This window comes from Callithrix jacchus, chromosome 22, assembly GCF_049354715.1.
Source record: "Callithrix jacchus isolate 240 chromosome 22, calJac240_pri, whole genome shotgun sequence".
NCBI classification, from domain to species: domain Eukaryota; kingdom Metazoa; phylum Chordata; class Mammalia; order Primates; family Cebidae; genus Callithrix; species Callithrix jacchus.
Window position 1 is genome coordinate 39,394,120 of NC_133523.1, and position 138,065 is coordinate 39,532,184.

The 138,065-nt window shown below is 52.6% G+C and overlaps 4 protein-coding genes, 1 long non-coding RNA gene and 1 pseudogene across 11 annotated transcripts in view; 3 read left to right on the forward strand and 3 right to left on the reverse strand.

Moving 5' to 3' along the window:
• Nucleotides 1-3,020: 3,020 nt before the first annotated feature.
• On the reverse strand, nt 3,021-34,018 carry EXOC3L2 (exocyst complex component 3 like 2). The gene is made up of 12 exons (XM_035285176.3): nt 33,952-34,018; nt 28,208-28,746; nt 23,585-24,218; nt 21,218-21,329; nt 18,327-18,428; nt 18,127-18,227; nt 17,815-17,925; nt 15,232-15,367; nt 9,852-9,974; nt 9,200-9,355; nt 7,643-7,764; nt 3,021-4,015 (listed from the first exon to the last, which is right to left on the reverse strand). The coding sequence occupies exons 2-12, from the start codon at nt 28,728-28,730 to the stop codon at nt 3,727-3,729; spliced, it is 2,409 nt and encodes an 802-aa protein (XP_035141067.1). The 5' UTR covers nt 28,731-28,746; nt 33,952-34,018; the 3' UTR covers nt 3,021-3,726.
• A 5,209-nt stretch (nt 34,019-39,227) lies between these two features.
• Nucleotides 39,228-87,449, forward strand: MARK4 (microtubule affinity regulating kinase 4). Of its 2 annotated transcripts, XM_035283941.3 has the most exons (18): nt 39,228-39,574; nt 46,865-47,065; nt 52,011-52,064; nt 52,216-52,264; nt 53,262-53,327; nt 53,420-53,490; nt 54,588-54,644; nt 58,990-59,226; nt 63,354-63,473; nt 63,872-63,971; nt 65,628-65,737; nt 65,844-66,003; nt 69,684-69,901; nt 77,646-77,749; nt 81,025-81,303; nt 81,463-81,542; nt 83,455-83,499; nt 86,144-87,449. In XM_035283941.3, exons 1-18 carry the CDS (start codon nt 39,524-39,526, stop codon nt 86,206-86,208), a joined length of 2,067 nt encoding a protein of 688 aa, XP_035139832.1. In that variant the 5' UTR covers nt 39,228-39,523; the 3' UTR covers nt 86,209-87,449. The 2 variants fall into 2 exon arrangements, with proteins under 2 accessions (XP_035139832.1, XP_002762282.1); XM_002762236.7 differs by lacking the exon at nt 81,463-81,542.
• Nucleotides 87,450-90,816: 3,367 nt separating this feature from the next.
• Nucleotides 90,817-110,652, reverse strand: CKM (creatine kinase, M-type). Its single transcript, XM_008988218.4, has 8 exons — nt 110,599-110,652; nt 107,293-107,503; nt 105,017-105,171; nt 103,182-103,314; nt 96,141-96,312; nt 92,836-92,959; nt 91,883-92,072; nt 90,817-91,351 (listed from the first exon to the last, which is right to left on the reverse strand). The coding sequence occupies exons 2-8, from the start codon at nt 107,483-107,485 to the stop codon at nt 91,173-91,175; spliced, it is 1,146 nt and encodes a 381-aa protein (XP_008986466.1). The 5' UTR covers nt 107,486-107,503; nt 110,599-110,652; the 3' UTR covers nt 90,817-91,172.
• On the forward strand, nt 92,953-102,998 carry LOC128930455 (uncharacterized). Its single transcript, XR_008478521.2, has 3 exons — nt 92,953-93,073; nt 101,591-101,694; nt 102,883-102,998. It is a non-coding gene; the product is annotated as an uncharacterized LOC128930455 (long non-coding RNA).
• Nucleotides 110,653-120,787: 10,135 nt separating the features above from the next.
• KLC3 (kinesin light chain 3) overlaps nt 120,788-138,065 on the forward strand; it is a 17,987-nt gene continuing 709 nt past the window's right edge. The window contains exons 1-12 of one of the 6 annotated variants that reach the window (XM_078360141.1): nt 120,788-120,899; nt 124,353-124,507; nt 132,498-132,763; nt 134,047-134,277; nt 134,834-134,900; nt 135,271-135,490; nt 135,935-136,022; nt 136,098-136,199; nt 136,736-136,909; nt 137,652-137,742; nt 137,823-137,860; nt 137,946-138,052. In XM_078360141.1, coding sequence (XP_078216267.1) covers nt 124,450-124,507; nt 132,498-132,763; nt 134,047-134,277; nt 134,834-134,900; nt 135,271-135,490; nt 135,935-136,022; nt 136,098-136,199; nt 136,736-136,909; nt 137,652-137,742; nt 137,823-137,860; nt 137,946-138,052 — 1,442 coding nt within the window. In that variant the 5' untranslated portion in view covers nt 120,788-120,899; nt 124,353-124,449. Of the gene's footprint in view, nt 120,900-124,352; nt 124,508-127,607; nt 127,705-130,911; nt 130,971-131,895; nt 132,141-132,497; nt 132,764-134,046; nt 134,278-134,833; nt 134,901-135,270; nt 135,491-135,934; nt 136,023-136,097; nt 136,200-136,735; nt 136,910-137,651; nt 137,743-137,822; nt 137,861-137,945; nt 138,053-138,065 lie in introns of those variants that run through there. The other 5 variants (XM_054249622.2, XM_035283579.3, XM_035283576.3 and 2 more) reach the window with 5 other exon arrangements.
• On the reverse strand, nt 121,710-122,545 carry LOC103787290 (microtubule-associated protein RP/EB family member 1 pseudogene; annotated as a pseudogene).

The following is a 138,065-nucleotide window of genomic DNA, read 5'->3' on the forward strand; positions in this document are numbered from 1 at the left end:
CCATCCACGGATGAAATACATACATAAAAAGGGTAGGTCAGGGTGGCTCCCCCTGTAATCCCAGCACTTTGGGAGGCTGAGGTGGGGGAGGATCACAAGGTCAAGAAATGGAGACCACCCTGGCCAACATGGTAAAACCCTGTCTCTACTAAAAATACAAAAATTAGCTGGGTATCATGGCACGCGCCTCTAGTCCCAGCTACTCAGGAGGCTGAGGCAGGAGAATCGCTTGAACCCGAGAGGTGGACATAGCAGTGGGCTGAGATCTTGCCACTGCACTCCAGCCTGTAGACAGGTGAGACTCTGTCTCAAAAAAATAAAAAGGGTAGAATCACCCAATGGGATGATATTTAGCTGTGAAAGGGACTGAAGTATTGATGCATGCTGTGAGGATGAACCCTGAAGACACTGTGCAAATGAGGAACATCAGTTACCAAGACTACACGTTGTGTTTCCAAACATGAAAAGTCCAAAATAGTTAAATTAATAGAGACCGAAAGATCAGTGTCTGCTTACGGCTGGAAAGTGGCTAGGGAGACTGGGTATTAACTACAAATGAGTATGAGGTTTCTTTATTTAATTTTTTTTTATTGTGGTAAGATATACATAATATAAAATTTGCTATTTTAACTTTTTTTTTAAGACAGTTTCGCTCTTGTTGCCCTGGTTGGAGTGCAATGGCGAGATCTTGGCTCACCACAACCTCGGCCTCCTGGGTTCAAGCGATTTTCCTACCTCAGCCTTCCAAGTAGCTGGGATTATAGGCATGTGTCATCACACCCAGCTAATTTTTTGTATTTTTAGTAGAGACAGGGTTTCTCCATGTTGGTCAGGCTGGTCTTTAACTCCCGACCTTAGGTGCTCCACTTGCCTCGGCCTCCCAAAGTGCTGGGATTACAGGCATGAGCCACCTTGCCCAGCACTATCTTTTTTTGAGATTGAGTCTTGCTCTGTTGCCAGACTGGCGTGCAGTGGCGCAATCTTGGCTCGCTTCAACCTCTGTCTCCCTGTTCAAGTGATTCTCCTGTCTCAGCCTCCCTCGTAGCTTGGATTGCAGGTGCACCACCAGGCCTGGATAATTTTTGTATTTTTAGTAGAGACGGAGTTTCACCATGTTGGCCAGGCTGGTCTTGAACTCCTGACCTCACATGATCCACCTGCCTTGGCCTCCCAAAGTGCTGTGATTACAGGCATGGGCACAGCTTCTTTTCACTTTCTTGATAATGTTCTTTGATAAACAAAAGTTTTTAATTTTGATGAAATCCAATAGATATATTTTTTCTTTCATTGCCTGTGCTTTTTATGTCACACTTAAGAAACCATTGCCAAACCCAACATCATGTTTTCTTTTAAGAATTTTATAGGCTGGGTGCGGTGGCTCACAACTATATCCCAACACTTTGGGAGGCTGAGGTGGGTGGATCACAAGGTCAAGAGATCGAGACCATCCTGGTCAACAAGGTGAAACCCCGTCTCTACTAAAAATACAAAAATTAGCTGGGCATGGTGGTGCGCGCCTATAGTCCCAGCTACTCGGGAGGCTGAGGCAGGAGAATTGCTTGAACCCAGGAGGTGGTGGTTGCGGTGAGCCGAGATCGTGCCATTGCACTCCAGTCTGGGTAACAAGAGCGAAACTCCGTCTCAAAAAAAAAAAAGAAAAGAATTTTATAGTTTTGACTCTTACATTTGGGTGTTTGATCTATATTGAGTTGATTTTTGTATAAGGTATTAGGTAAGGGTCTCATTTCATTCTTTGGCATGTGAATATCCAGTTTTCCCAGAGCCATTTGTGGCAAAGACAGTCCTGTTCCCAGTGAATGGCCTTGGCATCCCTGTCAAACATTATCTGATCTTATATGTGAGGGTTTATTTCTGGGCCCTCTGATTTTTTTTTTTTTTTGAGTCAGAGACTTGCACTATTGCCCGGGCTGGAGTGCACTGGCGCGATCTCACCTCACTGCAACCTCTGCCTCCTGGGTTCACGCAATTCTCCTGCCTCAGCCTCCCAAGTAGCTGGGATTACAGGCGCATACTAAATTTTTTGCATTTTTAGTAGAGACGGAGTTTCATTATGTTGGGCAGACTGGTTTCAAACTCCTGACCTCATGATCCACCCACCTCAGCCTCCCGAAGTGCTGAACTTACAGGCGTGAGCCACCACGCCCAGCCTGAAAGTGTCATTTTCAGAGAGCAAAGTGAGGGTGCATCCTCAGGACATTCTTACTCCAGCCTGGGTAAAGAGAGTTTAAGCAATTTCCTAAAAAGGCACGGGAACCTCAGCCCAGAGAGGGGCAGCTTCCTGCCTCGGGTTGCACAGCCTTGGGCTCCAAGAGTCCCTGTCTCTACCTCCCCAAGTTCAAATGTGCATGCGTGAGGTTCCAACCCCAGCCCCGATGCTAACCCCTGGCTGCCTCCTCTTTCTGACTTCTTGGCGGGGGGGCAGGGGGGAAGAAAAAACAAACAAACCAACCACATACACTCAAAAAAATCCCACAAGTCAGGAAACATCCATCACAGGCTGTCCAGCCCAGGCCGGAGGGGCAGGGGTCAGCAGGGAGGTGACCTCAAGGTCTCTGTGGGGACCAGGATCCGGCAGGGCTGGGGGTGAGAGGTTGGAAATTTTCCCACCCTGAGACTTTCCTGCGTCAACCCAGGAGGGCGCCCTGGATGCCGCCAGCCCTGCCCCCAACCTCCTTCCTTTCGTGACACAGCGGCTTCCCGGCCGAGGATGGATGGGGAGGGTGCGCCAAGATGGAGCCACCAGGACCAGCAACGGTTAGGCACTTTGGGACTGATCAGACAAGAGAGCCTGGCTCAGAGTGGCCAAGAGCCGGCCTCAGAGCGGCACAGCCGGGAGGTGTACATGGGTTGGCGTAGTTCCTGGCGCACATGGCCTCCCTCTGCCTCCACTGCCCTGTCCGGGAGCTGGAGCTCAGCCCGGCCTTGGGTGTGTGAGAAGCCACTGGCCCTGGGCCCTGCTCCCCCGGTCCTTCCTCCTCAGCACACTCAGGACTCAGCCCTTCCTTGTGTTAAATAGAAACCTCTTTATTCTAAGTATCGAACATTCCTTAATACATTGGATTTGGGCCAGACCTTGAGGTGAGGGAAAGGGGGGCGGGGGGCGGTGCTGGAATTCTGTAGAGACTTCCAGAACACCACTCACCACTCTGGGCTATGGCAGGAGGGAGTTGCGGGAACAGGCTTCACGGCCTTGGGTAAATCCTTTGTCTCTGGCTTCTGTTTTCCTCCCACCTTTTTTTTTTTTTTTTTTGAGAAAGGGTCTTGCTTTGTTGCCTCAGTCTGGAGTGAAGTGGCATAATCACAGCTCACTGCAGCCTTGAACTCCTGGACTCAAGTGACCCTCCAGCCTCAGCCTCCCCAGTAGCTGGGACTACAGGCACATACCACCATGCCCAGTTAATTTTTAACTTTTTTGTAGAGATGAGGGTCTCACTATGTTGCCCAGGCTGGTCTTGAACTCTGGGCTCAAGCAGTCCTCCGGCCTCAGCCTCCCAAAGTCTTGGGATGACAGGTGTGAGCGTCTGTGCCTGGCCTCTGTTTCCTTCTGTCCAGGGAGTTTGGGGTTGGGCGAGAAGACATCTGAGGGTCTTTCTATCCTAGGGGCGTGTGGTCCCAGGCAGGGAGTCAGGAGGGGCGCTGTGCAGGAGGTTGGCTTGTCAGCAGCATAAATGGCGGGGGTCACCAATGCAGGCGGCTGGATGACCCTCAGCGCTGGGCCCGGGGCCGCACTAGAGACGGGGGCCGGGGCCGAGGCAGACAGGCCAAGCTGGGCCTGGCCAGCCTCGAGAGGGGGAGGCGGCCCAGGAGGAGAGGGAGGCCGAGACAGAAAGATGGGCGGGGCACAGGGATGTCTGCAAAGAAGGCCCGGTCCCGAGGGGGTGACAATGCTCCTTCCTCAGAGAGTTCCAGGTCCCGGGCCACGGCCAGGATCTCCTGGCGGGCAGCTGTGTTCCGCAGGCCCCGGATGTCAAGGAGGGCTGCCACGTGCTTCCGTCTGTGGGGAGAGAGACAGACAGGTGCGTGGAGGTCCCCAGCTCTAGACACACACCCAGCCCACCCATGGACCCCACCTGACCCCCTCACGTCTCCCAGACCCTGAGTTCTGGGGCCTCTGTGTCCCCTCCAGAGCCTTCCCTCACCCAGGCCCTCATCTCATACCAGCTCCCTCCAGAATTTCACCTCCAACCATCTCCAAATCCCCTTACAACCAGCTCCAGAACACACTCCTCCAAAGCCAGCCCTTGTCTTCCTTGTCACCCCAAGCTTCAGCTTGTGATTAAAATCTGCCTTCTTGGCTGGGCACGGTGGCTCACACCCGTAATCCTAGCACTTTAGGAGGCTGAGGTGGGCAGATCACCTGAATTCAGGGGTTCAAGACCAGCCTGACCAACGTGGTGAAACCGTCTCTGCTAAAAACACAAAAAATTAGCTGGGTATGGTCGTGGGTGCCTGTAGTCCCAGCTACTCAGGAGGCTGAGGCAGGAGAATCATTTGAACCTGGGAGGCGGAGGTTGCAGTGAGCCGAGCTGGTGCACTCCAGCCTGGGCAACAAGAGTGAAACTGTCTCAATAATCATAATAATAATAAATAAAATTTGCCTTCTCTCTTCACACTCCCATCTTAGCTCAAAGGTCTCCGCATTTCTGCCCTGGTCCCCAAGTGCAGATTTAAGCTTTGGATGCTACAGAAAACCCTTACGTTGATTTTCACCTGCATCCCAGACAGCACCGCAGTCATCACTCACGTGCAGCCCAGAAGCATTCAGCCGCATTCAGCCTAACCCTCACCTCACCCCAAGGCCAGGTCCAGAAGCTTCCCCGCCATCGGAGTTCCGGAATCCTCATCTAAAACTGAATTCAAGGCTTCTCAATCTAGGTCCCATTCTAGAAACGTTTTTCTTTTCTTTTTTGTGATGGAGTCTAGCTCTGTTGCCAGGCTGGAGTGCAGTGGTGTGATCTCGGCTCACTGCAACGTCCGCCTCCCGGGTTCAAGCGATTCTTCTAACTCAGCCTCCCCAGTAGCTGGGACTATAGGAGCCCACCACCACACCTGGCTAATTTTGTATTTTTAGTAGAGATGGGGTTTTACCATGTTGGCCAGGATGGTCTCGACCTCCTGATCTTGTGATCCACTCACCTTGGCCTCATAAAGTGTTGGGATTACAGGTGTGAGCCACCGCACCCAGCCGCATTCTAGAAATTTCATCCCCAAATTGGGCCCTGGAACGGTCACTACACCCCCATCCCATCCCCAGAATTGCGCTCCACCAAAATTCCACCCCAGGAATACAGTTCACCTTGGAGACCCTCACTCCAGAAACATCATGCTTCAAACCAGCTCTATTGTGCAAGCCTCGCCCCTAAATCCAACACACTGGGTCCTTCCCCTTCCCCCCTCATCAGCTCCAGCTCTCTGATCCCAAACTCAGCTCCCAAACCACCACCATATTGCCAACTCAAGATGCTGAACCCAAGGTTCATTTCAAGAACATTCATTTCAAACAGAGATCTAGGGTCCTCGCTACCACCTTCAACCCAGATCAGTGTCTTTATCTGCCATATGTCACATTCGGAACCCCCACAGCTACAAAACACTCATCCATGAATGGCCAGCTGCAGCTACTTAGAAGGGAGGCAGAGGCTGCAGTGAGATTGCACCACCGCACTCCAGCCTGGGCAATAGAGTGAGACTCCATCTCAAAAAGAAAGAAAAAGAAAAAGGAACCCTGTACTCCATTCTTCCTAAATCCTCAGCCCTAGGCACCTCCTAATCTCTCAAGCTCACTCCTTTAAATCCAACCCAGCTAGCAAACTGTCTAGCTACAGATTCAAGTTCTGACTCATGATCCAATATTCAAGTTCAGAAACTCCATATTAGCAAGAATTCTGGACTTCTTGGGACCCCATGAGAGTCCAGGAAGCTGTGGCTTCCCAAGGACATGACCCTATCCCCCAGACCCAGAACGGACCACCCTGAATCATTTCCAGGACCCCCGCCCTCAGTGCCGGAACCGAGACCCACTCATGGCTCACCCCCTGTTTTTCTGGGGTTTTGTTTCTCTGAGTAAAGAATGTCTGTCTGCCCGAATAGCACGGGAGGTGCTCCTGTAGCCACCACTACTGCCGCCACCATCCAGCCCTCCAGCACTGTCCCATGGTGGTGTGGAGTGCTGGTCTGGTGCTCTTGTTTTAGAGCCAGTCTACTGCCTGGGTTCAAGTCCCTCCTTTGCCACTTGCCAGGTGTGATATGTGGGAGAAGTTACTTCAGTAACTTTAATTATACCTCTTACTTATAGGCTGAGCATAGCGGCTCACACCTGTAATCTCAGCACTTTGGGCCGCAGAGGTGGGTGGATCACCTGAGGTCAGGAGTTCAAGACCATCGTGGCCAACATGATGAAACCCCATCTCTACTAAAATTACAAAAACTAGCCAGGCGTGGTGGTGCCTGCCTATGCTTGGGAGGCTGATGCAGGAGAATTGCTTGAACCTGGGAGGCGGAGGTTGCAGTGAGCTCAGATCATGTCATTGTATTTTAACCTGGGCAACAGAGTGAGACCCTGTCTCGGAAGAAAAAAAAAAAAAAGCCATGTGCATTGGCTTACGCCTGCAATCCCAGCCCTTTGGGAGTCCATGGCAGGCAGATTACCTGAGGTCAGGAATTCAAGACCAGCCTGGCCAATACGGTGAAACCCTGTCTTTAATAAAAATAAAAAAATTAGCTGGAGATGGTGGTGCACACCTGTAATCCCAGCAACTTGGGAGGCCGAGGCAGGAGAATCGCTTGAACCCCGGGCCCAGGAGGCAGAGGCTGCAGTGAGCTGAGATTGCACCATTGCATTCGAGCCTGGGTGACAGAGCAAGATGCCATCTCAAAAAAAAAAAAAAAAGGTTAGCATGTAAGATGCTTATTTAGGTCTGACATAAGAACTTTGAGTGAGAACTGGAATTGAACCCTTTTGGTTCAAGCGATTTTCCTGCCTCAGCCTCCCAAAGAGCTGGGAGTACAGGCATGCGCCACCACACCTGGCTACCTTTGGTAATTCATGGAATTTTAAATCTGAGCCAGGTACTGTCCTAAGCACTTAACAGGAATTAACCAATCTGATCCTCATGGCTGATGATGATGATGATGATGATGAATTTCCCCAATAACCCTATGACGAGAATACTATTATCCCCATGGAACGGATGAGGAAACTGAGGCTCAGAAAAGGTCACATAGAAAGGAAGTGGCCCAACACGAGTTGAATGCCGCCTGAGCCTGCCGCTGTCCCAGTGCGTTTGCGCCCGCGTGCCCTGCGTGTCCCCGAGTCCCCCGAGGCTCCCCTGCGGGGCGGGCCCTTCCTGCCTCCGGGCAGCCCCCCGCCCCCCTGCCCTGGGCTTCCTGTGACCGCTTGTTTGTTTGCGAGCTCTGGTGGCGGCAGCGGCGGAGGCAGCAGAGGCGGCCGGAGGAGGGAAATCATATTAATAATGCCCTGGTTCCAGCAGGAAACGGCCGTCAGACACGCTCGCCGGCTCCCTCCCTTGCCCAGGAGGCAGGAAACCCGGGGACGAACGCCAAGACCGCCCGGAGACCTCGGCCAGGCTTGGCGAGCCCGGGCGCAGGCGGGGAGTCTCACCTGATGTCTGGGTAGTCGCGCACCAGCACTCCCACCTCCACCTGGATGCTGGGCGTGTCCTCCAGCTGCAGGACTTCAGCCAAATGGGGAACCACAGCGTCCAGCCATGAGGCCTGGGACTCCTGTGGGGTGAGGCGGGGGGGGGGGGGGGAAGGCTCAGGGCTCACACCCTCCCAACACTGATTCTACCAATTCCTGACCTTCCGGTGGCCTGACCCTTTTAGCGAAGGCCTGTTATCCCATCTCTAAAAGGTAGCAGAAACCAAGGGTGGTGGCTCACACCTGTAATCCCAGCACTTTGGGAGGCTGAGGTGGGCGGATCGCTAGAGGTCAGGAGTTCGAGACCAACCTGGCCAACTTGATAAAACCCCATCTCTGCTAAAAATACAAAATTAGCCGGGCGTGGCGGTGGGCACCTGGGCACCTGCAATCCCATCTACTCGGGAGGCTGAGGCAGGCGAATCACTTGCAATCAAGAGGCAGGGGTTGCAGTGAGCCGAGAGAGATTGCGCCACAGCACTCCAGCCTGGGAAACGCAGCAAGAATCTGTCTCAAAATTAATAAAAGAGAAAGAAAATGAAATGTAGCAGAAGACAGACTGTGGCCACATTTGAGAAAATATAATTTCCTCCCAGTTTTGTAGATAATTCGGAACTCGGGGACATCTCTCCAAACCTCTTCCAAGTTTGCAAAATGTGGCCTTTGGCGGGGGTGGGGGGTGGGGGGGTGGAGACTGGATAAAGTGTACAAGGAAGCTCCCTGCATTCTTTCTTACATCTGCATGTGAATCTACAATTGTCGCAAAAATTTTCCAAAGAAAACATTCCAAGGACTTCGGGCTAGAGACTCCGGGAAGAGGGACTGAAATGAGGACCTTCCAGCCAGCCGAATATAACGGGGCACGATAAGATCTGGCGGTCTTAAATTCCTGAGTTCAGAAGCGCTGGGGTTTCTGAGTTTCTGCTGCATGCGGCTTCTCTGTACGTTCACGGAGTCTTTTTTCTTTGCTTGTTTCTGTTATTATTGTTACTTGAGACGGAGCCTCATTCTGTCCTCCAGGCTGGAGCGCAGCGGCAGGATCTCGGCTCACCGCAACCTCAGTCTTTCGGTTCATGGGATCTTTTTGCCTCAGCCTCCCAAGCAGCTGGGACTACGGGCTTGGGCCGCCACGCCCGGCTGCTTTTGGTAATTCATGGTGTTTTAAGTCTGAGCCAGGTACTGTGCTAAGCACTTAACAGGAATTAACCAATCTGATCCTCAAAACAATGGATGGGGACCATTATTCGCCTTATTTAGCAGCCGAGGAAAGCGCCCAGTGGCGAGTACTGGGAGCAAGAAAGCCAGGTTTTAAGCGCCAAGGGTGCAGATACACCCTAGTTAACGGCTGCTATTGATCACGAGCTCTGTTCTGAGCCCCTGTGTCCCTGGCTTTTGAGACCTGAAATTCTTGCAAGCCAAGCCTTGTCATGGTTTCTGAGAGCCGCCCCACCGCTGTCTCCCCACCCCGCCCCCCGCTCCCCGCCCCACCCCAACCCCCGCCCCCCGCCCGACACTGACCAGCCGCCGGAACAGCCTCTGCAGCTGCGCCGCGTCCTCCCGGAGCCTCCCGGCCATGCGGCTGCGGGTTCGCGCCGAACTGCAGCGCAGGCGCCCACGGAGCAGGGGCCGCACGTACTGGACCAGCGCCCGCCGGTGCAGCTCGGCCACCAGCGCCTGGGGGCGGGGGAGGGAAACCCGAGGGGTGTGAGCCATGCCCCACTGACCCCCATCCCACCAGACTGAAGGCCACTCCAGCCCCACTCGCCCACACCCATTCCAGGCACCCGTGGGCACCCTTCCCGTGCCCACGCCCCGGCCCCCAACCCCTGAACTATCCTAGGATGCCCTTCCCTGGCGCCCTAATTAGCCCGCGGACACCTCCTACCTATCTCGAAAGGATCCTGCATCCCAGCCTCTTCCCATTCCCCAAGCTCCACTCTCAGGGGCCCTGATTCAATCTGTGCCCGGCCTTTCACCCCAGTCCCACGCACATGCCCCGCCGCAGATCCCTGGCAGGGGCCACCTCTTCCAACTACAGGGAGCCGCTCCCCATCTTGGAGGGGTCTCCTCCAGCGGGAGCTTCTTGCTCTCCCACCCTCCCAGTCTCCCCTCTTTCCGCCGCTTTCCCCTTTCCTCTTCCCCTCTTCTACCCCCACCCCACCTTCCCTACCTGGTAAGGCTCGTCCTGCATTCTGCGCAGAGCCAGGGCCTGGGCGCCCAGCGTGCCCACGATGCCATCCAGGGCCTCGGGGCTGCTCAGCCACTTCCGGCGCATCAGCTTGTTGAAGTGCGGCTGGCAGGGACAGAGTAGGGGGTCAAGGCTCTCCCCTCCCACCCTCCCTCTTCACTTAGAATATGTTCCTGGAACCCCGCTCTGTGTAGAACCAGGGCTGTGTGGTGCTGGGAACTCATGAGGAAGAGAGAGCCCCAGCCCTGTCATCCTGGGGCTCACAGTCCAGAAGCGGAGAGAGACTGGTCCCCAGGTACTGATGACCCAAAGCTGGCAAGGCTGGGAGCAGGGAGCCCAGGGGCTTAGGAAGCCCAGAGGGGATGCCTGACTCAGCATAGAGCCAAGGAGGGCTTCCTAGAGGAGGGGACACCAGAACTGAAGCCCTGGTGATGATCTTCCTTAGCCAAGTGAGGGACTGGGAGGGAGTGGCTCAATCGGAGAGAAGAGTGAGTATTAAGGAAGTTCAGATTTCAGATGGGCAGGCCAGGGAGAGAACCAGAGAAAGGTCAGTGTGACTGACGAAAACAGGGGACTTCATGTAAACATTATTAAGGACTGGGCAGAGTGGTTCACACTTGTAATCCCAGCACTTTGGGAGGCTGAGACAGGAGGATAGCTTGAGCTCAGGAGTTTGAGACCAGCCAGGGCAACATCGAGAGAACTTGTCTCTACAAAACATTTAAAAATTAGCTGGGACTGGGTGCGGTGGCTCACGCCTGTAATCCCAGCACTTTGGGAGGCTGAGGCGGGTGATCACCAGCTCAGGAGTTTGAGACCAGCCTGATCAACATGGTGAAATCCCGTCTCAAAAATTAGCCGAGTGCGGTGGCACGAGCCTGTAGTCTCAGCTACTCGGGAGGCTGAGGCAGGAGAATCACTTGAACTCAGGAGGCAGAGGTTGCACTGAGCTGAGATTGTGCCACTGCATTACAGCCTGGTGACAGAGTGAGACTCCATTAAAAAAAAGAGAGAGAGAGAGAAATTAAGAATTTTAAGACGTATTTTTTAAAATTCATGAACTATATACTGCCCTTCAGGGGAAGAGGCCGGATTGCTTCTAGATTCCACTTCCTAGATCTGGTTGAGAAAACACGTTCCCCATCTGGCGCTCTTAGGAAGGAGTATAGTAAATGTCTCAGTTAATAACATCCTCCTTTTTGAAAGCTGCCCTTTCTCTCCACCCTTGAGTAGATCCGGTATTTGATGAACTTGTGAACGTAGGTGGAGCCTGTCTTGCCCCCTCTTTTCTAGAATGCACAGTATATGCGACTGTGACTTTCAAGGAAATGTGTTTGCCATTTGCTGATTTTGGGGGGGAGTTAATTTCTAACTTCTTTCACTGGTCAATGAAGGAAAAGTATTGTACCTTGCAAATCCACCAAATGAATTGAGTACATAATTTTTGTAAAATTGACTTGTAGCCAGGCAGACCACATTAGAAAATTATTAAGGGGCTGGCCACGGTGTCTCATACTTTTAATTCCAGCCCTTTGGGAGGCTGAGGCAGGTGGATCACTTGAGGTCAAGAGTTCAAGGCCAGCACAAGGTGAAACCCCCATCTCTGCTTAAAATACAAAAATTTAGCCGGGCGTGGTGGTGGGATCCTCAGCCCTTTGGGAGGCTGAGGCAGAAGAATCACTTGAACTCAGGTGGACATTGCAGTGAGCTGAGATCACACCACTGCACTCCAGCCTCAGCAACAAGAGCAAAACTCCGTCTCAAAATAAATAAATAGTAAGAGCTGGGCACAGTGGCCCACGTCTGTAATCCCAGCACTTTGGGAGGCTGAGGCAGGAGAATCGCTTGAGCTCAGGAGTTCAAGACCTACCTGGGCAATATAGTGAGATCCCCTCTCTATAATTTTTTTCTTTAAATTAAATTAACTGTGGTCCCAGCTACTTAGGAGGTTGATGTGAGAGGACCTCGTAAGCTCGAGGAGTTGAGGCTGCAGTGAGCTATGATCATGCCACCGCACTCCAACCTGGGCCACAGAGAAAGATTCTGTCTCAAAAAAAACAAAAACAAAACTTTTTTTTCTCCCTGTCCAGAAAGAAAAAAAAAAAGGACTTTAAGACAGTGACAGAAGAGAATAAAGCAAGCCTGGGCCTTTTGAAGTGTGTGTTTTGGGGGTGAGGGGAGCTGTGCAACCCTGAAGCCCGCACAGGGGCTTATTCCAGGCATAAGATGGGAGGGAAGAGGTGGGGCTGGAGCAGGGCTGAGTGTACAGGGCCTTCTGGGCTGGGGGAGAAGTGCCAGGGTTTTCCTGAGGGCACTGGGGAGGGAGAGGGTCAGATTTGTGCTTTACCAAGATGGGAGGAGGCTGGAAAAAAAGGGGAAGGTGGAGATAGGGAGGGGATGAAAGGGGGAGAGGAGGGGAAAAGGAGAAGCCAGGTGGTAGAATTCATAGGATGAAGTGAGTAAGCCCCCATGTAGAGGGGAGGGAGGTGTCGATGGGTAGGCCGTAGGTCTGTCCCTGAGACAGAGGTGGGGGAAGGGTCGGGAGGAGGCTGCATCTGGGTGGACACAGGGCATGTGAGGATCAGAGATATTCCCAGGATGGTGTCCATGGGGGGTCTAACTCCCTCTTCAGCTCAGCCTCAGCACCCCCTCTTGCTCTCTCTCACCCTGAGAGCAGCCCGATTTTCTTTTTTGTGTTTTTGTGTGTTTTTTTTCTTAAAGATAGGGTCTCACTATATTGCCCAGGCTGGTCTCGAACTGCTGAGCTCAAGAAGTCCTCCCCACTCAGCCTCCCAAAATGCAGGGATTATAGGTGCGAGCCACCATGTCTGGTGTCTCGTTGGTTTTTTTGTTTTGTTTTGTGTTTGAAACGGAGTCTCGCTCTGTCACCCAGGCTGGAGTGCAGTAGTGCAATCTCGCCTCACTGCAACCTCCACCTCTTGGGTTCAAGCCATTCTCCTGCCTCAACCTCCCCAGTAGCTGGGACTACAGGTGCACTCTACCACACCCAACTAATTGTTGTGTTTTTAGCAGAGATGGGGTTTCACCATGTTGGCCAGGATGGTCTTGATCTCTTGACCTCGTAATCCACCCGCCTTGGCCTCTAAAGTGCTGGGATTACAGGCGTGAGCTGCCATGCATGGTCTATCTCTGGCTGGTTCTGATGTGTCTCCCTCTGTCTCTGTCCCAGTCTCTCTCCTTTCCTTCCTCCCTGACCTATCTTGTTTTCTCAGTCTCTCCTTGTTTCTTTTGCTTCCGCTCTCTCTATCTCTGTCTCTGTCTCTCTCACAAAACATACATAGTGGTTTATAAGACCAGGCACGGTGATTCATGCCTGTAATCCCAGCAGTTTGGAAGGCTGAGGCCAGCAGATCACCTGAGGTTAGGAGTTCAAGACTAGCCTGGCCAGCATGGTGAAACCTCGTCTCTACTGAAAATACAAAAATTACGCAGATGTGATGGTGTGTGCCTGTAATCCCAGCTACTCAGGAGGCTGAGGCAGGAGAATCAGTTGAACTCGGGAGGCAGAGGTTGCAGTGAGCCGAGATCGCACCACTGCACTCCAGCCTGGGTTATAGAGCGAGACTTAGACTCCAAAAAAAAAAAAAAACGAGCAAACGATATAGCGTGGCAGGTGGCTGGAGTGCAGTGGTGCGATCTCGGTTCACTGCAACCTTCGTCTCCTAGGTTCAAGCAATTCTCTTGTCTCAGCTTCCGGAGTAGCTAGGATTGTAGGCGTATGCTGCCACACCTGGCTAATTTTTGTACTTTTAGTACAGACGGGGTTTCACCATGTTGGCCAGGCTGGTCTTGAATTCCTGACCTCAAGTGATCCACCTGCCTTGGCCTCCCAAAGTGCTGGGATTACAGGTGTGAGCCAACACACACCGGCTGGGGCTTCTGTTTTAAATGGAGCAATCGGAGAAGGTCGCACTGAGGTGACATTGAGTCGAGACTTGAGGCAGGGCGTGGTGACTCTCGCCTGTAATCCCAGCACTTCAGGAAGCCAAGGTGGGTGGATCACATGAGGCCAGGACTTCGAGACCAGCCTGGCCAACATGGTGAAACTCCATCTCTACTTAAAAATACAAAAATAATTAGCTGGGCATGGTGGTGCATGCCTGTAATCCCAGCTACTAGGGAGGCTGAGGCAGAAGAATTGCTTAAACCTGGGAGGCAGAGGTTTCAGTGAGCCGAGATTGTGTCACTGCACACCAGCCTGGGTGACACAGCAAGACTCTGTTTCAAAAAAAAGAAAGATTTGAAAGAGACTCGAGGGGGAGCTATGTGGCTGTGAGAGGGAGAGCATTCCAGGCAGAGGGAACGGTAAGTGGAAAGGCCCTGAGGCAGGAATGTGCCAGCTGGGTTAAGAGACAGCAAGGTGGCCGGGCACGGTGGCTCACACCTGTAGTCCCAGCACTTTGAGAGGCCCAGACGGGCAGATCATCTGAGGTCGGGAGTTCAAGACCAGCCTAGCCAACGTGGAGAAACCCCGTCTCTACTAAAAATACAAAAGTAGCTGGGCGTGGTGGTGCACGCCTGTAATCCCAGCTACTCGGGAGGCTGAGGCAGGAGAATCACTTGAACCCGGGAAGCAGAGGTTGCGGTGAGCTGAGATCATGCCATTGCACTCCAGCCTGGGCAACAAAAGCGAAATTCCGTCTTAAAAAAAAAAGAATAAAATAATAATAATAAGAGACGGCAAGGGGGCTGGGGTAGCTGGAGTGGGGTTACAGGGGGAGCAGGGGTGGCAGGGAGAGGAGATGAGGTCTGAGAGGGAGAGGGGAGAGGGAAGAGCTGGTTGTGCAGGGTCGTGGGGGCCATGGCGGGATTCCAGCTTTTGCTCTGTGAGCTGGGAGCCGTGGGAGGATTCTGAGCAGATGAGGGGAGGGGTCCGCGGTGTAACATGGACTGAGCTGTGTTATGGCCAGGAACACAGTCCCCCTGCAGACTCCCTCCTCAGTGCTCCCACCCCCCACCACGTTCACTCACCCGCCTTTGCGCCGAGCCCCTATAGGATGGCACAAGGGCCCAGGGATGGGGGTGTGGGGTTCTGGGGTCTAGGAGAGACTGAGCAAGGATTTGGGGAACCTTAGTGAGGGGAGCTCCACCCAAACCTCAAGCCCCTCCTGCTGATGGCCCTGTGTTCTCTCCCCCGTCACGTCCTCCCACGTCTTCCTTCCTGTACCCTCTCCACCCCACCGACAGCCCAGGCATGGCCCTAGCCACCACCACCACCCCCCGCGCCCCGCCCCGTCTGCTTCGCAAACACTGAGTCATGAGCTAAAGGGAACTGGAGGAGGGGGGTTTGCGCTTCCCTGTCCTGGCATGGGCCCCACCCCCGGCCTCCCACCTCACTCACCTGTAGCTCCTGGAACAGCAGGTCAGCCAGGACACGGTGGCAGAGCCGGGTCACGTGGTCCAGAGCACTGGCAGATGCTTCCCGGGCCGGCTCACTTTCTGGGGGCCCCACCCGGGCCAGGCGCTCGGCCAGAGCTCTGCCGGGATCAACAGAGCCAAAAGTGAGGGACCCCAACATCTCAGCCCAATGCCTAGACCTGTCTCCTATTGGGTGGAGCAGAGGGGCAAGGGGTGACAGGTCAGATGGGGGGCTGGGGAAGGTCAGAGATACTTGACAGGTTGGAAGTATCTGGGGATGGCAGGGACTCATGGATGTTGTGGGGCTGAGGGGTGATGGCTAGGAGGTCTAGGGTATACTGGAGGAGGGAAGAGGGTCTCTCTGGGTCTTCCGGTTTCAGGTTCTCGGTGCTTTCTGGGTGAGAGCAGGGAGGCCTCCATTCTAAGTCTGTGGTTAACAGTCTACAACTCTGAGATTCTACCCTTAGCTCTTTTTGTTTGTCGGTTGGTTTGTTCTGAGATGGAGTTTTGCTCTTGTTGCCCAGGCTGGAGTGCAATGGTGAGATCTCGGCTCACCACAACCTCCGCCTCCTGGGTTCATGATTCTCCTGCCTCAGCCTCCCGAGTGGCTGGGATTACAGGCATAAGCCACCACGCACAGCTAACTTGGTATTTTAGTATTTTAGTAGGTTCTCCATGTTGGTCAGGATGGTCTCCAGCTCCCAATCTCAGGTCATCCACCCGCCTCCACCTCCCAAAGTGCTGGGATTACAGGTGTGAGCCACTGTGCCCAGCTGTTTTTTTTTTTTTTTTTTTTCTTTTTCTTTTGGACAGGGTCTTGCTCTGTCATGCAGGCTGGTGTGCAGTGGCCTAATCTCAGCCTGACTTTTATTTTTATTTTATTTTAAATGGGGTCTCGCTCTGTTGCCCAGGTTGGAGTGCAGTGGCACCATCTTGGCTCACTGCAACCTCCACATCCCATGTTGAAGCGATTCTTCTGCCTCAGTCTCCTGAGTACTGGGACTACAGGTACCTGCCACCACACCTGGCTAACTGTTGTATTTTTAGTAGAGATTGGCCTTCACCCTTTGGCCAGTCTAGTCTCGAACTCCTGGCCTCAAAAGATCCACCCACCTTGGCCTCCCAAAGTGCTGGGATCACAGGCGTGAGCCACCGCATCCTGTCCTGGTCATTTGTTATTATTATTTGTAATATGAGTGATAGAATAGTGAACCCACTTCTGCCCTTCTGCAGCAGCTTGGAGACCTTTCTGTTAGCGCACGAGGCGTTCCCACGCTCTTTTTTAACATCTGAGCTGGATCCCACTGCTTAGCTGTTCCGTCGAGTATTTAGTTGGCCCCTGAAGGATGGACAGTTGGTTCCATATTTTCCAGGGAGGAACCTTGGACACATGTCATCTCCCATGAGCCTTTGGCCTCTGAAGGGTGCGCTCTGAGAGGATCTATCTGCTGGGTCAAGGGCCCAGTGTTTGTGATTGAGTAGAAAGTGCTCGGACCAGGCTATTCTCCATCACTAACGGGAGAACACAGGCTGCTAATGAAAGAAAATGATAATGACCAGGCGCGGTGGCTCACGCTTGTAACGCGGCATTTTAGGAGGCCAAGGCAGGAGCATCGCTTGAGCCTGGAGTCTGAGACCAGCCTGGCCAACATAGTGAAAACCCATCTCTATAAAAAGTTTAAACATCCAGCCAGGCTTGTAATCCCAGCACTTTGGGAGGCTGAGGCAGGCAGATCGCTTGAGCCCAGGAGTGGGAGACAAGCCTGGGCAGCATAGAGAGACCCCCCCCCATCTCTTTTTTTCTCTTTTTCTTTCTTTTTTTTTGAGACAGAGTCTTACTTTTTCGCCCAGGCTGGTGTGCAATGGCATGATCTCAGCTCACTGCAACCTCCACCTCCTGGGTTCAAGCAGTTCTCATGCCTCAGCCTCCCAAGTAGCTGGGATTATAGGCACAGCTAATTTTTGTATTTTTTTAGAGATGGGGTTTCACCATGTTGACCAGGCTGGTCTTTGAACTCCTGACCTCAGATACACTTTGGGCCTCCCAAAGTGCTAGGACTACAGGTATGAGCCACCACGACTGGCTAACCCCCATATCTCTCTCTCTCTCTCTCTCTCTCTCTCTCTAAATTAAAGTAATACAAAAAGATAAAAAAGCAAATATATATATTTATATATAATTATATAATATATATATAATCATATATAATATATATAATCATATATATTATATATATTTATATATATAATTATATAATATTACATATATAATTATATAATATATATTTATATATAATTATATAATATAATATATATATATGTATATATATATATAATTCTTAGAGTCTTGAATCCAGCGTCTAGGTTTCTTTAATTCAAACACTCCAGTATTCGGATGCTTTGTGGTGCTGTGGTTGTTTCAAGGACTCCCAGATTTTATGCTTCTAAGGTTCCATGCTCAGGCTCCCCTGAATCAATTCTGCAATCCCCACCCAGGCTCTCAGCACCCCAGGGCAGCTGCCACCTTGGACTGGTCCTCCCTCCATCATACCATGGGTGCCCTCACCTCAGAGGGGGGCCGCAGTTGACCAGGGCAATGGTCTTGCTGATATAGGTGTCAGGTAGCAGCTCCCGAACTGCTGGGTTCTCGTGGAATCGCTCCACGCGCTGCTGGAAGCTGGTGGGAGGAAAGGGGACAGACAGCGCGCTGCTGGGTCAGGGTTCCTTGCTGGGCACCCAGCCTGCCAAAGCCACCATCCCTGTGGTGGCACTCTACTTGTCCTCAGGTGACTCCCTCTCATCTCTCTTCCCTCTGTTGGATCCCAGGTCCCAATGCCCAGCCCCACCAGAGCTAACCCAGGACCCCAGGCCCCCATACCTCTGCAGGAACTCTGCCAGCCCCCCCAGGCAGCAGTGGGCCATCCGCTCCCCAAATTCCTGGCTGATGCGGGGCGCTCGCTCTGTGTGTTCTTCCAGCAGCTGCGAGGTCCAAGGGATAAGCAGTGAGAAGGGGGCGAGGTCCCACTTTCCCATGCCTGCATCGTCCAGCCCATCCCACGGCCTCCTCCCACCTCCTACCTCACACACATCCTGGGCCAGGCTACTGGGCTGGTCCTCCAGGCTCCCCCAGTGCTCCTCATCCTCCTGCAGCACGCGGAGAAGAGCGGCCCGGGTCTGAGCCTGGAGTGGAGACACGAGAGACAGGCAGGAGCTGGGAGCTGCCTGGGGGTCTTTTTCTATCTCTTTCTCCACCACCATCCCCTAGCCCTTAGCCCCAAGCAGTTCTGGATTCTACCTGTGAGCTTGTCAAGGTGATGCTGGGGAGGGAGGCAGAGCCAGAAAACTCCCTGAGCCCTTCCCACGCCTAAGTCTGTGGTTTGAAACTTTATATTAAAAGTCTGTGGTTTGGCTGGGAGAGGTAGCTCACGCCTGTAATGCCAGCACTTTGGGAGGCTGAGGTGGGCGGATCACCTGAGGTCAGCAATTCCAGACCAGACTGGCCAACGTGGTGAAACCCTGTCTCTACTAAAAATACAAAAATTAGGGTATGGTGGTGCTCGCCTGTAATCCCAGCTACTCGGGAGGCTGAGACCAGAGAACTGCTTGAACTTGGGAGTTCAAGGTGGCAGCGAGTGGGGATCGTGCGCCACTACACTCCAGCCTGGGCAACAGAGTGAACTCCTTCTCAAAACCAAAAATAAATAGAATAAAAGTCTGTGGTTTTAAGCTTCCTCCATCTAATAGCCAAGGACTTAAGTGTATCTGTGCCTGGGTGTGTATAATTAATATAAAAATATATTTATCTATTAAATATCATTATGTTATGTAATATATTTATATATTACATGTTAGTATATACTATATAATGTGTATTACCTTAATAGTTAATGTATTATTATATTAATATGTGTTATGTATGTAAGATGATATGTAATATGATATATTACATATATATTATAGTACACAAAACATATACTGGAAATCTGTATTGACGTAAATATTAAATATAAATTAATAATGTGTATTATAAATAATATACTATAAATACACATATTCATATATTAATGTTTCTATGAACAATATATATTTAATGTTTATATTTAATATAAATCCTATTACATATTATGATATGTATTGAATATCATATACATTAAATATTGTTTTTTCTTTAGAGACAGCATCTTGCTCTGTCCCCCAGGCCGTCATGGCTTACTGCAGTCTCACACTCCTGGACTCACTTCTCCTGCCTCAGATTCCTGAGTAGCTGAGAGTACAGGCACGTGCCACCAAACCCAGCCAACTTTTTAAATGTTTAAAACAGAGAGTCTTGCGATGTTGTCCAGGCTGGTCTTGAACACCTGGCCTCAAGCGATCCTCCCACCTCAACCTCCCAAAGTGCTGGGATTACAGGTGTGAGCCATAGCACCCAGCCAAGGGTCTATGCTTTATTGCTTTTTGGTTCTAAGACTCTGTTCTCAGGTTCTGCCTAACAGTTAGTTTAGGATTCTCAGATTCTGTGTTTCAAGAACTCCAGAGGCTGGGATGCAAAGGTTTTCACGTCTCTGATTCTCTGATCAAATGTGTTGTTTTTCGGCTGAGGTGGCTCATGCCTGTACTCCTAGCACTTTGGAAGGCTAAGGCTAGAGGATCGCTTGAGGCCGGGATTTTGAGACCAGCCTGGGCAAAACAGCAAGGTACAGTCTCTGCAGTCTTGCTTTGTGGCCAGGCTAGAGTGCAGTGGCACTATCTCAGCTCACTGCAACCTCCACCTCCTGGGTTGAAGCAATTCCCCTGCCTCAGCCTCCTGAGTAGCTGAGACTATAAGCGTGTGCCACCACGCCTGGCTAACTTTTTGTATTTTAGTAGAGACGGGGTTTCACTGTGTTGGCCAGGCTAGTCTTGAACCCCTGACCTCGTGATCCACCTGCCTCAGCCTCCCAAAGTGCTGGGCTTACAGGCATGAGCCACAACAGCTCTAATTAAAAAAAAAAGTTCTCTTCAATTCGATGAGTTTGAGGATCCAGACTTCTTTTCGATGGTTCTAGCCTCTTGAGCAGCATTGATTGACTTCTGTGGCTGGAAGTAGGGCTGGCATTGAGACAGCAAAACCACTGGAGCCAGGCAGGGCGTGCATGGCTGGGCCATTCTGCTCAGCAGTGCCTGTACAGGTCCGGTAATTAACCACATTTATTACCAGCCCTGCTTATATGTGAAGATCTTTGTCAGTCAGGCATGATGGCACGTGCCTGTGGTCCCAGCTACTGGAGAGGCTGAGGCAGGAGGATCACTTGAGTCCAGGAGGTCAAGGCTGCAGTGAGCCACTACACTTCAGCCTGGGCAACAGAGGGAGACCCTGCCTCAAAAAAAAAAAAAAAAAAAAAATCGGCTGAGCGCAGTGGCTCATGGCTGTAATTCCAGCACTTTGGGAGGCCAAGGCAAGAGGATCACAAGGTCAGGAGTTCGAGACCAGCCTGGCCAATATGGTGAAACCCTGTCCCTACTAAAAATACAAAAGTTAGCCTGCCGTGGTGGCACACACCTGTAATCCCAGCTACTTGGGAGGCTAAGGCAGGAGAATTGCTTGAACCTGGGAGGCAGAGGTTGCAGTGAGCCGAGATTGCACCATTGCACTCCAGCCTAAGTGACAGAGTGAGACTCTGTCTCAAAAAATATATATATATATCTGATGCCATATTTCGGTGAGTCTTTGGGCCTGGGAGCTGCAGTTCTGTGACTAACTTTCTCATACTCTAAGGTTTGAAGTGTTCAGATACACTGAACCTTTACCAAGTGTCTCTGTACAGGCAGCCTTTGTGTCTATGGCATATGGACAGAACTCAGAATTTCACAAAGGGAAAAGGTAGATGGAAAGAGTGAAATGGGGAGGGGACAGCCCCCCTAAGCCCACTGTGACCCCCCTCCCTCCCTCCACAGCACTTCCCACTCCCAAAATGCAAAGTCCCAGGTACCTTAACATCTGTGACACATTCATCCTCCAAACACCGCAGGGTGCCGGGGGACAGAAGGGGCCCCAGCTCCCCATTCTCCAGGGCGGCTATGTCCACCAGCCCTAGGACTTCCCTGGGGGTGGGGGTGAGAGACAAGGAGGTCTGTGAGAAGTGGGGCTGGGCAGTCGGACTCTTCCCCATGCCCTCCTACCCACTGCTTATGACCCTTGGCCACACCCACCCTTCCTCTCTCTAAGTCAGCTCTGCTCATCCCTCAAAGGAAGTCTTTGGAATTGTTGCTCCCCCGGCTCGAGCTCTCTGAGTCAGCTCCCTGATGGATGGTGTCTGGGCATGATATTTAGGGGTCAAGTCCAAGCTTGAAGATCTGACACGCAAGGCTCCGCCCATGATCGGTTTCACCAGGCAGAAGCTCCCTTGCACCTCTGCTCCAAGGCCCTGCTGCCTTACCTGGCCTTGGAGGCTTCCCCAGTCCAGCCCTCACTCTCTGCCTTCTACTCCCTTACATGCCTGGAGCTATGTGATATCATTAGTAACCACCCCCACACACCCCAGACTTGGGCTCATGGCATCCTCTCAATTATAAACACCATCTCTCTACAAATTGGACCAAACTCAGTTCCCACCACTTCAGGAAGCTTTCCGGACTCCCTGTCCTGCCTCCATCCCTTACAGATAACCTGAGAGTGTGATCGACATACATTCCCAAATGGGAGCTATGTGGTTGATGGAAGTATCTGCTGCCTTCCCAGTCTTCTGGTGACAGCATACTGATTTTGTTGTGGGAACCACCCACCCCCTTCACTGTCCAACGTGTAGCTTGGATGTGGCTAACTCCCTTTTCTTGGGGTAGACAGGTGACCTGGGGGTAGCTAATCTCCATATTCCATCCTCCAGCCACAAGAATGGGTGTTTTAGGACAAAAAGGCTCAACAGTAATCAGATTCCAGGGCTGGGACGGACCATGGTCCTGAGGTTCTAGTCTCAACCTTTAAAGAATTTAAGGGGCAAACAGCACTGAAGTCCTAAAACTGGGCCTAAAGTTCTAAAACATGGTGGCTGTAATCCCAGCACTTTGGGAGGCGAAGGTGGCTGGATCACTTGAGATTAGGAGTTTGAGACCAGCGTGGCCAACATGGTAAAACCCCGCCTCTGCTAAAAATACAAAAAATCAGGTCAGTGTGGTGGATCACACATATAATCCCAGCACTTTGGGAGGCTGAGACAGACTGGATCACCTGAGGTTAGGAGTTCAAGACCAGCCTGACTGATATGGTGAAACTCCATCTCTACTAAAAATACAAAGATTAGCCGGGCATAGTGGCGGGCACCTGTAATCCCAGCTACTCGGGAGGCTGAGGCAGGAGAATTGCTTGAACGTGGGAGGTGGAGGCTGCAGTGAGCAGATATCATAGCACCGCACTCCAGCCTGGGCGACAGAGCAAGACTCCGTATCAAAATAAATAAAAAGTCCTAAAACTGGAAGGATCAACAGCGTCGAGGTTCTAAGACCGAAAGAGGGAATGAGGTGAAGGCTTAGGATTCCAGAGTTCATTGGTACTAAGCTTCTGTGGTGGAGTCGTAAATTCTAAAGTTTTAAGACTGGAAGCGTCAACAGCACTAATCCCCTAGGCTCTAAAGAGAGCAGTGCTGGATTCTGGAATTCTAAGCGGCATCATGTTAAGGTTAAGGGTCAGTGGGGCTGTGGTTCTAAGAAGGAATGGTCAACGGTGCTAAAACTCGGACTGGAAGGTTGAACACTGAAATAGTGTAAGTGTCACGATGCCAAGATCTGGCGGGTCCACGGTGCTGAGCTACTAGAGCTGAAATTGTCGATGCTGCTAACACTGCGTAATTGGAAGTCAGCGGTGCCCGTAGGTTCTAGGTCTGAAAGGGTGGGAGTGCCAGGATTCTAAGACTGGAAGCATCAGTGTTACTTAGTTGCTAGGAGTGTAACTGCCCATGATGCTAAGGTCGTAGGTCTAGAAGAATGAATGGTGCTGAGATTTTAGGAGCCAACGTTCTAGGACTAGAGGAATCCACAGTGCTAAGATTCCGGGACTGGAAGGGTGGACAGTGAGACCATCCAGAGTGTAAGTGTTGACAGAGCACTGAGGTTCTCGGACCACAGTGGTGCCGGACTCTTCCAGGACTGGGAGGATCCATGGTGCTAAGGTGCTGGAACCGAGATCCCGGGTAGCAGTAAGATTCTAGGACTGTCACTGTCAGCGGTGCTGACGACTGGACGGGTCGATGGTGTTAAGGTACTGGTGGGTCAGCTGTCCCAAGGTCCTTAGGGTCTGAAGAGGCCAGCGCTACGGGGTGGGGCTGGGGGTTCCACGCGATCTTGGGCAACAGAGTCCAGCTCACCTGGGGTATACCTGGTTGTGCCAATGCAGCAGCGCGTAGCGGTCGGCCAGCGGCAGCCTCCGCCGGGCGGAGGCCCCCAGCCACTCGGCCAGGGCCCCGTGGTAGCCGCGCAGGTAGACGCTGAAGGCTCCCAGGCCCGCGGGGTAGGCGGGCGCCAGGCGGCCCCGCACCACAGCCATATCCTCCAGCAGCCGCGCCCGCAGCGCCTCCAGCTGCCCGGCCAGGCCCCCGGGCGCCCCGGGCGCCGCCGCCTCCAGGCGCTCCCGGGCCGCCCGCGCCACGGCCTCGGCCCAGCGGGCGCGCAGCTTGCGAGCCGCCTCGGGCCCCCGACGCCCATCGGCCGCCTCCTCCTGCACCAGCACCTGGCCCAGCTGCGCCACCGCGCCCGCCCCGGCGCCCGCGCCCGGCCCGGGGCCCGCCAGCGTCTCGCGCACCAGCGCCCACAACTCGCGCTGCAGGGCCTCGTACAGCAGCGCGACGTCCCGTGCCCGGCGGCCCCCGCCAGGGCCCTCGGCCTTAGGAGGCCGCGGTGCGCCGCCCCCCGACGATGCCAGCTCTTCGGCCTCCAGCTCCAGGATGTGCTCGTCGGCGCGCGCGAGCTCGCGCTGCTGGATCAGGCTCAGAATCTCCAGCACTGCGGGGAGCGGAGGGGAGACGGGAGGTCAGCGATGGGGTGGGGGTGGGGGGAATGCCGGACGCGGGGGTGAAGGTAGGGGTGCTTAGGAAGGGAAAGGAGATGAGGGAAGAGGGTTACAGAAGGCAGGAATGTGTGGGAGCAGAAAACAGCCTGGAGAAGAGTGAGAAAGAAGGGTGTTGGGTGAAGGCTGTAGAGGAAGGGATAGGGTGAGGGGCTCACGCCTGTAATCCCAGCACTGTCAGTGGCCGAGGCCAGCGGATCATTTGAGGTCAGGAGTTCAAGACCAGCCTGGCCAACATGGCAAAACCCTATGTCTATTAAAAATACAAAAATTAGCCAGGCGTGGTGACGGGCACCTGTAGCCCCCGCTACTCGGGAGGCTGAGGCAGGAGAATCTCTCTAACCCGGGAGGAGGAGGTTGCAGTGAGCCCAGATCGCGCCACTGCACTCCAGCCTGGGTATCATATTGAGTGAGACTCCATCTCAAAAATAAATTTAAAAAAAACTTAAAAGAGAGAGAAAAGAAAAATGCATTTATCTGAGGAAAGTATTTGGGGAGGTTAGGGGGCAGAGAAATGGGAGGAGGGGTAAGAGGAGGTGGGAGGGTCGAGAGAGGAGCCAGGTAAGGGGGACAGGGATGGACGCAGCCAGTGGGAGCAGGAAGGGCAGGGTGGGGGGGGGGTTGGAGATTGGGAGAGGATATGGGACAATTGATGGGGTCTTTTTGGGGTGGGGATGGCTGTGGGGTGTTCAGGCCCTCTGATGAGTTCAGACTGCCTCGAGAAAGGGGAGTTGTGGGGCTGGGAGGCCTCTGAGGCTGAAGGAGGGTCCCGACAGCCCAGGGTTACCCTCAACACCTCCACCCCCTCCACTTCCTCCCTGGCAGAGAAACTATTTCCTGGCCAGCGCTATTTCTGCCCATCCGTTTCCAGAAGGCGGGGCTCTATTCACCCCCTCCTCACCTCCCTCCAGTGCCCTCCCAGTCCCCTGGGAGCTGCGGCCGAAATAGCCTCCGGCCAGAACCTGGAGGGCATCGGAGGACAGAACAGTCGCTCCTGAGGTCCCCAGCCCTGGAGCAGCTCAGGCCTCAGGGCTAAGAGCAGGGTGCAGGCTCGGGGAGCAGAGATAAAGGCAGGGTTGGGGATGGCGGTGAATGAAGATGGGGACTGGGACAGGGATGAGGATGGGGCTGGAGGTGAGGATGGAGTGAAGGTGGGGGTTGGGATGCGGGAGTTGAGGGTTAGTGTGAGGTGGGATGGGAGTCTGGACAGAAATGGGGAAGGAGGCAAGATGGCAGTGGGGTCTGGGTAGGGGTGGGGTTGGAGAGGTGGGGGAGGGGAGTGTAGGTGAAAGCTAGGATGGAAAGGACATCAAGATTGATGTGAGTTTCAAGATGAATTGTGGAAGTGAGTTAGGCTTGAGAAAAGGGATGTGGATGGAATTGAAGACACAGGTTGGGGATAGAGGTTTAGGGTTGGGACTCAGGATAGGGGTGAAGATAGATTAGGGATGAAGAGGAGGTTGGCTCTGGAGTTGGAGTTGAAATGGGGGCCGGGCTCAGTGGCTCATGCCTGTAGTTCAAGCACGTTGGGAGGCTGAGGCAGGTGGATCACAAGGTCAGGAGTTCAAGACCAGCCTGTTCAAAATGGTGAAACCCTGTCTCTACTAAAAACATAAAAATGATCTGGGCGTGGTGGCAGGAACCTGTAATCCCAGCTACTTGGGAGGCTGAGGCAGGAGAATTGTTTGAACTCAGGTGGCAAAGATTGCAGTGAGCTGAGATGGAGCCACTGCACTCCAGCCTGAGTGACAGAGTGAGACACCATCTGAAAAGAAAGAAACTGGGGCTGAGAAAGGACTAGGTATTTGAATAGGGCTGAATAAGGAGGTTGCTGGCCAGGCGTGTTGGCTCACACCTATAATCCCAGCACTTTGGGAGGTCAAGGTGGGTGAATCACCCGAGGTCAGGAGCTTGCGACCAGCCTGGCCAACATGGCAAAACCCCGTCTCTACTATAAATACAGAAACAAAAGCAAAAAAAAATATTATTAGCTGGGTGTGGTGGTGCATGTCTATAGTTCCAGATACTCGGAAGGCTGAGATAGGAGAATCGCTTGAACCCGGGAAGCAGAGGTTGCAGTGAGCCGAGATTGCACCATTGACTCCAGCCTGGGTGACAGAGTGAGGCTCCATCTCAAAAGAAAAATAAAAAGGAGGTCGCCAGAGGGAAATGGGTGAGAGGGGCCTGAGGTTAGGGGTTAAAAGGAGACCAAAAGAGTGAAAAAGGGTTGAAGGTGGACATGGGGAAGAATGGGACAGGAAACGAGACTGGGCCAGTCGGGGGTTGCCGTGGTGTCGGACATAGACAATGACATTAACTGTGGCTCACACCTGTAATTCCAGCACATTGGGAAGCTGAGGCAGGAGGATCGCTTGAGGCCAGGAGTTCAAGACCAACCTGAGCAACACAGCGAGACCCCATCTCTCTAAAAAATGTAAAAATTAGCTAGATGTGGTGGTGTGTGCCTGTAGTCCCAACTACTCAGGAGGCCAAGGTAGGAGGATTGCTTGAGCCCAGGAGGTCAGGGCCGCAGACTGCCATGATTGCACCCCTGCAGGCTAGCCTCCAGCCTGGGAGATAGAGTGAGACCCTGTCTCCAAAAACAGATGGGATTTGAAGAAAAGAGTGAGCTGTAGGAGAAGGTTTTGGGTGTGTCTTAGATAGAGATTGATGGTGGGGTTGGAACACGTGTGGGGTGAGAACATAAAAGGCATTACTAAGGAAGAGACTGGGGCTTGGAGTAGGAATGGGGGCTGAGGATGAAGACCGGGTGGTGTTAGGGATTGAATTATGTCCCCCCCAGAAAAAAAATTATGTGAAGGCTTCACCCCGATACATCGGAATGTCAACTGATTTTGAAATAGGGTCTTTACCGAGGCAATTAAATTAAGATGAATTCACAGGTAGACTCTAATCCGAGTATGAATGGTGTCCTCATAAAAAGAAATTGGGCCAGGTGTGGTGGCTCATGCCTACAATGAGCCAAGGAGGCCAAGGAGGGAGGATCACGAGGTCAGGAGATCGAGACCATCCTGGCCAACATGGTGAAACCTGGTACCTACTAAAAATACAAAAATTAGCCAGGCATGGTGGCATGTGCCTGTGATCCCAGCTACTAGGGAGGCTGAGGCATGAGAATCACTTGAACCCAAGAGGGAGAGGTTGCAGTGAGCCTAGTTTGAGCCACTGCACTCCAGCCTGGTGACAGAGTGAGACTCTGTCTCAAAAAAAAAAAAAAAAAGAAAGAAAAAGAAATTGATCAGGTACTGTGGCTTACACCTGTCATCCCAGTGCTTTGGGAGGATGAAGCAGGCAGGTCACTTGAGGTCAGGAGTTTGAGGCCAGCCTGGTTAACATGGTGAAACCCTGTCTCTAAAAAAAAATACAAATTAGCTAGACATGATGGCAGGTGTCTGTAATCCCAGCTACTCGTGAGGCCGAGGTGGGAGAATTGCTTAAACTGGAGAGGCCGTTTTCAGTAAGCCGAGATTGTGCCATTGCACTCCAGCCTGGGCAACAAAGTGAGACTCTGTCTCAAAAAAATAAAAATAAAAATAAAATAAAATAAATAAATAGATTGGGGATAGAGAGGGAAGGGGGAAAGACGGGACCAAAATCAGGGGTTCTTGTGGCATTAGATGTAGGAGTGGGGCTGCAGACGGCAGGTGGAGGCGGCAGAGATTGAGGGTGAGCATGTATGATCAGGTGGTGCTCAAGAGGAAGGCTGATGACAGGGGTTAGGACGGAAGTGGTAGTGGGCTGGAGCCATCATGGAGCTGGGAGATGCGCGTTAGCCGTGTGACTTGGGGGTTGGAGTCACAGGTGGCGGCTGGGATGGGGTAAGTATGAAGCCTGAGACGACCAGGGCTGGGGAAGGACATGGGCACTGGGATTCTCCCAGGACTGGGTGAGGGCCCAGACTCACCTGACAATGGCTCCTTCATCTTTGGGGGCTCCGGGATCTTCGGTGGGGGCTCTGGATCTGCCTCGCCTGCAGGCACCACCCTCTCAGCCAGGGACGCACGCTGGGGCTTGGACCCACGCCCCAGTCTCAAGAAGGCCAGTCTCCGGGCGGCCTCCCCTGCTGCCTCCTCATCGCCATGGGCTCGGATCCCCTGCAGCCGGGCCAGGAGGCCAAAATCTGCCGAGCTCCTGCGTAACCCTGGTACTAGCACGCGGCCCAAGAAAGAGCGGGGCTGCGCATCTCCAGGGCTGCCTGCCCGTCGGCCTGCGGCCCAGCCCAGCCGGAAGGGGGACAGGCCTGCCAGCTTCTCCAGGGTGGCACGGCGGCGGCAAGATGCTCCACTGGGGAGAGACCCCGGCTCCCCGGCCTCCTCTTCCTCCAGCCCTGAAACTTCTTCAAAGGGGTTCCGAGAGGACCTCAGGGGCAGGGTTCCCGCCCGGGGCAACTTAGGGTCTGACACTCCTAGATTCTTCAGGATAGGCATTTTGACAGGTGGGGACCTGGGGAAGAAAATGATGACCATGGGCGATGTTGATGGCAATGGCGGCGTGGATGATGGTGCTTGTGTGTGCCGAGCACTTTGGGGTTAGCGTATCAGACACTTGACTGAACACTTAATAACCCTTGATCTGCACAAGCCTATGAGGTGGGGACATTTTTGGTTGTTTTTTTTTTTTTTTTTTGAGACGCAGTTTTGCTCTTGTTGCCCAGGCTAGAGTGCAATGATGTGATCTCAGCTCACTGTAACCTCTGCCTCCCAGTTCAAGCAATTCTCCTGCCTCAGCCTCTCCAGTAGCTGGGATTACAGGCACGCACCACCACACCTGGCTAATTTTGTATTTTTAGTAGAGACAGGGTTTCACCATGTTGGTCAGGCTGGTCTTAAACTTCCGACTTCAGGTGATCTACCCGCCTCAGCCTCCCAAAGTGCTGGAATTACAGGCATGAGCCACCATGCCCAGCCTGTTGTTTTCATTTGAGACAGGGTCTCACTCTGTTGCCCAGGCTGGAGTGCAGTGGTGTGATCATAGCTCACTGCAGCCTCTACCTCCTGGGCTCAAGCAATCATCTCAGCCTCCTGATTAGCGGGATTACAGGCGCATGACACTACACCTGGCTAATTTTTAATATTTTTAGTAGAGACAGAGGTCTTGCTATGTTGCCCAGGCTGATCTCCAACTCCTGGACTCAAGTGATCTGCCTGTCTCAGCCTCCCAAAGTGCTGGGATTACAGATATGAGCCACGGTGCCCGGCCATGGTGGAGATTTTCATTGTCCTCATTTTGATGAGGAAATCAAGGCTCAGAAAGGCGAAGGCACAGTGATTCAGGAACAAAGTCAGGATTTGCACCCAGACCTGTCTGATTCCAGTGCCTGGGTGCCTCCCCTGCGCATTCAGAACCTTTCCCTACCCTAACCCTGCCCTGTCTCTAAAGAGCAATGTTCATGATGTGGAATATTCTTTTTTTTTAAAATGGAGTCTCACTCTATCACCCAGGCTGGAGTGCCGTGGCAAGATCTTGGCTCACTGCAACCTCTGCCTCCCAGGTTCAAGCAATTCTCCTGCCTCAGCCTCCGGAGTAGCTAGGACTACAGGTGTGCACCACCACACTTGGCTAAGTTTTGTATTTTTAGTAGAGACCAGGTCTCACCATGTTGGCCAGACTGGTTTTGAACTCCTGACCTCGGGTGATCCTCCCAAAGTGCTGGGATTTCAAGCATAAGCCACCACGCTCTGGCAGCTGCACACCTCACTGGTGCTGTCCCATAGCCTCCTCCTTACCCCAGGAGCCACCAGGTTTCAGCATCTCGGTAGACACCTGTTCTCCCTGCTCCAGTCAGGACTTTAGGACTCAGTGTCATTTCAGGGCACCCATGCCCCCTCCTCCAGGAAGTCCTCCCTGACCCTCAGGCTCCCACAGCCCCTGGGTTCCCACACCTCACCCCTGCTTGCTCTGGGTCATCCCTGTCTAGGGAGAGATCTGTGTCCCTCACTGGGCTACAAACCCCAGGAGGACAGGAGTGGTGCTGTCTCAGTCACCGCTATGTCCCAGCTCCCAGCACAGGTCAGACATTCAGGGAATGGGTGCTAAACAGGAAATGAAGGAAGGAAAGAGGCAAGACCGTTCCTTGGGTGGGGAGGAGGAGGGTGAGTCAAGCTGGAACGGGTCACAAGGGAGTAGGCCACATAGGGCTTTAAACTCCTTGATAAGGGACAGGCTTCCTCCGGAGGGCACTGCAGAGCCACAGATGGGTGCTTTTTAAAGCAATGAAATACTTCAAACATTCAGAAAAGTACAGAACACAAGCTTAGTAAACACCTCTGTGCCTACGATCCTAGCCACATCTCATGCAACCATTTGCTCTTTCCGTTCCGGTTTTTATTGTTGCTTTTGTCTGTAGAGATAGGGTCTTGCTGTCAACCAGGCTGGAGTGCAGTGGTGTGATCGCGGCTCGCTGCAGCCTCGAACTCCTGGGCTCAAGCGATTCTGCCCCCTCAGCCTCCCAAGCAAGAGGGACACCCTGCTAATTTTATTTTTAAATTTTTTGTTATAGATGGTGCTATGATGCTATATTGCCCAGGCTGGTCTGGAACTCCTCCTGCTCCTGGCCTCAAGCAATCCTCCCTCCTCCGTCTCCTGAAGTGCTAGAATTATAGGCGTGAACCACCGCACACTGGCCTGATTTTTGTTTTAAAGAAAAAGCTGGGTGCGGTGGCTCATGCCTGTAATCCCAGCACTTTGGGAGGCTGAGGCAGGCAGATCACCTGAGGTCGGGAGTTTAAGACCAGGCTGGGAAACATGGGGAAACCCTGTCTCTACTAAAAACACAACAATTAGCTGGGTGTGGTGGTGTGCGCCTGTAGTCCTAGCTACTTGGGAGGCTGAGGTGGGAGAATCGCTTGAACCCAGGAGGTGGAGGCTGTAGTGAGCCGAGATTGCACCACCACACACCAGCCTGGGCAACAGAGCGAAACTCCATCTCAAAAAAAAAAAAAAGAATGAATTACAAATGCATGCCGCCTCCCGCCACCTCTCCTGGTCCCACCCACTCTGGCCCTCTCTTAAGGAATCCAGCATCCAGAATGTGCTGTCTACCCGTCCAAGTAGACTTTTATCCCATTCTCCACAGACTTGTGTCCAGAAATAATACACTGGTTTACGTGGTTTCAAACTCTCTATAAATGGTGTCATACTATATGTGTCTTGCAACTTGCTTTAGAAATTTTTTTTTGGCCGGGCGAAGTGGCTCACGCCTGTAACCCCAGCACTTTGGGAGGCTGAGGCAGGTGGATCACAAGGTCAGGACATCGAGACTATCCTGGCCAACATGATGAAACCCCATCTTTACTGAAAATATACAAAAAATTAGCCGGGCACGGTGGCATCCCTCTGTAGTCCCAGCTACTCGGGAGGCTGAGGCAGGGGAATGGCTTGAACCCGGGAGGCGGAGGTTGCAGTGAGCCAAGATCACGCCACTGCACTCCAGCCTGGTGACAGAGCAGGACTCTGTCTTAAATACATACATATTTTTGCTCTCATTATGAAGTTGGGAGATTTATTTGTCCATGGCTAGCCATATAGCTCCAGTTCATTTAAGTGCCATGTTGGACTAGCACAGCATTGCATAAAGGGTCAGATGTTCACTCTTCTCCTACGGCTGGACCCGTAGTTTGTCACCAGCACAGGGGTTCTGAGCAGGTCGAGACAGGGTCAGGATTCTGCAGACATGTGAGGGTAGATAGGAGGCTTGGGAAGAGGGTGGTGGGAAAAAGGTCTGGGTTCCCTGGCTGCGGGTAAGAGCACTGCTTTTTTTTCTTTTTCTTTTTCTTTTTTTTTTTTTTTTTGAGATGGAGTCTCACTCTGTAGGCCAGGCTGGAGTGCACTGGCACAAACTTCGCTCACTGCAACCTCCACCTCCCGGGTCCAGGTTCAAGCCATTCCCCTGCCTCAGCCTCCCGAGTAGCTGGGATTACGGGTACGCCCAGCTAATTTTTGTATTTTTAGTAGAGACAGGGTTTCACCGTGTTGGCCAGGCTGGTTTTGAACACCTGACCTCGTGATCTGTCCATGTCAGCTTCCCAAAGTGCTGGGATTACAGGTGTGAGCTACCGCGCTGTGCCAAGACCACCCCTTTCCATGGGAGACCCCATTTCAACCCCTGAGCTGCTGCTTCTAGACCCTCCTGTTCCTAGAAACAGGAGGCTGTAACCATGACAACCCCTTGCTGGAGCCCCCATGGCTGTGTGTGCAGTAGACACCCCCCCGCACACACATTTTTGCACACTCATATTCTCTTTTATGTTTTAGACAGTCTCGCTCTGTTGCCCAGGTTGGAGTGCACTGGCTCAGTCTCGGCTCACTGCAACCTCCGCCTCCCAAGCTCAAGCAATCCTCCTACCTCAGTTTCCCAAGTAGCTGGGATTACAGGTGCAAGTCACCACACCCAGCTAATTTTTGTATTTTTAGAAGAGACAAGGTTTCATCGTGTTGCCTAGACTGGTCTCCAACTCGTGAGCTGAATCGATCCACCAGCTTCAGCCTCCCAAAGTGCTGGGATTACGGGCATGAGCCACAGTGCCCGGCCTCGATTTCTCTTTCATCCTCCAAACTGGCATCCACAAACCTCATCCCAAAATGGCTCCATCATCTCCCCCTCCACCCCAAAACATTCTCCATCTCCCTTTCACAATTTCAGGTTCTAATTTCCCTCCAGTGGAAGTCAACCTTGCCCAGACAACATCTGCCATTCATTCCCCCACCTGGCTTCAATATTGCCTCCGCGCTGGATCCGACATCCCCAAACCCAGCTGCGACATTTACCCAAAACTGGCTCCGACGTCTTTCCCCTTCCTGGCTCCAGCACCCCCCTCTGCAAAGTGGCGCTGACATCCTGCCCCTCCAACCCTCCGTCTGCCTCCCAGTGCCCAGCCCCTGACTCACTTCCGAGGCATCCCTCAAGCCCCCAGCCTCTCAGGCCCGCAGGATGTCTTGGCCACCAGAGCTTCCCTCTTTGGGCCCCTCCTCCCCTTCCTCGCTGCCAGCCTTTTCCCTAGAGTCACTAACCCTCTGTAGTGGCCCTGACCTCATCGGTTTGCAGAATCTATCACCTCCAGTGCTCAGCATCTACGTTAAAGAACTGTCTTTCTGCACGGCATGTCCCCAGCCCAACCCCAAATGCACCCCCAATATAGTCCTTGCCCCCAAACACAATCCTGTCATCAGCCCAGCCCACTGCAAGCTCATCCACATCTCCAATTCCAACCTGGTTTCTCCTGCTCCATCTCAGTCCCCACCTGGTTCCCATCTCCCATCTCCAGGCCCCCATCTTTTGGGATGGAGCAAACACTTGATCCTTCCTGGCCTCAGTCTTCCTGCCCGGAATTGCAGGACATTCGACCCAATGCCATCACCTCTCTTCTCCCTTGGTGGCACCAAGGTCTCCAATGCTCCCTTGCACCCTGTCTGGGCCTGTGAGTCCCCAAATTCTCCCCTGCACCTTCCTCCCGTTCTCATTGCCTTTCTGCCTTCTCGCCGGCACTCCCCGGGGATCAGGCCCCAGATTCTCTCTCTGCCCCCAGCCTCTGCTGTGTTCAAGGCACAGGTTCTCATCAGCTCTGGTCCAGTGCAGCTCAGGGCACCTGTTTTCCCAGAGGGGCTCCGGGTGGGAGGGGGACCCCTGCCCCCTGTCCCCAGCACACTCACCTCTGTCCTCATGCCCGTCCTTCTCTTCCTGCTGCTGTCCTGTCCCCAGGCTACTTCAGCCAGGACTGCTGAGAGCTTGGATCTGAGGAGGGGGGGCTCGGAGGAGGACAATTTCCTGTCAGGAAACCCCTCCCTCCCTGGGGCCAGGGGTGGGAAGGACTCATTATCTGTCTGCCCTTTTAGGCCAGGCTGCGGTTGGACTGGGAAGGCCGAGGCCCACAGCCAGGCCCCCACCCTCACTCCCGCTCCAGGCCAGAATCCGCCACCTGCCTGCTCTTCACGCCTCCCAAGGTGACAACACCATCCTGGGCATCCCGGGAAGACAGTCCACGCTGGACACCAGCCCAGAGCTGCTCTCCAGCACTGGGAGGCCTTGAGGCCTTCGAATGAGAACTGGGGAATGGGCGGTGGCTCACACCTGTAATCCCAACACCTTGCGAGGCCAAGGCAGGTAGATCACAAGGTCAGGGGTTCGAGACTGAAGAACCAACATCGTGAAACCCTGCCTCTACAAAAAACACAGGCCAGGTGCAGTGGCTCATGCCTGTAAGCCCAGCACTTTGGGAGGCTGAGGCGGGCAGATCACAAGGTCAGGAATTTGAGACCAGCCTCACCAACATGGTGAAACCCCATCTCTATGAAAAAATACAAAAATTAGCCAGGCGTGGTGGCTTGCGCCTGTAATTCCAGCTACTCAGGAGGCTGAGGCAGAAGAATCGCTTGAACCCAGGAGGCAGAGGTTGCATTGAGCTGAGATAGCACCGCTGCACTCCAGCCTGGGCGACAGAGTGAGACTCTGTCTCAAAACAAACCAGAAAACAAAAATTAGCCAGGCATGGTGGCATGTGCCTATAATTCTTGCTACTCGGGAGGCTGAGACAGAAGAATTGCTTGAACCCAGGAGGCAGAGGTTGCGGTGAGTCAAGATCACACCACTGCACTCCAGCCTGGGTGACAGAGCTAGACTCTGTCTCAAAGAAATACACAAGCCTGACCAACATGGTAAAAACCCTGTCGCTACTAAAAATACAAAAATTAGCCGGGCATGGTGGTGTGTGCCTGTAGTCCCAGCTACTTGGGAGGCTGAGGCAAAAGAATCACTTGAACCCAGGAGGCGGAGGTTGCAGTGAGCCAAGATCATGCCACTGCACTCCAGCCTGGGCAACTGAGCAAGACTCTGTCTCAAAAAAGAAAAAGAAAAGAGTGAGAACTGGGGGGCAGGCCTGCATCTCTCTAGAGTTCCCTGCTATGGGCTGAAGACCAGGAGGAGGAAAGTTTTGGCTGGGGACGGGGACCTACAGAGAGAGGTGCTGGACATGACTTTGGAACTGTGGTTCTCTTTGCTCGGAAGCCCCGCCCCCTAGGTCTCTCCTTTTCATTCCAGTTCCAGCTCCACAGTCTCTTCCTCTGTTCTCCACTGTCCCGTCTCGCAGAGGCGTCACTCTGATTTGTCAATTTCTTTTGCTTTTTTTCTTTTTCCAGAGACAGGGTCTTGCTCTGTCACCCAGGCTGGAGTGCAGTGGCGTACTGATAGCTTACTGCAGCCTGGATCTCCCAGGCTCAGGCGATCCTCCCACCTCAGCCTCCTGAGTAGCTGGGACTACAGGTATGTGCCACCAAGCCAGCTCATTTTTGTATTATTATTATTATTATTTTGTAGAGATGGGAGTCTTGCTAGGTTCCTTAGGATGGTCTTGATCTCCTGGCCTCAAGCTATCCTCTTGCCTCACCTTCCCAAAGTGCTGGGATTACAGGTGTGAGCCACGGTGCCCAGCCTGTCAATTTCTATATCACACCTTCCACAAATCTGAAATTACCAGATGCAGCCACTGGCTTCCTTGCGGATCAACTCAGCAAAGCTGACTTTGTTGATTCTGTTCATCTTTATAAGCCTAACTTCATGCCTGGCCCTCGGTAGTCAAGATTTAAATGGATTTAAGTGAATGCATCGGTGAGGACAGACTGAAGCTGAGGGTTGGAGGTGGGTTTGTGGATGGACTTCCTGCTAGAGTTGGAGATGCCAAGTGAAGTGAGGGCTGGGGCTGGAGCTGGTGCTGGGTGTGGCTGGGTGTGGGAATCAGGTTTTTTTTTGAGAGTCTCACTCTGTTGCCCAGGCTGGAGTGCAGTAGTGTGATCTCAGCTTACTGCAACCTCCGCCTTCTGGGTTCAACTGATTCTTCCTGCCTCAGGCTCCCGAGTAGCTGTGATTACAGGCGCCTGCCACCGCACCTGGTTAATTTTTGTATTTTTAGTGGAGATGGGCTTTCACCATCTTGGCCAGGCTGGTCTTGAACTCCTGACTTCGTGATCTGCTTACCTTGGCTTCCCAGAGTGCTGAGATTACAGGTGTGAGCCACCGTGTCCAGCCTTCACCCCGCCTTTTTAAAAATTATTTTTATTATTTTAATTTAGAGACAGGGTCTCACTATGTTGCCCGGGCTGGTCTCAAACTCCTGAGCTCAAGTAATACTCCTGGTCTGGCCTCCCAAAGTGCTGGGATTACAGGTGTGAGCCACCGCACCTGGATCCTTAAAAAAATTTTTTTTAATTGATATACAATTCACGTACATAAAATTCACCCTTTTCAAGGAGAGTCCGGTAGGTTTTAGTATATTTACAAGGCTACAGCAAGTGTCACCACTATCTAATTCCAGAATATTCTCAACACCCCAAAAAGAAACCTGGTACCCATTGGCAGTGACTTATTCTTCCGCCCCCAACCCCTGGCGACCATTAATCTACTTTCTGTCTATGGATTTGCCAATTCTAATATTTCATACGAATGGAAGCATACAATAAGTGGTCTTTTGAGTCTGATTTCTTTCGCTAAGCATGCTGTTTTCAAGGTTCGTCCACTTTGCAGCCTCCCCCATTGTAAGCCTCAGTTCCTCCCTGCATCTGGGAAACGGGGTGCGGACGCTGCTGGGGAGGGAGGGCAAGGGTGGACCCTGGAGTGTGTGGGGCGCCTGTAGGGAGGTGATCGGCTGCCCCCGAGTGGTGCATGGAAGAACTGCAGCTCTCAGAGCTAGTGCCGGGAAGGGGTTGCCGGCGCTCAGCCCCTCTGGCCCACCCCCAAGACCCCAACTTTCACCCTGCAGCGTCCCTGGGATCACGGTACTTCTAGAACACTACCCTGGAACTCCTCCCTCCCTGCCACCGTCCCTGAGACTCCTCGGGCCTTATTTGCCAAATAGCAATAATAATGTCGCCACATATAAAGTTTGAATCTGAGTCCCTGTGAAGCACTTTATAGATTCTCACAAGTTCTGGAGTTTGGGTGCGCTTGGATTCAAATCGTAGCCCTGCCACTGATTTTCTGTGTGACCTTCATGGTGTCACGTTTCTCCCTTCCTTGGGCCTCTGTTCCCTCATCTGTAAATGGGATTGATAAGGATGCTCCCTACCTCCTGGGCTGGCAGGAAGTAGGAATGCTCAGAACCTGGCACAAAGGCGGCTCCCATGAGTCTACGTAGCTGATAGTACCAAGCAGTGCTGTGCTGGTGACTGTTTCACCACCAGCTCTCGGCCGGGTACCGGGTCATCCCAGCACTTTGGGAGGCCGAAGTGGGAGGATCGCTGGAGCCTGAGAGTTGGTGATCAGCCTGGGCAACATGACTACAAAAAATTAGCTGGGCGTGGTGGTGCACACCTGTAGTCCCAGCTACTTGGTGAGGCTGAGCTGGGAGGATTGCCTGAACCCGGGATGCCCAGGCTGCAGTGAGCCATAATCGCACCACTCCAGCCTGGGTGATGCAGTGAGACCCCGTCTCAAAAACAAAACAAAACAAAAACACCCCAGCTCTGCAGGTGGGGATGGGGAGCCTTCATCTATAGCATTTGCCAATTTCCACGGTATGAATATTCCCACCATTGCTAATTTCAAGCTACCAAGGTGATGTCACAAGGCATTTTTGCCCCCATTACACGGTAATTTTACTGTGCAGCTACCACAGACGTAAGTAACCTCAGGATCACAGATAATAGCAAATGTAGTAAGGTAATTAGGACATGAGGAGTATGTATTACCTTTAATATAATTTATTTAATTGTATGTTTGCATAATTTAATTTTTAATAATGGCTGTGTTTAACAACCATTTCCAAAATTCCTGCGACATAACCATCAGCTCCATCCAGCCAGATCCAGCGCGCTGCTATTTTAGAAAGGGAAACTGAGGCTCGGGAAAGTGGTCAGTCAGGCACAGGACCCTTCCCAAAACCGTGTGATTCCCAGGCCACCACTATGTAATGCCCGTTTTTCTTTCTTCCCACACTGGTCCACAGAGTATGGGTGGTCCCCACAGGGTGTGTGGACTGCGAGAGGCCCTTGCCCTCTTTGGTCTCAGTCTGCCCGCATTGGGAGTGGCCGTGTCCTGCAGGTGAATACCTGCACAGGTTCCTTCACACCTGCTTCAGCCCTGCCCGTGAGCAACACACGGATCCTCCCTCTCACTTTACAGACTGGGAAAGTGAAGCCCAGAAAGGGCGAGCTTGCCCCGGGTCATACAGGTGGACAGAGAGGGTGCCCACACGCCAGCCAGGGTGTAGAGGAGAGGACATTGCAGCCCCAACCTGAGGGTCTGGAGCTATGTGCGTGGGCGGAGGCGGCCTGACTAGAGAGGTCGCTGAGCCCTCCGCAGTGGCCAAGCCCCGCACAGCATCCCCTTTGCCCACCCCACCCTTAGGCCTCCGAGGGGAGAGCTTCTGCCGTCCCCACCCCCGACTGGGGAGAGAATGAGCGGAGGGGGGCGGGGGAGGGACAATGTGGCAGCGCCTCTGGGGGCTTCTCTGGCTCAGTCCCTTTATCTGTCTCTCTTCACAGATCTCTGCATCTCTGTGTGTCTTTGTCTCTCTCTGTGTGTTTGTGTGTGTGTGGGGGGGGTGTCTCGCTGAGTCTTTGTCCCTCTGCGTCGCTGGGTCTCTCTGCCTCGGTCTCCCCGTTCATCTCCTTGCGCCTCTCTCTCTCTCCGCCCTTTTGCAACCCGTCTCTCTCTCTCTTTGTGTCTCTCTGTCTCTCGATCTCTCTCTCTGCGTCTCTGGCGCTCTGCCCCGGACTCTTTCTCCCCTTTTCTCCTCTGCGGTGCGTCTCTCCTCTCGGGCGAGAACCACCTTCCCGCCGGCGCGCCCAGACCCGCCTCCGCCCCCGGAGCCCCCGGAGCCCGGGACCAGCCCGGGCCTGCGCCTTTAAGGGCCGGCGGCGGGGGGCGGGGTCCCGGCGCCCCGCCCTGCCGCCCCTCCCCCTGACGTCCCTTCCTCCCTCCCCGGCCCCTCCACCGCCTCCCTCCGCCGCCGCCTGGGCCGGCTCCGCGCCCCCTCCGCGGCCCCCGCCCGCCTGCCCGCCCGACGCCCCCATGGCGCCCGGGGTCCCCGCTGCACGGGGCTGCTAGGACCCTCGGCGTCCCCTCCCCTCCCCCGCCCTGCCCCCTCTCCCGGGGCGCGGACCCGGGCGTTCTCGGCGCCCAGCTTTTGAGCTCGCGTCCCCAGGCCGGCGGGGGGGGAGGGGAAGAGAGGGGACCCTGGGACCCCCGCCCCCCCCACCCGGCCGCCCCTGCCCCCCCCGGGACCAGGAGAAGATGTCTTCGCGGACGGCGCTGGCCCCGGGCAACGATCGGAACTCGGACACGGTGAGTGGGGCCCGGCCCCTTGGGAAGCCCTGGCTGGGTTCAGCTGCCAAACCTTTCGCCCCGCGAGCCCCTACCCTGCTTTCCAGGGCTCGACCCAGCTCGTCACCTCCCGACCCCTTCCGGACTTCCAGGCCTCTCGGCCCTCCCCACCTTTTCCAGCCCAGCCCGACCCCTGGGGGCGCCGCTCTCTCGGGACCCCTCTCTTGTCCCCGTGCAGACCGCTTCCGCTCGGGTCTCTTCCCTCCAGGAAGCCCCCTCCCCTGCTTCCAGGAGCCCCTCCCTTCTCTCGCGCCTGCTAAGCCCTTTCCCCTCCAGGCCGTCCGCGTCCGACACCTCGCTCCCTCCCGGATTTGCAGGGCCCCTGACCCCTCAAGGCCCGACGCTGGCTCTCACAACAGGGCCTGGCCCAGTCCTGCCTCTGGTTCCGCCTTCCCTGTCTGGGGCTGGGTGCTGGCTCCCCAGCAGTCCCCCTCCTCTCCTTCCCAATCCTCTGCCCCTCCAGGACCCACCCGTGTGCCTGTGGGCAGCCCCTGGCAGGAAGCTGGCTTCCACCTCTCCTGGGCCCCGGCCCTTTTCTGGCTTCTTCAAGGTCTCTCCCTTCCCAGGCCTGGTCCCCATTTTCCCAACAGCCCTATCCCTAGATCCCAGCACCCCGGGGCCCCCAGATGCCACCTGGACCCTTTCTGGTCTCTTCCCCTCCCGGGAAGCCTTGGCCTCCAACTTCCAGGCCCCCACCTCGCCCAGGCTCCTATTTCTAGGCCCTGGACCAGTCTGACTCCAGGCCTCATCTGCCCTCTATCAACTTCTCAGCTTCAGGCAAGCCCCTTCCCCAACCTCCAACCTCTGGACCCTCAGCTAGGACAAACTCAGTCCCTTTCCGCACAAGCCACCATCCTTTCTCCTGCCCCAGCACCTCCCCCTTCCTTACTGGGGGTCTGGCCTCCAAAAGAAGCCCCCTCCCCAGCTTCAGAGGCCTTCCTCAGCCACAGGGCCTGGCCCCAGATCCTTCTTCCAGAAAACTCCTGCACCTGAAGCCTCTCATCTTGCCCTGGCTGCAAGCCCTCTTCCCTTGGGGTCAGTCTGCTGGAAGCCTTCTCCCCAGATTTCTAGGCCCCTTGACCTCCCGCAAAGCTCAGGCTTTATCCTGCTGAGCTGCTCCTTGCCCAAGTACCCCCTACCCCATACTCCCAGCCGCCCCCCCAGACCCTTCTCTAGTTTCAAGGACTGCTCCCAGAAATCCCCTTCTCTGATTCCTAGGAGCTTCCCCAAGACCCAGGGATTGCTGGTCTCTCACTTCCGCTGCCCCCGTGGCCATGTCACTTTCCACCATCCCCAGGCGCCCCCTGCCCCCACGCTGCTTCCCAGACAGTCCCAGAGAGGCCCCTCCCATCTCCTGTATCTGGTCTCTCATCACCCCCAAAGACCTGCCCACCACCAATCCTAGACTTCTCCCCAGCTGGGATCTTCATCCCTTTCTCCAAATCCTTCTGCCAGCTCCCTGCCCCCCTCCCCCCCATTTCCCTCACCTCCAAAAGACTCCCCCCCCCCCCCCCCCGCCATCAGAGAGATTTATGTCTGCCCCTTCCTCATCTTGCAGATTCCTCCCTCACAGAGACCACTCCCCATCATCACTATAGGAGAACTCCAATTTGGAGTCTGATAAAATGCCACCACCCCCATTCCCCAGTCACTCCAATCTCCAGTGAGGGGCCAGGCACTCCGCAGTTGTGAGCTCCAGTGCCAGCCCGGCCAGCTTGTTTGCCTGTGTCCTCAGACAGCTGGTTCTTCCTTTCTGAGCCTCAGTTTCTTGCCCTGGAAAATAGGGGTGACCGCTTGAGTGCCTCCGAGGCTTACTCGATTCGGGCAAAGCCTGGCACCTAGGAAGCACACCACAAATGCCAGCTGCTATTGTGGCTGTGGGTATGAGTCAGACGGCCCGTGGATTCTCGGCTCAGGGCTGTCGTTAGTTGTGGAGTGAGCCTGCAGATTCGCTCCCAGCTTGGAGCCTCAGTTTCCTTGTCTCTACATCGGGTTGATGATGGCCTCTCCCCATTAGGGATGTTTTGCAGGAGCTGATGATATGATGTGACTGAGGCACACAGAGCCTGGCATGTGTCTCGCTGTCGTGGTTATTAGTATTACTTTAATTGTTCAGATAAACTTGGGTTCACATCCTGTTTCTTGGGACACATCCTGTCCCTCCCTAGCTGTGTGACCTCGGGCAAGTAACCTCACCTCTCTGAGCCTTGCTTGCCTTGTCTGTTAAGTGGAACGCCTGATGACGCCTAGCTGTTCACTGGGTTGTTGAGATGTGTGCCTGGTGCGGATTTGAGGACGGCTAATCCCCTTCTCTTCTCCGACTCTTGTCACTAAGATCTGCCTGTCAGCCCTGGTGGGGCTGCCTCTGGAACGGGAGGGGGCAGCTCCCTCTTTGCTACCTGGTTACCATGGCCACAGCCACGTGGGATCATGCTACCCCACCCCAAATTCCAGGGCCCCCCACCAGAGGGCCAGCCTCCCCAGGTTCCCTAGCAACAGGCCTTGGTGTTGGGGTGCCAGCCGGGTGGAAGGGAGCCAGGCAAGCTGGTGGTATGGGACAATTTTAGCTCCCACCCCCGGCCCCCAGGGGCTTTGTCACCCACTGCCCCAGCTGCCCCTCGAAGGGGTCCCTCATCCATGCTGCCTTCAGCGTGGTGACATCCCATCTCCAGCTGGCTGCCTTGGCGCTGCCTGATGGGGGTTCTTCTCCAGGTCCTTATCACAGTGGGGATCCGAGGCCTTATCTCCAGGATCTCCACCTGCCTCCCCGGTCTCCCCTGGGAGGAAGCCTGGGGCAGTGGGGAAGTGCACAGGAGGAGTCAGGAGGCTGGGGTTCGCATCCCAGCGCTGCGCCATCTGCCCTGTGACCTTGGGGGAGGGACTCCCCCTGCCTGAGCCTGAGGATCCCGGGCTGGAGGCTGCAGATCACAACTGGACCCGCACTGGAGGCCAGGGTGAGGGCGAGGCAGGCAGTGGCAGACACATGGTTAGGGCCCCGGCCTCAGTGGTTGGAATTGCCCAGCCATGGGGAGATTGTCTTTCTGCCCCTGTGAATGGACTGTGTGACCTTCACATGGCACCTTCCCTCTCCAAGGCTCAGTTTCTCCCCTGGAGCCTGGAGTTGCTCCCTGGGCTACTGCGGGAATTAAGTATAGGTGAGGAGCCCATTTGCACAGGACATGGCCCATAGCATGAGCTGCTTCATAGAGATGGTTCATGACCCGGCGTGGTAGCTCATACCTCTAATCCCAACACTTTGGGAGACCCAGGCAGGAGGATGGCTTGAGTCCCCGGGAGCTGAAGACCAGCCTGGGCAACATAGCAAGACTCCATCTGTACTGAAAAATAACAAACTTAGCTGTGTGTGGTGGTGCAGTCCTGTGATCCCAGCTACTTGGGAGGCTGAGGTGGGAGGATTCGCTTGAACCCAGGCAGTCGAGGTTGCAGTGAGCCTTGATTGCACCACTGCACTTAGCTTGGGCAACAGAGCAAGACCTGTCTCAAAAAACAAAAAAACAAAAGGTTCAGGTGGGATATTATGACTGTGAAAAGCATCAAGACTAGAGGAAACCATCTGGGTGGGGTGGCTCGCGCCTGTAATCCCAGCATTTTGGGAGGCTGAGGTGGGTGGATGACCTGAGGTCAGGAGTTTGAGTCCAACCTGGCCAACACGGTGAAACCCCATCTCTACTAAAAATATGAAAATTAGCCGCGATGGCGGGCACCTGTAATCCCAGCTACTTGGTAGGCTGAGGCAGGAGAATTGCTTGAACCCGGGCAGCAGAGGTTACGGTGAGCTGAGATCATGCCACTGCACTCCATCCTGGGCAACAAGAGCGAAACTCCGTCTCAAAAAAAAAAAGGTGGTGGAAACTGTCTGGGTTCATATCTTGCGCCTGGGCCTCAGTTTCCCCTCTGTAAAGTGGGAATGATAGTGTGGTAACGGCCTCATATTGCATCAGCGACTCCCATTAATTAAATGTTAATTGTCATTGCCATCAAGTGGCCCAGCAGTGACTCTCTGCTAGACCTGGGCCCCCAGCCCTCAGCCTCCTGGCCTTTCTTCCTCCCCTCCGGTGTTCCTCCTGCTTCCCACTCCAGCCCTGGGAAGGGCACAGGCAGAACTGCCTTGGCAGGGGCCTCAGTCACCCTGAGTCCAGCCCTGAAAGGGAGACACAGTCCCTGGGGCTTCCAATCAGGGCAGGGCAGCTCAGAGCAGGCAGGTGACCTGCAGGGGGAGAGAGGCCAGGGAGGGACAGGACAGTAGGAACAGAACATGGGGAGGAGAGAAGCCGCAGTGTGGGAGACAGCAAGTCAGGGCCTGTTCAAGCCTTGGATGTTTCAGGGGGCGGCAGAAGCAACAATGTTTCCCGTGGAAGGAGGGTAAGGGATGGAACCAGGACTCAGGGCCAGTGAAAGACTTGGTTATGTGGCAGGGCGAGGTGGCTCTTGCCTGTAATCCCAGCACTTTGGGAGACCAAAGTGGATCACCTGAGGTCAGGAGTTCAAGACCGGCCTGACCAACATAGTGAAACCCCATCTCTACTGAAAATACAAATTAGCCAGGCGTGGTGGCACATGCCCTTAATCCTGGCTACTCTGGAGGCTGAGGCAGGAGAATGGCTTGAATCTAGGAGGTGGAGGTTGCAGTGAGCTGAGATCGCACTACTGCACTCCAGCCTGGGCAACAAAAAAAAAGACTTGGTTACAATGTTTAGAGTCTAATCTGGGGCAACAGTAATTGGAAGAAAATGTTAGGGACATTCCACTGGGAATCAAATGTTGACATTTGCTTTGAAGTAGAGTTTGGGGGCTGGAGAGGGGACAGTGGATGGGTGAATACACGTAGGGCCAGTGGCGGTGGAGGAGGAGCCTCGGGTCCAGATTGAGGTCAGCGTTGATTGGGGTTGAGAGCAGCCGCATTTAGAGCAGAATATTGTGGAGGTGATCCAGGCTCCAGGACAGGCACATCCTGCTTTTTCGAGCTTTGCCTTATTGAACTTCACAGATACTGTATTTTCTACAAATTGAAGGTTTCTCATGACCCTGTGTTGAGCAAGCCTGTGGGCTCCGTTTTTCCAGCAGCTGGTGCACAATTCATGTCTCTGGGTCACATTTTGGTAACTGACGCACTATTTCAAACTTTTTCATTATTACGATAATATCTGCTATCATGGTCTGTGATCAGTGATGTTTTTCTATTTCTTTTCTTTTCTTTTTTTGAGGTGGGGAAACAGGGTCTCACTGTTGCCCAGGCTGGAGTGCAGTGGTACAATCGAAGCCCACTGCAGACTCGACCTCCAGGGGCTCAAGCGATCTTCCCATCTCAGCCTCCCCAGTAGCTGGGACTGTAGGCATATGCCACCATGCCTAGCTAATTTTTTATTTTTATTTTTTAATTTCTTCTAGAATCAGGCGTCTCTAGAAAAAACTCAAACTCCCTGGCTTCAGGCGATCCTCCAGCCTCGTCAATGATTTTTTTTTTCCTTCTGAAATGAAGTCTCGCTCTGTCACGCAGGGTAGAGGAGGGTAGTGGTACCATCTTGGCTCACTGCAGCCTCCGCGCCCCTGTTCAAGCAGTTCTCCTGCCTCAGCCTCCCGAGTAGCTGGGATTATAGGTGTGTGCCACCACACCTGGCTAATATTTTTGTATTTTTGGTACAGACAGGATTTCAGCATATTGATCAGGCTGGTCTCAAACTCCTGATCTTGTGATCTGCCTGCCTCAGCCTCCCAAAGTGCTGGGATTACAGGTGTGAGCCACTGCGCCTGGCAATTATTTTTTTTTAATTGTGATTCACTGAAGGTTCGAATGATTGTTAGCAGCTTTTAACAGTAGAGTATTGTAAAATTAAAGTATCTACATTGTTTTGTAGATGCAATGCTATTATTGTATACTCAGTAGACTACAGTGTGCTGTAAACATACTGTTTTTTTGCTGTGAGGCGGAGTCCCACTCCGTAGCACAGGCTGGAGTGCAGTGGTGGGATCTCAGCTCACTGCAACCTCCCCCTTCCCTGGTTTGATTGGTTCTCCTGCCTCAGCCTCCCAAGTAGCTGGGATTACAGCCATGCGTCACCAGGCCCAGCTAATTTTTGTATATTTAGTAGAGATATGGTTTCCCCATGTTGACCAGGCTGGTCTCAAACTCCTGACCTCAGGTGATCCGCCCACCTTGGCCTCCCAAAGTGCTGGGATTACAGGCATGAGCCACCTCGCCTGGCCCATAGTGTTTATATGCACTGAGAATCCAAACAATTCATGTGCCTTGCTTTTCTGCAATATTTGCTGTATTACAGTGGTCTGGAACCAAACTTGCGGTATCTCTGAGATGTGTGTGTATTTAGAAAAGGAGGTGGGAGGCCGGTCCCGGTGGCTCACGCCTGTAAATCCCAGCCCTTTTGGAAGGCGAGGCAGGTGGATCACCTGAGGTCAGGAGTTTGAGACCAACCTAGCCAACATGGTGAAACCGCATCTCTACTAAAAGTACCGAAATTAGCCAGGTGTGATGGTGCATGTCTGTAATCCCAAGCTACTTGGGAGGCTGAGGCAGGAGAATGGCTTGAACCTGGGAAGTGGAGGTTGCAGTCTGCTGAGATTGTGCCCCTGCACTCCAGCTTGGGTGACAGAGTGACACTCTGTACCCCTCCCCAAAAAAAACAAAGACAAGGAAGTTGGGGGTAGTCAGACTGCAGTGAGGGTTGGAGAAGGGGCCTGATGCCTGGGGCCCCAGATGCTGCAGATTTGGGAGGCCCAGGGGTTTTTGTTTTTGGAGGCATCTTTTTGTAGAGAAACATGAAGGATGCAATGATGTCATGGCTCTCGGTGGCCTGAGTTTGAAAAGGGCCACAAAGGGGCTGGGCAAGATGGCTCCTGCCTGTAATCCCAGCACTTTGGGAGGCCAAGGTGGGTGGATCACCTGAGGTCAGGAGTTCCAGACCAGTCTGACCAACATGGAGAAACCCCGTCTCTACTAAAAATACAAAATTAGCCAGGCATGGTGGCGCATGCCTATAATCCCAGCTACTCAGGAGGCTGAGGCAGGAGAATTGCTTGAATCCGGGAGGCACAGGTTGTGGTGAGCTGAGATTGCACCATTGCACTCCAGCCTGGCCAACAAGAGTGAAACTCCATTTTAAAAAAAAGGGCCACAAAGGGGCCGGTGCCAGGCCTCAAGTTAACTGCACCAGCCCATGGGTGCCATGGAAGGTGGGATTGGATAGCTGCTCATGCCCTGTCTCCCCCGCCCAGCATGGCACGTTGGGCAGCGGCCGCTCCTCGGACAAAGGCCCGTCCTGGTCCAGCCGCTCGCTGGGTGCCCGTTGCCGGAACTCCATCGCCTCCTGTCCCGAGGAGCAGCCCCACGTAGGCAACTATCGCCTGCTGAGGACCATCGGGAAGGGCAACTTTGCCAAAGTCAAGCTGGCTCGGCACATCCTCACTGGTCGGGAGGTGAGTATGGGCACGGGGTGGGGCTTGGGGCAGGTTCCTGCGGGACTAGGGCTTCCGGGGAAGTTGATACAGGTCGGGATTGGCCCTGGGTTTGCTTTACAAACTCAGAGAGTCCCTGACTCTTGAGAGGGATCCCAGTATCTCTGATTTTCCCAGAACAACCCCCGTGGGAAAAGAGAACCAATTTCGCGGGGGGCGGTGGCTCATGCCTGTATCTTAGCACTTTGGGAGGCCGAGGCGGGCGGATCACCTGAGGTCAGGAGTTCAAGACCAGCCTGGCCAACATGGTGAAACCTCATCTTTTAAAAAAAAAAAAAAAAAAAAGAGAGAGAATCAATTTCAGATATCCCTGAAATTGCGGAGAAATCTCAGATCACAGGCAGCCCGATATGTTGCATTGCTAAGGATGCATGTGGCTTTTGTAGATAAACCGGATCTATGGCTGGATGCGGTGGCTCACACCTGTAATCCCAGCACTTTGAGAGGCCAAGGTAGGAGGACTGCTTGAGCTCAGGAGTTTGAGACCAGCCCGGGCAACATGGCGAGACTTAGTCGCTACTAAAATATAAATAAAATTTGTAAAAAATTAGCTGGGTGTGGTGATGCATGCCTGTGGTCCCAGCTACTTGGGAGGCTGAGGTGGGAGGATCATTTGAGCTCAGGAGTTCCAGGCTCTGGTGAGCTGTGACCTCACCACTGTACTCCAGCCTGGGTGACAGAGTGAGACCCATCTCAAAAACTAAAAATAAAATCAAAGAGGGCTGGGCATGGTGGCTCACACCTGTAATCCAGTACTTTTAGAGGACGAGGCAGGTGGATTGCTTGATGTCAGGAGCTTGAGATCAGCTTGACCAACATGGTGGGACCCTGTCTCTACTAAAAATACAAAAATTAGCTGATTATAGGCATGGTGGCACAGGCCTATAATCCCAGCTACTCAGGAGGCTGAAGCTGGAGTATCGCTTGAACCCGGGAGGTGGAGGTTGCAGTGAGCAGAGATCATACCACTGCACTCCAGCCTGCCTGACAGAGCAAGACCGTGTCCCAAAAAAAATAAAAAAGGCTGGGCATGGTGGCTTATGCCTGTAATCCCAGCACTTTGGGAGGTCAAGTCAGGCAGATCCCCTGAGGTTGGGAGTTCAAGACCAGCCTGGCCAACACGGTAAAACCCCATCTTTACTAAAAATACAAAAATTAGCTGGGTGTGATGGCAGGCACCTGTAATCCAGCTAATCAGGAGGCTGAGGCAGAAGAATCTCTTGACCCTGGGAGGCAGAGGTTGCAGTGAGCTGAGATCACACCACTGCACTCCAGCCTCCGCAACAAGAGTGAGACTCCATCTCAAAAATAATATTAATAATAATATTTGTTTTAAAAAGTAGGCCGGGTGTGGTGGCTTATGCTTTTAATCCCAGCACTTTGGAAGGCCACGGTGAGTGAGTCACCTGAGGTCAGGAGTTCGAGACCAGCCTGGCCAACATGGTAAAACCCCATCTCTACTAAAAAAAAAAAATACAAAAATTAGCTGGGTGTGGTGGCGCATCCCTCCCAGCTACCTGGGAGGCTGAGGCAGGAAAATCACTGGAACCTGGGAGGCGGAGGCTTCAGTGAGCTGAGATTGTGCCACTGTATTCCAGCCTGGGTCACAGCGCAAGACTCTGTCTCAAAAAATAGTAATAAAAATAAAAAATAAAGTAAAATAAACCTGAACTGCCTCTCTGTTTTAAGGATGGTCTTTGATTCCTTGAAATCTTCCTGTGATCTGGAGAACACAGCAGGTTTATTCATGTTGTGTTCTCAGTACACGCGGCCTCACTCTTCCCTCCTCTTCCAGAGCGGGCATTTGTGCTGAGTATGACGTTATTGCGTGAAGGGCCCACAGAGGCCTTGCAACCTAGATAGGAGGCCTCTAACTCACTTATAGGAAAAAGGATGGTGGGTGATTTCATGATTTCCTCCCCACCCCTCCTTCAACTTCAGAGAAATGATTAGAAGGAATGCTCCTGCCTTGGATGGACTCTCCCCTGCCCTCATGCTGTCCACACCATTCACACAAAAGACACCAGGCCCCGATGGTCTTACAGGCAAATTCTACCAGATGTTCACATTTTATGCCAATTATTCCAGAGGCTAAAGAAAGAACTTCCACTGCCTGACTGGTTTTATGTGCTGGCTTGTCCTTAAGAGCAAAACCAGACAAGAAACAAAATTACAGGCCAATCTGGTGGACATAGGTACAAAAATCTTATGCAAAATATTAACAAATAGAACCTGGCAAATCAATCAAAGAAAGCTGTGTGATGACAAAGCTGGCTTTTTCTCGGGAATGCAAAGTTCTTTTCCCTTTGACAATTTATTCATGTACTTCACCACATTCTGAGACTGAAGGAGAGAAACCATATGATCGTCTCAATACTGGCATAGAAAGTGTTTGACAAAATTTTTTAAAACCCATTCGTGAGAATATGAGGAAAGCTCAGGGGCCCCCTCTTTCATGAAGAACACATGGTTCCCTATATGTGGGTCTGGTTACAGGGGTTTCCAAGAGGGACCAGCCTCTAAGGAAACAAGGCCTGCAAGGGGAAGAATTCTTTTCTTTTCTTTTCTTTTTTTTTTTTTGAGATGGAGTCTTGCTCTGTCACCCAGGCTGGAGGGCAATGGCACCATCTCGGTTTACTGCAACCTCTGCCTCTGAGTTCAAGCAATTCTGCCTCAGCTTCCTGAGTTGCTGGGACTACAGGTGCCCGCTACCACACCCAGCTAACTTTTGTATTTTAGTAGAGATAGGGTTACACCACGTTGGCCAGGCTGTTCTCAAACTCTTGACCTCCGGTGATCTGCCCACCTTGACCTCCCAAAGAGTGGGGATTACAGGCGTGAGCTGCCACACCTGGCCGGAAGAATTCTTTAATCCTGTGGATTTGGGGCTTCTTGGGGAGTCTCCTCAAAACCCTTTGGGAAAACTATAAACCTAGAGCTGAATTAAGACTTTTAAAAGCCAGGCATGGTGGCTCACTCCTGTAATCCCAGCACTTTGGGAGGCTGAGGCAGGAAGATCCCTTGAGCTCGAGAACATCCCTGATGACATAGTGAGAACCTATCTCTACAAAATAAAAACAAAAAACCTTTTGAAGTCCACTCACCACTGAAAAACTTACGGTGCTCTAATCCAATGTGTAATTTAAAATAAAAACTAGACTTGCTGTGGTGGCTCATGTCTGTAATCCCAGCCCTTTGGAAGGCCAAGGTTCGAGGCCAGGCTGAGCAACATAGTGAGACCCTATCTCTAGTTTTTGTTTGTTTGTTTTGAGATGGGGTCTCACTCTGTTGCCCAGGCTGGAGTGCAGTGGCGCCATCTTGGCTCACTGCAACCTCCACCTCCCGGGCTCAAGCAGTCCAGTCCTCCCACCTCAGCCTCCTGAGTAACTGGGATCACAAGAACATATCACCATGCCTGGCTAATTTTTTGTTTTTTGTAGAAGTGGGGTTTCGCCATGTTGCCCAGGCTGTTCACCAACTCCATAGCTCAGGTCGTGTCGGCCTGTGTCAGCCTCCCAAAGTGCTGGGATTACAGGCGTGAACCACTGCACCTGGCCCCATCTCTATTTTAAAAACAAAATAAAAGTTTCACTGCAGACCGGGCTCAGTGGCTCATACCTGTAATCCCCGCACTTTGGGAGGCCAAGGTGGGTGGATCACCTGAGGTCAGGAGTTCGAGAACAGCCTGGGCAACATGGAGAAGCCCCGTCTCTGCTAAAAATGCAAAATTAGCCAGGTGTGGTGGCGCATGCCTGTAATCCCAGCTACTCTGGAGGCTGAGGCAGGAGAATCACTTGAACCCTGGAGGTGGAGGTTGCAGTGAGCTGAGTTGGTACCATTGCACTCCAGCCTGGGCAACAAGAGCGAAACTTCATCTTGAAAAAAAAGAGTCGTAAGCTTTAAGAGGTAGACTCTATCAGGCTGCATAAGCTCAAATCTGGCCCTTAACTTACTAGCCATGTAACTTCGGCCAGGCGGGTGAACTGTTCTGTGCCTCAGTTTCCCTGTTGGTAAAATGAGGAGAATCCTATTAGCCAGATATTGGTGGCTCATGCCTGTGGTCCCAGCTACTCAGGAGGCTGAGGTGGGAGGATTGCTTGAGCCCAGGAGGGTCAGGCTGTAGAGCTGTGATCACACCACTGCAACGCCACTGTACTCCACCCTGGTGACAGAGCGAGACTCTGCCTCCGAAACAAACAAACAAAAAGGGCGGGGGGATGGGCGGGATAATCTTAGCACTTACCTCACGGGTTGTTGTGGGGATTAAGGGTTGGAATTTGTAAAGCACACAGGCCCCGTAGTGAGGGCTCAGTGCCTGTTAGCCAGTTGTTCTTTATTCCATGGGTCCTTTGTTCAAAACAAAGATGTGATGGGCAGGTGATCCCCCTCAAGTCTTGGCCACGCCCCCATCCACTCAGCCACCTCTGGAGCAGCCTCAGCCAGGCCCTGCTGTGGAATAAGGATATTTCTCTGCAGAAGCGAGGGTGGCAGTGGAGACAGGACAGCTTGTGCAAAGGCCCTGAGGCCCCGAGATCATCTCCACCAGGAATGGCCCAGAGTAAGGGCTCTACTGGGAGACGGGGCAAAGGAAGGGTATCCCAAGGTCATCTGAGCTGGGCCAGGCTGGAGTGCAGTGGCACCATCTTGGGTCACTGCAACCTCTGCCTCCCAGGCTCAAGAAATTCTCCCATCTCAGCCTCCTGAGTAGCTGGACTGCCCCCAGCTAAGTTTTGCATTTTTAGTAGAGATGGGGTTTCGCCATGTTGACCCGGCTGGTCTTGAACTCCTGACCTCAAGTGATCCTCCCACCTCGGCCTCCAAGTGTGCTGGGATTGCAGGCCTGAGCCACTGAGCCCAGCGGGGCCTGTGGTACCTTGACCTTCCTTCCTCCTTTCCTTCCCTCTAGGTTGCCATCAAGATCATCGACAAAACCCAGCTGAACCCCAGCAGCCTGCAGAAGGTGAGGCTGGGGAGATGAGGGAGAGCAGGAGCCAGGCTCCCAGGATAGCCGGGTGACCCCCTGACCCCTCCTTCGGGGGCGCGGCCTGGGAAAGGATCCCCCAAGCCACCCATCCTCACTCTCCTCTGTCTTCCTTTCCGGCCACGCCCAGCTGTTCCGAGAAGTCCGCATCATGAAGGGCCTAAACCACCCCAACATCGGTGAGGAGGGCACGGGAGCCAGTGCAGGCCACTAAGAGGGACACTTGGAAAGGAGTTGGGGGGGTGGTCAATGGCAGTGGTTAGAATAGGTGGAGACCTGCCAGGCACGGTGACTCACACCTGTAATCCCAGCACTTTGGGAGGCCGAGGCAGGTAGATCCCTTGAGGTCAGGAGTTTGACACCAGCCTGACCAAGATGGTGAAACCCCATCTCTACTAAAAATACAAAAATTAGCCGGGCGTGGTAGCAAGCGCCTGTAGTCCCCACTGCTCAGGAGGCTGAGGCAGGAGAGCTGCTTGAGCTGGGGAGGCGGAGGTTGCAGTGAGCTGAGATCGCAGCACTGCACTCCAGCATGGACAATAAAACGAGACTTTGTCTCAAAAAAAAAAGTTAGAGACCTGGTTTTTCATAGTTGGGTCACTGCTGTGTGACCTTGGGCAAGTTACTTAACCTCTTTGAGCCTCTGTTTTGTCTTCTGGGGTAGGGGTGATAAGAGGGCCTCTTACCAGGCCATTGTGAGGACTGACTAGTTTGGGCTGAGCGATGGGACCTGGTCTGATTATTTCCACCAGCATCAACATCCTCACTGCCATTATCATTAGGCAGAGCGGGGAGAGCGGGGTCTTTAGTGAGAGAAGCGGAGTTTAGCTGCACCTGGATGTGGCTGCCGAATCTGTTCATTCATTCATTCATTTACTCAGTAACTATTGATTGAGTGGCTGCTATGTGCTGGACCCTGGGGACACAGCAGGGAAGAAAACAAGACACAAATCCCTGGCCTCGTGGAGCTGACATTCTTGTGAGAGAGAAAGTGGAAAAGGTGGTAGAGGGGGGCTGAGGAGTTTGGAAGATCTTGCTGTCCATAGGGAGCCATTGAGTGTTCTTGAGTGCGGGGGGAGGGGGCGTGTTATGGTTGGCATATTTGCATAGTTACTGAGTAGAGGTTAGGAGGGGCCCTTTCTCCCTAACGCCCCACACTGCCCCTGACCATTGCAGTGAAGCTCTTCGAGGTGATTGAGACTGAGAAGACGCTGTACCTGGTGATGGAGTATGCCAGTGCCGGTGAGCCGCCTACCCCCTCCGCCCTGCCCCCCCCCCGCCACCCTCCCCGCCCCTGCACCTGACCCTGACCCCGCTCGGCCTCTGCCCTGCAGGAGAAGTGTTTGACTACCTCGTGTCGCACGGCCGCATGAAGGAGAAGGAAGCTCGAGCCAAGTTCCGACAGGTCGGGGCTGAGGGCTGCCTGGGCCCCTGGGAGGGTGTCCCCTGACCTGGGGGTGGGGCTTAAGTCTGGGCAGGGGTGAAGATGCCGAGTTGGGTGTCCTAGGTGTGCAGTGGCCCAGATGTGAGGGCATCCCGATGTAGGTATGCAGGTGCCCTGTTGGGTGGCTGAGAAGGTGTTCAGGCATGAAGGCACCCCGGTGTGCAGTGTTGCATGTGGAAGGCACATGGGTGTGTCCACCACGTAGGTGTGTGGTCGAGGGGGCACCAGGGCGCCAGGTGTGAGTGTGCCGGAGTGGTGTGAAAGATGTCTGGGCAGTAGGTATGTGGGTGCCCAAGTGTGCAGGGAAGAGAGTGTAGTGCACCCCAGGTAGATGGGCAAGAGGGGGCTGAGGGGTGGCTGTGGAAGTTTGTAGGTGCCAGGGCGTGCCGATAGGTGGGTGTCCGAGTGTGTGAGTACCCAGGTGTGTGGTAGTGAGGACACCCAGGTGTCTAAGAGTGTGAAAGGGGGCCATGGGTGGAGTAAGAGGACTTGCAGGTGTGAGGGCGCCCAGGGTGTGTGGGGTGAGAGGAGGTGCAGGTGTGAGGGCGCCCAGGTGTGTGGGGTGAGAGGAGGTGCAGGTGTGAGGGCGCCCAGGTGTGTGGGGTGAGATGTGCAGGTGTGAGGGCGCCCAGGTGTGTGGGGTGAGATGTGCAGGTGTGAGGGCGCCCAGGTGTGTGGGGTGAGATGTGCAGGTGTGAGGGTGTCTCTTTGGGACTGTAGCTCCCTCGCTGCAGCTGCCTTGAATTCAAGGCCCGTAAGCCCTGCTGAGTTGGGCTGGCACATCTTGGGATGTGTTCATGGGGGTTTCCAGGTGTGAAGGTCTAGAGAGGGCTGGTCCCCATGCCTTGGCTCCAGCATCCCTGGGCATGGGGGTGTCTTGGTGGAGGCTCCACAGGCACCTCTTACTGTGGCTGAGTCAGAGTGTGAGGCCCCGGGTTTCGGCCTGTGTCCTGGGGAGGCCTGAGGCCCAGGGGTCCAGTTGTGAGTGGCTTTACAGATGGCTCAGGGAGGCTGAGGGTTTGATGAGCTGAAAATAACTGACTTTCCCTCCCTCCCAGATTGTTTCGGCTGTGCACTATTGTCACCAGAAAAACATTGTACACAGGGACCTGAAGGTGAGCCCTGGCCCCTCGGTGACCTCGGGGACCCCGGGGACCCCTGCTCAGCCCACAGACCCCTCTGTCCCCCGCCCCTCCCTGGTTCCCTTGCCCTCCAGCAAGTTCCCCCGGCTGTTTTCTCCTCCTGCTCCTCCCTCCGCACCCAGCACCCCCTTGACCCTTTCCCAAGCTTTTGTGGCAGAAAGAAGGCCAGCAGATTGGGGAGTGGAGGGGGAGGAGGGGATAGGAGGAGTGAACAAAGCAGGGGAAACAAAGTGTCCCAGAACGGCCCTGCCGGATAAGGACGCCGGGCGTGATAAAGGGTGGGCCGCCCTCAGAGCCTTTGGGACCTTGGCATTCTCAGACCTTGGGACATTCAGGACTCCTTGGGGATTCAGGTTGCAGAGACCCAGGGTCGCTCTGCCCAAAGGGTCTCAGAGCCACAGGAATCTGAGAACTGGAGAAGGGGCTTTTTTTAATTTTTATTTTTGAGATAGAGTCCCACTCTGTCACCCAGACTGGAGGGCAGTGGCCCAATCTCAGCCCGCTGCAACCTCTGCCTCCCTTGAGGCGATTCTCCTCAGCCTCCCGAAGAGCTGGGATTTCAGGTACTTGCCACTGAGACGGAGTCTCACTGTTGCCAGGCTGGAGTAGAATGTTGCAATGTCAGCTCGCTGCAGCCTCTGCCTCCTGGGTTCAAGTGGTTCTCCTGCCTCAGAATCCTGAGTAGCTGGGATTACAGGCACCTGCCACCACACCTGGCACATTTTTGTATTTTTAGTAGAGACAGGGTTTCGCTATGTTGGCTAGGCTGGTCTTGAACTCCTGACCTCAAGTGATCTGCCTATCTTGGCCTCCCGAAGTGCTGGGATTACAGGCATGAGCCACTGCGCCCAGCCACAAGCACCATTTAAAAAACTATTATTGGATTCCAAAGACATAAAATTCCACAGCCCAATTCCTGTGGAGTATCAGGTGCAGTCTCACACCTATAACCCTAGCACTTTGGAAGGCCAAGATGGGAGGTTTGCTTGAGCCCAGAAGTTTGAGAACAGCCTGGGCGACACAGCAAGACCCTCGTCGCTACAAAAAATAATTGTAAAAAATTAGCTTGTATGCTTGTGGTCTCAGCTACTCAGGAGGCTGAGGCAGGAGGATTCCTTGAGCCCAGGAGGTTGAGGCTGCCGTGAGCCACGATCGCTCCACTGCACTCCAACCTGGGAGACAGAGCAAGACCCTGTCTCTAAAAACAAAAAAGAAAACATACAAAAGCAGAAGGTGCATCTGAAGGCTGGGTGTGGTGGCTCATACTGGTAATCCCAGCGCTTTGGGAGGCCGAGATGGGCAGATCACTTGAGGTCAGGAGTTCGAGACCGGCCTGAACTCAGGAGGCACTCCAAACTGGGCAATCAGCAAGACTCCATCTCAACCAAACAAACAAAAAAGTGCATCTGAAAAAAAAATGAAAAATGAAAACAAAAAACGAATTGTTGTAGAGGTTGAAGTGCTCACCGTCTCTTCACTTCCCTGTGCGGGGCTATGGGTCCCTTCACCCAGCCCTGGAGGGAACACCTTAGAGACTTCCATGATTAACCTGGAGGTTGCACGCCCCTGGTGGAGGGTCCCAGCAGCAGCTAAAATGAATTTTGCGATTCTGTTAGTACACCAGGGGTACCAACCAAGGGGACTAACTCAAATGTGACCTTGGCGCTAGATGGCAGAGCCTCAAATGCCAGGGAAAGAAAGGTAGTCCATGGCCTGGCGTGGTGGCTCACACCTGTAATCCTAGCATTTTTTGGGAGGCCAAGGTGGGCAGATCACCTGTGGTCAGGAGTTCAAGACGAGCATCGCCAACATGACGAGACCTTTTCTCTACTAAAAATACAAAACCTAGTCGAGTGTGGTGGTGCGCGCCCGTAGTCCCAGCTACTAAGGAGGCTGAGGCAGGAGAATCGCTTGAACCGAGGAGGCAGAGGTTGCAGTGAGCCGAGATCGCACCACTGCACTCCAGCCTGGGTGACAGAGTGGGACCTTGTCTCAAAAAAAAAAAACAAAGGTAATCCCTGAGCAAGGATGCTGTTAGATTCAGGTTTGGGAGGCGCTCTCTGACATGTCTTTGTAGGGTGTGGCCCTTTGTTGGGGCAGGTGCTGGGGAAGAGTGGTCCAGAAGTAAACCAGGAGACACAGGGAGGCCTGGGAGGAAGGCAGAAATGCTGGTGACCTGAGTGAGGGAAGGGTCAGACGCCGTGGCATTTCGAAAGGTGGATCGGTGTGCCTGCAGTCAGAAGGCTGGAGGCTGCCTCCGTGCACTGTGGAAATGCGTGACCTTGTTAGATTCTAGTTCTGCTGCTTTCTTGCTATGAGCATGAGGTGGGGCCTCCCTGAGCCCCCGTTTTCTTGTGAAATGGCAATTGCACGGCCACATGCCACAAAAAAGTAGACACAACTTTATAACAATACAAAACATGTATGTATTTATTTACCTATTTATGAGATGGAATCTCGCTCTGTCGCCCAGGCTGGAGTGCAGTGGTGCAGTTTTGGCTCACATGATTCTTCTGCCTCAGCCTCCCAAGTTACTGGGATTACAGGCGTCCGCCACTACACCAGGCTAATTTTTGTATTTTTAGTAGAGACGAGGTTTCACCATGTTGCCCAGGCTAGTCTCGATTATAGGGGTGAGCCGCCGCATCCGACCATGAATTATTTATTGATCACTGACTGCATTCTAGGGGCCGCTGTGAGCACTTTATGTTTAAACCCACAACTGCCGCCGGGGCCCGGTGGCTCACACCTGTAATCTCAGCACTTTTGGAGGCTAAGGCAGGCAGATCACAAAGTCAGGAGTTCGAGACCAGCCTGACCAACATGGTGAAACCCCATCTCTACTAAAAATACAAACACTTTTAGCCAGCTGTGGTGGTGGGCACCTGTAATCCCAGCTACTCAGGAGGCTGAGGCAGGAAAATCGCTTGAAGCCGAGAGGTGGAGGTTGCAGTGAGCCAAGATAGCGCCACTGCACTCCACTGATACAGTGAGACTCCATCTCACAAAAAAAAGAAAAAAAAAAAAGACAAACCCACAACTGCCTATGAGCAGGTGTCGTGATCACCGTTAGCTTACACACAAGGAAACTGAGGCACAGAGAGGTCTGGTAACCCACCTAAAGTCACACAGTGAGTAAGTGGTGGAGCCAGGATTTGCAGCTGGAATTCTTCACGAATCTATAGTTTCACCTTCACATTATGTAGATGGACACTGTATAATCCATAGTCCACAGAGGCCAGTGCGTGGTAGGTATGCAGCCAGGATTAAATTATTGCTTTTATTTTTCTGGGTCTTGAGCACTCAGGCCTTATTTCGTCTCTGCTGGGTAACCTGAGGCCCCAAGAGGGGCAGGAGATTACCTGAAGACTCCCAGCTCTGCAGACCACACGGGACGATAGAACATTGCATAGTGTTCGCTGGGTGTGAAATACTATTCTAGGTTTTCTTTCTTTTTCTTTTTTTTTTTTTTTTTTTGAGCTGGAGTTTCACTCTGTTGCCCAGGCTGGAGTGCAGTGGCACAATCTTGGCTCACTGCAACCTCCACCTCCTGGGTTCAAGCGATTCTCCTGCCTCAGCCTCCAGAGAAGCTGGTATTACAGGCCACCACGCCCAGCTAATTTTTTTGTATTTTAGTAGAAACAGGTTTTCACCATGTTGGGCAGGCTGGTCTTGAGCTCCTGAGCTCAAGTGATCCACCTGCTTTGGCCTCCCAAAGTGCTGGGATTACAGGTGTGAGCCACAGGCACCTGGCCTCTAGGATTTCTTTTTTCTTTGAGACGAGGTCTCACTGTGTCACCCAGGCTGGAATGCAGTGGTAATCGTGGCTCACTGCAACCTCTGCCTCCCAGGTTCAAGCAATTCTGCTCAGCCTCCCAAATAGTTGGGACTACAGGCGCACACCACCATGTCCGATTAATTTTTGTATTTTTAGTAGAGACAGGGCTTCACCATGTTGGCCAGGCTGGTCTTGAACTCCTGATCTCAGGGGATCCACCTTTCTTGGTCTCCCAAAGTGCTGGGATCATAGACATGAGCCACCGTGTCCGGCCTATTCTAGGTTTTCTATGTGGATTAACTCATAATTCTTAAACTACGCTGTGAGGTAGGGACTATGATTATCCCCATTCTATGGTTGAGAAAACTGAGGCCCAGCAAGGTAAAGTCATTGCCTAAGGTCAGGCAGAGAGTAAGGGACGGGCCTGAGAGTTGATCCCCATGGGCCAGCCCTAGAACCTGCGCTCCTGTCCGCCTCCCACGTCCACGAAGGGCTTTGACCTAGAGTCCCAATCTCCACCCTCTTCTCCTCTCCTCCTAGGCCGAGAACCTCTTGCTGGACGCGGAGGCCAACATCAAGATTGCTGACTTCGGCTTCAGCAATGAGTTCACGCTGGGCTCGAAGCTGGACACGTTCTGTGGGAGCCCTCCATATGCCGCCCCGGAGCTGTTTCAGGGCAAGAAGTACGATGGACCGGAGGTGGACATCTGGAGCCTGGGGGTCATCCTGTACACCCTGGTCAGCGGCTCCTTGCCCTTCGATGGGCACAACCTCAAGGTACCAGGAGGGGCTGGGCACAGGGGTGTCGGCCCCTCCCCACAGTAAGGCCCCCATCCCCCACACACCTCCCCTGCAGAGGGCCTCAGTGGCGGGGCCGGCCTGAGTTCCCATGGGAAGATGGGACGGGCAGGATTCCAGTCCTCATGGCAGTGAGGCCAGCCAGAGACGACCATGCCATGCGGGGGTCAAGAGCAGAATCTTTGCAGCCGATAGGCTTGAGTTCAAATCCTGACTCATCCGTTCACTGAGTTAATATTTATGGCCTGGCTCTCTGTGTCAGGTTCTGTTTGGGGCTTTGCGCGTAAGGCAAAAACTCCTGCCTGGCTGGGTGTGGTGGCTCGTGCCTATAATCCCAGCACATTGGGAGGCAGAGGTGGGAGGATCACTTGAGCCAGGAAGCTCAAGACCAGCCTGGGCAACATAGGGAGATCCCATTTCTACAAAAAATACAAAAATTAACCAGACATAATGGTGCACGCCTGTAGTCCCAGCTATGTGGGAGGATCATTTGAACCTGGGATCTCAAGACTCCAGTGAGCCGAGATCGTGCCACTGCACTCCAACTCTGGGTTACAGAGGGAGGCCCTGTCTCCAAAAAGAAATTTAAAAACAAAAAAACCCTGGCCTTGTATATCCTACGCCATGGGTGAACCTTGAAAACACTGTGCTGAGTGACAGAAGCCAGTCACATAAGGCCACAGGGTGTATGATTCCATTAATGTGAAACATCCAGAATAGGCAAATCCATAGAGACAGAAAGTGGATTACTGGTTGCCTGAGGCTGGTGGGGGAGGCGGGAATTGGAAGTTGAGTGCTAAAGGGTGCAGGGTTTCTCTTGAGGTGATGGAAAATGTTCTAAAATTGAATGTAGTGGCTGGGCACAGAGGCTCACGCCTGTAATCCCAGCACTTTGGAAGGCCAAAGTGGACGGATCACTTGAGGTCAGGGGTTCAGGACCAGCCTGGCCAATGTAGTGAGACCCCATCTCTACAAAAGCTACAAAACTTAACTGGGCGTAACTACAAAAATTAACTGGGTGGCAGGCGCTTGTAATCCCAGCACTTTGGGAGGCCAAGGTGGGCAGATTACTTGAGATGAGGAGTTCGAGGCCAGCCTGGCCAACCTGGGAAACCCTGTCTACTAAAAATATTAAAATTAGTTGGGTGTGGTGGCAGGCATCTGTAATCCCAGCTACTCAGGAGGCTGAGGCGGGAGAATCACTTGAACCCGGGAGGCAGAGGTTGCAGTGAGTTGAGATCATGCCATTGTACTCCAGCCTGGGCGACAGAGCGAGACTCTGCCTCAAAAAAAAAAAAAAAAAAAAAGGAATGTAGTAATGATTGTGCAACTCCGTGCATATACTGAAAACCATTGAGTTGTGCACTTTGCTTCAAACAAAACAGTTCCCATCTTCCCAGACTACTGCCTACTGCACCAGGCAGCAAAGAAAACAAATAAGCCATCTAGATACGGTGTCGGATGCTGGCCGGTGCTATGCGGGGTGGGGGGATCATGGTAAGGGCGGGGAGGCGTGGGCTGAGTTGTCTCTTGTTTTTTTTTTTTCCTTTGAACTTTTTATTTTGAACCGTTGCCAGTCTACGGGAAAGGAGCAAGAATAGCGCATAGAACACAAGATGCGCTTCAGGAGATTCAGTCGCTGGGCTGTGGCCACGTTGGCTGCATCCGTCTGTATTTGCGCGTGATCTCTGCTGGCATCATCGGTATTGATGGGCCATTTGACAGTCGCAGACACTGTGTCCTTTTATCCCTAAAGGTGACAGCAGGTTATCTCCTGGGACCAGGGGCGTTTTCCTGTTGGCGGTGACATACAGGAAATACAGCAGTATTTCCTGGTATAATGCTGGCCTCTACCCCACAGCGTATACTCAGATTTCATCTGTCATCCCAGGAATATCCTTGGCAGCTATTTTTTTTTTTTCCTGGTCAGGGATCCACCCGGGTCCCGAGCTGCATTTAGCTGCCCTGACTCTTACGTCTCCTTTCATCCGGAACAGCTCAGCCTCTCTCTTGTCTTTTGTGACATTGACATGATCGATTAATTCAGGCCAATTAATTTTGCAGAATGTCCCTCAATTTGGGGTGCCTGATGTTTCCTCTCGATTGCAGTCGAGGGTGCATTGGAGCAGTAGTTCTGCAGCTGGGACGCCCTGTCCTGCTCTCCGTGGCCCATGAGGAGCACGTAGTGTGATCTGAAATTGGAAAGTCAGGGAAATAGTTACAGAGGACAGGCCATCAAAGGAGAACCCTGAGTGACAAAGAGGAGGGAGTCCCTTCTTCACAGTGGCCTTGGCCAAACAGCCAGCCTCTCTAAGCCTCAGTCTCACCTTCTGTTCAATGAGGATCGTAAAATGCCAACCTCTCTCCCAAAATCGGATGTCAAGTAGAAAAAGAAAAAGGAAAAAAAAAAAAAAGACACCAACCTCATGGCAGTGATTTTTAAGGACTTGCTGAGATTAGGGATGCAAAGTACTCATTTAGGACAGATCACTGGAGGTCAGGAGTTCGAGACCAGCCTGGCCAACATGGTGAAACCCCATTTCTACTAAAAATACAAAAAGGAGCCAGGTGTGGTGACACATGCCTGTAGTCCAAGCTACTTGGGAGGCTGAGGCAAGAGAATCACTTGAACCTGGGAGGCGGAGGCTGCAGGGAACCGAGATCTTGCCCCTGCACTCCAGCCTGGACGACAGAGCGAGACGCCATCTCAAAAAAATAAAAAGAGTTTGACACCAGTCTGGGAAACATTTCAAGACCCCGTCTCTGCAAAACATATTTTTAAGATTAGCCAGGCATTGTGGTGCCTGCCTGTAGTCCCAGCTGCTTAGGATGCTGAAGTGGGAGAATTTCATGAGCCCAGGAATTCCAGGCTGCAGTGAGCTATGATCACACCACTGCACTCCAGCCTGGGTGACAGAGCAAGAGCCTGTTTGTTTAAAAAAAAAGGATCAGCTTGCAGTCATCTGCATATGTTAAGCCCTTCGCTGGAGCTTGGCATCTGGCCACAGCATCAGGCTTGGTAGCTGCGCTGGAGGTGGCAGTGGTGGCCTGCTGGCTCCTTCTCCCCGTCACGTGACAGGCAGTGTGGCACGGTGGTCACACAGCACAGGCTCCAGACCCAAGGCCCTACCACTTTCTGGCTGTGCAGTTCTTGGGGCAAGTGACCAAACCCCTCTGGGCCTCAACCTCCTCATCTGGAAAGTGGGCATTAAAACTGGGCTTCGTGGTGTTGGGAAAATGGATGTAATATGCTTAAAGCACCTAGAACCCTGCCTGCTAAGGGGTAAGTGTCGTGCAAGTGATCCAGATTAAATATTAATAGCCCTTTATACTGATCTGCAGACCCGGCAGGCTCCCCAGGCACAGCATGTTTCGGCCCTTTTAGCAGAAAGCCCACCAGTCCCCAGCAGAGGGCTCTGTCCCAAGGGACTCCTGTTCACCCCCCCACCCTCACGTCACTCCTGCTTGTTTTCTGCCTCCTTCCATTTTTTGTTTGTTTTTTGAGACAAGGTCTCACTGAATCACCCAGGCCAGAGTGCAGTGGTGCAGTCACAGCTCACTGCAGCCTCCACCTCCCGGGCTCAAGCAAGCCTCCTGCCTCAGCCTCCCAAGCAGCTGGGATTACAGGCAGCTACCACCATTCCCAGCTAATTTTGGTATTTTTAGTAGAGACAGGATTTCGCCATGTTGGCCAGACTAGTCTCAAACTCCTGACCTCCGGTGATCCGCCTGCCTTGCCCTCCCAAAGTGCTGGGATGACAGGTGTGAGCCCCGTGCCTGGCCAATAATTGTGTTTTAATTGCAGCATCTGTTTGATGTTTCTGTTTTACGGACAGGGAACTGAGGTCAGGAGAGAGGAGTGGGGTTTTGCCCACCTTGTCAGGTTGTCAGGGCTGGGCCTCAGAGCTTCTGTCGCTTCTATCAAAGGGGCTGGGACAAAGGTGAGAGAGAGGGAGAGAGTGTGAGTGTGAGTGTGTGGGTGAGCGTGAGTGTGTGTGTGTGAGAGAGTGTGAGAGTGTGTGTGTGTGTGTGTGTGTGTGTGTATGTGTGTGAGATAGGTGTGGGGTGTGGGACAGGCCCCTCCTACAGTAACCCCCTCCCTGCAGGAGCTGCGGGAGCGAGTCCTCCGGGGGAAGTACCGGGTCCCTTTCTACATGTCAACGGACTGTGAGAGCATTCTGCGGAGATTCTTGGTGCTGAACCCAGCTAAACGCTGTACTCTCGAGGTGAGCCCAGCCCCACGGCCGGCGGGGACCCCTCTCGTCTCCTGATTCCCCCAAACTCTGCCTGCCCCCACCCACAAAAGCCTTCTCGACACACTTTTCCTCTCCCGTGCCCACCTAAGATCTGCTGCTGGTGAGTGGGGGTAGACAGGCAGTCCAGGGAAGAGCTCCCAGGCCTGTCCTGACGCCACCCCCCCCGACAGGCTCACCCACTCCCCGCCTTGCCAGTAATTAGCTAATGAGCTCCTAGGATGATTACAGGGTGTCAGGGACCCAGATGATGCGGAGGAGGGAGGGTGGCATCGGGAGGCTCCAGCAGGGGACGGCCAGGAGGCGCTATCTCTTAGGGATGGTTCCTTCTGACACCTGTCCTCCCTCTTCCCTGCTCCCGATCCCTGCAGCAAATCATGAAAGACAAATGGATCAACATCGGCTATGAGGGTGAGGAGTTGAAGCCATACACAGAGCCTGAGGAGGACTTTGGGGACACCAAGAGAATCGGTGAGGATCAGGGGAAAGCCATCCTGTCACCCAGGATGGAATGCAGGGTGACAGGATGCAACCTGGCTCACTGCAGCCTCCACCTCCTGGGTTCAAGAGATGCTTGTGCCTCAGCTTCCCAGAGTGCTGGGATCACAAGCGTGAGCCAGTGCACCTGGCCCATGTTCACTGATATTAAGACAAAAAGAGAACAGGTGAGGTGGCTCATGCCTGTAATCCCAGCACTTTGGGAGGCCAAGGTAGGAGAAGCACTTGGGCCCAGGAGTTGGAGACCAGCCTGGGCAACACTGGGAGACCCTGTCTGTATAAAAAAATACAAATAAAAAATTAGCCAGGCATGGTGGTGCACACCTGTAGTCTCAGCTACTCAGGATGCTGAAGTAGGGAGATTGCTCGAGCCCAGGAGTTTGAGGCTGCAGTGAGCTATGATCATGCCACTGCACTCCAGGCGACAGGGTGAGACCCTGTCTCAAAGAAAGAAAAACGGGCCACGCACAGTGGCTCATGCCTATAACCCCAGCGCTTTGGGAGGCTGAGGTGGGCAGGTCACCTGGAGTTCGAGACCAACCTGGCCCATGTGATGAAACCTCTTCTCTACTAAGAATACAAAAGTTAGACAGGTGCGGTGGTGGGCAGCTCCTCGGGAGGCTGAGGCACGAGAATTGTTTGAATCTGAGAGGCAGAGGTTGTAGTGAACTGAGATCGTGCCACTGCACTCCACCCTGGGTGACAAGAGCGAAATTGCATTAAAAAAAAGTAATTACAGTTTTTGCCATTAAACAAATGGCAAAAACCACAAATACTTTTGCACCAACCTAATTATATTAATAGGTTGAAAACAACAAAAAGTTGAACCATGTGAAATTGCTCTTTTATTGTTTAAAAATCATCAGGACCACCAATTTTGTATGGTTTAACCTAATAGTGAGAATTCATTCTGTCACATAACTAAAATAAATAGAGTTTGCAGCCTTCAGGCACAGTTGGATCCAGGTGCTCAGAGACAGTTGTTGGGAGTGTTTTCTGTGGCAGCTTTTTCCCCACGATGCTCTCACCCCAGGAGGCAAGCAGATCTGGGTCACATGCCTGCCCTGAACCAGTCAGTGTGGCTTTGGGTGTAGAATGTACTGATTAGCTGGACTTTGGTTATCTGCTTGCCTTACAGTTGGAGCAGGGGAGCCATCCACATGATCTGAGCAGGGAGAGAATGTTCTTTCAAAGGAAACCAGTGTGCTGTTGGGAAGGGAGGATGGGTACAGGACAGGTCAGAGGGCAGACGTCACTGAAAGTCGCAGAAATGAGTGCAAATGGGGCTGGGCACAGTGGCTCCCAGCACTTTGGGAGGCCAAGGCAGGCGGATCACCTGAGGTTGGGAGTTCAAGACCAGCCTGACCAACATGGAGAAACCCTGTCTCTACTAAAAATACAGAACTAGCCGGGCAGAGTGGTGCATGCCTGTAATCTCAACTACTTGGGAGGCTGAGGCAGGAGAATCACTTGAACCCGGGAGGCGGAGGTTGTGGTGAGCCGAGATCGCGCCATTGCACTCCAGCCTGGGCAACAAGAGCGAAACTCCGTCTCAAAAAAAAAAAAAAAAGAATAAATGGGTGGTTAAAGTTCTGGGAGTCTGAAACTTCTCTTCATCCCCCCTCCCAGAGGTGATGGTGGGTATGGGCTACACACGGGAAGAAATCAAAGAGGCCTTGACCAGCCAGAAGTACAACGAAGTGACCGCCACCTACCTCCTGCTGGGCAGGAAGACTGAGGTCAGAGGGCACCGGGGCCCTCGGGAGTGCGTGATGCCTGGGTGGAGGGACTTGGGGGGCAGAGGGGACGGGGTGTAGAAGAGCCTCATCTTTCATCCTCTCGCAGGAGGGTGGGGACCGGGGTGCCCCAGGGCTGGCCCTGGCACGGGTGCGGGCGCCCAGCGACACCACCAATGGAACCAGTTCCAGCAAAGGCACCAGCCACAGCAAAGGGCAGCGGAGTTCCTCTTCCACCTACCACCGCCAGCGCAGGCATAGTGACTTCTGTAAGTACCAGGCCCTCGCCCTCACGTGCCCTCCTCCTCCCCAAGGCCCAGACTAGCAGTTATGGCAGTGTTCTCTGATTGGCAAGCAACAGAAACCCACTGGAGCCAACTGCAGAGAGGGAGGAACGTCTTCTGAAGACATGGGGCGTTGCACGGAACTTGGAGGCAAGAATGCACAGCCAGGCTCAGGAAGGGATTAAAACGGGAAAAGCAGGCTGGGCGTGGTGGCTCACACCTGTAATCCTAGCCCTTTGGGAGGCCAGTGCGGGTGGATCACGAGGTCAGGAGTTCAAGACCAGCCTGGCCAATATGGTGAAACCCTGTCTCTACTAAAAATATAAAAATTAGCTGGGCATGGTTGTGTGCACCTATAATCCCAGCTGCTCGGGAGGCTGAGGCAGGAGAATTACTTGAACCCGGGAGGCGGAGGTTGCAGTGATCATGCCACTACACTCCAACCTGGGTGACAGAACAAGACTGTCTCAAAAAACAAACAAAACTGGAAAAGCAGGCAGACCCAACACAGACACTCTCTATCCTGCTTCCTCTCTGCTTGTGTGGTTTTTCCTTTGCCTCTTACTTATTTCATCCTGTCTTTCTCCTGATTCCTCAGCTCCCTGATTTTTTTATTTTTTGAGCCAGAGTCTCACTCTGTCATCCAGGCTGGAGTGCGGTGGGGTGATCTTGGCTCACTGCAACCTCAGTCTCCCGAGTAAGGATTAGAGGCACCACCACCACACCTGGCTCATTTATATATATTTATTTTTTAAGACAGAGGCTCCCTCTGTTGCCAGGTGCCAGGCTGGAGTGCAGTGGCACGATCTCAGCTCCCTGCAACCTCTGCCTCCCGGCTTCAAGTAATTCTCCTGCCTCAGCCTCCCAAGTAGCTGGGACTACAGGCGCACGCCACCATGCCCAGCTAATTTTTGTATTTTTAGTAGAGACGGGGTTTCACCATGTTGGCCAGGTTGGTCTTGAACGCCTGACCTCATGATCTGCCCACCTGAGCCTCCCAAAGTGCTTGATTACAGGCATGAGCTACTGCACCCGGCTCCCGATTTCTTACCTTAGAGACCAATCCAAATGGTAGCTGGAGTCTCTTTGGTCCAAGATGGGGTTCTGATATCAGAGTGCAGTTTGAATTAATCCACTGTAATTGGGGCACAGGAGGACACATTGTGCAAAGTGGCTGCTGAGAGCCTGCTCTCTGGCTTCACCTCCACACTGAAGTGAGGGAGGCTTTTCCTAGTGGAAGGGGGCTGGGCAGACAACTGATGATACCCCACATTCTGCAACTGACAGACATCTCATCCAATGCAGAAAATGAATACAGAGTCTGAGTTTAAATCTGGGCCAGGCGCCGTGGCTCCCTACTATAATCCTAGCATTTTGGGAGGCCGAAGCTGGCGGATCACCTGAGACTGGGAGTTTGAAACCAGCCTGGCTAACATGGTGAAACCCTGTCTATACTAAAAATACAAAAATTAGCCTGGCATGGTGGCGTGTGCCTGTAATCCCAGCTACTCGGGATACTGAGGTAGGAGAATTGCTTGAACCTGAGAAGCAGAGGTTGCCGTGAGCCAAGATCGCACCATTGCACTCCAGCCTGGGCAACAGAGAGACCCTGTCTCAAAAAAAATTAAAAAAAGAAAATGAATACACACCACCATCAGCACCCATTAGGCATGGGAATTTCTGAGAGTTCTCTTAACCCATACACTCATCAAATTTTAAACCTCTCTGATATTTTTTTTAAAAGCTTTATAAAAGTTAAAATTTATATGCCAAATAACATACCTGTTTAAAATGCACAATTCAGGCCGGTCACAGTGGCTCACGCCTATAATCCCAACATTTTGGGAGGCTGAGGCAGGAGGATCACTTGAGCCCAGGAGTTCTAGACCAGACTAGGCAGCAAAGCAAGATCCCATCTCTACACAAAAAATTAAAAATTAGCTAGATATGGTAGCGCATGACCGGTCCCAGCTACTTGAGAGGGTGAGGTGGGAAGATCACTTGAACCCAGGGGATTGAGGCTGTGGTGAGCCATGATCGCGCCACTGCACTCCAGCCTGGGTGACAGAGTGAGACCTCATCTCAAAAAATAAATTAAAAAGTGCACAATTCAGTGGCTTTAATATATTTACAGAGTTGTATATTTATAATGATAACCAATTTCTGAACATTTCATTACACCAAAAAGAAAATCCATAACGTTTAGCAGTCAACTTCCAGGCTGGGCTCGGTGGCTTTTGCCTGTGATCCCAGCACTTTGGGAGGCCAAGGAGGGCAGATGACCTGAGTTCGGGAGTGAGACCAGCCTGGGCAGCATGGCGAAACCCCATCTCTACTAAAAATACAAAAATTAGCCGGGCATGGTGGCGTGTGCCTGTAATTCCAGCTACTCAGGAGGCTGAGGCAGGAGAATCACTTGAACCTGGGAGGCAGAGGTTGCAGTGAGTCAAGATCTCACCACTGTACTCCAACTTGGGCACCAAAAGTGAGCCTTCTCAAAAGAAAAAAAAGAAAAATCAACTGGCTGGGTGCCGTGGCACATGCCTATAGTCCCAGCACTTTGGGAGGCCCAGCTGGGTGGATCACCTGAGGTCAGCAGTTCAAGACCAGCCTGGCCAACATGATGAAAACCCATTGCTACTAAAAATACAAAAATTAGGCCAGGAGAGGTGGCTCACTCTTATAATCCCAGCACTTTGGGAGGCCGAGGTAGGAGGATCACTGGAGTTCAGAAGTTCGAGACCAGCCTAGGCAACATGTCGAAATCCTGTCTCTACCAAAAAAAAAAAAGCTGGGCATGGTAGTGTGTGTCTGTAGTCTCAGTTACTTGGGAGGCTGAAGTGGGAGGATGGCTTGAGCCTAGGACGCAGAGGTTGTAGGGAGCTAAGATCACGCCGCTGAGCTTCAGGTTGGGCAACAGAGTAAGATCCTGTCTCAAAAAAAAAAAGAAGGAAAATAAAGGTATTTATTCCTTTTATATATGTTTTTCCTCATATATAAAAACAATGAGTATATTCTCCCCTTTTGAAACAAAGTCCTTCGGAGATGTTAATATATAAGCAAGTAGATGGAGGTGGGAATACATAGATACACACTGTTTTGCTTTTGTAGACAAGTGAGAATGTCGTTGACCCATCACTTGTCTTGCCTTTCCCACTTTATGGTCTGTCGTGAAGGTCATTCTGTATTGGTGCATAAACTGCTTCCTTATTCTTTCGTATACCTGTGTAATTTTTCATTGTGGAAATACGTAGTCATTCCACTCCTAAGGGGCATTCAGGCTGTTTCCAGTCCAATGGCATAGGCTGGACACGGTGACAGACGCCTGTAATTCCAGTTACTTGGGAGGCTGAGGCAGGAGAATCACTTGAGCCCGGGAGGCAGAGGTTGCAGTGAGCAGAGATTGCGCCACCTCACTCCAGTCTGGGTGACAGAGCTAGACTGCATCTCAAAAAAAAAGAGGTGCAATGAATGGCCTGTATATGCATGATGTCATTGATTTGGAGTTTCTGGGTCAGTATAGGTACGTTGGTAATTTTGACAGATATTGTCAGAATGGCCCACACAGAGATTGCAGCCCACGTGAGGAATTCTCAGGTTCCAGCGATCCCCCAGAGTCAGTTCTGGGCGGTGATGCCAGCTCTAACCGGTGCCCCCTCCCCCAGGTGGCCCATCCCCTGCACCCCTGCACCCCAAACGCAGCCCGACGAGCACGGGGGAGGCGGAGCTGAAGGAGGAGCGGCTGCCAGGCCGGAAGGCGAGCTGCAGTGCTGCGGGGAGCGGGAGTCGAGGGCTGCCCCCCTCCAGCCCCATGGTCAGCAGCGCCCACAACCCCAACAAGGCAGAGATCCCAGAGCGGCGGAAGGACAGCACGAGCACCCCCGTGAGTGACCAGGGCTGGGGGGCAGGGCCGGGGGCGCTGCCACCTGTGGCCAGCCTGCCAACACCACCAGGGGCACATTCCTCAGGCCCCGCCTTCATCTGGTTCCCCAGATGGAATTCCTTCTTACCGACTCCTTATACCCTTTCATTCATTCAGCAAACATCTATGGAGTGCCTCTGAGCTCAGTTTATACACTAATACTGAATGTTAGTGTACACATTAGTGTTCTGTCTGGGCTTGGTGGTTCACGCCTGTAATCCCCGCACTTTGGGAGGCTGAGGCGGGCAGATCACTTGAGGTCAGGAGTTTGAGACGAGCCAGGCCGTCTCTACTAAAAATACAAAAAATACAAAAATTAGCTGGGTGTGGTGGCGGACGCCTATAATCCCAGCTACCCAGAAGGCTGACACAGGAGAATCGCTTGGAACCCAGGAAACGGAGTTTGCAGTGAGCCAAGACTGCGCCATTGCACTCCAGCCTGGGCAACAGGGTGAGACTCTGCCTTTAAAAAAAAAAAAAAGTGTTCTGTGTCAAGTGCAGAAGGTACTCTTGGCAGAAAGAATTTCATACAGGAAATTAAGTGTTTTTAAAAGTGTGGGAAGGGTGGGGCACGGTGGCTAATGCTTGTAATCCTGGTACTTTGGGAGGCCAAGGCAGGAGGATCACTTGAAGCCAGGAGTTTAAGACCAGCCTGGGCAGCATACCGAGACCCCATCTGTACTAAAAATCAAAAAAATTCGCCAGGCATTGTGGTGCATGCCTGTGGTCCCAGCTACTTGAAAGACTGAGGTGGGAGAATCACTTGATTCTGGGAGGTCGAGGCTACAGGGAGCTGTGATCCTGCCACTGCACTCTAGCCTGGGTGACAGAGCAAAACCCAGTTACAATGAGTCAATAATAAATAAAATAATAGTGATTTTAAAAATCAGGCCAGGCATGGTGGCTCATGCCTGTAATCCCAGCACTTTGGGAGTCCAAAGCGGGTGGATCATGAGATCAGGAGATCGAGACCATCCTGGCCAACATGGTGAAACCCCATTTCTCCTAAAAAATACAAAAATTAGCTGGGCGTGGTGGTGCACACCTTTAGTCCCAGCTACTCGGGAGGCTGAGGCAGGAAAATTGCTTGAACCCAGAAGGCAGAGGTTGCAGTGAGCCGAGATCGCACCACTGCACTGCAGCCTGGTGCTTGGCAACAGAGCAACACTCCGTCTCAAAAAAAAAAAAGAGATACAAAAATTAGCTGGGCATCGTGGTGCACGCCTGTAGTCTCAGTTACTCGGGAGGCTGAGGTGGGAAAGTCGCTTGAACCCAGGAGATGGAGGTTGCAGTGAGCTGAGATCACACCACTACACTCCAGCCTGGCGACAGAGTGAGACTCCATCTCAAAAAAAAAACAAAAAATATAGGTCACCACCCACACAGGTACAAATACTAATCTTATTTTTAGCGTAAGATTTTGCTCCTTAACAAGTAAGTCATAAAAATTAAGTTTTTAAGGCCGGGTGCGGTGGCTCACGCCTGTAATCCCAGCACTTTGGGAGGCCGAGGCGGGTGGATCACGAGGTCAAGAGATCGAGACCATCCTGGTCAACAAGGTGAAACCGCGTCTCTACTAAAAATACAAAAATTAGCTGGGCATGGTGGTGCGTGCCTGTAGTCCCAGCTACTTGGGAGGCTGAGGCAGGAGAATTGCCTGAACCCAGGAGGTGGAGGTTGCGGTGAGCCGAGATCGCGCCATTGCACTCCAGTCTGGGTAACAACAGCGAAACTCCGTCTCAAAAAAAACTTAAGCTTTTAGCTGGGCATGGTGGCTCATGCCTATAATCCCATAACTTTGGGAGGCTGAGGCAGGTGGATTGCTTGAGTCAGGAGTTCGAGAACAATCTGGGCAACATGGCGAGACCCCTTCTTTACAAAAAATTACAAAAATTAGTCTGGTATTGTCGTAGCACGTGCCAGTCATCCCAGCTACTAGGGGGCTGAGGAGGAAGATCGCCTGAGTCCAGGAGGCAGAGGCTGCAGTGAGCCAAGATCACACCACTGCACTTCAGCCTGGGCGACAGAAGGAGACCGTCTCAAAAAAAAAAAAAGAAATTAAGTTTTTAAATACGAATCTTTCTCATACATACTTGAGAAGATTCATCTTTTTAGTTTCTTCTTAGCGCTTTTGGTGCCCCTGGGTACTTCCAGTTTATTTTGGTTCTAAACACCCGAGGCGCTGGGCACCATGGCGCGTGCCTGTACTCCCAGCTACTCGGGAGGCTGAGGTGGGAGGATCACTTGAGCCCGGGGGTTCTGAGCTATTGTGTGCTATGCCAATTGGGTGTCCGCACTAAGTTTGGCATCAATATGGTGACTTTCCGGGAGTGGTGGACCACCAGGTTGCCTAAGAAGGCGTGAACCGGCCCAGGTCAGAAACAGAGCTGGTCAAAACTCCCATGCTGATCAGTAGAGGGATCATGCCACTGCACTCCAGCCTGGGAAACATAGCGAGACCCCATCTCTTAAAAAAAAAAAAAAGCACTCGAGGCAAACCAAGGTCTTACTGCCTGGCCTTTTGCAGGATAGGGCGTTTCTGTGGAGGTCCTGACCATCAGGAGGCACCCAGCTGTGGTGGCTGGTGGTGTCTGGCTGTTACCAGCATTTACCAGCTTTGACTGGCTTTGACCAATTGTGACTGGTCTTCACTGGCAATCCCTGGCCAGTGCCAGGGATTTGACCACCAGCATCCGGCTGTTACCAGAGGCAGCCAGCTATGGCCAGCTATGGCCAGCCTTTCCTGGCAGTGTCCATCCGTGACCACTAGTAGCCAGTAGCAACTGGCTGTGACCGGCTTTGATCAGCCTTGACTGGCTGTGACCACCCTTGGCCAATGGTATCTGGCCGTGACCAGTGGTGTGTGGCCGTTACCACTTATGAACAGCTTTAACTGTCCCAGAGTGTCTTTGGCCATGACCAGCCTCAATTGGTTGTGACAGGCTTTTAATTTTTTATTTTTTTGAGACAGAGTCTTGCTCTGTCGCCAGACGCCAGGCTGGAGTGCAGTGGCATGATCTCGGCTCACTGCAACCTCCGCCTCCCGGGTTCAAGCAATTCTCCTGCGTCCGCCTCCCGAGTAGCTGGGATTAGAGGTGCACACCACCACGCCCAACTAGTTTTTATACTTTTTTAGTAGAGATGGGGTTTCACTATGTTGGCCAGGATGGTCTTGATCTCTTGACCTTGTGATCCGCCTGCCTCGGCCTCCCAAAGTGCTGGGACTACAGGTGTGAGCCACTGCGCCCGGCCTTGTGACAGGCTTCCACCAGCAGTGTCTGGCCATGACCAGTGGTGGCCAGCAGTGATGGGAGGTGACCTGCTGTGTTTGGCTTTGAGCAGCTGCAGCACTGCCGCCACCTAGCACCCAGGTTCAGGGCTCTGGCCTCCAGGCCTGTGCAGAGCCTGGGGCAGTACAGGGAGGGAAGGGGAATGTTGTGAGGGAGCCCATGGACATGGACCAGGAGAGTGTACGCCCAAGGACAGCTCAGTGGCCACCTTTCACCAGAAGGGCCTTGGGGAAACAGGTCTTGAGGGCATCAACTCAACTTCAGGCAGGTGGCACAGGAGGGAGGCAGGGATGCCTGTGTGTCCTGACTATTCGGGGATGAGTACAATTCATGCCCCTTGGCTCCTCCCCAGACCTGGGACCTGGAGCTCCACAGGGCAGCCTCTGAAGCCCACGTGGTTCCTTAGTGATTTACAACCCAGAGAGTGGGTGGGAGCAGCAGGGCCAGAGAAGGAAAGAATGAGGTGGGCGTGTGGGTAAAGAGAAAAGAAAACAGCCGGGCGCAGTGGCTCACGCCTGTAATCCCAGCACTTTGGGAGGCCGAGGCAGGCGGAGATCACCTGAGATCAGGAGTTCAAGACCAGCCTGGCCAACATGGAGAAACCCGGTATCTACTAAAAATATAAATTAGCCGGGCGCAGTGGCGCATGCCTGTAATCCCAGCTACTCTCGAGGTTGAGGCAGGAGAATTGCTTGAACCCGGGAGGTGGAGGTTGCAACGAGCCGAGATTGCACCATTGCACTCCAGCCTGGGAAACAAGAGTGAAACTTTGTCTGAAAAAAAGAAAAAAAAAATTGTAAGAAGGACTGAAGGAGTGGACAGTGGGCTAGATTTATAGGAACCACAGTCGCAACCACACTGCAGAACTGACCCACCAAGGGAGCTGGTCCTTCTGAGGCTGCCCCAGCGCTGGTGAATTCAAGAGCACATTGTCAGGCCAGGTGCGGTGGCTTACATCTGTAATCCCAACACTTTGGGAGGCAGAGGTAGTGGATCACTTGAGATCAGGAGTTTAAGACAGGCCTGGCCAACATGGCAAAATCCCATCTGTACTAAAAATATAAAAATTAGCTGGACGTGGTGGTGCATGCCTGTAATCCCAGCTACTTGGCAGGAGCATCGCTTGAACCTAGGAGGCAGAGGTTGCAGTGAGCTGAGATTGTGCCATTGCACTTCAGCCTGGAGAACAGGGTAAGACTCTGTCTCAAAAAAAAAAAGTACATTCATGGCTGTAATCCAAGATTCAAAAACCTCATATACTCCACCAAAAGAGCTTCTTTCTTTCTTTCTTTCTTTTTTTTTTTAAATATGGAGTCTTATTCTGTCGCCAGGCTAGAGTGCAGTGGCGCAATTTCAGCTCACTGCAACCTCTGCCTCCTGGTTTCAGGTGATTCTCCTGCCTCAGCCTCCCGAGTAGCTGGGACTATGGGTACCTGCCACCACACCTGGCTAATTTTTCTATTTTTAGTAGAGACGGGGTTTCACCATGTTGGCCAGATGGTCTCGATCTCTTGACCTCATGATCCGCCCACCTCAGCCTCCTAAAGTGCTGGGATTACAGGTGTGAGCTACTGTGCCCAGCCCCAAAGAGCTTCTTGATGCCAAAAAGGTTGGACAGCCAGCACTGGAGCCCTGCTAAAGCAAAGACCTTCATCTCATAGCCTTGCCTATATGAGCTGAAGTCAAAGCAGCCAGGAGAGCAGCTGCTGCCCCATTTCCATCTTCTAAATCTTCGTGAATGCAAACATTGGCAGAACCCAACTTATATGCAAAACCTGAGCTGCAAAGGATTCTGGGAAAATAGTACTTACCTTTCCTGTCTGAGTCCCCGAGAACAGCATAGTACCAAAATATCCTCAGCATAGGAACGGAGAGTGGAGGCAGCTGGACATGGTGGCACATACATGTAGTCCCAGCTACTACACATGTAGTTCCAGTAATCCTCCCACCTCAGACTCCCAGCTACTTGGGAGTCTGAGGTGGGAGGATTACTTGAGGCCAGGAGTTTGAGACCAGCCTGGGCAACATGGTAAGATCCTATCTCTTAAAAAAGAGGAGGAGGGTGGAGGCAGTTTGAGAAAGTGGCCAGGACTCTGAAGCCATGTAGAGTTTGAATTACATTAATGAGCTGTGTGACCTTGGGCAAGCAACTTCACCTTTCTGAGCTTCAGTATCTCACTCTGTGAAATGGACTCATTAAAGAACCTGGGTCCTAGGGCCAGGTGCAGTGGCTCACGCCTATAATTCCAGCACTTTGGGAGGCCGAGACGGGTGGATCACGAGGTCAAGAGATTGAGACCATCCTGGTCAATGTGGTGAAACCCGTCTCTACTAAAAATACAAAAAATTAGCTGGGCATGGTGGCATGTGCCTGTAATCCCAGCTACTCAGGAGGCTGAGGCAGGAGAATTGCCTGAACCCAGGAGGCGGAGGTTGCGGTGAGCTGAGATCGTGCCATTGCACTCCAGCCTGGGTAACAAGAGCGAAACTCCGTCTCAAAAAAAAACTGGGTCCTTGTGAGGATCTTGCAAGCTGTCACACATGAAGTATTTCACATACTGTCACAGTTAGAACTTAGTGAATGAGAGCTATTTTATTGCTAAACAAAACCCACACCTTAAGAAGCTGGAAAAGGAAAAGCAAATTAACCTCAAAGAAAGTAGAAGGGACTGGAAGTGGTGGCTCACGCCTGTAATTCCAGCACTTCAGGAGGTTGAGGCAGGAGGATCACTTGAGCTCAGGAGTTCAAGACTAGCCTGGGCAACAAAGACCCTGTCTGTCTCTGCCAAAAATTAAAAATCAGCTAAGTGTTGTGGTACATGCCTGAGGTTTTAGCTACTTGGGAGGCTGAAGTGGGAGGATCCACTTGTGGCCAGGAGGTTGAGGCTGCAGGGAGCCATGATCACACCACTGCACTCCAGCCCAGGCATCAGAACAAGACCCCATCTCAAAAAAAAAAGTAGAAGAGAAGAGGCATTAAACAGAAGGTATCAGTGAAGGCGAAGGAAATCAACAAAACCTAAAGTTGGTACTTTGAAAAGATTAATAAAATCAGCCTGGGTGCGGTGGCTTGTGCTTGTAATCCCAACACTTTGGGAGACCAAGGTGGGTGGATCACATGAGATCAGGAGTTTGAGACCAGCCTGGCCAACATAGTGAAACCCCGTTTCTACTAAAAATACAAAAAATAAGCTGGATGTGGTGGTGCACGCCTGTAATCGCAGCCACTCGGGAGGCTGAGGCAGGAGAATCCCTTGAATCTGAGAGACAGAGGTTGCAGTGAACCGAGATTGCGCCATTGCACCCCAACCTGGGCAACAAGAGCAAAATTCCATCTCAAAAAATAAAAGAATGAAAAGATTAATAAAATCAAATGGACCCCTGGTAAAATCAGTTTAGGAAAAAAGACGGCAGACATGAATCACCAGTCTCCAACATGAAAAGGGGAACTTTGTTCTAACATTAAAAGATAGTAAGATGATACTACTTTATGCCAATAAATTTACCAGCTTTAATGAAACGGACACATTAAATACACAGTGTATCAAAACTGACACTAGAAGAAATAGAAAACCTGAACAGTCTTATATTCTTATTAAAGAAATTGTATTCATAACTGAAAACCTTTTCCATAAAGAAGATTTCTGGCTCAGATGGCTCCCACCAGTGGAATTCTTCCAGACACTTAAAAAAGAAATAATACTAACCTTAGACAAACTTCCAGAGAATAGGAAAAGAGGGATCTCTTCCTAACATGTTTATGAGGCAGCATAATCCTGATATTCCCTGTGTTCCCAGAGCTCACAGCCCAGCAGTATGGGACGGGGACATATATGAGAACAGACATTGACAATGCAGTGATTGAAGCTGTAGTGGGGAGCCCAGGGGGCTGTGGGAGCCCAAAGGAGGCACGTGACTCAGCCTAGGGCCGGGGGTGGTGGTAGATTATGAACTGACACCTGAAAGATATGTAGGAGTGAGTCAGGGGAAAAGGTAGGAGGAATGTTCTAGCAGGTGAGACAGCCAGTGCAAAGGCTAGGCACAATGACAGAATGTGGCATGAATAAGCACACTAGCAAATGTTTAGTGTGGCTGGGCTGGGCCTCAAGAAGGCAGGCATTGCTGGGAGAAGAGTGGTGGACGAGGATGCCCCCTGGAAACCTTCCCTCCTCGTTTTCCCTCAGTGTCCTCCTCTTCCCTGAGCTCTAGCGGTCTCCCTTGGCTCAGCCTAGGTGGCTGAGATCACTCATGAACCTTTCACATCTTTGGGACCTTTCAACTATCTCCTACTCACCCTCAGTTCCCACATGGGCCCTTGACTCATTCATCACTGGGGTGGGCAGAGAGTGGAGGAGGAAGGAACTCAGGGGCGTGTCTTCACCCCCTCACTCCCTTCCTGGCCGTGTCTCCTGCAGAACAACCTCCCTCCCAGCATGATGACCCGCAGAAACACCTACGTTTGCACAGAACGCCCAGGGGCTGAGCGCCCGTCACTGTTGCCAAATGGGAAAGAAAACAGGTATGGAGGGGGCAGCACCGGGGTAGGGGGTGGGAAGTAGGGGATAGGTGAGCAGGACCTCCCTTGATCTGAGATGGTAAGCTTTGGAGGCTGGTGCCGTGGAGACCAGAGAGTGAGTGTATCTGCCCTGCCCTTGGCACAGTCGGCCCAGGTACCCCCCTGAAAGTCCTCCCCACTTAATTAATTAGTTGTCAGCACCAGGAAAGCAGTCAGCCCTGCTCTCTGCCTACGAGCCTTGGGAACCCGAATGATCCATTTTTAGAACTCAAGAGAAGCCCCAGAATGTCACAGCTTCAGGAGCATCTGGTTGGCTGGTTTTGCAGCTTGTTGGCCTGCGTCTGTGAGGTCTCTTCCAGCTGGCAAGGGAAGGAAACCAGACTGGTTGGAGCAGAGGCAGGGAAGGGATTAGTTCACATCACACGTCAAGGCCAGCCAGAGTAGGGCTGGCTCCAGGACAAGGACACTGCCGCCCACCAGGGCTGTAGGGCAGGGTGATGGCGGACACTGGGCACACTCTGGGATGCACCTGATTAGGGGCTGCCCTTGTTCCCATTGGGTGTGGGCAGGGGAATGGGGTAGTTAACAGTCACCTTTCTGTGAATACTCACTTCTGAGTTCGAATCTTACCTCTGTGCTCACACTGCTAACAGAATGACTTTGGGCAAATCTCTGAGCCTCTGTTTTTGCTTCCATTAAAGTGGGCTTGATGCTGGCTGGGCACGGTGGCTCATGCCTGTAATCCCAGCACTTTGTGAGGCCGAGGCAAATCACCTGAGTCAGGCGTTAGAGACCAGCCTGGCCAACATGGTGAAACCCCGTTTCTACTAAAAATACAAAAATTAACCAGGAGTGGTGTCGTGCACCTGTAATCCCAACTACTTGGAAGGCTGAGTGAGGCAGGAGAATTGCTTGAACCTGTGAGGCAGAGGTTTCGGTGAGCTGAGATTGCACCACTGCACTCCAGCCTTGGCAACACAGTGAGACTCTGACTCAAAAAAAAAAAAAAGTTCACTTCCAGGCCCCATTATAAGAATCCAGTAGAGATCAGGTGTGTCCTCAACCTGGTACTGGGTCTGATGCGCCTAGGAGGCCTTCACTCAGTGACTGAGAGTGCTTTTTTTTTGGGTAGTTATCAAGTAAAAATAATAGTGAACATTCATGAAGCAGCAGCCACCTGCCAGGCTTCTATGTATATTGCCTGGCTCAGTGCCCCTAACAACTCTCTGAGGTAGATCCTAGTATCTCCATATTTTACAGCTGAGGATTTGAGGCACAGAGAGGTTAAGTAACTTGTCCAAGGCCACACAGCTGGTAAGTCAAGAAGCAGATTCCAGACTGACTCCAGAATCTATTTTTAATCACCATAATACATGGCCTTTCAGTTCTGCTCAAGAGACAGTGGAGCAGTTAAATTGCAGACTCAGACAAAAAAAAAAAAATTAGAAGGTTTTAAAAACACAAAAGCAAAACTTAAAGACTCAGCTGCTATAATAAAAGAGATCCCAGGTATAAATAAGCGGCAGGTTTAGTCTGGATGGTGTTCCCAGGACCCAGGTAAGTTCTTCCAGCCTCAACATGGGACTCCAGCTCTGGGACTGAGACCATTGCACCAGCTGCCATCATTTCCCCATCAGCAAGAAGTGGGGAAAGAATAGAGGATAAGCAGTAACTCTTTTTAAAGGTGTGGCCCACCTGCAATCCTAGCACTTTGGGAGGCCAAGGCAGGTGGATCACAAGATCAGGAGTTTGAGACTAGCCTGATCAACATGGAGAAACCCCATCTCTATTAAAAATGCAAAAAAATAGCCAGGCGCAGTGGAGGTGTGACCCATAGGTGGTACAGAGCACTTCTGCTTATATCCCATTGGCCAAAATGTGGTCACATGACCATCCCTAGCTGCAAGGGAGTCTGGGAAATGTAGTCTGTGGCTGGGTGGCCATGTGCTCTAAGGGTTTGGTACCAGGAGCAAAACGGAGAGGATGGATTCTAGGGATTAAGTGGCGGCCTCGCCAGGCGTGGTGGCTCACATCTGTAATCCCAGCACTTTGGGAGGCCGAGGAGGGCAGATCACAAAGTCAGGAGATCTAGACCATCCTGGCTAACACAGTGAAACCCCATCTCTACTGAAAAAAAAAAAAAAAATTACCCAGGCATGGTGGCACATGCCTATAGTCCCAGCTACTCAGGAGGCTGAGGCAGGAGAATCGCTTGAACTCAGGAGGCAGAGGCTGCAGTGAGCTGAGATCACGCCATTGCACTCCATCCTGGGAGACAAAGTGAGACTGTGTCTCAAAAACAACAACAACAAAAAAAAGTAACAGCCTCTGCCACAGTCAGGATTCTTCTCTGAGATCCAGGCTGGCCTGGAGTCCCTGGGAGGATAGACATTGGAGGTCTGGCCTGAGCGCAGTGGCTCACACCTGGAATCCCAAGTTTGGGAGGCCAAAGTGGGTGGATCACCTGAGATCAGGAGTGCGAGACCAGCCTGGCCAACATGGTGAAACCCCATCTCTACTAAAAATACAAAAATTAGCCTGGCATGGTAGTGCATGCCTATAGTCCCAGCTACTCAGAAGGCTGAGGCAGGAAAATCCCTTGAACCCAGGAGGCGAAGGTTACAATGAGCCAAGATTGCCCCATGGCAGTTCAGCCTAGACAGAGTGAGACTCCGTCTCAAAAAAAAAATTAGTCAGGCACAGTAGCTCACAGTTGTAATCCCAGCTACTCAGGAGGCTGAAGCAGGAGAATTGAACTGGAAAGACAGAGGTCTGGTCCCTGTTGTTGACTAGTCCGAGGGGCTGCAGGAGGGTCCTGGGACAGTGGGACTCCCACTGTCTAAATTATCATAGTGAATACAGATATTTGTGGCCTTTACAGCTGTCCCTTTCCCGATTTTAGATAATGGGAGTTCAGATAGCTAAGTGTTTTGGTTCCTGAAGTTTCAATAACAAATAGCAAGGAAGTCACCCAAAAATTTCCGTGCATCTATTCAGTTGCTGCATTTGGAGAGAGGAGAGTTGTAATGGGGATGGTTTGGAGGGGGTAGAATTTGAAGAAGGGACAGTTTGAAGGAGAGGTAATAGGAGAGGAGAGAGTCGTAAAATAATGCTAGGATTGTATAGTACACAGCCTGCACAACTGTACATGGCAGCCAAATCTCTGAGTTCCTTGCTGGTTGCAGTCCCTGGTGTCAGGACAGGAATGTGAAGAATCAGAGGGACTAGGGTCCTGGCCTGCCTCAGGTCCCCATCCTGACTTGTCTCTCTACCCACAGCTCAGGCACCCCACGGGTGCCCCCTGCCTCCCCCTCCAGTCACAGCCTGGCACCCCCATCAGGGGAGCGGAGCCGCCTGGCACGCGGCTCCACCATCCGCAGCACCTTCCACGGTGGCCAGGTCCGGGACCGGCGGGCAGGGGGTGGGAGTGGTGGGGGTGTGCAGAATGGGCCCCCCGCCTCTCCCACGCTGGCCCACGAGGCTGCACCCCTGCCCACCGGGCGGCCCCGCCCCACCACCAACCTCTTCACCAAGCTGACCTCCAAACTGACCCGAAGGTGAGCTCCACAGGGATGGCAGGGGCGGGGCAGGGCCAGGGGCTGATGGGACCTAACCTGTCTTCTACTCTGCTCTGTCTCCTGTGCCCCAACATTTTCTCCTCCTCTTCCTCCTTTCCTCCTACCCTGTCACCCCTCGCCTCCCTCCTCACACTGCAGGGTTACCCTCGATCCCTCTAAACGGCAGAACTCTAACCGCTGTGTTTCGGGCGCCTCTCTGCCCCAGGGATCCAAGATCAGTAAGTCCCGTCCATGCCCTGTTCTTGCTGGCTCTGCCTTCCTGGCTGCATGTCTGACCCGTGTGTGCGGGCATCGGGGAGGGAGCCCTGTGGATGTGAGCAGGGTCCAGGGTCTGTATGTGGGGTCTGGTTGTTCATTTACTCACGGAAGCACAGCTTCTGGAGCCAGACTCGGGTTCAAATGGCAGCTCTGCCAAGTGTCCTGAAGCCAGTCACTCAAGGTCTCTGGGCCGCGCTTTCCTCTTCTGTAAAATGGGTATAGTAATAACAGTACCTGCCTTCTAGGGTTATTGTGAGGACTAAATGAGGTGATGTATGGACTGAGTTTAGAACATTGCTTTGGAGGGCCGGGCGTGGTGGCTCAAGCCTGTAATCACAGCACTGTGGGAGGCCGAGGCGGGTGGATCACGAGGTCAACAGATCGAGACCATCCTGGTCAACATAGTGAAACCCTGTCTCTACTAAAAATACAAAAAATTAGCTGGGCATTGTGGCGCGAGCCTGTAATCCCAGCTACTTGGGAGGCTGAGGCAGGAAAATTGCCTGAACCCAGGAGGCAGAGGTTGCGGTGAGCCAAGATCGCGCCATTGCACTCCAGCCTGGGTAACAAGAGCAAAACTCCGTCTCAAAAAAAAAAAAAGAACATTGCTTTGGAAAGTGCTTTACCTGTGTATAAATAATTGGCTATTTTAATTAATTGCTGTTATTCATTGGGCCCCTACTGTGTGCCTGGCACTGCCCTAGTCCTGTGGTAGAGGGTGAACAAAATGTACAAAACTCTTGCCCTGGCAGAGCTGGCATTCTACTAAGGGATCCAGATAAGAAATAAAGAAATAAGTAAAATATACTTATTATATAGACTGCTAGATACTGCGAAGTACTAAGAAGGAAAATAGAATAGGAGCCACATTTGGTGGCTCATGCCTGTAATCAGCCTTTTGGGAGGCTGAGGCAAGTGGATCGCTTGAGCCCATGAGTTCAAGACTAGCCTGGACAACATAGCAAGACCCTGTCTCTACAAAAAAGTAAATAAATTGGCCAGGCATGGTGGCTGCACCTATAGTCCCATAGACTTGGGAGGCTGAGGCAGGAGGATCACTTGAACCCAGGAAGTCTAGGCTGCTGTGAGCTATGATCACACCACTCCAGCCTTGGCAACACGGGAGGGAGACCCTGTCTTTAAAACAAACGAAAAACGTAGAACAGGGAGGGGGGTGCGGGGTATGGGGAAGGGAAGGGTGCGGCATTAAATGGGCAGGCCTCTGGGTGAGGCGGCTCTGGCCAGTAATCCCAGCACTTTGGGAAGCCCAGGTGGGCAGATCACTTGAGTCTAGGAGTTTGAGACCAGCCTGGGCAATATGGCAAAGCCCCATCTCTACAAAAAATACAAAAAAAAAAAAAAGCCGGATGTGGTGGCATGCGCCTGTAGTCCCAGCTACCTCAGGGGCCAAGGCAGGAGGATTGCTTGAGCCCAGGAGGTTAAGGCTGCAGTGAGCTGAGATCACACCACTCCTGCATGACAGAGTGAGACTCTGTCTCAAGAAAAGGAAAAAAAAAGGGCAGGTCTTTGCTCAGGTGCTGAGCAAAGCATGAATGTGTGAGTGTGTGTGTGCACGCGCGTGTGTGCGGCTGGCTCTCTGTGACCGCTTCTCTATAAAGGGTGTGTCTCTGCCCACTCCTGTCTTTCACCTTCCACGTTCTTCTGTATCTTTCCTGTGACCTGCACTCGCCATTGCAGAATGAGCTCCCTTCTGGGGATGGACAGGGAGATGAAATCCTGACTCCAAGCCCTCCCCAGCCCGGAGGAACTGGGGCTGAGGCAGGGGCTGCTCAGAGCTCCAGAGGCAGTGGGTTGGGGGAGGTGGGTTTACTATGTCCAGATTAGACACTCTGTCCCCCTCCCCTTCCCTAGGGTCGCAGACGAACCTGAGAGAATCGGGGGACCTGAGGTCACAAGGTGAGTGCTTGAGCCTACCCCTGACTGCACAGCAGCCCTTCCCTTCTCCTGCCTCAGCACCTCCCAACACTTACCCCAGGGCATTAGATGGGGCCCCAGTCTCATCCTACAAGGCCAACTTCCCGAAATTCTCTTTGGTCCCTGCCTTCTCTGCCAGCTCCTCTCACTCCCACCACCTTCCCTTGACCATCTTAAACTTCAGTCTCATCCCATCTACAACTCAGCTCTTCCGGTCAATGCCCCCACCTCCTTTTGCCCGTCATCCAATCATGGCAGAATGGCTGCCGGCAGCTCTGGGCCAGCAGGAGTCAAACATTATCTGAACAGACCCCGACCGTGAAGATTTTAGGCTTTGAGGGCCAGGCACCCTCTGTCACACCTGTTCAGTTGTCCCATTGTAGGCAAAAGCAGCCATATTCAACTCAAATGAGTATGAGTGTGTTCCAATAAAACTTTATTCACAAAAACACACAGCACTAGAGTTTGCCAAGCCCTGGCTTAGTCTTGAGTTCCCGGTTTAGAGACCCAGGTGGAAACCCCAGCCTTCCCAGCAGCTGCAACAAATTGCCAGGGCTGACTCATTGCCTGGGACTAGGTCACATGCTCATTTCTAAACCAATACCTGCAGCCAGAGAGGAGAAGTACTCTGATTGGTCAGACTTGGTCATGTATTCACTCTTGACCCCAAGCACAGTGGCCAGGGGGTAGAACGCTCTTATTGGCAAAACTGAGTCATGTGCTCACCCAATCTGAGGAGTGGCCTCACTGGAACAAGGGAGACCAGCCCCGGGTTGCTCATCTAGAGCTGCACTCTCCTATTTCAGGCAAGACGTTTCTTTGTTATGCAGAGCCCTCTGGCACATTGGAGAACGTTTCTCATCCTTGACCTGCCCCATCCTCAACCTAATCAATGCCAGCAGTGCTCCCACCCTGAGACATGTGACAATCAGAAAGCCCAGAGAGGCCAGGCACAGTGGCTCATGCTTGTAATTCCAACAACTCAGGAGGCCAAGGCAGGAGGGTCACTTGAACCCAGGAGGTGGAGGCTGCAGTGAGCCGTGATTGTACCACTGCACTCCTGTCTGGGGGACACAGCAAGACCTTGTCTCAAAAAAAATTTTAAAGTGGCCTGGCGGTGTGGCTCACGCCTGTAATCCCAGCACTTTGGGAGGGCCAAGGCAAGCAGATCACTTGAGGTCAGGAGTTCAAGACCAGCCTGGCCAACATGGTGAAGCCCCGTCTCTACTAAAAATACAAAAATTAGCTGGGCGTGGTACCTATAGTCCCAGCTACTTAGGAGGCTGAGGTAGGAGAATTGCTTGAACCTGGGAGGCAAAGGTTGCAGTGAGCCAAGGTTGTGCCATTGCAGTCCAACCTGGGAGGCAGAGGTTGCAGTGAGCCAAGGTTGTGCCATTGCAGTCCAGCCTGGGAGACAAGAACAAAGCTGTCTTAAAAAAAAAAAAAAACAGTACCAGGCACTGTGGCTCATGCCTGTAATCCCGGCACTTTGGGAGGCTGAGGCAGGTGGATCACCTGAGATCAGGAGTTCAAGACCAGCCTGATCAACATGGTAAAACCCTGTCTCTACTACAAATACAAAAAAAAAAAATTATCTGCATGTGGTATGGTGGCATGCGCCTGTAATCCCAGCTACTTGGAGGCTGAGGCAGTAAGATCGCTTGAGTCCAGGAGGTCCAGACCAGCCTGGACAACATGATGAAACCTTGTCTCTACAAAAAACAAACAAAAAACTAACAACTACCTGGGCATGGTGGCATGTGCCTGTAGTTCCAGCTACTAAGGAGGCTGAGGCAGGAGGGTCGTTCAAGACCAGGAGTTCAATGCCACAGTGAGCTGTGATGCAGCTTAGTGACAGGGTGAGATCCTGTCTCGAAACAAGAAATTTCTGCTGGGCGCGGTGGCTCATGCCTGTGATCCCAGCACTTTGGGAGGCCTAGGTGGGTGGGTCACAAGGTCAGTAGATCAAGACCATCCTGGCCAACATGGTGAAACCCCGTCTATACTAAAAATACAAAAAATTACCTGGGCGTGGTGGTGCACACCTGGAATCCCAGCTACTAGTAGGGACTGAGGCAGGAGAATTGCTTGAACCCAGAAGGTGGAGGTTGCAGTGAGCTGAGATCACGCCACTGCTCTCCAGCCTGGGCTTCAGAGCGAGAATTTGTCTCAAAAAAAATCTCTTTCAAACTATGTGGCCAAGCCTCTGTGTGGTCATTCAGGTCCACAGGTTCTTCCATCCCCATCCCCTGGAGCCCTCATGTCATCTTCACAGTTGAGGCTGGTCTATGCCACTGCTAAGTCCAGCTCCTGGGGGGACGTGGGACAGGAGAGCCTGGCGTGTGTGGAGTCTTTGAGGACCTATGTGGATTCCACACCTCACTTCTGCTCATGTCCCAGAATTTAGAGACAAGGTCACACCTGGCCTCACAGGAGACTGGAAAGTGTGGTCTCTAGCTGGACAGCTCTGTGTCCAGCTGAAACTTATCAGTGGGGTAAGACAGGAGGATTTTTTTTGAGGGGATGGCTAGGAATCTGTCCCAAAGTGGGAAGAATTGTCCCTTGAGCCCTCCACCTGCGTTCCTCTTCGCTCCCTTCTCTGACCTCTGATATCTTCTTGCCTTAGTTGCCATCTACCTTGGGATCAAACGGAAACCGCCCCCCGGCTGCTCCGATTCCCCTGGAGTGTGAAGCTGACCAGCTCTCGCCCTCCCGAGGCCCTGATGGCAGCTCTGCGCCAGGCCACAGCAGCTGCCCGCTGCCGCTGCCGCCAGCCACAGCCGTTCCTGCTGGCCTGCCTGCACGGGGGTGCGGGCGGGCCCGAGCCCCTGTCCCACTTCGAAGTGGAGGTCTGCCAGCTGCCCCGGCCAGGCTTGCGGGGAGTTCTCTTCCGCCGTGTGGCAGGCACCGCCCTGGCCTTCCGCACCCTCGTCACCCGCATCTCCAACGACCTCGAGCTCTGAGCCACCACGGCCCCAGGCCCCTTCCTCTTCCTCTCCCTTGTTCCCTATGCTTCTACAAAAGGGGAAGGGACCAGGGAGGGGATTCTCCCTTTGTCATCACCTCAGTTTCCCTGAATTCGATTCGGGGCAAAGATTGTCCCCTCTGCTGTTCTCTGGGGCCGCTCAGCACAGAAGGAGGATGGGGGGCTCAGCGGGGGGAGCTGGCACCTTCCTGGAGCCTCCAGCCAGTCCTGTCCCACCTCGCCCTACCAAGGGGGCACCTGAGGAGACTTTGGGGGCAGGGCAGGGTCAGGGAGGGCAACTGAGGAAACCTTTCATTCCTCCCAACAGCTCAAAATTAGGCCTTGGGCAGGGGCAGGGAGAGCTGCTGAGCCTAAAGACTGGGGAATTTGGGGGACTGGGAGTGGGGGGGTCAGAGAGGCAGTTTCCTTCCCCTCTCCTCCCCTCCCCTCACACTTAAACCCCCCACCTTTCCTGCCCCAGGCTGGCGCGGGGCACTTTGTACAAATCCTTGTAAATACCCACCCCCTCCCGTCTGCAAAGGTCTCTTGAGGAGCTGCCGCTGTCACCTACGGTTTTTAAGTTATTACGCCCTGACCCTCCTCCTGTCAGCCCCCTCACCTGCAGTCTGTTGCCCAGTAAATTTAGGAGAGTCCCCCCCAGTGCTGACCCTAGGGTTCTCCTTCCTGCCCTCACCAGCAAGTGAGTTGAAGAAGAGACGTGGGACTCCGGGTCCTTTCGGAGCCTCGGTTTTTCTCATCTGCAGATTGGGAGCGGTGGGGGTGGAAAGGTAAGGATGGTCGTGGACGAAGGCAGGACAGAACTCAGCCTCATCCCCGAGGCCCCAGTTCCTATATCGGGCCCCCCCATTCATCCACTCAGCACTCCCGGGCACCATGTTACACTGGACTCTTAAGCCACTTCTTACTCCGTTAGTAAATTTATTCAATAAACAATCATTGACCTGTGCCTACTCCATGCCAGGCCCAGTGCTGGACACGGAGGCATGAAGCTCTGTCTGAGGGACACACGAGTTCTGACACAGACACTAGACAAACAATCGTCTTGGAAGCCCAGAAGGGAAAGTGGGCGGGATGCGGTCATTGCGGAAGATGTTCTAGAGGAATTCATGCTTGTCTGGGGTGTTGAAGGATGAGTAGGAGTTAGCTGGGCATTGAGTATGCCCTGAGCAAAAGCCCAGAAGTGGGAGTGTGTGGTATCTCTTCAGAGAACTGTAGGTAATTTCAGTGTGGCTGCTATGTTGGGCATGGATGCAGAGTTAGCAAGAGAAATGCTGTATTAGGACTAATAATCTGTCTATACTGCTTAAGCAAACAGGTGTTTGTTGGCTTATGTTATTTAATAATCCAGGGGCATCGACTTCAGGTATGGTTTGATCCAGGCATCAGGGCATTGTATGTATTTTTTTCAGTGTAAGTTGAATTCGAGTAGTTTTTATCAAGTAAGTTCTTTCCTGATGGCTCAAATGACCTCAGCAGTTAGAAGTTTCTATCCCTCCAGCTTTCTGCAGCAGAAAGAGCTTCATTGTTGGTTTCCCAGCAAAAGTCCCAGGGCAGACTCTCATTGGCCCAGTTGGGCCATGTGCTTATCTCTGAACCAATCACTGTGACTCTAGAGTGACCAGACTCAGAGCTGCACTTAGTGGGGATTTCTCAAAGGAAGGTCAGATGTCTTGAGAAGGAGAAAAGGCCTGGGAGCTGGACAGATTTAAGTGGTTCAGAGCTGTGCAGTACAGGAGGGTGGGGCTTATTCACACAGCACCTTTGGGGCCAAAATGAATAAGCTGGACTTTCTCCCAAGGCACTGGGGAGCCATGGAAGTTCAGGGAGCTTCAGGAAGGAGGCTTAGTCAATTCCTGATGGGATCCTCTGTGCTGGAGACACAGTGGTAATCAAGACAGCCCCAACACTCCGTCATAGAGCTCACAGTCCAATAGAGGAGGCAGATGTGTCCTCAGGCACTGACTGGGCAGGGCTGGCATAGGGGAGTCCAGAGGCAATGCCTGTCTCAGCCAGGGAGGGCTTCCTGGAGTAGAAGGAGGCAGCTAGATATGGGTAGGAATGCATTCTAGGCAGAGCAACTGGCACATATAAGGGCCGGGGAGCAAGAGAAAGGACAAGTGCTTCATCAAATGGCATGTGACTAGCTAAGTGTGGAGTCGCTGTGAGAGATAGGGCTAGGGGCGTCAGCAGGGCCTTGAAGGTTATGAACAGGGGCCTGGGCTTTCTTCCAAGGGCATTGGGGGAGCCATGGCCAGGAGAGAGGTTTGGGGTGGTTTGTGCTACGTGCAGGGTGGAAGGAAGGAAACGTGAGGTCAGAAGAGCGGGAAAGAGGTCGGGGCTAGACAGATGGGGGAAGCAAGGTTAGAGCTGAGAGTCAGGAGGCAAAGTGGGCAGGACGTGGTAACTGACAGGTGTCTGGACTGTGCCTTTGGCTGGCTCAGATGGTCTCCACTGGGGTGTCTGTGGTCTGTGTAACCCCCGGATGTGGAGCTGGGATCTTCAACTGGGGACAGTACAGTAAAGAACATTCCAGTATCTCACAGGTTCTGCATGCCTTGATCTTTGGGGTCTCTTCTAACCTTCCTTTTAGTAATCTCCCTGGGAACTTTTGGGGACATCCCTAGGCCTCTGTTTCCCCGCTGTAAAACAGAGCAGATTATATTCAACTGTAATGGCCCTTAACTTGTGACTTGAGGTTTGAAAAAGCACCCCTTCTAGATTCCTGAAGACTCTGTCAGGTCTTCCATTTACTCCTGCCTCCCTTTTCCCGCCCCCCCCCCCCCCCCCTGCTCCGGGCAAAACCTTTGTTAATGGAGACCTTAATCTGTTTGGCTGGGTGGAGATGATTGATGTGCCCAGCACCCAATGCATGATCAGATACTGCTTACCTTCTATTACCTCTTCTCCCTCCCGCAATCGCTCTATCGCACCTCCTTCCTGTCCCTTCCTGGTACTGAGTACTCCAAAAGGCCTATTGCTACTTCATGGGGATGCTCAGACTCAAGTTCCAGATTGGAGCGGGAAACAGCTAGGCCAAAGACACTGAGGTGGGAATTGGAGGGTGTAAGATGTGAGTCAGAGGAATCATGGGGAAAGAACTGGAAAGATGCAAATGGTCCGCATTTCAGTGTGACTTTGAGTTGCAGATAACAGAAAGGCGCTCTAGGAGAAATGGGGAGCCATGGCAGGTTCTTGAGCAAAGTAAGGGATGTTCGGCTTGGCGAAGTGGCTAAACCCTGTAATCCCAGCACTTCGGGAGGCACAGGCAGGTGGATCACGAGCTTAAGACAACCCTGGCCAATCTGATGAAACCCCGTCTCTACTAAAAATACAATAATTAGCTGGGCATGGTGGCACACGCCTGTAGTCCCAGTTACTCGGGAGCCTGAGGTGGAAGAATCGCTTGAACCCAGGAGCAGAGGTTGCAGTGACTGAAGACTGCACCACTGCACTCCAGCCTGGGTGACAGAGCAAGACTCCATCTCTAAATAAATAAATAAATAAGGGATGTTAAAAAGACCGGCAGCAGCTACAGAGGGATGAAGTCAGACTGGACAGAAGGAGGCCAGTGAGAATCAGGATAGAGGTGTATGTGATGAGCTGCATGGGAGGTCTCAAACTGGAGACCCCCTGTGTCCTCAGGCACTGACTGACTGGGCAGGGGGTCAAGCCCCAGACATTCCCTTGGGCTGCATTCCTCCCCAGCGTGGACCTTGGGATTGAGATCTGAGCATGGCTAATTCAAAGCTAGAGTTGGAAAGGGCCCATGCTTTGGGAGAGTGACATTGGGCTTAGTGCCTCTTGAGGTCTCAGATTCCCCGTAGAGCCTTCTAATTTATTTTTTTAAATCTTTTCTTCTTTTTTTTTTTTTTTGAGACAGAGTTTTGCTCTTGTTGCCCAGGCTCGAGTGCAATGGCATGATCTCAGCTCACCGCAACCTCCGCCTCCCGGGTTCAAGCGATTCTCCTGCCCCAGCCTCCCAAATAGCTGGGATTACAGGCGTCTGCCACCATGTCTGGCTAATTTCTGTATTTTTAGTAGAGACAGCGTTTCTCCAAGTTGGTCAGCTTGGTCTGGAACTCCTGACCTAAGGTGATCTGCCCGCCTCGGCCTCCCAAAGTGCTGGGATTACAGGCGTGAGCCACCACGCCCGGCCAAGCCTTCTAATTTTTGGACTAGATTCTGTGACCTAACTTTGCCTCATTTTAGACCTGAGATAAGACATGTTTAGTACATGCCTAGACAAGACAAACCTCTCCGAGGCCGCACAGTGGCCAATTACACCTCCTCCCTCAATAACTATCGCACAAAGCTAAGGCCACCATTGTTTTTATTTATTGCTTTGCGTGGAGACAAGTACGAGCTCCGGATGTGCTGGGAGCGCTCCATTAATTAGAGCTCCTGTTGGGGGCGGAGCTCTAGGAAAAGAAGAGGACCCTGCCAGGGAGATTTTTCACTGGCCAGAACCCAGAGGATGGAGGCCATTGGTTGGAACTCTGGTTGAAACTGGAAGTCTGAGAAGGGTGGAGAGAGCCCCCAGAAGACAGAACCATCACAGGGTGGGATTCCGGGAAAGGGGGCGGGGCAAGGAGTGAGGGGGCGGGCCTCCGGTGGGCCAGGCCCTCCCATTGGCTGGGTTCCAGCAGTCGGTGGTGGCTGGGCAGGGCGCCTACTTCTGGGCGGGGATCATGTCATCGATGGACTGGCCTTTCTCCAGCTTCTTCTCCATCTCCACCATGAGCTTCACACCATCCACCACCAGCTGCACCTGTTCTACTTCGGATGAGCCCAGCCGATCAGCGTTGGACACGTCGAATACTGAGCCCACGGCAGCTGTGTCCACGCCACCTGTAGGAGCAAGGGACAGGGGCATGAGGAGACAGCGAAGGTTGCAGAGTGGCTAGGATGTGGTGGTCCCCTTGCCAAATGCAACAGCTGCATGTGTTGAGTGGCTACTGTGTAACAGGTTACCTGCACACAGGTAATGCCTGTCTAGTCGTGGGCTTACAAGTCTCTGGATTTAGATAGGGTACCACACCACTCGATTATCCAACATGAAAATATAGTATAGTGGGTAAGAGAGTGGGTTCCAGAGGCAGGCGGCGTGGGATCGAATCCTGACCCCTCCTCACTTTATAAATGGGGAAACTCGAGAGAGGTGCAAGGGCATACGCAATGCATATTATATAACCGTGAAAATCCCTCATTGACTCCTATGACGTGGGCGTGTTGGCGCCCATTTTACGAGGAAGAAATGCAGGCTCACAGACGGTCAGCCCTTGCCGGATACCCAGAACTCATGGGGCTGTCCAGCCTCCCTTTCCACTCCCGAAAGGGCCCGCCCCACCCGTCGTGGTGCAGGGGATGTGGGAATCGCACCTGTGCCCCTCTTCTGCAGGCGCAGGCGGGTGAGGATCTCCTCGAACTTGGGGTGCTTGCTCAGGTGCGCCAGCTTCACATGCACGCCTCCACGCAGCCCAGTGCCCAGGTTGGATGGGCAGGTGAGCACGTAGCCCAGGTGCTGGTTCCACATGAAGGGGTGGCCGGCTTTCTTAAAGATTTCCTCGATCTGAGATTGGGGGAGAGGACCAGGGATCAGCACCAGCAGGCACCTCCAAATGCACCCGCCACATGGGCAGGGTCCAGAAAGGCGTGGGAACGTGGGTGAAGATGGGATTCGGAGGGAACCAGGAGGTAGGAGATTCCGAGGGTACTGGCTAGACAAGGGTGACCAAGGCAAGATTTTGAGGAGGCAGGGACTAAGAACGATTTTTCTTTTCTTTTTTTTTTTTTGACAGTCTTACTGTGTCACCCAGGCTGGAGTGCAATGGCGTGATCTCGTCTCACTGCAACCTCCGCTTCCCAGGTTCAGGTGATTATCCTGCCTCAGCCTCCCGAGTAGCTGGGACTGCAGGCGCGGCGCCACCACGCCTGGCTAATTTTTTTTTTTTTTTTTTTTTTTTTAGTAGAGACAGGGTTTTACGATGCTGGCCAGGCTGGTCTTGAACTCCTGACATCAAGTGATCTGCCCTCCTCAGTCTACCAAAGTGCTGGGATTACAGGCCTGAGCTTCCGCTCCCGGCCTGAAGGCGGGTCCTTAAGGGCGGGGCTTGGGCGTAGGGTGGTGCTGGGTCGAGGGGCGAGGCCCTGGAAAGTAGGTGGGGCTTGTTTTGAGGGGCGGGACTTGGTATAGGGGTGGAGCCAGATCCGGGGGGCAGGGCCCTAGAAAGTGGGTGGGGCAGGGCTTAGTATAGACAAGGGGCGGGGCCTCGGAAAGCCGGTGGGGCGTTCCAGGTGGAGTCAGAAGTCGGCAGTAAAGAGTGGACACCCACCTTCTGCAGCCCCACGCAGAAGCGGCGGAAGACCTCCTTCATGTTGCCCCCCTTCTCCATGGAGATGACCCGGAGGTGATCCTCCTCGTTCACCCACACCAGGAAGCTCTTGTTGTCATTGTGCCTAGAGTAAGGTGCCACAGCAAGAGGCCAAGGTGTCAGCTCCGGGGGACCCATTCCCACCCCTCTCCCAGACTTCGGCCCACCGCCCGGGGGAGGCAGGCCTGAGGGTTGGAAGGTGGGTGGCATCTACCTCCTCCAAACGCAGAAGCTTAAACCTGTAGACTAACGTCACAGGACCTGCAAAACCTTGAATCCTGTGATCAAGGGCTTTTAGGGGCTTAAATCTTTGAACAGCACTGTTATAGATCCTTGGGATCTCAGGAAGTTTGACAAACAGAAGCTTGGACTCAGAATTGATAACATCTTGGAAATCCTGATGTAGGATTTCCCATCGCACTGTGTTAGCTCCCAATCCTAGCATCTCGGAAGTGGAATCTTAGAACATAAAATATTAAAATCTGGAAATGCTTGGGTGCGGTGGCTCATGCCTGTAATCCCAGCACTTTGGAAGGCCGAGGCTGGAGGATCACTTGAACCCAGGAGTTCAAGACCAGCCTGGGCAACATGGCAAGACCCTCATAGCTACAAAATTTAAAAATTAGCGGGCGTGGTGGCACGCACGCCTGTAGTCCAAGCCACTCGGGAGGCTGAGGTGGAGGATCGCTTGGCCTTGGAAGATCCAGGCTGCACTGAGATATGATCCCACCACTGTGCTCCAGCCTAGGCAACAGAGCAAGACCCTGTCTCAAAAAAAAAAAAAAAAATCTGAGGGCGTGCACTGTGGCTCACACCTGTAATCCCACCACTTTGGGAGGCTGAGGTGGGCAGATCACTTAAGGTCTGGAGTTTGAGACCAGCCTAGGCAACATGGCAAAACCCCGTCTCTACCAAAAATACAAAAACCAGCTGGGCACGGTGGCGCATGCCGGCGCATGCCTGTATTCCCAGCTACTCAGAGGGCTGAGGTGATCATTTGAACCCAGGAGGCAGAGATTGCAGTGAGCCAAGATTGAGCCATTGTACTCCAGCCTGAGCAACAGAGTAAGTCCATCTCAAAAAAGAAAAAAAAGAAAAAATCCGGAAATGCTTCAAATTATGGAATCACAGAATTTGAAATGAGTGGAATCTTAAAACCTAAAAATATATAAAATATTGAAATCTTAGAATCATCCCATCTGTATATCTCAGCACCCAGGCTCCTCTTGTCGATTGAGACCTAAGTTTTCTAAATCTTTTTAAATCTTTTTTTTTTTTTTTTTTTTTTTGAGACGGGAGTCTCACCCTCTTGCCCACAGTGGAGGGCAGCGGTGGGATCTCAGCTCACTGCAACCTCTGCCTCCCAGGTTCAAGTGATTCTCCTGCCTCAGCCTCCCGAGTAGCTGGGATTACAGGTACACACCACTGACTAGTTTTTGTATTTTCAGTAGAGATGAGGTTTCACCATGCTGGCCAGGCTGGTCACCCACAGTCCTGGGATTACAGGCATAAGCCACTGTGCCCGACAACAATCTTTTTAAATCTTCGACTATCCGAATCAGGGACTCAAAGAGTCAAAGCCAGTCTAGCAATAATAGTTTATAATAAAGATAAGACAAGGCCGGGCGCGGTGGCTCACGCCTGTAATCCCAGCACTTTGGGAGGCTGAGGCGGGTGGATCACGAGGTCAACAGATCGAGACCATCCTGGCCAACATGGTGAAACCCCGTCTCTACTAAAAATACAAAAAATTAGCAGGGCATGGTGGCGCGTGCCAATCCCAGCTACTCAGGAGGCTGAGGCAGGAGAATTGCCTGAACCCAGGAGGCAGAGGTTGCGGTGAGCTGAGATCGTGCCATTGCACTCCAGCCTGGGTAACAAGAGCAAAACTCCGTCTCAAAAAAAAAAAAAAAAAAAAAAGATAAGACGAATAACCAAGATATACTGAGCACTTAGGGTACACCGGGCGCTGCTTTTAACACTTTACATAAATTAACTCACTTAATCCTCACAAGAACACCAGAGGCTACAAATTATTGTGATCCCTAACTTATAGATGGGAAACTGGGACAGAAAAAAATGAAATAAATTGCCCAAGGTCACAAAGCTAGTAAAGTCAGTAAATGGTAGGGCTGGGATTTGAACCTAGGGAGAGTGGTTCCAGTCTAAGTTCTTATTTTTGAGACAGGGCAGCTGGAGTACAGTGCCTCAGCCACAGTTCACTGTAACCTCAGCTCCCTGGACCCAAGCGATCCTCAGCCTCTCGAGTAGATGGGACCACAGGTGTAAGCCATCACGCCCGGCTTTTTTGTTGTTGTTCTGAGACAGAGTCTCACTCTGTCACCCAGGCTGGGGTGCAGTGTCAAGATGTCACTCACTGTAACCTCTGCCTCCCTGCCTCAGTCTCCTGAGTAGCTGGGATTACAGGTGTGCACCACCATGCCTGGCTAATTTTTGTATTTTCAGTAGAGACGGGGGTTTCACCATGTTGGCCGGGCTGGTCTTGAACTCCTGACATCGAGATCCGCTCGCCTTGGCCTCCCTAAGTGTTGGGATTAGAGGCAGGAGCCACCGTGCCTGGCCTTTTTTTTTTTTTTTTTTAAGTTTTGTAGAGATGTGATCTCCCTATGTTGCCCAGGCTGGTCTAGAATTCCTGGGCATGAGCAATCCTCCTGCCGAAGCCTCCCAAAGTGCTGGGATTACAGGCAAAGCGTGAGCCGCTGTGTCCAGTCAAGTTTAAGGTTCTTTTTGTGTTTTTTTTTTGTTGTTGTTGTTGTTTTTTAGGCCAGGCTGGAGTGCAATGGCATGATCTCAGCTCATTGCAACCTCCACCTCCTGAGTTCAAGCGATTCTCCTGCCACAGCCTCCCAAGTAGCTGGGTTCACAGGCACCTGCCACCATGCCCAGCTAATTTTTTTAATTTTTAGTAGAGATGGGGTTTCACCATGTTGGCCAGGCTAGTCTCAGACTCCTGACCTGAAGTGATCCGCCTGCCTCAGCCTCCCAAAGCGCAGGGATTGCAGGCATGAGCCACCATGCTGGCCAAGTCTAAGTTCTTAACTACCATTTCTCCGGTCCAGGTTTCCCAAATTCTGACACACAGACCACAGGATAGGCAGGGGTGGAGGGCAAGATCATTTTCCATGGCTTTCGGAAGATCACAGTCATGTAAGATGGCCTTGCCTTTGGTGGAGGAGTGAGGAGGGCGGTTGGGGGACTGGAGGAGTCTGGGGGAAGAGGAAGCCAGGGTGTGGGAGGGGTCTCACCAGATGCCACGGGCATCGGGCCAGTCACGGGCCATGCCAGAGGCCAGCAGCAGCGGGGACACAGGCTTGTCGAACAGGAAGTGGTCATCAATGAGCTGCTGCTGTTCCTGCTCCGTCATGCTCTTCAGCGGGTAGTACTTGCCCTTGAACTCGCCCGTCAGGCTGTTGAGAGCTATGGGGACACATGAGATGGTGGTCAGCAGCCTGTCCCATTTCAGGTAGGGCATGGAGGCCCAGGGTCCCCCATGCTGCTGCTCCTAATGGGCCTGGACCTTGGCCCCCTGGACATCCTAAAGGCACCTGAACCCTGTGTCTAAACCCATGCTCATGATGGCTCCCCAAAATCTGTTTCCCCTGCCTGCCCAGGAACAGCCAGCCACACCATGTGCTCAAGCCAGAAAATAGACCCGCCCCTTTCCCCTGGGGACCCCACATCTAGTCCACTTGCAGGCCACAGTGTGCTGGTGCCTGGTCTTAATGGCTGGGAAGAAGATGGCTGAAGTCTCAAGACTTTGAGGGGCCATTAGTAAAAATTATTATAAAATAGAATGGTAGCCAGGTGCAGCAGCACGAGCCTGTAGTCACAGCCACTGGGGCGGCTGAGGCAGGAGGATCGCTTGAGCCCAGGAGTTCGAATCCAGCCTGGGTAACATAGCGAGACCCCCATCTTAAAAAAAAAAATTGTAGGCCAGGCACAGTGGCTCACGCCTGTAATCCCAGCACTTTGGGAAGCCAAGGCGAACAGATCACTTGAGGTCAGGAGTTCAAGACCAGCCTGGCCAACATGGTGAAACCCTGTCTCTACTAAAAATAGAAAAAAGAAAAAAATTAGCTGGGTGTGGCGGTGAGTGCCTGTAGTCCCAGCTACTCAAGAGGCTGAGGCAGGAGAATCCCTTGAACCTGGGAGGTGGAGGCTGCAGTGAGCCAAGGTCACACCACTGCACTCTAGTCTGGTGACAGAGTGAGACTCCATCTCAAAAAATAAAAAACTGTAGGCCAGGCACAGTGGCTCATGCCTATAATCCCAGCACTTTGAGAGGCCAAGGCAGGAGGATCACTTGAGGTCAGGATTTCAAGACCAGCCTGGCCAACGTGATGAAACCCCATCTCCACTAAAAATACAAAAATTAGTGGGCGTGATGGCATGTTCTTGTAATCCCAGCTACTCAGGAGGCTGAGGCACAAGAATCACACTTGAACCCAAGAGGTGAAGGTTGCAGTGAGCTGAGATTTCACCACTGCACTCCAGCCTGGGTGATAGAGCAAGACTCTGTCTAAAAAAAAAAAATTGCCAGGCGCGGTGGCTCAAGCCTGTAATCCGAGCACTTTGGGAGGCTGAGGTGGGTGGATCACAAGGTCAAGAGATCAAGACCATCCTGGTCAACATGGTGAAACCCCGTCTCTACTAAAAATACAAAAAATTAGCTGGGCATGGTGGCGTGTGCCTGTGATCCCAGCTACTCAGGAGGTTGAGGCAGGAGAATTGCCTGAACCCAGGAGGCGGAGGTTGCGGTGAGCCGAGATCGCGCCATTGCACTCCAGCCTGGGTAACAAGAGCGAAACTCCATCTCAAAAAAAAAAAATTGTGTGTTTATTTGTATATATTCATATGTATAAAATATGCATATAATGAATATATTTGTGCATGTGTAATAAATCTATAGTATTTATATATTTTATACATATTCATATAATATACAGGCATACCCCTCATTTTATTGCATTTTGCAGATATTGTGTCTTTTTTTTTTTTTTTTTAAGGGAGGGAAGGAGGAAGGAAGGAAGGCAGGAAGGGAGGGAAGGAGGAAGGGAGGGAGGAAGGAAGGGATGAAGGAAGGAAGGGAGGAAGTGGGGGAGGGAGGGAGGGAAGGAGGGAGGGAAGGGAAGGAAGGAATTCAAGCAATGAGAGAGACATTGCCGACCTAGATCTAGAGGTTTACAAGTTGATTTCTTTTTTTGAGAGAAGGAAAGAAAAAAAAATGAGTAAAGGAAAGAAAGAAAGAGGAAGAGAAAGAGGGAGGGTGAATGGAAATATTGCTTGATTCTGAAAAAAAAATGGGTATTAATAATGGCCAATGAATGTTTCATTTAAACTTGTGAGTAGGTGTGATGTGGTATTGACAAGAATGTATATTTTGTGTATTTGAAGTGGAGAGCTCTATAAATATTTATTAAGTTTACTTGTTCCAGATCTGAGTTCGAGTCCTTGATATCCTTATTAATTTTCTGTCTCATTGAGTCTTAGTCTCTATGTATCTGGGTGTTAGGATCGTTAGCTCTTGTTGTTGCATTGATCCTTTTACCACTATATCTTTGTTGCTTTAAAATCTATTTTATCCGCTATGAGAATTGCAACTCCTGCTTTTTATTTATTTATTTATTTATTTATTTTTGCTCTCCATTTGGTTGGTAAATCTTTCTCCATTCCTTTGTTTTGGGTCTTTGTGTATCCTTGCATGTGAAACAGGTCTGGATGTAACATGCCGTTAGATTTTGACTGTCTTTTGATTGGGGGATTTAGTCAATTTAAATTTAGGGTTACTGCCATTTGATGTTAACTGGCTGTTTGAGCCATTCGTTGATGAAAATTCTTCTTTATGTTGGTGCTCTTTACTTTTTGGTATATTTTTAGTAAGGCTAATACTGGTTGTTTCTTTCTGTGTGTAATGCCTCTTTCAGAAGCTCTTGTAAAGCAGGCCTGGTGGTAATAAGATCTCTGAGTTCTTGCTTGTTCATAAAAGATTTTATTTTTCCTTCAGTTGTGAAGCTTAGTTTGGCTGGATATGAAATTCTGGGCTGAAGGTTCTGTTCTTTGAGGATGTTGAATATTGGCCCCTACTCTCTTCTGGCTTGTAGGGTTTCTGCTGAGAGATCTGCTGTAAGTCTGATAGGCTTGCCTTTGTGGGTAACCTGACCTTTCTCTCTGGCTGCCCTTAGTATTTTCTCCTTCGTTTCAACCCTGGTGAATCTAACGATTATGTGCCTTGGGGCACATATCGTTGCTCTTCTTGAGGAATATCTTTGTGGTGTTCTCTGTATTACCTGGGGTTGAATATTGACCTGCTTTGCTAGTTTAGGAAAATTTTCCTGAATAATATCCTGAAGGGTATTTTCCAGCTTGGATTCATTCTCTCTGTCACATTCAGGTACACCTATCAAACGTAAATTTGGTCTTTTCACATGGTCCCACATTTCTTGGAGACTTTGCTCATTCCTTTTTATCCTTTTATCTCTAATCTTATCTTCTTGTTTTATTTCATTAAGTTGGACTTTGACCTCTGATATCCTTTCTTCTGCTTGAACAATTCGAGTGTTTAAACCTGTGCATACTTCTCGGAGTTCGGGTACTGTATTCTTTAGTTCCATTAATTCACTTATATTCCTCTCTAAGTTGTCTATTCTCAATAGGATTTCGTCAAATCTTTTTTCAAAGTTCCTAGTTTCTTTACGTTGGGCTACATGTTCTTTTAACTCACAGAAGTTTCTTATTATCCATTCCTTGAAGAGTGATTCTGTCATTGGGATGTGCTCGTTCTCCATCAAGCCTTGTTCCATTGTTGATGTGGAACTGTGATCATCTTTAGAGGGAGAGGCGTTCTGACTTTGAGTATTCTCAGCCTTTTTACGCTGGTTTCTTCCCATCATTGTAAATTTATCCTCCTGTCGTCTTTGAAATTACCAACTTTCAGATTAGGTCTCTTGAGTGGACGTCCAGGTTGTTAGTTCCCAGGGCCAGAGCAGCGGCGTTAAAACTGATGGTGCTTTTCTGCCCAGGATTCTCCTGTCTGGCTTCCGTCTTGTGTCCGTAATAGGCGACTCTGCCTTCCCCTGGCTCCAAACCTTGGTCAGAAGGGGAACCAGTCTTGTTTACTCTGTGCCGAGAGCTGCCGCACCAAGGTGCCCTCACAGCCGCTGCGCTGGTCTCAGGAGTCGTGCTGGGGACCCGTGTGGTTCCTCCACTGGGGATCTTCTGCTCCGTGAGCGACCAGAATTTGTCTGAAAGTGTGGCATCCTCTAGTTCTCTGCGCTTTGACTGAGAGCTGCAATCCTGAGCTGTTATCGATCGGCCATCTTAAAAACCTTTCTCGATGTGTCTTGTTTTTTGAGACGGCGTCTCACTGTCACCCGGGCTGGAGTGTAGTGGTGCCATCTCAGCTCACTGCAACCTCTGAATCCTTGATTCAAGTGATTCTCCTGACTCAGCCTCCCGAGTAGCTGGGATTACAGACACACACCACCATGCCTGGCTAATTTTTGCCTTTTTAGTAGAGACGGGGGTTTCACCATGTTGGCCAGGATAGCCTTGATCTCCTGACCTCGTGATCTGGCCCCCTCAGCCTCCCAAAGTGCTGGGATTACAGGCATGAGCCACCGCACCCTGCCAGATATTGTGTCTTTTACAGATTGAAGGTTTGTGGCAGCCCTTTGTCCGGGAGGGCTATTGGAGCCATTTTTGCCAGTGTGTGTGTCTGTGTCACATGTGAGTAATTCTCACAGGACTGCAGACTTTTTCATGATTATTATATCTGTGATGAGTGATCTCTGATGTGACTGTTTTCACTTTGGGGGGTGTCACCAACCTTGCCCATATAAAAGGGTGAACTTAATGGATAAATGTCGTGTGTGCCCTGACTGCGCCACTGACCGGCCGTTCCCTCCTCTCTCCCCATCCCCTTGAGCCTCCATATTCCCTGAAACACACGATTTTGAAATCAGGCCAATTCAATCAACCCTATAATGGCCTCGAGGTGTTCAAATGAAAGGAAGAGTCAAGATTTCAATCAAAAGCTTAACAGGCCAGGTGTAGTGGCTTATGCCTGTAATCGCAGCACTTTGGGAGGCCGAGGCAGGCAGATCACCTGACACCAGCAGCTTGAGACCAACCTGGCCAATATGGTGAAAACCCATCTCTACTAAAAATATAAAAATTATCAGGACATGGTGGCGGGTGTCTATAATCCCAGCTACTCAGGAGGCTGAGGCAGGAGAATCACTTGAACCCAGGAGGTAGAGGTTGCAGTGAGCCGAGATCATGCCATTGCACTCCAGTCTGGGCGACAGAGCAAGACTGCATCTCAAAAAAAATTTAAAAACACAAATACAAAATCAGCCGGGCGTGGTGGCACACACCCTTGGTCTCAGCTACTCGGGTGGCTGAGACATGAGAATTGCTTGAACCAGGAGGCGGAGGTGACAGTAAGCCAGGATTCCACCACTGCACTCCAGCCTGGGAGACAGACTGCCACTCTGTCTCAAAAAAGAGATTCTTTTCTTTTCTTTTTTTCTGGGAAGTTCACACTGAAAAGAGATTCTTTTCAAAATATTACTGCTGGCCGGGTGCTGTGGCTATCGCCTGTAAGGCCAGCACTTTGGGAGGCCAACATGGGAGGATCACTGAAGCCCAGGAGTTGGAGGTTATTGTAAGTCATGATCACACCACTGCATTCCAGACTGGGCAACAGAACAAGAAAAGAAAAGAAAGAAGGAAGGAATTGAACAGCCATCTCGAGCTTGAACAACCACCCTGATGAGTCAGCGGCCCATCAGCATCAAGGTAGGGCCTCTGCAACAAAAGATTGCAACTTGCTGAGTGCTCCGGTGATCATAGCATTTTTAGCAGCATTTAAAAATTAAGGTATGTACTTTTTTTTTTTTTGAGACAGAATCATACTCTGTCACCAGGCTGGAGTGCAGTGGCGTGATCTCAGCTCACTGCAACCTCTGCCTCCCAGGTTCAAGCGATTCCCCTGCCTCAGCCTCCTGAATGCTGGGATTACAGGCACTCGACACCACACCTGGCTAATTTTTTGTATTTTAGTACAGACAGGGTTTCGCTGTGCTGGCCAGGATGGTCTTGATCTCTGGACCTCGTGATACACCCGCCTCTGCCTCCCAAAGTGCTGGGATTACAGGCGTGAGCCACTGCACCTGGCCGGTGTACACTTTTTTTTAGACATAATGTTGTTGTGCACTTAATAGTCTACAGTATACGGTAAACTTTTTTTTTTAAGATGAAGTCTCAGTCTTGTTGCCCAGGCTGGAGCGCAGTGGCACAATCTCAGCTCACTGCAACCTCTGCCTCCCGGGTTCAAGTGATTCTCCTGCCTCAACCTCCCAAGTAGCTGGGGTTACAGGCATGTGCCGCCACACCTGTGTAATTTTTGTATTTGCAGTAGAGATGGGGTTTCACCATGTAGGCCAAGCTGGTTTCGAACTCCTGACCTCAGGTAATCTACCTGCCTTGGCCTCCCAAAGTGCTGGGATTGCAGGCATGCGTCATTGCACCTGGCCTCTTTTTGTTTTTGAGGCAGGGTCTCGCTCTGTCACCCAGGCTGGAGTGCAGTGGTGCAATCACGATTCACTGCAACCTCAACCTCCTGGACTCAAGCCATCCTCCCACCTATCTCCTGAGTAGCTGCGATGAGAAGTGCGCGCCACCACTCCCAGCTGATTTTTGTATTTTTTGTAGAGATGGGGTCTTGCTCTGTTGCCCAGTCTGGTCTTGAACTCCTGGGCTCAAGCGATCCTCCCTCCTAGGCCTCCCACACTGCTGTGATTACAGTTGTGAGCCACTGCGCCCGGCCTCAATGCCTCCATTCTGAGGTGGCTGCCTCCATCATTTCTTCGCTTTATGGCACTTTGGAATTATCTTGTTCATCTGTGGGTTTCTGAATTTCCTCTCGTCTCCCCACCAGCTGAATGCTCTATGAGAATAGTGAGGGACCCCCATTTCCCCACACAGGGCAAGAACCCCTGGAAATGTGTGCCGCATGAACAGATGGCAGGACGCTGAGGCAGCCAGGTGCCTGCGTGAGTCTTCTCAGGTGTTGAGTTTGGACAGCGCCCCGGATCTCCAACACAGCAGGTAATGCTGACAGCCCGCACCACTCCCCAAGCCCCCGCGATTTACCAAGCTCCTCCCCTGCTTTAGAAAATGGGTGCCCAAGAGGCCCGGGGACCTGCCTATGGAGGAAGAGAGCCAGGGCTGGGTGACGCCAGCGGTGGACGGAGGGGTGGGGTGGGGGGTGTAGGGGCGCTCACCTTCCACGGAGAGCTTCTCCACAGCCCGGCGCTCGCCGCGGGAGCAGTGCGGGGGCAGCGTGTAGCCCTTGATGCTGCGGCCGGTGCGCACGCGGCTGCTGAGCACGTAGTTGGGGTCCAGGTCGTCCCCACCCTGGAGAGCGGGTAGGAGATCAGGACAGAGCCCTGCCCCAGCCACGCCCTCCAGCAAGCCCACGTCTCCCCAGATGCTCCCCCCGTCTCTCTGTAGCTTCCTTTGCCCGCTGCGTCCTCACTTTAGGGGTGTGCAGAGCCTCTCCCCGCCACACACACCTGAGCTCTGTCTCTCCCTTCTCTGTCTCCCATCTGGTAGCTCTGTTTTTCTCTATGCCTCTCTCTCCCCCCATCTTTGTATATTTCTTTTTTGTTTGTTTGTTTGTTTTTGTGGGGGGGGGTGGTTTAGATAGAGTCTCGCTCTGTCATCCAGGCTGGAGTGTAATGGTGCGATCTTGGCTCACAGTAATTTCCGTCCCCCAGGTTCAAGCGAGTCTCCTGCCTCAGCCTCCCGAGTAGCTGGGATTACAAGCATGCGCTACCACGCCTGACGAAGTTTGTATTTTTAGTAGAGATGGGGTTTCCCCATGTTGGTCAGGCTGGTTTTGAACTCCCAACCTCAAGTGATCTGCCTGTCTTGGCCTCCCAGAGTGCTGGGATTACAGGCATGGGCCACCTTGAACGGCCTGCATATTTCCTTTCCTTCCTCTTCTTCTTTTTTTTTTTTTTTTGTTTGTTTCTGAGACAGAGTCTCTCTGTGTTGCCCAGACTGGAATGCAGTGGTGCCATCATAGCTCACTGCAACCTCAAACTCCTGGGCTCAAGCAAGTCCCCTGCCTCAGCCTCCCAAATAGCTGGGATTACAGGTACACACCACCATGCCCGGCTAATTCTTGTATTTTTAGTAGAGACAGGGTTTCACCATGTTGGTCAGGCTGGGTCTTGAACCCCTGACCTCGTGATCCGCCAACCTCGGCCTCTCTTGCGCCCAGCATGCCTCTCCCTTTTCTACATGCTTTTCTTCCTTTCTTCTCCCTCTCCCTTTCCTGCGTCTCTCTGTCTCCTTGGCTGTCTCTGTATCTCTCTGTCCCTCTCTCTTTCCTTTTTTTTTTTTCTGAGATAGAGTGTTGCTCTGTCCCCCAGGCTGAGTGCAGTGGCACAATCTCGGCTCACTGCAGCCTCTGTCTCCTGGGTTCAAGCAATTCTCCTGCCTCCACCTCCTGAGTAACTGGGATTACAGGCTTATGCCACCATGCCCACTTAATTAATTTATTTTATTTTATTTCTTTGAGACCAAGTCTCACTCTGTTGCCCAGGCTGGAGTGCAGTGGTGTGATCTCAGCTCACTGCAACCCCCACCTCCTGGATTCAAGCAATTCTCCTGCCTCAGCCTTCTGAGTATCTGGGATTACAGGTGCATGCCACCACGCCTGGCTACTTTTTGTATTTTTGGTAGAAACAGAGTTTTACTATGTTGGTCAGGCTGGTCTCAAACTCCTGATCTTGTGATCTGCCCGCCTCAGCCTCCCAAAGTGCTGGAATTACAGGCGTGAGCCAACACACCTGGCCTTTTGTACTTTTTTATTAGAGACAGGGTTTTGCCATGTTGGCCAGGCTGGTCTTGAACTCCTGACCTCACCTCGACCAAAGTGATCCGCCTGGCTCGACCTCCCAGCGTCCCTCTCTCTTTCCATCTCTCTGCTTCTCCACATCTGTGTCCACCTCTGCATCTCTCTCCATCTCTGCATGTCTTTCTTCCCCCATCTCGCCTGTGATACCTTTCCTCCCCACCCCGGGCCCTCCCCTCCCATGCATACACTGACCTTGAGGTTCTCGTGGTTGAGGTCAGTCTTGTGCTTGTCCGTGGGTTTGTAGCCCCCGTGGCGATCGGAGATGATGGGGTCAAAGAGGTCCTTGAACACTTCGTAGGACTCCTCGTCCCCGGCCACGCAGCCCACGGTCATGATGAAGGGGTGACCTGGAGGGGTGGGGTGCGGTCAGAGGGGCTTGTCCCCAGCAAGTGGGACCTGGGCTCGTGGGCTCAGTGGAGACTGTGTGCACATGTGTGTGTCGGGGTAGCGAGAGTGGGGTGCATTCAGTACCTCTGGGTAGGAATTGAGGAAACTAAGGGTTGGGAGTGGTGGCTCACGCCTGCAATCCCAGCACTTTGAGAGGCTGAGGTAGGGGGATCTCTTGAGGTCAGGAGTTTGAGACCAGCCTGGCTAAGAGGATGAAACCCCATCTCTACTAAAAATACAAAAAGTAGCTGGGTGTGGGGAGAATGCCTGTCATCCCAGCTAGCTACTCAGGAGGCTGAGGCACAAAAATTGCTTGAACCAAGTGGGTAGAGGTTGCAGTGAGCTGAGATCGAGCTACTGTACTCCAGCCTGGGTGACAGAGTGAGACTCAATCTCAAAAAAAAGAGAGAGAAGACTGAGGTTTGGTGGGAACCAGGAGGGAAGACTGGGAGAGGTCAAGGAGGGAGAAGAGAATGAATCCAGGGCAAGGCCAAAGGGGAAGGCGGACCTTCGGAGGGTACATGGTGCTAAAGACATCAGCACCTTGAAAACATTAGCACCCAAAGTCAAGACATATCAGCCTGAAATGCTGTTAGGTTCTCAGACTACCAGCTGCCACAGAGGGCCAGGAGGGTAAGAGACTTGAAAGACCCTCTTATTTCCCAAATGGAAAAACAGAGTCCAGGAGAGAGGGGCCTCTCCCCTCCATCACACAGCGAGCTGGATGTGAGGGGCACTAGAACCTCCCCTCCACTCCCAGCTCTCCTCGCCTCTGCAGGTGTCCTTTGAGAAACAACCCTAACATTAATAACATCCCCTGTCAGATTTTGGTTTTTTTTGAGGCAGGGTCTCAGTCTGTGGCTGGAGTACAGTGACGGGATCTCACTGCAACCCGCGCCCCCCAGGCTCAAGCCAACCTCCCACCGCAGCCTCCTGTGTAGCTTGGACTACAAGCCCATGTCATGCCTGTCTAATTTTTTTTTTTTGAGGCGGAGTTTGACTCTTGTAGCCCAGGCTGGATGCAATGGTGCAATCTCTGCTCACTGCAACCTCTGCCTCCCAGCTTCAAGCGATCCTCCTGCCTCAGCCTCCCAAGTAGCTGGGATTACAGGCACCTGCTACCATGCCCAGGTAATTTTTGTGGTTTTTTTTTTGTATTTTTAGTAGAGACAGTGTTTCACTATGTTGGCCTTGAATTTCAGACCTCATGATCCACCTGCCTTGGCCTCCCAAAGTGCTGGGATTACAGGCATGAGCCACCGAGCCTGGCCCAATTTTTTGTATTTTTAGTAGAGACAGGGTCTTGCTATGTTGCCCGACTGGCCTCAAACTCCTGGCCTCAAGTGATCCTCCTACCCGGGCCTTCCAAAGTGCTGGGATTACTGGCACAAGCCACTGCCTCCGGCGCAGCTGTCAGGACTCCAGCACTCACTTAGCACCAGATGCCACTCTCAGCACTGCACAGGCATTGCCCTGTGTTTTCACAACGTGGGTGCCCATTTCTCAGATGAGGAGACTGAGGTTGGGGAGATGAACCAATCTCCTCGGGGGTCTCACGTGATTCTCATGCATGTTTATTGCATGGTTTGCTGTCTATTCCACACTGTCCCAAGCCTTTTTTTTTTTTTTTTTTTTTTTGAGACACAGTCTTGCTCTGCTCTGTCACCAGGCTGGAGCGCAGTGGCGCAATCTCAGCTCACTGCAATCTCTGCCTCCCGGGTTCAAGCGATTCTCCTGCCTCAGCCTCATGAGTAGCTGGGATTACAGTTGCATGCCACCATGCCTGCCTAATTGTTTTTGTATTTTCAGTAGAGATGGGGTTTCACCACATTGTTCGGGCTGGCCTTGAACTCCTACCCTTGTGATCCACCCGCCTCGGCCTCCCAAAATGCTGGGATTACAGGTGTGAGCCACCGTGCCTGGACTCCCTTTACATATATTAATGCACTGATTCTCACAACAGCCCCATTTTACAGATGAGAAAACTGAGGCCCCCACTCAGGGGCAGTGGGAGTGGGGCCTGGCCGGCAGCCTCCGGAACACCCATGTAGCCCTTTCTGTGCTCTGCTGGGGAGGCTCACCTGGGTTGTCCACGCCTGTCTGGATGACATCGTCTAGGGTGAAGCCAGATGGGGTCTCCTTGTCCCGCAGCTTCTTGTAGAGCTCAGGGGTCAGCACCTTGGCCATGTGGTTGTTGTGCTTGCTGAGGTCGGGATACTCCTCCTCAGGCTTGTAATTCAGCTTGTACTTGTTGTGGGTGTTTCCGAACGGCATGGTGGTGGCTTAGGAGGCCTGAGGGGCAGGGGAGGGGGGCAGATTAGCTTGCATCTTTATTTTTCTTTTTTTTGAGATAGAGTCTTGCTCTGTCACCCAGGCTGGAGTGCAGTGGTGAGATCTCAGCTCACTGCAACCTCCACCTCCTGGGTTCAAGTGATTCTTGTTATTTATTTATTTAGTTTGAGACGGAGTCTCGCTCTGTCACCAGGCTGGAGTGCAGTGGTGTGATCTCGGCTCACTGCAACCTCCGCCTCCTGGGTTCAAGTGATTCTTGTTATTTATTTATTTAGTTTGAGACGGAGTCTCGCTCTGTCACCAGGCTGGAGTGCAGTGGTGAGATCTCGGCTCACTGCAACCTCCACCTCCTGGGTTCAAGTGATTCTTGTTATTTATTTATTTAGTTTGAGACGGAGTCTCGCTCTGTCACCAGGCTGGAGTGCAGTGGTGAGATCTCGGCTCACTGCAGAGTCTGCTTCCTGGTTCAAGGGATTCTCCTGCCTCAGCCTCCTGAGCAGCTGGGACTACAGGCGTGTGCCACCACGCCTGGCTAATTTTTTGTATTTTTAGTAGAGATGGGGTTTCACCATCTCTACTGGTTGGTCAGGTTGGTCTCAAACTTCTGGGTTCAAGTGATCCACCCACCTCGGCCTCCCACAGTGCTGGGATTACAGGCGTGAGCCACTGCGCCCAGCCTGGCTCACATCTTGCAGATGGCAGCAAGAGAACCAAGTGAGGCGTTGAGGTCAGCCAGGCTGTGTGACCTGGAGCAGGGGAATGTCTCTCTCTGAGCCCCTGCATCTCAGCAGGAAGGCATCTGGAGTCTTAGGTCAGGAGCCCGGCTCTGCCACATCCCAGCCAGGTGAGCCTGAACTAGTCATTCTTGCTGGAGACTCAGTTTCCCCAAGTGGAAAACAGGCCCCACCCCGAGTCTGGAAAAATACCATGTGTGGGTAAAGTGTAGGTTCTGGAACTGGCCCAGGGTTGGATTCCCAGCTCTGCTACCACAACTAGCTGTGTGGCCAGGGGCAAATTGCTTAACCTCTCTGTGCCTCAATTTACTCATCTGGAAAATGAGGATCATAATAGCACTCAGTGCACAGGAGTGTTGAAAGGATTAAATGTGTGAATGGAGATATAGCTCTCAGAACAGTGCCTGGTACACAATAAGCATTATTTCACTTAGCTATTGTTGTTATTATGTTAAGTCTCGCTCTGTCGCCCAGGCTGGAGTGCAGTGGAGAGATCTCAGCTCACTGCAACCTCCACCTCCCAGGTTCAAGCAGTTCTCCTGCTTCAGCCTCCCGAGTAGCTGGCATTACAGGCGTGTGCCATATCCAGCTAGGGTGTGTGTGTGTGTGTGTGTGTGTGTGTGTGTGTGTATGTATTTTTAGTAGAGATGGGGTTTCGCCATGTTGGCCAGGCTGGTCTTGAACTCCTGACCATAAGTGATCCGCCCACTTTGGCCTCCCAAAGTGCTGCGATTATAGGCTTGAGCCACCACACCTGGCCTGTTGTTAGTTTGTGGGAGGACCTGGTGAAAAGGTGGAGGTGAGGGTATTGCTGGGAGTCAGTATGTGAGCAGGTTCTCAGATTACCAATCCAAAGACAAAGGGCTGGGTCTGGGGGGGTGCCGCATGGCTGCCCACACCTCTGTCTGCTGACAGTTCTCCCACAGGGCTCAGCAGGGAAGAGAAGCTCAGCCTCTGGATCATCAGAGCCAGGTTCAAATCCCACCTATGCCATTTCCCTGCTGTGTGACTCCAGGCCAGTCACTAGGCCTCTCTGGAGCTCTGTCTCCTGTGAACTGAGCCTGCCCCATAGGATTTCCAGGATCCTCTGAGCTTGGCCATGGGATTGGCTGAGCACAGGCCCTGACATGGAGTTGGAGCCTGGAACCCTGGTGGCTGCTATTATTGTTATTATTACTTTTTTTTGTAGTGGTGGGGTCTCACTATATTGCCCAGGCTGGTCCGGGACTCCTGGCCTCAAGGGGTCCTCCTGTCTTGGCCTCCCAAAATGCTGGGATTATATGTGTGAGCCACTGCGCCCAGTCCTATTGTTATTATTATTTTATTCACTGGACCCAGAAAGGAGAAAGGACCTCCAGCAGGGGTAGGAGAGGGGGATGGGAAGCAGGTGGGACTGGAGGAGGGCAGTTGGGACCACGGTGAGCTAAGGGCTGGAAGGGGAGCAGGGACCCGCCAAAGACCTTGGGCGCTGCTGTCCAGGGTGGTTATTTTTAGGATCTGGCAGCAGCCTGCCGCCCCACCCCCAGCTGCTGCCCGGCCCCACCCCCACATTCCGGGGCTCGGCTTGCACCAAGTCAGCAGGCCCTGAAACAGGTGGGCCAGGGTGGCTGGGGGGACATGAGTCCAGGCCCTGGGGCTCAAGGACATCCCAGGCTGGCAGCCCAGACCCCTGCCCTTCAGAGGATGCTCCCCCAATCCCTGCCAGGGACACCCCAAGAGCGGGCACTGAGGCAAGGTTGGTGACCCCCCCAAGAGACACAAGCAGAAAGCCCCAGAGCCATGAACCCCCACCACAGTACACTCCCCAGATCACACTGTAAACCAAGTCACACAGTCACACTTCCAAGCTTAGAGACATGCCCAAGATAGAGGCACTCCTGTGTGAGCTACCAAGTCAGATGCAAGGTCACAGGGACCCACACGGCAGCAATCGAAAAGACACCCGAAACACCTGCCGTTGCAGACTCTGCCGGGCGACACACAGACACACCTCCCACGGCTGGTGGCGCCAGTGCTGGTGACAAACTGTAATCAACACGGGCCTGGCTCAATAGCCCCTTGCAGGGGGTGACAGTTGGCAGCTGTCAAGACCCCTGTCATCTCTGGGATCCCTCCCCATAACCCAAGACTTGTGCTGAAGAAATGACAAATCCCAGCGGGGGGTTCAGGCGGCCTCACAGATGGAGGGGACTCCCAGACACAGAGGTCAGCCTTCCCACGCACCAGCCTGCCTTTGTAAAGGAGGGTGTTGGTGGGGCAGGGGGTGGCCCACAGGCCCCTTCCCGAGCTGAGACAGCCTCTGGCACCCACAGAGACTCCCCCTCTCTGGCCCCCACCCAGATTCCTGTCCCCATGCAGTACCTGGCTGGGCTGGGCTGAAGGGGGCTCTCTGTATCCTGGAGGTGACACTAACCCAAAGGAAGGGCCTGCAGCCATGGCCTTATATAGGGGGACCTAGGCTGTGCTATTGGCTGGGAGGGACTGTCCCCAGGGAGGAGTCCTGGAGGGCAGCTGAGCCTCTCACCTCCCTGCTTGGGCACCATGCCCACCCCGAACCCAGGCATGCCTTGCGCCCAGCCCCGTGGCCTTGTATGGGCTAAGCTGCCCCAGGGGCTGGACCCAAGCCCCCCCACCAAACTGATTCCCTGACCAAGTGCTGAGTCGGGCTGGCGGTGGGGACAACTGGCCCCCCGCCGGGAACACGGGACAGTGGCTGGGAACATCCCAAGCACGTAGAAGCCACCCTCCCCTGGCCCCTGAGTCTCCTCCAGCCGCCAGCCCCTCCTGTGTGTGCCCCTGGGCCCTCACCCCTAGCCCAGTCCCAGCGGCACCTTGGGGAACCATGCCGTGGCTCCAGGAGGACCAGGTGCCCTGGGAGCAGGAGGAAGCAAAGGCCAGGAGAGGCTGTGTGGCCGCCTGCTGCCACCACCCACAGGGAGGGTCCAGGCAAGCCCAGTTGCAGGAGAGGGCAATCTAACCCCAGAAACCTGCGCTTGGACGCCCCTTCCTTCTAGGGACTGAGCGGAGGGTAAACTGAGGCTGGCCGAGTTGGGGAGATTCAAACTCAGGGCTGGGGTGGGAGACGGTGGTCACCCTCCCCCTGCTTAACCCTTGCCCCCTCGGTGCCACTGGGAAATCTCTGCTGCGCGGGGGACAGGGAGGGTCTCAGCCGCCAGGAAAGGAGTTATTTTTAGAGGGCGCTTTGCTGTCTCCTCCTCTGCGAAGGCGCTGGGTTTGGGGTGGCTCGGGGGCAGGTGTTGGAGGGGGGATCGCCACGTGTCCTGGTTAATTATAACCGGGCGTCTCGGGTGTCCCCGGGCCTCGCCTCCTTACAAGGGCAGCCACGGGGCCCTGAGTGGCAGCTCCCCGCCCCCCCGGGAAGGGGGCTGGGCAGCGACGCGGTTTAGAGCGCGGGCGCTAGACTCGCACTCGCGCGGATCTGGCATGGCAAGCGCTCTCCGTGCCTCGGCTGTGACCAAGGACTTCAAGGGCTGAGAAGGGGGTTCTGTGGAAGAGGGTACCGCATAGAGGAAGCCGCTTTCTTCTGAGGCGCGCCAAGATTGCAGGCTGATCGGGTCTCCTCCTCCAGGGAGCTCCCAGGATTGCGAGGAAGAAAAGAATGTCCCTTCCCTCTGGGTTCCTCCCTCAGCCAGGGTTTCCTGGGTCTCCAGTCCTCACCTCATACCTTCCCAGGCACATGAGGACTGGCTTAGAGAAAGGGAGCCTCTCTGCCTCTCCCACAGACGCCTGATCTGAGTGGGGCAGGGGAGAAGGGTGCTTTAGAAACGTTTACATGGGGCCCAGCCCCTTCCCAGCAAACTCAGATTGGCAAGGGTCTCTTTCAAGGTTATGGAAACTGAGGCCCAGAAAACTAAATGGAACTGGGCTAGAGACAGTGATCCGTCAGGCACTTCCTGAGGCCACAACAAAACACAAAACCCCTGCCCTTCTGGAGGCAATAGAGCAAGAGGGTCACAGACGAGGGGACAGCACGGCAGGGGAGGCTGAGGCAGGCCTCTTTCGGAAGGTGACAGCTGAGCAGAAACCTGAAGGAGAGCAGGGAGCCAGCCATGTGCGAATCTGCGAAGAACAGCAGGTGCAAAGGAGCTGAGGTGGGAGTGGCTGGGCATATCTGAGGACAGAGGGAAGGAGGCCAGGGGGCTGGAGCAGATGCGGCCAAGGAGAGATGGGAGGAAGAAGATGAGGTTGGACGGGGTACAGCAGCAGACCCATGGCACCCTAGGGGCTGTGGGAGGAGTTTTAATTCCATTGTGATTGACGTGTTAAATGGGCCAGGCGGGGTGGCTCATGCCTGTAATCCCAGCAGTTTGGGAGGCAGAGGCAGGTGGATCACTTGAGGCCAGGAGTTCAAGACCAGCCTGGCCAAGATGGTGAAACCCCGCCTCTACTGAAAGTACGAAAATTAGCCAGGCATAGTGGCACACACCTATAATCCCAGCCAATTGGGAGACTGAGGCATGGGAATTGCTTGAATCTGTAGGCGGAGGTTGCAGTGAGCTGAGATGGTGCCATTGCACTCCAGCCTGAGGATAGAGCGAGACTCGGTCTCCAAAAAGCCAAGAAAGCAAGAAAGAAAATGTTAAATGGATGAGACATAGAAAGACAAACAGCACATGTTATTTGTGGGATCTAAAAATCAAAACAAGAAGGCTGAGGCAGGAGGATTGCTTGAGCTCGGGAGTTCAAGACCAGCCTGGCTAACATGGTGAAACCCTGTCTCTACTAAAAATACCAAACTTCGCCAGGAATGGTGGCATGCACCTCGTCTCAGCTGAGATGAGGGGATCACTTGAGCCTGGGGAGGCGAGGCTTCAGTGAGCTGTGATCATGCCACTGCACTCCAGCCTTGGTGACAGAGCAAGACCCTGTCTCAACAACAACAAAAAAAGAAACAATTGAAGTCACGGAGACAGAGTAGAAGGATGGATACCTGAGGCTGTGAAGAGTAATAGGCCAGGTGTGGTGGCTCACACCTGTAATCCCAGCACTTTGGGAGGCCAAGGAGGAAGGATTCCTTGAGCCCAGGAGTTCGAGACCAGCCACAACAACAAGGCTAAACCTCATCTCTGCAAAAAAATACAAAAACTATGAAAATTAGCTGGGCATAGTGGAGTGCAGCTGTGGTCCCAGCTACTCAGGAGGCTGAGGTGGGAGGATTGTTTGAGCCCAGGCAGTGAGACTGCAGTGAGCTGTGATGGAGCCACTGCACTCCAGCCTGGGCAAGAGAGTGAGACCCTGTCTCACACACACACAAATTAATTAATTAAAATAACTAAAGGAGTATAATTGGCTTGTTTGTAACACAAAGGATAAATGCTTGAGAAGATGGCTACTCCCTTCTCCATGATGTGATTATTACAAATTGCATTCCCGTATCAAAACATTTCATGTACCCATAAATATACACACCTACTAAATAACCACAAAAATTTTAAAAATAATTTTAAAAATATTAAATGGAGAAAATTATCATCATCATCCCACGGTGAGATTGACAGGAGACACTGAGGGTCATAAGCAGAAGAGACTGGATCCATGCCACACATATTTTGGGTGGCACAGCCCAGCCACACCTTGTGGGAGGGTTTGATTTTTTTTTTTTTTTTTTCTAGATGAGGTCTTGCTCTGTCACCCAGGCAGTGGCACAATCTCAGCTCACTGCAACTTCCACCTCCTGAGTTCAAGCAGTTCTCCTGCCTCAGCCTCCCGGGTAGCTGGGACTGCAGGTGTGCACCACCACGCCAGGCTAATTTTTGTATTTTTAGTAGAGATGGGGTTTCCACTTTGGCCAGGCAGGTCTTGAACCCCTGACTTCAGGCAATTCTCCTGCCTCGGCCTCCCAAAGTACAGGGATTACAGGCATGAGCCACCCCGTCTGGCCCCTTTCACACTCTTATTAGTCACACATTGTCAGAAGCCCGTTCTATGTTTGGGGATTCCTCATTGTGATCCTGCCTCCTTTGGAAAAGCTGAAGATGCCAGAAACTCAATTTCCCAGAATCCCTTGCAGCAGTGGTCCAACCCAGTGACCTGGGCTGAGCCAATCAAACGCTCCAACAGCACCTTGTGTCTTGAGCGCCCTCTGCTTTGAGTCTTAAAGGAACAATCGCCCAGCTGGGTACTGTGGCTCACGCCTGTAATCGCAGCATTTTGGGAGGCTGAGGTGGGAGGATCACCTGAGATCAGGAGTTGGAGACCAGCCTGGTCAACATGGGGAAACCCCGTCTCTACTAAATTACAAAAAATTAGCCAGGCGTGGTGTCGGGCACCTGTAATCCCAGCTACTCAGGAGGCTGAGGCAGGAGAATCGCTTGAATCCAAGGGCAGAGGTTTCAGTGAGCTGAGATCACGCCACTGCACTCTAGCCTGGGCGACAGAGCAAGACTCCATCTAAAAAAAAAAAAAAAAAAACAGCCACTCCACAGTCTCTGCCCTATTAACTTTTATTTGTTTTTTTTTTTTAGACATGGGTTCTTGATGGGGTCTCGCTCTGTTGCTCGGGCTGCAGCACACTGGCTATTCACAGGCTCATTCATAGTGCACTTCAGCCTCCAATTCCAGGGCCCAAGCAGTCCTCCCGCTCCAGCCTCCTGAGTAGCTGAGAATACAGGCGCACACCACCATGCCAGGCCCTGACAGTTAACTTTTACTGAGCGCACCTATATGTCAAGTACTGTGCTAAGTGCTTTACATAGGTTGACTCATTTAACATTCCTAACAATAAGGCTCAGAGAGGTTAAGACTTGCCCAAAGTCACACAGCTGGAAGGGGGCAGAACTGGGAATCAAATGGGCATAAGGCTGCCGAGAATGGATTCAGGCTTTGGTGAAAATAACTTCCAGGCCAGGTGCGGTAGCTCACACCTGCAATCCCAGCACTTTGAGAGGCTGAGGCAGGTGGATCACCTGAGTCAGGAGTTCGAGACCAGCCTGATCAACATGGAGAAAACCCTGTCTCTACAAAAAACACAAAATTAGCTGGGCATGGTATCGCATGCCTGTAATCCCAGGTACTCGGGAGGCTGAGGCAGAAGAATCACTTGAACCCAGGAGGTGGAGGTTGCAGTGAGCCAAGATCTCACCATTGCACTCCAGCCTGGGTAACAAGAGCAAAATTCCATCTCAAAAAAAAAAGAAAAGAAGAAGAAAACTTCCAGGCTTGTCCCCAAGGTCACACTGTATTGTCAGCCCAAGATCTCTTCCAGTCATCAGGCTCTGGTGTACCCACTTCCCCGACCCACCTCCCATCACCCCAGCAGTCTGACTTCAGGGTCCAAGCACTTTAATGGGTATTCACTAGTTTCATCCTCCAACAGTCCTATGAAGTGGGTACTGCCATTTAAAAAAAAAATTACTTTTCTTCTGGGAGTCTAGAAGTTACTGTCGTTTTTATAAATCAGGAAAGTCAGGGTGGCCCAGAGAGGTTGCAACACTTATCCAAAGTCACACAGCAGGGAAGTAGCAGAACCAGATTTGACTAGGCTGTCAGTCCCGGAGCTCATCTTCCTAACGTCTTCCTGATCCCCCCTTCTTCATGTTGAAGCCCCATTTCACAGAGGAGGAACGCTGGGGCTGAGGAAGGGCAAGGGAATTGCCCAAGGTCACAGCCAGTATAACTGGATTTCCAGCCTACACTCTTCTCCCTCCATTCCCAAGGCAGCCTTGCCCTCAAACCCCATCTTATTCTTAAGCGTCTCATCTGTCTCTGTCCTTACGCTCAGGAAGAGGCTGCCACCTCCAGGAGAGACTCTGGGAAGGCAGCACTCCACCCCCATGGCCCACTACCCTGTACCCATCCACTCCTCAAATCCCTTTCCCAAACTTGGCCATTTACGATGCCATTTGATTCACAGAATACAAGTTGTAAATCAAGGCCAGCCGTAGGGCTGAGGGGTCGAGGCCCTGCCCATACCTCCTTTCTGTTCCTGGACAGCCAGGCCAGGCCTGTAGCCCCATAATCAGCTGAATAGAGTCTGGTCCATAGGGTGGTGGGTGGTGAATAAGATTCTTTCATGGCTCCCAACCTGTCCTGCCTCATTTTTTTTTCTTTGAGATGGAGTCTTCCTCCCGCCAGGCTGGAGTGCAATGGCACGATCTTGGCTCACTGCAACCTCCGCCTCCTGGGTTCAAGCAATTCTTCAGCCTCAGCCTCCTAAGTAGCTGGGACTACAGGCACACACCAAGGGATGCCCAGGTAATTTTTGTACTTTTAGTAGAGATGCCGTTTCTTGGCCAAATGGCCTCGATCTCCTGACCTCATGATCTGCTCACCTCAGCTTCCTAAAGTGCTGGGATTACAGGCATGAGCCATTGTGCCCGGCCAATTTTTTTATTGTTTGTAGAGATGCAGTCTTGCTGTGTTGTCCAGGGTGGTCTTGAACTTTTGGCCTCAAGTAATCCTCCTGCCTCGGCCTCCCAAAGTGTTGGGATTACAGGTGTGAGCCACCATACCTGGCCCGTTTTTACATTCTGTTATCATTTCAAATGTATTCTTTATATTGGAACTGTTATATTTGAAGTGTATGGATGGTCACACTTATTCCTATTTTTTTCCCAAATTTACTCTTTTTACTGAGGCGTAATTTATATTCAGTGAAGTGCCCTAATCTTAACATCAGTGAACTTTTATATATGTGTGCATGTGAATAACCATCACCAGGATCAAATGACGACTTCCAGCTCCCAAAGAAACTCCCTTGTGTCCCCTCCCAGTGAATGTCTCTCCTCCAAGAAAACTATTCTTGCCAGACATGGTGGCTCATGCCTGTAATCCCAGCAATTTGGGAGGGCGAGGTGGGCGGATCATTTGAGGTCAAGAGTTCGAGACCAGCAGGACCAACATGGAGAAACTACTAAAATACTAAAAATACAAAATTAGCTAGGTGTGGTGGCGTGTGCCTGTAATCCCAGCTACTTGAGAGGCTGAGGCAGGAGAATCGCTTGAACCTGGGAGGTGGAGGAGCCGAGATTTTGCGACTGCACTCCAGCCTGGGCAACAAGAGCGAGACTCCATCTCAAAAAAGAAAGAAAGAAGAAAGAAAGAAAGAAGAAAGAAAGAAAGAAGGAAAGAAAGAAAGAAGGAAAGAAAAAGAAAGAAAGAAAGAAGAAAGAAAAAGAAAGAAAGAAAAAGAAAGAAAAGAAAGAAAGAAAGAAAGAAAGAAAGAAAGAAAGAAAGAAAGAAAGAAAGAAAGAAAGAAAGAAAGAAAGAAAGAAGGAAAAGAAAGAAAGAAAAGAAAGAAACTCCCAGCCCCAAGTGAGCCTGCAACCTCCAGTTCCTGGGCTGCAGGCTTAGCTTCCCAAAGTGCTGGAGTGGCAGGAGAATAGGGAATTAGGGTAATGGAGGTTCAGCAGGTGCAGCCACTTTGCATAAGCAACGGAATAGCGGGTGCAGCCAGTTCCCAGAGGCAGGAAGGCAACAGGTGCGGTTTACAGGCTGTATCCTCCCTCCCAGTAATACGCCACTCCAGCCTCTGATTGACTGCGAGCCTGGTCTCCACTTTAGCTCTGATTGGTCGAGAGCCAGTCATTCATAGCATATAACCAATTGGAGGCCTCTGAAGAGCACCTAGGGGTGTTGCTGGGTTCTTTGTAGCTTAATAAAAGCTCTAACTGGTAGGCCCGTGCATTGGCTCACATTTAATCCCAACACTTTGGGAGGTCGAGGCGGCCAAGTCACTCGAAATCAGGAGTTTGAGACGAGCCTGGCCGACACGGTGAAAAACCCGTCTCTACTAAAGGTACAATAATTAGCTGGGCGTCGTGGCGTGTCCGTGGTGGCGCGCGCCAGTAGTCCCAGGCTACTCTGGAGGGCGAGGTGGGAGAATTGCTTGGAACTTGGGAGGCGGAGGTTGCAGTAAGCTGTGATTGTGCCACTGCACTCCAGCCTGATCAACAGAGCAAGACTTTGTCTTAAAAAAGACAACCCTACTTGGGGAGGCGCTCAAGCCGCTCTCACTCTGTGAATTTTCTTAGATAAATCTCTGCTTTGTCTTTTGTTGCTTTTTTTTCTTTTCTATCTTTCTCTCTTTCAACACACTACCCCAAAATGCAATAGCTTTTTTTTTTTTTGGAACGGAGTCTCACGCCGTCGTCCAGGCTGGAGTGCAATGGTGTGATCCCTGCTCCACTGCAACCTCCACCTCCCAGGTTCAAGAAATTTTCCTACCTCAGCCTCTCCCCAAGTAGCTGGACTTACAGGTGTGGACCACCACGCCTGGCTAGTTTTTTTGTTTGTTTTTGTTTTTAAGAGGGAGTTTCACTCTTGTCTGCTTCCCGGGTTCAAGCAATTCTTCTGCCTCGGCCTCCTAAGTAGCTGGGATTACAGGTGTCCAGCTAATTTTTAATTTTCATTTTGTAGAGATGCGGTTTCACCATGTTGGGCAAGCTGGTCTCAAATCCTGACCTCAGGTGATCCACCCAAAGGTGCTGGATTACAGGTGTGAGCCACCATGCATGGCCTTTTTTTTTTTTTTGAGACTGAGTTTTGCTCTTGTTACCCAGGCTGGAGTGCAATGGCGCGATCTCGGCTCACCACAGCCTCCGCCTTCTGGGTTCAGGCAATTCTCCTGCCTCAGCCTCCTGAGTAGCTGGGATTACAGGCACGCGCCACCATGCCCAGCTACTTTTTTGTATTTTTAGTAGAGATGGGGTTTCACCATGTTGACCAGGATGGTCTCGATCTCTTACCTCGTGATCCACCCGCCTCGGCCTCCCAAAGTGCTGGGATTACAGGCGTGAGCCACCACGACCGGTCGGCCTTTTTTTTTTTTACATTTAATTTTGAGACAGGTTCTCACCTCTTGCCCCATTCTTTTTCACCCAGGCTGGAGTGCAGTGGCACTATCATAGCTGACTGCAGCCTTGACCTCTGGGGCTTATCCTCCACCTGAGTCTCCCGAGTAACCGGACCTACAGGTGTGCATCACCACGCTTGGCTCGTTTTAACTTTTTTTTTTGTAGAGATGGGGATTTTGCTATGTTACCCAGGCTGGTCTCAAGCAATCCTCCTGCCTCGGCCTCCCAAAGTGCTGGGATTACAGGTGTGAGCCATTACCCTGGCCAATAGCTCTAAAATGGATATGGGGTTCGCTGAGACTTGGCTGATCCGGGCTGAGCTTGGATGGAATCTCTGCTTCATATGGGAACATTGTGCTGTGCAGGCTCAGAGGAGAAGCCCTTCTCATGGGGATGCTGAGATGCAAAAAGAAATGTTCAAGGTTTCAAGGCCTAAGCTTGGAACTGACACGACTGTCACTTGTGTCCCTCTGTTGCTGGCCAAAGCCAGTCACATGCCACACCCCATCTTCCTCCACAGGTAAGGATTATTTCAGATGTGCTTTGCTTTTTTTTTTTTTTTTTTTTTTTTTTTTTTTTTTTTGGAGACAGAGTCGCACTCTGTTTCTTAGGCTGAAGCGCAGTAGTGGGATCTCAGCTCACCGCAACCTCCACCTCCCAGGTTCAAGCAATTCTCCTGCCTCAGCCTCCTGAGTAGCTGGGATTACAGGTGCACCCCACCACGCCCAGCTAATTTTTGTATTTTTAGTACAGATGGGGGTTTCATCATGTTGGTCAGGCTGGTCTTGAACTCCTGACCTCGTGATATGCCTCCCAAAGTGGTGGGATTATAGGCGTGAGCCACCGCACACAGCCCCCATCCAGGGGTGCTTTTCTTAAATGGGCGCACACACTGGACCATCCACACCTGATTCATATCCTGCATCTCTGGAAGGATATTGGAAATCGGTCATCAGGTTTGAACATTTTTTTAACTGTATTTTTTTTTCTTTTTGAGACGGATTCTCACTCTATCACCTCAGCTGGGGTGCAGTGGCACAATCTCAGCTCATTGCAACCTCCGCCACCCAGGTTCAAGCAATTCTCCTGCCTCGGCCTCTGGAGTAGCTGGACTAGCACGTGCCACCACACCCCGCTAATTTTATTTTGTATGTTTAGTAGAGATGAGGTTTCACCATGTTGGCCAGGCTGGTCTCAAACTCCTGACCTCAAGTGATATACCTGCCTCAGCCTCCCAAAGTGCTGGATTATAGGTGTGAGTCACTGTTCCTGACCATTTTAATTTTTTTTTTAAGATGGCTCTGTCTCCCAGGCTGGAGTGCAGTGGCTTTATCTCGGCTCACTGCAGCTCCCTCTCCCAGGTTCAGGCGATTCTCGGGCCTCAGCCTCCCAAGTAGCTACCACACCCAGCTGATTATTATTATTTTAAAGTAGAGATGGGATTTCACCATGTTGTCCAGGCTGGTCTCAAACTCCTGACCTCAGATGATCCACCTGCCTCGGCCTCCCAAAGTGCTGGGATTACAGGAGTGAGTCACTGCGCCCACCCTATTTTTTAAATTAAAAAACTATGGCCAGAAGGTGAAAATAGGAATATCCCACCCTATGTACCCATTTTCTTGACATGGCAACTGAGGCTTTAAGGGATAGGATGGGGCATTTGTTGAATGCTGTGTTGCATATGCAAGCAGTTTCTCCTCTCTGAGTCTGTTTCATCTTTTTTTTTTTTTTGACAGGTTTGCTGTCACCCAGACTGAAGTGGAGTGGCATGGTCACAGCTCACTTTGGCCTCAAGCTGCTAAACTCCAGCGATCCCCCTGCTTCAGCTTCCTGAGTAGCTGAGACCAGGTATGAGACATCAGACATGGCTAATTTCTTTTCTTTTTTTTTTTTTAAATACTCTTAAGGCATTTATTTACTACAACATTCTCCGATTTCACATTAGCTTAAAATTCAATTCAGTCTTGACATTTCTCCACTGAGGCTACTGCCTCAGCACATGACATAACCCCTCCGGCAACACTCAGTGTGACCCGAATCCGAACGGTGAGCCCCAGGGTCAGCCTCTTTGTTTCCCAGGTGAACCGACTAGATGTTGATACTGCTCCGCTACAAGGTGAAAGCTCCTAACTCAAACTTACTGGAAAAGGCGTGACGTCTGCAAAGTGCGCTTTAAGAAGAGGTACTTTTTGCTTATGAAAAGAAACCAGTGAGGCCTCTAAGGATACTGAAAGGGAGTATTTGACAGTGCAGCACGTGATTCGGAGTGAGGAGTCCGGGTGTTGCTCTGCTGCTCCAGGCTGTTCATACTCTTCCTGCTCCTCCCGTGGGCCCCCTTCCTCAGGTATCACAAAGCCTCCCATCTGTGGCATACAGAATGGCTACAATCCTCCGCAATACCAGCTTGTTTTCCCCCCTCATTCTCCTGGCAAATCAATTCAGTGTTCCGTAGCTTTCCAAAGTAGAAATCCCTCTTTTTTTCCAAGTCTTTTTTTTTTTTTTTTTTTTTTTTTTGAGACGGAGTTTCACTCTTGTAACCCAGGCTGGAGTGCAATGGCACGATCTCGGCTCACTGCAACCTCCGCCTCCTGGGTTCAGGCAATTCTCCTGCCTCAGCCTCCTGAGTAGCTGGGATTACAGGCACGGGCCACCAGGCCCAGCTAATTTTTTGTATTTTTAGTAGAGACAGGGTTTCACCATGTTGACCAGAATGGTCTCGATCTCTTGACCTCGTGATCCACCCGCCTCGGCCTCCCAAAGTGCTGGGATTACAGGCGTGAGGCACCGCGCCCGGCCTCCAAGTCTTCAACAGTAAGTTTCAGTACGTTGACCAGGTGCATCAACTCAGCTGCCTCGTCATCCCCATTGCCCACACCAGGGTTCTTTCGCAGCATGCCAGGGCCAGCCTGAGGAGCCGCAACATTTCTGTGTTGAGATGGGCCTCTGGGGAGCTGCACTGCTAGAACTAAGAGGTTTCTTAGGTTTATTCAGAGCTGGAGCAACGAGGGAGGAGCCACCGCCGTTTCTTGACCTTGTCTGGCAGCCACAGGGTCAGAGTCTTTTCCGTCATAGTTTGCGACAGAAAACTTCTTGAATCACTGAAGGAATTCACAATTGTCCTGAAACTTTCCTTTTACTAATTTGTCCACAGGAATTTTGTCAACACCCATCCTCTTAAAACCCGCTTGTATTTTGAAGTTCTGGGTGTACTCATGTTCTAGCTTAGCTTGGAATTTCACTTTCTTCAAGCAGTGGAGCCAGGGAACAGCATGTCCGTAAACTGACCATAGGCAGCCCCTGCGCACAGCTGTTCGATCTTTGTCAGATTCAGCTGCAGAGACTCATTGATCCAGGCCCGCATGCCATGTGGACTTAGATTATCACCTGTCGCTGACGTTGAGTGTACGTTCACGGCCATCTTCGGCTCTCAGCAGAACCATGTCCACTGCCCGCACCCGGCTCCGGTTCCATCTTCTCATTCAAACCGCCAGACCCCGCCCACTCATGGCTAATTTCTTAAAGATTTTTTTTTTTGCCAGACACTGTGGATCACACCTGTAATCCCAGCACTTTGAGAGGCTGAGGTGGGTGGATCACTTGAGGTCAGGAGTTCGAGACCAGCCTAACCAACATGGTGAAACCCCATCTCTACTAAAAATACAAAAAAAAATTACTTGGGCATGGTGATACATGCCTGTAGTCCCAGCTGCTAGGGAGGCTGAGGCCGAAGAATGGCTTGAACCGGGGAGGCGGAGGCTGCAGTAAGCTGATAACATACCACTGCACTCCAGCCTGGGTGACGGAGTGACACTTTGTCTCAAAAAAATAAACAGGCCAGGTGTGGCGTTGGGCGCCTGGAATTCCGGCTACTCAGGAGGCTGAGACAGGAGAATTGCTTGAACCTGGGAGGTAGAGGTTGCAGTGAGCCAAGATCACACCACTGCACTCCAGCCTGGGCAACAGACTCTGTCTCAAATAAACATACATACATATATATTGTTTTGTAGAGACAGGTTTGCCTTATGTTGCCCAAGCTGGTCTCAAACTCCTAGGCTTAAGCAGTCTTGCCTCAGCCTCCCAAAGCACTGATGACAGGTATGAGTGACCCCCATCTGATCAGTTTCCTCATTTTTAGGTGGGGCTGGTAATAGTGCCTCTCTTGGGGGCTCAGCTGCAAAGATTCTGGGGCTCTGCTACTCCTTGGCTGTGTGACCTTGGACAAATTACTCAACCTCTCTGTGCCTCATCTTTTTCACCTGTGGAATGGAGTGAATCATGGCAGCTGGTGTGAAGATTAACAATTTGCATATAGTAGATGGCACAGGGCAGTCTTGGGTTACTCAAACGTCAGCCGTTGTTGGCGCTGTGTAAATACTTGGGACAGGGCTGGCCTGAAGAAAGGTTTTCCTTAGTTAACATTTTGTTCTTTCAATCTTCATCTCATTTAATCCTCACTGAAATGCTATGTGATGAGTGTGATCATCCCCGTTTTACAGATGAGAAAACAGGCTCAGCCAGAGATCACTATTGCCCCAATTTACGTGGCAGCAAGGCCAGGATTTAAACCTAGATCTGGCCGGGCGTGGCGGCTCATGCATGTAATCCCAGCACTATGGGAGGCTGAGATGGGCGGATCATGAGATCAGGAGTTTGAGACCAGCCTGGCCAACATAGTGGCACCCTATCTCTACTAAAAATACAAAAAATTAGTCGGGTGAGGTGATGTGCACCTGTAATCCCAGCTACTTAGGAGGCTGAGGCAGGAGAATCACTTGAACCCAGGATGCGGAGATTGCAGTGAGCTGAGAACGCACCACTGCACTCTAGCCTAGGGGGACAGTGAGAAACTGTCTCAAAAACAAACCCTAGATCTGCCTGGCTCCCCCCAATCTCCATCTCCTGCCCTCCTCCCAACACACAGTATTTACCATGTGCTACCCTATTATAAGTCTTTTCTGGGGGATTTTCCTTTTTTTTTTTTTTTTTTTTTTTTTTTGAGAAAGAGCCTTGCTCTGTCTCCAGGCTGGAGTGCAGTGGTATGATCTCGGCTCACTGCAACCTCTGCCTCCTGGGTTCAAGCGATTCTCCTGCCTCAGCTTCCCAAGTAGCTGGGACTGCAGGCACACACCACCACGCCTAGCTAATTTTTGTATTTTTAGTAAAGACAGTTTCACCATGTTGGCCAGGATGGTCTCAAACTCCTGATCTCATGATCTGCTCGCCTCAGCCTCCCAAAGTGCTGGAATTACGGGCGTGAGCCACCACTCCTGGCCGGTGATTATACATTAATCCTTACCACAGGCTCAAAGGAGGGTACCCTGTGAATCCTGTTCTATAGACGGAGAATCTGAGGTCCAGAGAGATTACTTCTTGGCTCAGAGGGTCACACAGCTAGCAGATGACCCAGCTGAGATTCATACCTGGGTTTCTGGCTCCAGTCCCTGCACTGACTCGAGGTAAGCACGTGGCGGATCCAGAACCAATGTCCGGTGTCCTGAGGCCAAAAAAAAATGGGGAACAGGGGAAGGGCTCTGCTGCCCTTCAGTTCTCTATCTGCTGTAGAAATAGCTGGAGCTAGGCCAGGAGCAGTGGCTCAGGCCTGTAATCTCAGGACTTTGGGAGGCTGAGGTGGGCGGATCACCTGAGGTTGGGAGGTTGAGACCAGCCTGACCAAAATGGGGAAACCCTAACTACTAAAAATACAAAATGAGCCAGGTGTGGTGGCACATGCCTGTAATCCCAGCACTTTGGGAGGCCGAGGCAGGAGGATCGATTGAGGCCTGGCCAACATAGGGAGACCTCATCTTTATAAAAAACAATAAAAACTAGCTGGGCATGGTGGTGCGTTTGTAGTCCCAGCTACCTGGGACTTGGGAGATGAGGAGGGAACATTGCTTGAACCTGGGAAGTCGAGGCTGCAGTGAGCTATGATTTTGCCATTGTACTCAAGCCTGGGTGATGCCCGTCTTTAAAAAAAAAGCTGGAGTAGGCCCAGTGTGGTGGCTAATGCCTGTAATCCCAGCACTTTGGGAGGCCAAGGCGGGCAGATTACAAGGTCAGAAGTTTGAGACCAGCTTAGCCAATATGGTGAAACCTCGTCTCTCTTCCCCCCTTCCCAAAAAAAGGAAAAAAGTCTCCCCTCCCTCCTCTCCTCCCTCCTACTCCCCCACCCCCCCCAAAAAAAGCTGGAGTAGGCCAGGTATGATGACTCATGCCTGTAATCCCAGCCCTCTGGGAGGCAGAGATGGGTAAATCACCTGAGGTCCAGAGTTTGAGACCAGCCTGGCCAACATGGCGAAACTCCATCTCTACAAAAATTATCCAGGCATGATGGCAGGGGCCTGTAATCTCAGCTACTTGGGAGGCTGAGGTGGGAGAATTGGTTGAACCTGGGAGGTGGAGGTTGCAATGAGCCAAGATCGTGCCACTGCATTCCAGCCTGAGCGACAGAGTGAGACTCCAGCTCAAAAAACAAAAACAAAAGACAAAGGCTGGAGTAGTTAGGATATGAGTTTGAATTTTTATTTCCATGATTTAATCAGCACCCATTGTCCCGAATGCCTTCTCTGTCCTGGGCCTGTGCTGGGTGGCACTGTGGATGTGGTAGAAACTGGCATGGCCCCCAGCGCCGTTCTCCCTTTTTGGGGGTCATAGCCTAATACGGGTCAGATCTGTCCCCCAACACTGATGACCTAGAGTTGGCAGGGCTGAACGTGGGAGCCCAAGAGTCTGCAAACCTGGGAGGTAAAAAGTGCATCCTAGAGGAGAAAGCATCAGCACGGGAGCTCAGAGGACAAGGAAGTAAAGGGCATGTTGGCTGCAATTCAAAGGGGAGTGGGGAGGGGCGCGGAGTTGTGCTGGAGCCACAGACCAGCAGCGCCCTCTGCTGGAAGAATCCCACAGTGCAGTGACCCGGGTACCTCGCGCCTTTTAAGTTTTTTATTTACTTTGAGTCGTAGTTTGGCTGTTGTTGCCCAGGCTGGAGCGCAGTCACTTGATCTCAGCTCCCTGCAACCTCTGCCTCCCGGTTCAAGTGATTCGCCTGCCTCAGCCTCCCAAGTAGCTGGGATTACAGGCATGCATTATCACGCCCAGCTAATTTTGTATTTTTAGTAGAGATGGGGTTTCACCATGTTGGTCAGGGTGGTCTTGAACTCCTGACCTCAAGTGATCCACCCACCTCAGCCTCCCAAAGTGCTGGGATTACAGGTGGGAGCCACCGCGCTCATCCTCAAGTTGTATTAGAATAGCGACCACCCAGCTTTGGCCGGTTTCCTTCCTTCAGTCACAGTTTATTGAGCACTTACTTTGTGCCAGGTTCGGTTGCTAAAGTGCCGACAATGTGGAGCCCGGCCCGCAGAGCTGACATTCTGAAAAGGAACCTATAATATACAGACAGTAGCGAGTATCACCGAGTACTTTCTATGTGCCTTTTTTTCCCCGGGGGGGGGGGGAAGCTGTGTCCCCGTGGGTGCAGTGGTTCACGCCTGTAATCCCATCACTTTGGGAAGCCGAGGCAGGTGGATCACCTGAGGTCAGGAGTTCAAGACCAACCTGGCCAACATGATGAAACCCCATCTCTACTAAAAATACCAAAATTTAAAAAAAAAAAAAAAAAAAAGCCAGTCTTGGTGGCAGCCGCCTGTAATCCTAGCTACTCAGGAGGCTGAGGCAGGAAGAATCGCTTGAACCTGGGAGGCAGAGGTTGTAGTGAGCTGACAGTGCCTTTGCACTCCAGCCTGGGTGACAGAGTGAGACTGTGTCTTAAAAAAAGAAAAGTACTGTTTCTTTATTATTAACATTCAATTCTCAAAGCCTTCGAGTATTTGCATTTTATTAACTAGGGAAACTAAGACACAGAGAGGTTAAGTTACTTGCCCAAGGCCTACACAGCAAATAAGTGCTGGACTCACTTGAACCCAGAGCCCAATTCTTAGATATCACATTCCCTTGCCAATAATATAATGTACTCCCAGCTACTTGGGAGGCTGAGATGCGAGAACCGCTTGAACTCCGGAGGCTGAGGCTGCAGTGAGCCGAGATCGGGCCACTGCATTCCAGCCTGGGTGACAGAGTGAGACTCCCTCAAAATAGAGGAATATAATAGAATAATTTTAGGCCCTGAAAAGTTTTGTGAACAAAATCAAGAGGGGTATGTAATGTTTTTGCGGAAGGGTGCCATTTAGAAGGGGGCAATCAGGGACGGCCTACCGGAGGAGGTGGCCCTAAAGACGATGAGATGTGTGGGAAGAGAGATCGAAGCAGGGGACACAACCAAGGAAAAGGCTCTGCGGCCAGCACTGCCAGAAAGCCACTGTCCTGAGATCTAAAGTTTCCAAGATTTTAGCCAAGGGCCCTGCACTGCAATCACCCTGATTCCACGTGCCCTAGAGGTTACCAGCTCCGCGTGCGAAGTTCTGCCATTCCCACGGGGCCGCAGTCACGAGGCTGAACTTCCCGCGGGCGGTGGGCGTGGCCGGCTCACCTGCGGGGGGAGGGCTCCCATCAGCCCCGCCCCGCCCCGCCCCGCCCCGCGGAGGAGCCGCCCGTGGTCCCAGACGCCGGGCGCAGCGGGAGCGGCGGGGCGTGCCTGGCCTGCGGGACGCCGCCGAGCGCAGCGGGGGCGAAGCGGGGCCGGAGCCGCCGCGGTCAGGTGGGCACCAGGAACGGGGCGCGGGACTCTTGGGGAGCTGCAATGATGGGGGGCGGGGGTGAAGGGTGAGAACGGGGGCCTGGAGCAACCCTGGGCCTGTTTGCCCTGCGCCGGGAAGGGCCTTGGGGCTCCCGAACACCCTTCTGCCCCGTCCTGGGACTCCCCGGGGTCTGGAGGTCTGGCAGGGGCCGCGCGCCCCCAACCCCAGCGCAGGTAAACAGGAGCGAGAATGGGGCTAGGCCTGGAAGAGGGAAGGAGGGGTCCCTTGTGACGGCGGGAGAGCCTGGTGCACGGGGCTGGGCCGGCCAGGGTAAGGTGGTGCGGTTTGCGAGGCTGGGCCACGATGGGGCTCCTGACTGCCTCTGTGTGTGAGGCTCTGTGTTTGTCAGGTTGTGGGTATGGAGGTGAAAGCGACTGTCCGCCGTGTAACCCTGTGATGGGACTGTATGCATGACACTTTCAGCAATGTGAAAACGTGGGCGACCTCTTGACTGTGTGTCTGGAATGCTGTGTGTGTGTGTGTGTTGAGAATTGGATTGTTGGTAGCACTTTATGACCAAGAGCTAGAGCGGCTGTAGTCAACTTTCTGCTTGGGCTGATGTGCGTGTGTGTGTATGGCAGGGAGTGGAACTGGTTGTAGGATTAGCCGTGAATGTTGATCAAGAGGTTGTGTGGCTGTGGTTGTCTTTCTGCCTGTCAGGTGTGTGTGGTGGACAGCGTGGCACTGGGTCAGTGATAGGTTACTAGATTGACTTTTGGTTGTGTGTCACCGTAATGGTGTGTGGTGGGGCTGTGTCCGGAAGTGGGGCTGTTTCATGGGACGGTACAGGTGGAATCTAGGGGTTGGATGAGTGAGGTGTGGAAGCATGTGAAGCCTTTGTGTGTGTGTGTGTGTGTGTGTGTGTGTGTGTGTGTGTGTGTGTGTGTAGGGAGGATCTGGAGGGTGTGTAACCTGCATTGATGCCGTGGCTGGCAGTGGTGTGCAATGGAGAGTTTGTTGTGGGGTGTGTAAGTTTGGGAGATGGGAGTGGAGACGTGGACATCTAAGTGGGATTCTCCTCTGAGTGGGTGACAGGAGGGAAAGGGGGGTCTTCGTCAGGGATGGGTGTGTGGGGCTGGGCCTGTGATTACCAGCTGTGCAGTTGTGCACCCTGGGCTCCCTGTAAATGTGGGACCTGCTGTGTGTCTGGGACGCAGCCTGAGTGCTGGGTGGCTGTGGTTGAGCGTGTTTGTTGCTGTGGTTGTTGGTCTGGCCGTGGAGTGGTGTGTGTGTAGCTGTGTCTGAGGTTATGGAGGGAGGTTGTTACATTGGCAAAATTGTGTGAATGGTCGTGGTTGTAAGGGTGACTCTTGAGACTGGTTGTGAGTTCAACCACTGATACGTGTGTGTGAGGTATGAGAATAGGTATGGTGTGATCTGTAATCTCAACACTTTGGGAACCTGAGGTGGGAGGATTGCTTGAACACAGGAGTCCTAGACTAGCCTGTGCAATATGGTGAGACCCCATCTCTACAAAAAAACAAAAATTAGCTGGGCATAGTTTAGTTTTTTAAAAATTAAAAAAAGCTTGGCTGGGAGTGGTGGTTCACGCCTGGAATCATAGCACTCTGGGAGGTCAAGGCAGGTGGATCATTTGAGGTCAGGAGTTCGAGAGCAGCATGGACAACGTGGTGAAACACCATCTCTAAAAATACAAAAATTAGCCGGGCATGGTGGTAGGCGCCTGTGATCCCAGGTACTTGGGAGGCTGACGCAGGAGAATCATTTGAACCTGGGAGATAGGGTGTGGTGAGCCGAGATTGTACCCATTGCACTCCAGCCTGGGCAACAGAGTGAGACCTGATCTCAAAAACATAAAATCAAATTTTAAAAAAAGGCCAGGTGTGGTGGCTCACGCCTGTAATCCCAGCACTGTGCGAGGCCAAGGCAGGTGGATCACGAAGTGAGATCAAGACCATCCTGGCCAACACGTTGAAACCCCATCTCTACTAAAAATACAAAATATTAGCTGGGTGTGGTGGCATGCGCCTTTAGTCCCAGCTACTTGGGAGGCTGAGGCAGGAGAATCACTTGAACCCAGGAGGCGGAGGTTGCAGTGAGCCGAGATCCTTCCATTGCACTCCAGCCTCGGCGACAGAGTGAGACTGTCTCAAAAAAATTTTTTTTAAATGTTCACACACATCAACATCAACACATATATACATATATCTAGAGAGAGAGATCAGTGACAAGTCTGTGGTGCACAAAGTGTGCAGGCCCCTTACTGTATGTGATTGCGCGTGTGTGACATAGAAACTGCTGCACTGCTTATGGTGGACGCAGTGCCTTGAGCGAAGTGTGCGTGAACGTGGCATCCCTCCGCGCACATCCACAGCTTTCTGTTCTGACAGCGGAACTGAATCGCAGTACACAGTGTGTAGGTGTGGGAGTCCCTGCTGGCCAGGCCTGGAGGGGGAGGAGGAGGAGGTGGGGAAGCTGGCGGGGGCTCCAAAATGATCCTGGGAGTATGTGAATCTAGAGGTGTGTGAGGCACTTTATGGGGCTGTGTGAGTTTGGGAGACAGTGTCAGGGTCAGGTGCACGGAGATGGTCTGAGTGAGTGATTTCACGAGTGGGAGAGACAGTTAGTTTCTGCGTGAGTTTTCCTCTGCTTAGACTAGCATCTTTTTCTTTTCTTTTTTTTTTTTTTTTTTGAGAAGGCATCTCACTCTGTCATCAGGCTGGAGTGCAGTGGCACCCTCTCGGCTCACTGCAACCTCGGCCTCCCAGGTTCAAGTGATTCTCCTGCCTCAGCCTCCCAAGTAGCTGATATTACAGGCACCCACCACCACATTGAGCTTAATTTTTGTATTTTTAGTAGAGAGGGGGTTTCACCATGTTGGCCAGGCTGGTCGCAAACGCCTGACCTCAGGGGATTCACCCGCCTCAGCCTCCCAGTGCTGGGATTACAGGCGTGAGCCACCATGCCCAGCCTTGGCTTTTATTTCTGAAAATATACCTGTGAGTTGGGTGGAATTTCTAAAAGGGAAGTGTGTACAGATTGTTTTTGAAGGAACAGTATATGTGTGTGTGCCTGAGTGTGTTGTTAGGTTGTATTTCTAAAAGGAAAATGTAGGTGTGTGTAGAGTTGTATTTTTAAGAGGAGAATGTATATGTTGATTTTTTTTTTTTTTTCTGTTTTAAACTGGGTCTTGTGCTGTCGCCCAGGCTGAGCGGTGCAGCTCCAACCTCCTGGGTTCAAGCGATCCTTCCACCTCAGCCTCCAGGTATGCCACCAACCACACCTGGCTAAATTTTTGATTTTGTTTGTAGAGATGGGGTCTCGCTGTTTCCCAGGCTGGTCTCAAACTCCTGGTCTCAAGTGGTCCTCCTGCCTCAGCCAGAATTCCAGAGTGCTGGGAATACAGGTGTGAGCCACACACCTGGCCTCCACTGTATTTCTAATGAGGGAGTATGTGTGTGTAACTATTTTTGGAGGGTACATGAGTATACCATGTTTTTTGTTTTGAGACAGAGTCTTATTCTGTAACCCAAGCTGGATTGCAGTGGCACGATCTGGGCTCACTGCAACCTCCACCTCCCAGGTTCAAGAGATTCTCCTGCCTCAGCCTCCTGAGTAGCTGGGACAACAGGTGCCCACCCCCACACCCAGCTAATTTTGTTTTGTATTTTTAGTAGAGATGGGGTTTCACCAGGTTGGCCAGGCTGGTCTCAAATTCCTGGCCTCAAGTGATCTGCCTGCCTCAGCTTCCCAAAGTGCTGGGATAACAGGCATGAACCTCCATGCCGGTCCCTGTCTTGTATTTGAGAGAAGGGGACATTTGTGTGTGTGTCAAATTGTATTTCAGAGAGGAGAATGTGGGTGTTGCATTGTGCCTTTAAGAAGGGAGGGTGAGGTGTGTGAGGTGTGCTTCTGAGGAGTGTGTGTGTCTAGGAGGACCCCAGAGGCATCGCCAGCTAAGCTGTGACCCACATACAACCACATGAAGTCCCATGGAGGGGCCCTGCCCACTGTGAGCTGGGCTTCAGACCCTCAGCTGTCCCATGGCCAGTGTGACATCCCTGGACCACACCTATCACATGTGTGTCCCAACAGGCCCTGGGCTGGCTGAGCCTGTCTGTGATGGAAGAGGGTGGAGCCCCTGTTACCTGGGAGCCGACACATGACCCCCTCCTCTACCCCCCCAACCTAGAGGCCTCCTGGGCTTCCAGGGGCCCCAGCCCCTCAGCCTTCTCCTCCCACCACACCCCACCCCCAGTGGTCTGACTGGTTCCCAACAAAAACACCCTAAGAATGAGCTCACGCAGAGGCTGCCGCCTCCACATGTCCCGCCCCACTTGCCCGGCAGAGGAGGGTGCCTCTCCCAGGTCACACGGCCGACCTGGAGCTCTGGGCCCAGAGATCCAGGGGCCTTGGGGTGGGGAAGGCTGGGCAGGTGAGCTGAGGGAAGATGGGGGACCCCCAGGCCAGCTGTTTGCCCTCTCTTGGTTAATTATGCATAGGATTTGGGCAGAACCCTGGGTTGGGAGGACAGAGGAAGGTAGGTTAGAATGTTCTAGATGAGAGCTGGCTAGGTGGGGGGCTGGGGGACAGTCAGCTGAGGGCTGGGATGTGTGTGGAAACTGGGATGCAGAGGGTATGGAGGCAGAGGGCTGGCCAGAATGGGTGGAGTGGGGAAGAGATAGGATGGGGAGAAGTTAGGGGTCCTGATGGCTATTATGGGAGTAGAGGCTGGGGCCAGCTTGCTTGGCCCTGGCAATGATTCCCTGACCCCCCCACTGTTACCCTCCAGAAGCAGCAATGTCTGTGCAGGTGGCAGCACCCGGAAGCGCGGGGCTGGGCCCAGAGCGCCTGAGCCCTGAGGAGCTGGTGCGGCAGACGCGTCAAGTGGTACAGGGTCTGGAGGCGCTGCGGGCAGAGCACTGTGGCCTGGCAGGGCACCTGGCGCAGGCGCTGGCGGGACAAGGCCCAGTGGCTGGCTGGGAGATGCTGGAGGAAAAGCAGCAGGTGGTGAGCCACTCGCTGGAGGCCATCGAGCTGGGGCTGGGCGAGGCCCAGGTATGAGGGGGGCTAGGTGGGGGGCTGGGGGACAGTCAGCTGAGGGTGGGGGAGGGCCAGGTATGAAGCTCACTATTGCAGAGGGGCACACTGGGAGCCTGAAGCCGGCTAATCATGAGATCAGGAGTTCGAGACCAGCCTGGTATCATAGTGAAAACCCATCTCTACTAAAAATTCAAAAACTAAAGGATTACATGCCTGTAATCCCAGCACTTGGGTAGGCTGAGGTGGGCAGATCACGAGGTCAGGAGTTAGAGACCAGCCTGTCCAACCTAGTGAAACCCGGTCTTTACTAAATATTCAAAAATCAGCCCAGTGTTGTGGCAGGCGCTTGTAGTCCCAGCTACTCAGGAGGCCGAGGTAGGAAAACAGCTTGAAGCTGGGAGGCAGAGGTTGCAGTGAGCGGAGATTAAGCCATTGTACTCTAGCCTGAGCAGCAAGAGTGAAACTCCATCTCAAAGTAAAAACAAAAAAAATTAGCTGGGCATGGTGGTACGTGGCTGTAGTCCTAGCTACGCAGGAGACCGAGGCAGGAGGATCACTTGAATCTGGGAGATGGAGGTTGCAGTAAGCCGAGATTGTGCCACTGCACTCCAGCCTGGGTGACAGAGCGAGACTGTCTCAAAAAAAAGTATGGCAGAGCCGGGTGCGGTGACTCACACCTGTAATCCCAGCACTTTGGGAGGCCAAGGTGGGTGGATCATGAGGTCAAGAGATCGAGACCAGCCTGGTCAACATGGTGAAACCCCGTCTCTACTAAAAATACAAAAATTAGCTAGGCATGGTGGCACATGCCTGTAGTCCCAGCTCCTCAGGAAGCTGAGGCAGGAGAATTGAACCTGGGAGGCGGAGGTTGCAGTGAGCCAAGATCATGCCACTGCTCTCCAGCCTGGGTGACAGAGCGAGACTCCACCTCAAAAAAAAAAAAAATGCCAGAGAGGCGCAATGCTGCAGGGCGAGGCCTGGGGAAATCAGGCCTGGGAAGGGGAGGCTCCAGGCCAGAGACCGAGTCCCTTGGCAGCTTTATGGGGTCCTTGTGACAGGGACCCCTGAACCAGATGGCATTCTTCAGCAAACTGAGTCCTGGGGTGAGTGTGGGGGTGAAATCAGAGGGGCCCCTGGGAAACTGAGGACACTGGAGCTGCATTGGTGGAGTCTCTGCAGAACTTGGGGTATTGTGCATAGCAGTGAGGGGCTGCAGCCTGATTTGAGGCCTGGGCTGGGTTGTGGGCTGCCTGGAAGGGTAGGAACCAGCATCGACTTAGGACCCCCACCCCGGGCAGGTACTGCTGGCCCTGTCAGCACACATGGGTACACTGGAGGCAGAGAAGCAGCGGCTGCGGGCACAGGCCCGGCGGCTAGCCCAGGAGAACGTGTGGCTTCGGGAGGAACTGGAGGAGACACAGCGGCGGCTTCGGGCCAGCGAGGAGGCTGTGGCCCAGCTGGAGGAGGAGAAGCACCACCTGGAGTTCCTGGGGCAACTGCGACAGTATGACCCATCTCCAGAAAGCCAGGTACCACAGGCAGGTCAAGGCGGCATGGGGGCTTCACCCTTCACAGAGCCCGACAGTCCCCCCAGACCCTCCTTAGAGTCCTACAGTTCCCCGACTCTCCTTATATTTCCCAGACCCTGCTTTGAGTCCTATAGTCCCCCAGAACCTCCTTAGAGCCCCCCAACCCTCCTTAGAGTCCCTCTGTAGAGTCCCACAGTCCCCCAGACCCTCGTTACAGTTCCCCTGACCCTCTGGAGAGTCCCACAGTCCCCCCAACCCTCCTTAGAGCCCCAGTCCCCCAGAACCTCCTTAGAGTTCCTTAGAGTCCCACAGTCCCCTAGAGCCTCCTTAGTGTCCCACAGTCCCCAGACCCCCAACCCTCCGTAGAGCCCCCAGACAGACCCAGCAGCACTCCTGTAGACACCCCCACCAGCTGCTCCACGAAGTTCCCAGAACCTCGCCTGTCCCCCGGGGCCCCTCACACTCGTGATAACCACCTCCCTCAAACCCTGAGATCCAGGGCCCCATCTCTGAAACCCACACACCTCCTGACCCCCCACTTTCCATGTCCCTGCAGCAGCCTGAGTCCCCGCCTCGCCGAGACAGCCTGGCCTCCCTGTTCCCCAGCGAGGAGGAGAGGAAAGGTGGGTGTCAGGGGGTACATGCCCTGAGGGATGGCAAGGGCGGGGAGGGGGCTCTGAGCTGCCAGACCCTAGTCTCTGAGCAGGGGAGGGGGAGGTAAGGGCAGGTTCAGGAGGACCCTGAATGTGACAATGGGCAGGGTAGCCCCCCTGCACGGCAGGCCCTGTATTCACATTCCACAAGGCAGGTGGGTTGCTGTGTTCCAGCTGGTTAGATGCTAGTGACCCCAATCTTAGAAGTCAGTGTTGGGGGTAGGGCTATAGTTTCAGGGACCAGTTGGGCAGTCTGGCAGTTCTGGGCAGTGTCCCCTCATGCAAGGCTGGAGGAGCAAGAGGCTGCGGTTACTCAGAGCCCACCCCATCCCCCACTTAGGTCCTGAGGCTGCAGGAGCAGCAGCGGCTCAGCAGGGCGGCTACGAGATCCCCGCCCGACTTCGAACCCTGCATAACCTCGTGATCCAGTACGCGGGGCAGGGCCGCTATGAGGTAGCAGTGCCTCTGTGCCGCCAGGCCTTGGAGGACCTGGAGCGCAGCTCCGGCCACTGCCACCCTGACGTGGCCACCATGCTGAACATCCTGGCGCTGGTGTACCGGTGAGTGCTGTGGCTGGCCGTCACTGGGGGAAGGAACGGCAGGGACCGATTGGGTGCTTGTGTTACCCACTCTGCCAGCATGGAGCATCTGGGGAGGTCAGGGCAGGGGACAGCCAGAATAGGAGAGGAAGGAAAAGCTCTGCTATGAGAAGGGGAGAGAGGGAGTGGGACACATCTGGGGGGAGAGTGTCACTTAGCCAGGCAGAGAGGAGTCAGCGTAAACACCAGGGGCCCCAACAGTGCCAGCAAGAGACCTGGGGTGGCTAGAGGCTTGACAGAGGTCTGGGGGCACAAGCTGTGTTAGACACTTAGGAAGGATGGAGGGGCCCCCACAAGGTGCCACCCATGCTTGGTTCAGCCAGGTTCCTCCCAGCCCCTGTGGCTGCAGCTGCCCCAAACCCCTGGCTAACTCCTTCCATCTCTGGGCTGCCCACTGCCCCACAGGGACCAGAACAAGTACAAAGAAGCCACAGACCTACTCCACGATGCCCTGCAGATCCGGGAGCAGACGCTGGGCCCTGAGCACCCTGCGGTGAGTGAGGCCCCGGGGAGGTGGAGTGGGGCTGTCCCCGCCACTCCCTGACCAGTGCCTCCCCCACTCCCACAGGTGGCCGCCACGCTCAACAACTTGGCTGTCCTCTATGGGAAGCGCGGGCGTTACCGGGAGGCAGAGCCCCTGTGCCAGCGTGCTTTGGAGATCCGAGAGAAGGTCCCATCCCCTTGCCCGACCCCGAGGAACCCCGTCCTGTGTAGCCCTCCCCCGAGGAGAACCCCCTGTCCTGTGTAGCCCTCCCCATGCACCCTGAGCACGTACATTGTGACCTTGGTCCTCAGGTGCCCCTTGTGTTTGGTACTGGGAGACCCCAGTTGGAGCCTTGGTCACCCAACCCATCACTCTTGACCTTCTGAGATCCCAGTTTGATCTTGACCCTGACTCCGACGTCTCAGTCTCTCCAACATCAACTGGGTCCCCCCACAGCCTTTCTAACCCCTCATGACATGACAATTGGCAAAAGCCCAACCCTGACCTACCCATCTGACCCTGTACCCCACGAGTTTCTGGATTGCCATGACCTCTGACCTTGGTAATCCCAATTGATGGTAACTTTTGTCCCCTGGTCCCCAACCTCTCAGGTCACTGTCTGCTTTGACATTACCCCTAACTCATGACCACCATATGGCAGTGATGTCATATGGCAGTGATGTCACATGTCCCACCACTCCTGTATGACCCCTGGCCCCCAGGTCCTAGGTGCTGACCACCCGGATGTGGCCAAGCAGCTCAACAACCTGGCCCTGCTGTGCCAGAACCAGGGCAAGTTTGAGGACGTGGAGCGGCACTACGCCCGGGCCCTGAGCATCTACGAGGCCCTGGGCGGACCCCACGACCCCAATGTGGCCAAGACCAAGAACAACCTGGTGAGGCCCAGTGCGGGGGTGGGGTGCCTGCCCTGGGGAGGCACCTACTGGCTGGGTACAGAGTGAGCACCATGGTGGGGAGGGACCCACCAGGCCCGGCCCGGCCCGGCCCTTGGAGCAAGTGTCCCATCAGACGTGAGCTGGCTCAGCACAGAGAACACAGAACATGGAATCAGGAAATGCTTAAGTCCATGGCAGCCTGAGGCCAGCCAGTGGAGGAGGAAGCTGGCAGGCTGAGATGGCAGCACTAGAGAGGTATTGAGCTCAGTGCGGCCAGCTCCCCTCTCAGCCTGGTCCCCACATCACTGGTTCTTAGTGTCCCTATGAGGTGGGAGCTATTGCCCCACTTAGCATGTGAGGAGACTGAGGCACAGAGGCCATGCCACCAGCCCAAAGTAGCGCAGCCAGGCTCAGAAACGGGGTCACCTGCCCTCCATCCCCCAGGCAGGAAGTGGGGCTGGGCTCCAAACTACTCTGCTCCAGGGTGAGGCTTTAGGCAGGGGAGGGATATGGCCAGGTCTGCACAGTAGAAAGTGGGACTGGGGCCAGGCATGGTGGTTCACACCTGTAATCCCAACACTCAGCACTTCAAGACACTGAGGCAGAAGGATCACTTGAGGCTGGAAGTTCGAGACCAGCCTGGGCAACATAGCAAGACCTTGTCTGTACTACAAAACCCAAGTGGGTCTAGATGAAGTTCCCAGACTGGAGCCAAGATCTCCCTGACATTCCCTCTCCACAGGCCTCAGCCTACCTGAAACAGAACAAGTACCAACAAGCGGAAGAGCTATACAAAGAAATCCTCCACCGAGAGGACCTGCCTGCCCCACTCGGTGAGCCTCTAGCCCCTGCCTTCCCTCCTGCTGGGCTTCTCCCTGTCCCCACCTCAGTGTCCCCCCATCTTCCCCCCTAGGTGCCCCCAACACAGGCACAGCGGGTGACACAGAACAGGTGAGGATGGGCTGTGCTTCGGCTCCTGGGGTGGGCGTGGGGACTGCATGGGATCGGACTGAGCAGCGTCCCGGCCCCTCCCCAGGCCCTCCGCCGCAGCAGCTCTCTCTCCAAGATCCGTGAGTCTATCCGGCGAGGAAGTGAGAAGCTGGTGTCCCGTCTCCGAGGCGAGGGGGCCGCCGGGGCAGCCGGGTAGGTGTTGCTC

What these genes read in the sequence shown, in the direction of transcription:
- CKM (XM_008988218.4), bottom strand. Translation starts at nt 107,485, where the DNA reads ATGCCGTTCGGAAACACCCACAACAAGTACAAGCTGAATTACAAGCCT. An exon ending in GACAGGCGTGGACAACCCAG is followed by an intron (nt 105,172 to 107,292) that starts GTGAGCCTCCCC and finishes CCACCCCTCCAG; the next exon opens with GTCACCCCTTCATCATGACC. An exon ending in GGAGAAGCTCTCCGTGGAAG is followed by an intron (nt 96,313 to 103,181) that starts GTGAGCGCCCCT and finishes GTGTCCCCATAG; the next exon opens with CTCTCAACAGCCTGACGGGC.
- EXOC3L2 (XM_035285176.3), bottom strand. Translation starts at nt 28,730, where the DNA reads ATGCCTATCCTGAAGAATCTAGGAGTGTCAGACCCTAAGTTGCCCCGG. An exon ending in TGGCCCAGGATGTGTGTGAG is followed by an intron (nt 18,228 to 18,326) that starts GTAGGAGGTGGG and finishes TGGACCTCGCAG; the next exon opens with CTGCTGGAAGAACACACAGA. An exon ending in AACTGCGGCCCCCCTCTGAG is followed by an intron (nt 15,368 to 17,814) that starts GTGAGGGCACCC and finishes TGATCCCGGCAG; the next exon opens with AGCTCTGGCCGAGCGCCTGG.
- MARK4 (XM_002762236.7), top strand. Translation starts at nt 39,524, where the DNA reads ATGTCTTCGCGGACGGCGCTGGCCCCGGGCAACGATCGGAACTCGGAC. An exon ending in ACCCCAGCAGCCTGCAGAAG is followed by an intron (nt 52,065 to 52,215) that starts GTGAGGCTGGGG and finishes GGCCACGCCCAG; the next exon opens with CTGTTCCGAGAAGTCCGCAT. An exon ending in GGGGGACCTGAGGTCACAAG is followed by an intron (nt 83,500 to 86,143) that starts GTGAGTGCTTGA and finishes TTCTTGCCTTAG; the next exon opens with TTGCCATCTACCTTGGGATC.